This window comes from Trichomycterus rosablanca, chromosome 13, assembly GCF_030014385.1.
Source record: "Trichomycterus rosablanca isolate fTriRos1 chromosome 13, fTriRos1.hap1, whole genome shotgun sequence".
NCBI lineage: Eukaryota > Metazoa > Chordata > Actinopteri > Siluriformes > Trichomycteridae > Trichomycterus > Trichomycterus rosablanca.
The window spans coordinates 3,266,456-3,410,634 of record NC_086000.1 but is presented as its reverse complement, the minus strand read 5'-3'; the positions used below and the strand labels follow the sequence as shown (position 1 = coordinate 3,410,634).

General features: G+C 41.7%; 6 protein-coding genes across 6 annotated transcripts in view; 3 read left to right on the top strand and 3 right to left on the bottom strand.

Moving 5' to 3' along the window:
- The window catches only part of rps6ka1 (ribosomal protein S6 kinase a, polypeptide 1), a 54,732-nt gene extending 37,121 nt beyond the window's left edge, over positions 1-17,611 (bottom strand). The window contains exons 1-2 of the mRNA XM_063007975.1: positions 17,242-17,611; positions 8,149-8,193 (exon numbers count right to left, since the gene is read on the bottom strand). Of these exons, the coding sequence (XP_062864045.1) occupies positions 8,149-8,193; positions 17,242-17,304 (108 nt within the window). The 5' untranslated portion in view covers positions 17,305-17,611. The remainder of the gene's footprint in view (positions 1-8,148; positions 8,194-17,241) is intronic.
- A 12,797-nt stretch (positions 17,612-30,408) lies between these two features.
- On the top strand, positions 30,409-58,928 carry cnksr1 (connector enhancer of kinase suppressor of Ras 1). The gene is made up of 21 exons (XM_063007800.1): positions 30,409-30,489; positions 32,963-33,120; positions 34,578-34,780; positions 34,943-35,027; positions 41,805-41,846; positions 42,915-43,034; positions 43,988-44,047; positions 45,082-45,150; positions 45,706-45,843; positions 46,314-46,387; positions 46,783-46,895; positions 49,519-49,616; positions 49,709-49,739; positions 50,261-50,436; positions 50,535-50,608; positions 51,280-51,351; positions 51,980-52,053; positions 52,589-52,662; positions 53,380-53,482; positions 55,468-55,646; positions 56,484-58,928. Exons 1-21 carry the CDS (start codon positions 30,438-30,440, stop codon positions 56,817-56,819), a joined length of 2,331 nt encoding a protein of 776 aa, XP_062863870.1. The 5' UTR covers positions 30,409-30,437; the 3' UTR covers positions 56,820-58,928.
- Positions 58,929-61,683: 2,755 nt separating this feature from the next.
- cldn23l (claudin 23-like) lies at positions 61,684-62,594 on the bottom strand. The gene has a single exon (XM_063008041.1). It carries the CDS (start codon positions 62,541-62,543, stop codon positions 61,854-61,856), a length of 690 nt encoding a protein of 229 aa, XP_062864111.1. The 5' UTR covers positions 62,544-62,594; the 3' UTR covers positions 61,684-61,853.
- A 7,933-nt stretch (positions 62,595-70,527) lies between these two features.
- Positions 70,528-80,685, bottom strand: grhl3 (grainyhead-like transcription factor 3). The gene is made up of 15 exons (XM_063007828.1): positions 80,669-80,685; positions 79,322-79,448; positions 79,173-79,234; positions 78,228-78,480; positions 78,054-78,136; positions 77,791-77,941; positions 77,194-77,305; positions 76,494-76,588; positions 75,316-75,474; positions 74,642-74,723; positions 74,104-74,234; positions 73,265-73,388; positions 72,242-72,327; positions 72,079-72,143; positions 70,528-70,750 (listed from the first exon to the last, which is right to left on the bottom strand). Exons 1-15 carry the CDS (start codon positions 80,683-80,685, stop codon positions 70,633-70,635), a joined length of 1,665 nt encoding a protein of 554 aa, XP_062863898.1. The 3' UTR covers positions 70,528-70,632.
- A 31,472-nt stretch (positions 80,686-112,157) lies between these two features.
- Positions 112,158-121,628, top strand: nipal3 (NIPA like domain containing 3). Its single transcript, XM_063007067.1, has 11 exons — positions 112,158-112,315; positions 115,121-115,189; positions 115,635-115,806; positions 116,015-116,074; positions 116,329-116,474; positions 116,606-116,702; positions 116,964-117,099; positions 117,982-118,070; positions 118,218-118,281; positions 119,282-119,376; positions 119,492-121,628. Exons 1-11 carry the CDS (start codon positions 112,280-112,282, stop codon positions 119,650-119,652), a joined length of 1,125 nt encoding a protein of 374 aa, XP_062863137.1. The 5' UTR covers positions 112,158-112,279; the 3' UTR covers positions 119,653-121,628.
- Positions 121,629-125,631: 4,003 nt separating this feature from the next.
- Positions 125,632-144,175, top strand: rcan3 (regulator of calcineurin 3). The gene is made up of 4 exons (XM_063007241.1): positions 125,632-125,934; positions 140,251-140,424; positions 141,853-142,024; positions 142,934-144,175. The coding sequence occupies exons 1-4, from the start codon at positions 125,848-125,850 to the stop codon at positions 143,086-143,088; spliced, it is 588 nt and encodes a 195-aa protein (XP_062863311.1). The 5' UTR covers positions 125,632-125,847; the 3' UTR covers positions 143,089-144,175.
- The last annotated feature ends 4 nt before the right edge of the window (positions 144,176-144,179 follow it).

The window sequence follows — 144,179 nt, the reverse complement described above, 5'->3', positions numbered from 1 at the left end:
TCCAGCGGCAACGGGCACCGCGGTCAACGTGGCGAGCGGCTGGTTATAGAAACAGTTCAAAAACGAAAACCGAAAAAGACCTGCGCGTACACGTGCACTCCTCGAAGTACTGGACTAGTAAGCATGAGGTTGCTGGTTCAAACCCCACCACTGCCAGGTTGCCACTGCTGGGCCCTTGAGTGAGGTTCTTAACCTTTGATGGCTTAGACTGCATACTCGCTTTGGATAAAAGCGTCCGCTAAATGCTGAAAATGTAAACGATTGGGAACAGGAAATGACTAAATCAGAGAGAAGCATAAAGCAGGATCTTATCAGAGATGATGAGTGTGTGACTAAACCGAGAGGAAACGATTAGTGTGTGTTCACCTGTGAAATATACATCCATCCACCCAGGGTGTGTGCCAAGCTTTTAATACACTGTACACACTGTGAGAGCGAGTGAGTGGGTGGCCGACTGTACACACACACACACACACACACACACACACACACAGAGTCGTTTTTATAAAACGGTTAAACAAATGTACTACGCAGGGACCAAATTCAAACAGATTGCAGTGTGAGGTTGAAGTGTGGGAGTGCGGAGCTGAACTGCAGTGTTACTACGACACACACACACACACACACACACACACACACACACACACACACCAGCTGCTGGGACCCATTCATCACGTCCACATCCCTCATTCAGATCAGCCAACATTTACACCAACCAAACACTCCATCCAGGGTAAAGATGAGCGTGTCGGTTCCAACACAGATAAGAAACGAGTGCATTTACAATCGGGAATTGGAAATGACTAAATTGGAAGATAAACGGGTGGAAATGCCCTTCATGTATTTTATGAAGTACATGGAACAGTGGTCTCTTAGTCAAGGTCTAAAGGTAATGGCCAGAAAAACTGGATCTCTCTAATAGGAGAAGCTGCTGAACCACGAGATGGGCGGTTTAAGCCTAGCGGTTAAGGTACTGGACTAGTAATCTAAAGGTTGCCGGTTCAAACCCCACCACTGCCTGGTTGCCACTGTTGGGCCCTTGAGCAAGGCCCTTAACCCTCAATTGCTTAGACTGTATACTGTACGTCACTTTGCATAAAGGCATCTGCTAAATGCTGAAAATGTAAATGAGTAAGCCTGTCCACAGTCGAGCAAGCTTTATATCTACACTGGCTTTGAGGCTGTGATCGGGGTTGTGCAAACACAAGCGTATTCACAATCGGTAATCGGAAATGACTAAATTAGGAGATAAAGCGAGAAAATGCCCTATCAAAAAGCTTCATGTATTTTAATACAGTAAGTTCATGGAACAGTGGTCTCTTTGTCAAGGTCTAAAAGAAATATCACATCTTGCTGAGTGGAAATTCGTCTGGATGGTGAGATGCAATCCAAGAACCCGCAGAAACCAGATCTGTTTAATAGGAGAAGCTGCTGGACCATGAGTGAGCCTGTCCACAGTTGAGCAAGCTTTATATCTACAGCTTCATGTATTTTAATACAGTAAGTACATGGAACAGTGGTCTTCTTGTCAAGGCATCTTGCTGAGTGGAAATTTGTCTGGACGGTGAGACGCAATCCAAAAACCAGCAGAAACCAGATCTGTCCAATAGGGGTCTGTCTAGGTCTGTCCAAAAACAAGGTCCAGAGCAACCTGACCATCCTTGCTCTGGACCTTGGACCTTGACAAAGTGACCACTGTTCCACGGACTGTTCACGAGTGCGGTTACAGACGGTGCGAACCCACCAGCGACGATGCAAGCGGCTCACACACACCCACATCATGTAGTACATCAGCACACAATTACCCACAAAGCACCTGTCCTACACGTCCAGAGTCTTGAACCCATTCACCTTCCGATTGCTCCCTCCCCTGCTAGCGAGCGTCGGGTAACGCGGCGACCCAGCTGAGCCACAAAGCGGCGGCCAGTGCTGAAAAATTGATGAGGGGCGCGCCGGGGACCGTGACCTCAAAAGAGATTTCGGTCGGGCTGGAAAAGCGACACACACACACTCTCACACACTCTCACACACTCACACACACTCACACTCACACACACTCACACACACACACACACACACACACACACACACACACACACACACACACACACACACACACACACACACTCACAGTCACACACACACAGTCACACACACATTCACACACACACTCTCACACACACTCTCACACACACACACACACACACTCTCACACACACTCTCACACACACACACACACACACAGTCACACAGTCACACACACACTCACACTCACACACACACTCACACACACTCTCACTCACTCTCACACACACACACACACTCACACACACACACACACTCTCACACACACACTCTCACACACACACACTCTCACACACACACACACACACTCACACACACTCACACACTCACTCTCACTCACACACACTCACTCACAGATCTTTAAATGTCAGCGACAGTGACACACACACGTTACCCAGAATTCTGTGCTGTGAGAATCAAAACTGAGAGGCCAGAATTCTGCATTAGTCTTTACAAATCCAATTTACACACACACACACACACTCACACAAACACACACACATTGTAAATGACACATTCTGAATGACACTAAAACACACACACTGACACACACACACATTCTAAATGACACCGACACACACACACACACACACACAGAGAGAGACACACAGATGCACTCTTGACACACACACAGAGGACACTTAGATAAGAACACTTATGTTCTCACACACACACACACACACACACACAGAATAATAAACCAGTTCTCGAGAAGATACCAGATTGAATTTCATCTATTAGTAGGTTGTAATATCACACACACTCCGACACACTCACTTACACAGCCACACACACACTCCAGCACACTCTCTTACACACACACACACACACACACACACACACACACACACACAGAGAGAGAGAATGATACACCAGTTTTTAAGAAGAAATGAGACTGAATTACATCTCTTAGAAGGCTGTAATATCTCACACACACACACACACACACACACACACACACACACTGAGAAACACACTGTCTCTCACACACACACACACTGACAAACAGTCTCTCTTATACACACACACACAGACATGCTGACACAGATAGAGGCACACACTGTCTCTCTCATACACACAAAGACACACAGATAAGTACACACACACACACACACACACACACACACACACACACACACACACACACACACACACACACACAATAGTGAAGCGCTTCTCAACGAGATATCAGCTCTAATTTCATCTCTCAGAAGGTTGAAATATTGATTTACATTTCCATAAGCTGTAACGTCACTTCTGCTCTCAGCGGCTACAAATCTGTCAGATCTGTTACTGAATCCTGAACGTCCTCATGAACCTGCTGTACATCCACTCACTGTTAGAGAGACTGACTCAGCTAGTTATTAGAGAGCTGAACTATTTCGTTTAAGTGTATTTTTAAAATATTCAGGTCATTTATTGATTAAAATGGTTATTTAATATAATGTTTAGTATAATAAAACATCCACTTTTTAAGTTGAAGGGGGGGGGGGGGGGGGGGGCAATCACTATTTTGCATGGGTTTTGTACCCAATGTCCATTATTTCTGAAAACACACTGAAACTGATCTGACTGCAGATCACATGTTCTCAGTTTGTCGGTCCATCTGAGATGAGCTTGGGCCCAGAGAACTGAAAGATACACACATCTTAATTCACCCTGTTCTTGGGCTGTGGTAGCTCAGTGGGTAAGGTGCAGGACTAGTAATTAAAAGGTCGCTGGTTCAAGCCCTACATCTGCCAGGTTGCCACTGTTGGGCCCTTGAGCAAGGCCCTTAACCTTCACTTGCCTGCATTGTATATCTACGGTCCATATGTAAAGGTGTTCAAACTTCACACTGGTATGATGGGGTTGGGATTACATTCGCTCAGCGTGTTCATATTACATTATTAGTAAGTGCTTTATTAGCAGATGGGCAAACAATCCACATGACTAATAGTGGTCTGGCAGGAAGTGTTGGTTCCTTGGGCTGCACATGAGTGCTGGCACCAATCTCCAATCCTCCCACCTCAGTTATTCACCCAGAATGAACTGGTATGGGGCTACATTCATTACTGCATAGTTGGCTTTAAAAGTACCGAATCCTGGCATCGTTTTTCCCAAACACAAGCTGAAACGAGGACCCATGAGACCACAGCACACGTTTCCACCGTCTCTCGGTCCATCTGAGATAAGCTCAGGCACAGAGAGCTTTCTGGCAGCAGCCTGTGTTAAGTGACAACGCTTTTCCAAAGTACTCCCGAGCTTATGTGGCTATACACTGATCAGGCATAACATTAAAACCACCTCCTTGTTTCTACACTCACTGTCCATTTTATCAGCTCCACTTACCATATAGGAGCACTTTGTAATTCTACAATTACTGACTGTAGTCCATCTGTTTCTCTGCATGCTTTGTTAGCCTCCTTTCATGCTGTTCTTCAATGGTCAGGACCCCCCACAGAGTAGGTATTATTTAGGTGGTGGATTATTCTCAGCACTGCAGTGACACTGACATGGTGGTGGTGTGTTAGTGTGTGTTGTGCTGGTATGAGTGGATCAGACACAGCAGCACTGATGGAGTTTTAAACACCTCACTGTCACTGCTGGACTGAAAAAAGTCCACCAACCAAAAACATCCAGCCAACAGCGTCCCGTGGGCAGCGTCCTGTGACCACTGATGAAGGTCTAGAAGATGACCGACTCAAACAGCAGCAATAGATGAGCGATCGTCTCTGACTTTACATCTACAAGGTGGACCAACTAGGTAGGAGTGTCTAATAGAGTGGACAGTGAGTGGACACGGTGTTTAAAAACTCCAGTAGCGCTGCTGTGTCTGATCCACTCATACCAGCACAACACACACTAACACACCACCACCATGTCAGTGTCACTGCAGTGCTGAGAATGATCCACCACCTAAATAATACCTGCTCTGTGGTGGTCCTGTGGGGGACAGTGAATGTAGAAACCAGGAGGTGGTTTTAATGTTATGCCTGATCAGTGTATTTATCTTACTAGAATGGCACTTTGTCATGCAAGACCTTCTGATAATTTGGAGGTCGTGCACATTCAACAGTGGTTTCCAGCCTGAACTGATATCTGTCTGGATTCTTTAAATCTTTTCACAATATTATTACAGTATATGGTGAAAGAAGTAAATTATTCGCAGTCTTGCAATTGGCAACTTTCTTACAAATTTTGGTGGAGCCTCATTTAAACAAACTGAATCCACAGCACAGAATAAAAAGTCGATTTCCATTTCCTGTTTGCTCCTGACAACAATAATTGTCTTTTTTATCCCCAAAAATTCCTCTTTCCTGCACGCAAAGCGCACCTCAAATCCCCAAAACAGGAACAAACTCGGATTGATTTTCTTTCATCTTTTTTTACTATTTATTTCCTACAACATCCGGATCAAACAATGTGAAGGAAGCAGCGGCGATGATGCACATCCTGTCTCGACTGTGTACCGTTACGGAAGAGAGAACACGCTTCACACAGACAGAACTGATTATAAACTACTGTATGAACTACCTGCAACTTTATTTAACGACGTCAGAACACGTCAAATTCAGGACTTTGTGAACAACCCTGAAATAAATGGACTAATCGATGTGTTCATCTGAACAGCAGCGTCACTGAATGAAAGAGCATCCACGATCCGCTAGGTGTTCTAAATCCAGAGCTGTTTTAGTCTGTTGTATTACTTAGCATCATAAATCCAGGCATCATCTGACGTACTCAACCCAGGCCTCATTTGATACAATGAGTCTAGGTACTGATGTACTGAATCCATGAACCATTTAAGGCACTGAAATCCAGATATCGTTTGATGTACTGAATCTAGGAATCATTTTTGGCACTGAATCCAAGCATTATTGGACAGATTGAACCCATGAAACATTTGACGTACTGAATCCAAGAATCATTTGACAGACTGAACCCAGGCCTCAATTGACTGAATAAATCCAGGCATCATTTGACTCACTTAATCTGGAATCATTTAAGGTACTGAAATCCATGAATCATTTAACATGCTGAATCCAGGCATCGTTTTACACAATGAATTCAGATCTTAATTGCCAGACCAAATCCAGGCATCATTTGACTGACTGAATCCAGGAATCAGTTGAAGGACTGAATCCAGGAATCAGTTGAAGGACTAAATCCAGGAATCAGTTGAAGGACTAAATCCAGGAATCAACTGACATACTGAATCCAGGCATTTGAAGTAGTGATTCCAGGCACAAAATATAATTTTTGTCACAAATACCAAACACTGTTTAGACACAATCAGCCCGACTGAAAGTGATTTTGAGCAGGCCGACCACATGATCTTTCAGCTGTTATTTGTCGTTATATTTTACATTTATTTAAATCTGTAGCAGAACTGAGCATGAAACTCAGATCCAGTGAGAGGAAGACTGCGAGTATGATGGTGACAGAGCGTGGAGGTGTGGATGTCAAATTAGTGTCTAGTAGTCACGACTTGAACCTAATTTCACACTCGGACACACACACACACACACACTCACACTGATTATTCCTGCCTTGTACCCATCTGAGTGGGCATTGCACTTTAACCCTGTTTAGAATGAAGTAGATGAGTAAATGCTTTAACTGTAGCTTATTCTATATTCAGTACATCACACTAAGGTCAAATATATCTGAACACCCATCCTAAAGTTTTAGCTGCACCTATTTGAAGGTCCACAAAGAGACGGTTTGATGAGTTTGACCCGCTCTAAACGTACGGTCAGACGTAAGGCGCATGAGGTCAGAGGTCGAGCTTTAATTGAATCAAGCACTTACAGCACATAATGACCGACTGTGATTGATTTAGCACCTCCGGCTGGGTGTGTGTGACCTTGCCATGCCCAGATTAGCTCTAATCCAGGGGGCGTTAATTAACAGACCGGCTTATTTTAGCGTCTGTTACTGTCGGTGACGGATCTGCTGTAAGTGTCGTTCTCGCTCTTTCACATTCTGCCATCAGGCTCAGAATAGTCGCTCGCAAACAGACACAAACCGCCCCCCGACACATGCTGTTTTATTTTTTAACTGATTTTAAATAAACAATGAAAACTCAGAGCTTCAACTTCTGTTTCAAGCTCATTAAGACGCACTAATGATGAAACCCGCTGCTGCAGTAATGGTTCAGTAATACTGTTTATTATATGGATCGATATCAGATCTCGCTGGGTGTATTATGTATTATGATTACAGATTGGCTCTGTGCCCGTTTCACACAGCTTTACCCTCCTGCCTCTTAACGTCAGCGCGCTGGACAGACGTACAGCCTACTGTCTGAGATTCTCTCTGTACACCAAACACAAACGTGAAGAGAGCGAAAATACTGATAAGACCAATAATTCAATAACTATTTATTTACTAATTAGGAAAAGCTGTCACGACAAATTTTTGGACGCACCCTTAAAATCCTTACAAAAAAATGGTTCCAGCTGAACATAATTTGCAGCGTTTGCCACCAAACCTGCCCACACACTTCACAAGACCGAATAATAGATCCAGGATCCATTTGATGAACTAAATCCAAGAATCAATTTATTGATTGAATCCAGGAATCATTTGATGCAGTGAATCCAGGAATCATCTGAAGGACTGAATCCAACAACCAATTGACTGACTGAATCCAGACATTATTTGATGCAATGAATCCAGGAATCACTTGAGTGAATCCAGGAATCATTTGACGGACTGAATCCAGGAATCAATTGCCTTATTAAATCCAGATATCATTTGATGTACTGAATCCAGGAATCATTTGAGGCACTGAGTCCAAGAATCGTTTGAGAGACTGAATCCATGCATTGTTTAAAGAACTGAATCCAGGAATCATTTGACATATTGAATCCAAGAACCAATCGACTCATGCACTGAATCCAGGAATCATTTGATCTACCAAATATCTTTTTTACTATTTATCAGTGATGAAGGGAAAAGTGCTTGACAATTTGTCGACGATGAAGGGTAAAGCGTTTTACAATTTGCAGACAATGAAAGGAAATGTGTTTTACTATTTGTGTTTACGTCTGTAGATGTCTGTTCATTTCCTCTTACCTTGACCCCCGGAGCGACTCCATCTTCAGCTGTGCTCTGTCCGTTCTAAAAGGAAGAAAAGAAAAACATCCAGATTTAAGACGACATTAAAGATACTGAAGAAGATACTTGACGTACTGGCAGCAGGCGTCACTAGATGAACCGACAATGAACCAGAATGAAGCTCCTTCAACTAAAGTTCAGCTGGTCTGAGCAGAAGTACTTTCAATATTTACCCTCTAAAAACTGCCTATTCTGGCACTTCAAATCGATCGTGATTCAGATCGGCTCATGATCAGGTGTCCAAATACTTTTGGCCATACAGGATCTGTCAGAAAACCTAGTGAGCTGCCTTTAGCAGGTAGACGTTTCTCAAGGCACAATTATTTGAAGGGTCTTGGGCATGGAGGAGGCACAGACACTTAAAGGAGTAGACTCTTGGATGCATAGACTCTCAGACACACGGGTCTGTCCGAAAACATGGTGAGCTGCCTTACTGCCTCCTGCCTACCTGATCAGCTGCCTATGTAGAGAGGATTCTAATAAGACAACAAACTCATAAGGCGGATTATTATTTAGACAGAGATTACGCCGATTACGTCACTACAGTTTTCAGTTACTAAGCGAACACAGTTAGCTTCAGGTCATTCACACCGACGGGCTGAGGTGGCACAACCCGCCTCCCTCTGTGTACCGACAACTGTCCCTGACGAGCCTGAATTTACCTGAATACTACCTTTATACAGATTAAACATCAGTGAGAATTTATTTACATTTCAAAAGAACGTCGTTGGTTGCTCCGCGTTTATTTGTCCGCCATGTTATATGCCACTATTAGAGAATTAGATCCCTCGTGGTTCAGTCAGATTATCACTCAGAATTAAGGCGCCTTAATGAGCAGCATTTTAGGGAATCTAAGTATTTAGACACGCCCTCTTCTCCGGACTGTAGGATGACGTAAAATGCGTCTTGTGTAGAGAGCCACAGCGGGCGATCCTTAATGATCTGACACTGTACGCAACGTTTGAGAGGAATTCTAATAGTCCTGTAAAAGCACACAGATATGAAGCCGTCCTGCAGGACTAGGTGCACCCTATGGTGCAACAGAATAAAGTGAAATGTCTTGTGTGGCTTCCTAAAGCATGGCTAAACTTTTATAGGTGATTATAGAAAAACAGACACTTGAATCTTGAAGAATGACGTTCATCAGATGATTAAGACCTTGGTATTACAGCAGTGTGTGTGTGTGTGTGTGTTTGGTGCAGCGTTCTGGCTCGATGTGCCGTAGCATGTCTAATAACCATTACTAAAAGCGTAGCATGCTCCTCAGTCGGGCGCTAAGATGCCCTACGGGCCACGTTAATGCTTCCTTTGCACCCGACACACACATGCTTGCACATGCAAAGCTCTTTATTAAAGACTGTTTAAACAGAACGTTCCATTACCCGGCGTTCACACTGGCAGGCCACTCATCACTGATCTGGGCATGTAGGGAGTCGCTGCTGTCGTTGGGTGTGGACGATAACCAATGTACTGAATCATATTCACACACCGCTGTGTTACTTTTGCTTTAAATACTGTATATTCTTTAAAGAAATGGGGGGGGGGGGTGATTTTCCCTTGCGGCATCCCACGGCACACACACCCGACCCTATCTAAGAGAGGAAAAGTTGGCTGCAACTTAACCCCGGTGCTGTTTTTATTACCCCAGGAAAAGGCTGGGCTGCTTCATAGTTCACCTGGCACAAACCCACAGCACTGAATCACTCTAGGCGTGTCACAACATCTTAATATCACGTTTTAACACCTGGTTGAAATCCTGATTTCCTACAGCCACTAAATCCGAAACACAACTGGACTAGTAATCAGAAGGTTGCTGGTTCAATCCCCACCACTGCTAGGCTGCTACTGTTGGACCCCTGAGCAAGACCATTAGGTTCTGACCTGTGCTATCGACCTGGTATGGGAATCTACGACACAACTGGCTGTGTCTGAGGGAGGGCGGTGTTTGATGGGGCTCCTAGATGTGGCTGCAAATGCGACCTCTACTGGCTGGTCAGGACAGCTGCACGAGTGGTGAATAATTCACTGAGAGCATAGCGTGCCTCTCCATACACAAGGCAGTTTTCTGTATAGAAGTGGCTGGCGGTTGGCATTTTTCCCCCAATTTAGTCGTATCCAGTTACCCATTTGCATTTCCCTTCCCCTCTACTGATGCTGACTTCTGCTCCTCACCAAGGAGAGCCCCCTCCGACGTGTGTGCAGTAGCCGACTGCATCTTTTCATCTGCACGAGACAAATTCATACGTGGATCGGATTTGCGCATGGAGAGTCACGCACTGACCTCCATGATCTCTCGTCTCTGAGCAGCGCCATCGGTCAGCCAGCAGAGGTCATAAATGCATCAGCGCTGGCCTCCTCCCTACAAACGAGCCAATCGTTGTTCGTGTGGGCGCCCAGCCTGCCGGTAGCAGAGCAAAGTCACAAATCTTCCACACTCTCAGGCATGATCACTCAAGTAAAACGTCATTTCATCTGGAAGATCCTGCATCTCTGCTAGCAAACAAAGCACACACACACACACTTTTACAAACGCTTGGCCTCCCAGCAGCGTCACCGTTTTGTTCGCCGCCAGCTTGGCCTGCATATTACATGAGCACATTGAGCGAAGTCGAGGTGCGATACTAGCGTAGTAACAGAGGCGCGGCGCAGAGCAGATGCCAATTATTTCACCGATTAAACTTCGAGCTCGAATGATACACAGATAATTCCTCGTTTTAGAGGCAGTGATGTGTTTTTTCTTCCAGTAAGCTGTCGAAAATAATCAAACCCTGCAGTGCATCGTTGTATTTACTACTCCCAGATGAGTGGCCTGTACTGCCTGGACGTGGCAAAATTGTGGATCAGTTTTAACCTGAGAGAAGTGGGGTGAAGAGGCAGATTTATTCAAATAATGTAGGGGAAGTGTTGCTCTGCTTTTTTTCCAATTTATTTAGGAGAGGTTTGATTAGGGATGTAACGATACTCTCTACCCACGATGCGATGTGATTCACGATACTGGGTTCACAATACGATTTTTTCTTGATTTTTTAAACAAAATAAATTGAAGACAAATGATGACAAAGTTTCCTTTTATTATTTCTCTTAAAATAAAATACAGAATTTGTGCTTATCTTTTATTTATCTAAATAATGAACATCCTTTTATTTCTGAGGTAGGTACAAACTATGCAAAACAATGCTGCAGGTTTCCCTTTTTGTGTAAAAAAAAACAAATGAAATTTTAAAATAAATCCCACATTAAATAAATAAATAAACAATACAAATAAAGAAAGTATCCTCACATAAATAAATTTGGCTGGAAAATTCTGAACCTGGCAACCCTGTAGTGACTTCAACCAGGCGAGGTGTATAGCACCAGCGCCCTCTGCTGTTTAAAGTGAATATCGATTCATTATACATGTAAACCGATTTGAATCGTTACACATGTGAATCGATTTTTATCGTCTTGTGGTGCATCGTTACATCTCTAGGTTTGAATAATCGTGGATGTTTGACCTGGATAAATCTCTCGGACACACTGGGTCTGTCCGAAAACCTAGTGAGCTGCCTTGCTGCTTGCTGGGTTTGATTCCCAGCCTGGGCGAACAGTGTCCTTTCTGTGTGGAGTTTGCATGTTCTCCCACTGTCCATGTAAGTTTCCTTCACGTCCACATGTCCAAAGATGTGCAGCCAGACAAATTTGAGCTACTTGAAATAGCCCTGTGTGTGTGTGCGTGCAATGCAATGGACTGGCGACCTGTGACCTGTGTTGTACGTGCCCTTTTTTTGTTTCTACAATTAACCACTCCTCAAAATGTGGTGTACTGGGTCGTTTACCTGACTGCTGGATAGTTCATGTGCAGAAGCTATAGTTGAAACGATGTCATGTTGTATCACGTCAGGTATAAACACAGTTGAACGTCACAAAACTGCCGTTTATTCTACTGAGTGTCACACATATAATCTCTAACTCTAATCCAATCAGATTTCTGAAGCCAGAACTAAATACCTTTCATTATTTTTCTATTGCGTTGAGTGAAGCTGGAGCTGAATCGGCCTCGAGGGCAGAGTGAGGAAGAAACAGAAACGTGGGCGAGCAACAAAAATAGAAAAAAGAAACGATGTAAAGGAAATAAAGCAACACGTTTACAACTGAGAGCTTTCATACGCTTTATATACACTCATCAGCCATAACATTAAAACCACCTCACTGTCCATTTAATCAGCTCCACTTACCATATAGAAGCACTTTGTAGTTCTTCAATTACTGATTGTAGTTCATCTGTTTCTCTGCATGCTTTGTTACATGCTGTTTCATGCTGTTCTTTAATGGTCAGGACCCCCACAGGACCATCACAGAGCAGGTATTATTTAGGTGGTGGATCATTCTCAGCACTGCAGTGACACTGATATGGTGGTGGTGTGTTAGTGTGTGTTGTGCTGGTATAAGTTATTAAATACCGTGTCCACTCACTGTCCACTCTATTAGACACTCCTACCTGGTTGGTCCACCTTGTAGATGTAAAGTCAGAGACGGTCGCTCATCTATTGCTGCTGTTTGAGTTGGTCATCTTCTAGACCTTCATCAGTGGTCACAGGACGCTGCCCACGGGGCGCTGTTGGCTGGATGTTTTTGGTTGGTCCAGCATTGACAGTGAGGTGTTTAAAACTCCAGCAGCGCTGCTGTGTCTGATCCACTCAAACCAGCACAACACACACGAACACACCACCACCATGTCAGTGTCACTGCAGTGCTGAGAATGATCCACCACCTAAATAATACCTGCTCAGTAGTGGTCCTGTGGGGGTCCTGACCATTGAAGAACAGCATGTAAGGGGGGTAACAAAGCATGCAGAGAAACAGACGGACTACAGTCAGTAATTGTAGAACTACAAAGTGATTCTATATGGTACGTGGAGCTGATAAAATGGACAGTGAGTGTAGAAACAAGGAGGTGGTTATAATGTTATGACTGATCGGTGTAGACCGCTGCACCACCCAAGTGCCCACACTAAAGTGGAGAATAAAAAACAATAGCCTGCAGCCCAGCATTAAACTTCCTATCGTTATATAAGACATTGGCCTATATTACATAAGCTTAATGCTCTTGCGGTATATAAAATCTACAGCACGAGAGAGAGAGAGAAAGAGAGAGAGGAAATGGAGGGGGGAGGAGGAGGGCAAAAAAGAAAGAGAAGGCAGCAATGTCCAGTTCTAATAAATTATATGACCAAAAGTACGTGGACGCCCACTGTCTAACTGCTGTTCTTGCTGCATTTAGGTCATCCTGCAATTCTATCCTGGTGACTGCTGGCTATTCATGTACTCATCTGCCTAGGAGCTGAGAGAAAGCAGAAGGGAAAACGCTGGTGACGTCTGGCAGTTTATCGGCGGAGTCGCTTCTCTACAGATAAGAAACCATTAGACCAAAACACACACTCTCTACCTCGTATACCGTCTGATCTCAGCTCTAAAAGATCTGTTCGGACATTCTGACCCTCGTCTGAGGAATAACTGAATGAATGAATCAGGGATTAAACGCCCGAGTTGCTCAGAGAGAACGATGGAGGGAAACAAACTGAAGTGAGATAAAAGAATAAAAAGAGGAAGTGCGATTATAAAGCACGGCATCCTGGGTTCTTTATGACCTTCGTACTATCAGACCTACTTTATATTAATCTACCCAGACAGCAATCCACCCACACACACCCACACACAATCCACACACCAAGGATGCTTGGCAGTTTGGAATCAAACCACCTTCTGGCAATCTGGAATCGACTTCTGTCCACATTTTAGCTAATCACATGCTAATGAATTCATAACGTTCCTCTATACTGATGCTGACCTCTACTCCTGGTTGAGGAGAGCCGGAATTAAAACACGTCCCCTTCGACACGTGACACGTTTACACCTGTGGATCGGATTTGCACATAGAGAGTCACACACTGATCCACATTATCCCTCGTCTCTGTGCAGCGTCATCGATCAGCCAGCAGAGGTCGTAATTGCATCAGTTATGAGGAATCCCTGCTGGCACACTCCCTACGAACTGGCCAATCGTTGTCCGTTGTCCTTAACGCTTAAGGAAGCTTTAAGGGGAAGAACATTTTCATGTGATGATGATGTGAAAGCAGCGGCGCATCAGTGGCTACAAGCTCAACCAAAAACATTGTTTGCTGACGGCATTAAAAAGTTATCCAAGGTACGATGCTGAGAAAAATACTTCGGAAGGTGACGATGTAGAAAAGTGATGTTTTTAGAGTTTAAAAATTATTAATAAATAGAGTTTTAAAAGTGCGGAAACTTTTTGAAGGACCCTCGTATTATCCGATTCGAAACGTCACACCCTGAACAGCTGACCTTTGGCTTTACGTCCAGCAGCAGCATTCAAATGCGGCGTGATCGCACTTTTTTCTGCTGGTCTGTACGGACTCAGCTGGAGAACACTGAACATCGATCAGGATGAAATAAGTGCTGATTTAATTTAATGGACAGCGAAGATTATTGTCATTAGTACCAGACCAGACTTTCACTTTCAAAACCCCTGGACTGGAGGAGTGGGTGTGTATAATAAACATCTGTACATGGCTGCTTTTGTTACAACACGTTATTATACTATAGTATTGTATATTACAGGTTTTTAAGCAGCACCTGGATTAGTTGCACATGTAACAAGGCTAGAATGAAGCCATAAATGAATAATTAGTTTAAAATGGCACGTTTTGTGGTCAAACGAGAGGAATGTGGGGTTTTTTTCCCCTAATTATTTGTGCTTGTTTCTCTGCGGTCTGTGCACACTGCAGACGTGGACCACTGGGTATCATAAATCCGACTTTTATGGCACCATGCTTCAGGTGAATATACAACCGTTTCACAAGGGTATAAATAAGACCAAGAGTCCAAATAACACACACACACACACCTACCTACCTACCTACCTACCTACCTCCCTCCAGGTCAGTCATTAACATGGGGAATGTAAGAAAATACCCAAGTATGTGGCACGCTTTATACATCAGGCATTGACTATTAAAAAGCTACACAGCCCACAGTTACTGTTTCAGCAGTAATTCAACAGAGAAACATGGTCAGAGCCCTTATACAGACAGTGAGGAAGATGGTAAGAGAGGCAAAAAATCTCCAACGATCATTGCCAACTCACTTTTTGTCATGCGGGAAGGAAGAACCTCCGTGCCACTGGTAGATGTGGGTTTTTTATTGCTTAAGTATCCCTATTTATATGAGCACAGAAGTCACAGCTGTGGTCAATCGTAGACCATACCACAACATTAAATGACATTATAGAATAGAAGGCTTTTATTTGTTATATATATACACAGTACATATATGGTACACATGTACAGTACAACACAATTCTTTCTTCACATATCCCAGCTTGTTTGGAAGCTGGGGTCACAGTGCAGGGTCAGCCATTGCACAGCACCCCTGGATTAGACAGGGTTAAGGGCCTTCCTCAAGGGCCCAACAGTGGCTGAATGGCCCAACTTTTCGGTTGATAGCCCAAAGCTCTATCCACTAGGCAACCACTGTCCCACTAGGGAAACTTCTAGACCACTAAATGAATAATAGATTGATGTATGTATATTCAAGCTGCCTCTACTGAAGCAAGTTTATACTTTGGTCGGTCACAGCACCAACGGATCACAAACAGATTTATAGTCTATGCTAAATATGTAACCAATCTGTGATGAGTGGACTGTAGGTGTGGATCCATTCATGAGCAAACTACAATTACAAATGGTCACACATGAAGTAAAAGTCATGACCAGTCGACTGTAGTTTGATTCTGACCTTCACTTAATGCAGGATTTCGGGCAAAATGCACTAATGAAAATGCTATTTAGTTTCATTTTCAGTATTAAATACATGATTATAAATAGAATTTTATAAGTATAATATGTACAGTTTCTATAGAATCTGGTGGTGGATACAGACCCTAATAACACATACACCGATCAGCCATAACATTAAAACCACCTCCTTGTTTCTACACTCACTGTCCATTTTATCAGCTCCACTTACCATATAGAAGCACTTTGTAGTTCTACAATTACTGACTGTAGTCCATCTGTTTCTCTGCATGCTTTGTTAGCCCCCTTTCATGCTGTTCTTCAATGGTCAGGACCCCCACAGGACCCCCACAGAGCAGGTATTATTTAGGTTTTGGATGATTCTCAGCACTGCAGTGACACTGACATGGTGGTGGTGTGTTAGTGTGTGTTGTGCTGGTATGAGTGGAGCAGACACAGCAGCGCTGCTGGAGTTTTTAAACACCTCACTGTCACTGCTGGACTGAGAATAGCGCCCCGTGGGCAGCGTCCTCTGACCACTGATGAAGGTCTAGAAGATGATCGACTCAAACAGCAGCAATAGATGAGCGATCGTCTCTGACTTTACATCTACAAGGTGGACCAACTAGGTAGGAGTGTCTAATAGAGTGGACAGTGAGTGGACACGGTATTTAAAAACTCCAGCAGCGCTGCTGTGTCTGATCCACTCATACCAGCACAACACACACTAACACACCACCACCATGTCAGTGTCACTGCAGTGCTGAGAATGATCCAAAACCTAAATAATACCTGCTCTGTAGTGGTCCTGACCATTGAAGAACAGCATGAAAGGAGGCTAACAAAGCATGCAGAGAAACAGATGGACTACAGTCAGTAATTGTACAACTATAAAGTGCTTCTATATGGTAAGGAGGTGGTTTTAATGTTATGGCTGACTCTAGGGACACCCTGTACAGCTCAATCGATTGAGGGTTTGATTAATTGAAGGGACCTGCTCAGGGGTCCAACAGTGCCAATTATCGATTAATAGTTCACTTTAGCTACTAAGCGAACACTGGCCTACAGGTGTATATTAATGCATTAATCCATGAACCAGCCTTGACTGGTAACGACTGGCTTGTTGAGGGCACCCAGTGCCAGTGTAGCCTGGGCACAAACTAAGTTTGACACCCCTGACGTACCAGGTTCTTGTAGTGTATTACAGTAGAAACCAGTACTTTACTGGGAATGTGAGTGAGTAAGTGTGTAAATGTACCTCAGTCTCCAGTTGTATTAGCTCCATTTTGGGCCATGGCTCTGCCAGCTGAGCGAGCGGCATGTTTCCTTTTCTCTTTCCTCCCGTTAACGATTGAAAATGAGTTTTTCTGACTACCAGTCCGGTACCTCAGGACCGGTTCTGTCTGCTGACCCTACGGTACCGAGTCCAGCCTCGGGGAAACAGCTGAACAGATGAACGGACCGTGAGGAAGAAGCCGGTTCGCCGCTCGCTTGATTGTGTTCAGGTGAGCTGAGCTGAGCTGCGGACGGTCCTCGCGCTCCGGTGTGACTGCTGAGCTCGCGGCGGCGCGCGCTTCGATTGATTAACTGCAAATCCGCGCGCGCGACACTCGCGCATTCCTTCGAAAAAGAACGACGGAAACGCGCCTTTGCTCTCGAACACACGCCGTTAAACCAAGGGATTCTGGGAACGCGATACTCCCTGACGTCGCTCGACCGACTGTGTTTCTAAATTTAAAAGGAACGCCGCGACCCCCGCCTGGTTCCGTTCCGTTACCGATCCGTCCTCCTCTGAGCGCACCGGCTGCTGCGTGCACGCGCACTCTCGCCCCTCCTCGCGGCCGCGTGCTGCAAGTGCGCACCGCTCCCGGTACCGAACTCCTGCTCGAGCTTGGCTTATTTGCTCCCAGAATTATTCATATTAGCCAACAACCTCAGCATGGTCAGGGTCGGGGTGGGTGTCGTGCCACCCGGGAACATTGTGCGCAAATAGGAATGCAAACAGGATGCTGGATCTAATCCAAACCGGGTGTTGCATGCTCACACCTAATGGTCATCTAGAGCTGCCAATCCACCTTTCGCATCTTTCTGGACGACAGAGGAGCCCAGACTCCCTTCCTAGACAGTTTCCACTGGGTCTAGTGTTCCTTATGCAACCAGGATGCTGGATCTAATCCAAACCGGGTGTTGCATGCTCACACCTAATGGTCATCTAGAGCTGCCAATCCACCTTTCGCATCTTTCTGGATGACAGAGGAGCCCAGACTCCCTTCCTAGACAGTTTCCACTGGGTCTAGTGTTCCTTATGCAACCAGGATGCTGGATCTAATCCAAACCGGGTGTTGCATGCTCATACCTAATGGTCATCTAGAGCTGCCAATCCACCTTTCGCATCTTTCTTGATGACAGAAGAGCCCAGACTCCCTTCCTAGACAGTTTCCACAGGGTTTAGTGTTCCTTATCATTTGCATAGCACATTTTTGCTATTAAAAATAACATCACTGGAACATAATGCACTCCTTTCTACAAGAACATTCCCATTCTGTGTGGATTGGTATGTTCTCCCCTTTCCCTGTCCCCCCAATCCACCCCCAAATCAAACATGCACTCAAAGATAAAACTACTGAAATAGATTTTCTGTCACCTGGGTGGTACCATCAAGGGTTTGTGTTTATACAGTATAACATTAATGTGTCATGAGTTTAGATTGACAGTTTGGGGAAGGCCCACTTCCGTTTTACGATGACCGTGCATCAGTGCAAAACGTTTCCAGTACAAAGCCCTGAACTCCACAGGAATTAAATGGATCAGGGGCCGTGATCAAGGGCAGCTGTAGCCCAGTGGTTAAGGTATTGTTCTAGTAATCAGAAGGTTGCCAGGTTGCCACTGTTGGGCCCCTGAGCAAGGCCCTTAACCCTCAATTGCTTCAATTGTATACTGTCACAACTGTAAATGCTGAAAATGTAAATGTAAGCCCTGCTAGGCCAACATCATTGCCTGACCTCACAAATGATCTTTTGACTAAATGGGCATAAATGTGTCCACAGTTACACTCCGAAATCCTGTGGAAAGATTAATGTGACGCATATTAAATCAACTCTGTGGTGCAATCTGAGCTTCGGATTAGAAAAAGATGATTTCCACTTAGTTCTACAGCTTCCCCAAGCTGTCAAGAATCTGGCAACCCACCAAACAGCTAATCTAGCTCATTTAATACCAGGCATGGTGGAATGTACCGATCGCTTACAGCCGCTGCTAATGCACCGGTCAGCCCCAGTCCTGGAGTTTCCTGAATTGATTTTATTAAGCGTATCACCCAGGCTCCAGCACCCTGCATGTTTCCATTCTGTCCCCTTTTAGTATTTAGTATCTGGGCCAATTTATAGTGCAAATTATACGTACGTAAAGTACGAACGCACCTTACGCACTTTGCGCACGTTACGCAAATTTATGAACTAAAGTTTGGAAGAAGGTGCAAACCAAAACCGCAAATCAGCCTGGAAGGAACAGCGAATCTGAGCAGTCTGAGAAAGCCTCGTCACATCGTTGTCACCATTTTTAGTTAATCAGTGCCGCCCTCTGGTGGCCAGATCTGTTATCTGTCCTCTGACTGTTTAAGCATCTGTTTTTGGAAGGCAGAGTAATATTAATATTGAATAATAATGTATTTAATAATAGTAATAATATTAAATATTGAATATGTCTTTCCCCTATGGGGATCAATAAAGGAATCTTATATATATATATATATTAATCCGTATCAAATGTAAATTGGTCTTTGTTTTTTAAAATAGTGGATTAATCCAGCAATTTTGCATGTTTTAATATGTTTAAAATTTACCTTGTAACATGTTTAAAAAATAAACTTAAGCAATGGAACTCAGTTGGCAAAACGATCTACCACACTACCTGACCTCCACTGTTATTCTCTGTGTCTCCGGCCAGTCGGGTGGCATGATGGCTCGGTGGGTAGCACCTCACAGCAAGAAGGTCCTGGGTTTGATCCCTAGGTGGGGCGGTCCGGGTCCTTTCTGTGTGGAGTTTGCATGTTCTCCCCGGGTCTGCGTGGGTTTCCTCCGGGTGCTCCGGTTTCCTCCCACAGTCCAAAGATGTGCAAGTAAGGTGAATGGGAGACACTAAATTGCCCATGACTGTGTTCGATATAACCTTGTGAACTGATGAATCTTGTGTCATGAGTAACTACCGTTCCTATCATGAATGTAACCAGAAGTGTAAAACACTTTGTCTTCCACACTATCTGACCCCTCTGTAAATTCTTTGTGTCACCGGGTAGTCACATTATTATTATTATTATTATTATTATTATTATTATTATTATATTAATAATAGTAAATGCTAGAAAATTTTTATCAAATTATAAAATTATTTTAAAGTTTTTATGTGTTTATGCTTTATGTTTTATGTCTTTTTAAAACTGTATTTAATAGTGACTTTGTTCTTCCTTTTGTTACCTTGCAATTGTTTCTGGTGTAATCATTGCCAGATTTTAAAAGGATTACGTTTAGTTTCACTTGTTAGTGGCTTTGAACTAAGTGCCTGCAAAGTGAATGAATGTAAATTACTGCAGCTGTAGCCTAGTGGTTAAGGTACTGCTCCAGTTATCCGAAGGTTGCCGGTTCAATCCTCACCACTGCCGGGTTGCCACTGTTGGGCCCTTGAGCAAGGCCCTTAACCCTCAATTGCTTAGATTGTACACTTTCTTAACTGTAAGTCGCTTTGGATAAAAGCATCTGCTAAATGCCGTAAATGTAAATTACTGCAGCTTGTAGGTGGCTTTTGTGAAAGAGATTCCTTCAGCTGGAGAAAACATTACAAAAATGTGTAGCTAAAGACTGAAGTTCAACATAAAATGGACATGTTTATTCACCCGACAAGCACAACTAGGTGGTATTAGGTAACTATCCGCTTGATGGTAATGTTTCATTCAAAAGTGATGAAAGAAGTAAAGCACCAGAAACAAGAAATCTGAGCTTTAAACATCTGAATTCATTTACAACCCTTCTGAGAGCAGCTACTTACAAACATGTATGTATTACAATACTAATATGATAGTTTGTTTGTTTGTTTATTAGAATTTTACCGTCATGTTTCACACTCTTTGGTAACATTCATGACAGGAACGGTAGTTGGGTGATTCTTCAATTGGGGGAACTTTTACGTCCCTAAGTTATAAATTTGTGTTAAAAATACTTTATTACAAAACAAATATTTTAGGTATTAAAAAGATCATTCATTGCATCACTAAAAAAAATTACATACCAAAATAATTATGATTTTTATTTTTTATGATGATTTAAACATCAACATTTTGCTACTTTGGCCGTGTCCCCAACCCAGACTTTAAAACTTCTCTGCTCTAATAAAATGCTAAAAAGTGATCAATTCATTATAAAAATCACAATATGAGTTTTATAATAACTTAAAAAGAAACAAAATGGTTTTTTTTTTTCATATTTGTACAACCTATGCATATTTTTGAGCAATATATTACTGTCCCCAGCATTATCGTCATTACCGCAACAGTGTATGGTTTCTGTAGGAAATCATTTAAAGGTAACACTTGTTTATGTTGTAACCATGGAAACAAAGACTTGCAAGGAAGCACATGCCAGCCATGAGAGAAGATTAACATTTTAATGTCTGGAAATGTGAGTAATTTAATCATGTATTCCCCCTGATCATAGAGTATATTTATTCAGCGTCATTACCATTTACATCAATATGGCAGTACTTTACCAAAAAAAAGAGAAATGTACACATTATTTATATGTATTTAAAGTGCATCTTGTACTAGCTGTTGACTAGCTTTGGCAAATCCATGGCCTAGCTAGTTTTTTTCTTAAAAAAAGTAAAACTTGTCATTACCACAACACGTCATTACCAACACATAAGGACATTTTGCTATGCCACTTCGCAAATAAATATGAAATATTAAAATTCTATATAAGCTCAATTGTAGCCATCATTAAGTCTTTGCTCTAGCATTATCTTGACATAATTAAAACTAAATTACTCCTAATTTTATTTTTCAAAAGTTAAGATGGTCAAAAGAGCCCGCAATTGAAGAATCACCCAGTTACTCATTACACAAGATTAATCAGTTCACAAGGTTATATCAAACACAGTCATGGACAATTTTGTATATCCAATTCACCTCACTTGCACGTCTTTGGACTGTGGGAGGAAACCGGAGTGCCCGGAGGAAACCCACACAGACAGAAAGGACCCGGGGAATTCCGCTCCACCTGGGGATCGAACCCAGGACCTTCTTTCTGTGAGGCAACCGAAAACCACTTAGCCACCGTGCCGCCAATAATATGATAGATCATAAATACAGAGTGCTTATAGTGTAGAAACAGAAATTACTGTAATTAGCTTAGCAGCTAACAAGCAACGGAGTTGTTGACCTGGGGTATTAACTCATCTGTAATGTCTTCTGTATAGTTAATGTACTGCACACGGTGCACAAGTCTTTATTGTATATTTATTAATATTAATAATAATAATAATAATAATAATAATAATAGTAGTAGTTATGGTGTTTGAGTATGTTGGGTTTTATTCAGTATCTCAGATGTGAACTAGTTGGCTAGGCTAGGTATATTTACACCTACACGCCTGTCAGTCACGTGTGTGCCACTGTGTACTGTGTTTGTTAGATACAGTGGAAGCAGCAGCAGAGACACGTGTGTTACTTATTTATTCTTTAAGCACTAAAAGCTGGAAAAGCAGAAGCAAAATGAGAAACCACACCGAGACAAGCTCAGCAAGGATGCCAGGAAGCGATATTTGGATTATGTGGATAAATGATCATCTGTTAACAGCATTGATGAGCTAAGTTAGTTGCGCTTGTAGTGAATGTTTGTATTGTTCATGTTCATGCTGCTTATTTTGCACAAAGAGGTGCTGTCTTTAGTTTTGTCTGTGTACAAGTACATTGATTATTGTCCTGATTTGCACACACTCTTAAAAACAATGGTTCTTTAGTCGAGATGATTCATTTGCATGTTTAAAGGCTTCTTTGCATTATGAAATGGGTCTTTAATGTGGAAATATACTGTACCTGATCTGTGCCTGCAATCCGACTGAGAAATGAAAAAGTGTGTAGTTACAGGGGAAATGTTGACAGAAAGTGTATTAGTGTGTTTTATTATTTGATTAAGTAAAGAGTATTACTGCAAACGTGAATACCATACAATATGTAGTCCTGATTATTGTCAGAGAAAGAAATAATGCAAAGCACATTTAATGTTAGTCCATGCTTGTGTGTCCTTGTTGCCACTTTTAAAGCTAGCAGAAGTGTATATTCATCTCCCTGATTAAACTTTCTCTTGGATCTAATTAATAATTAATGAATTAAATATTAATACTTACAAAAAGTTAAGTATTACATACAGAAATAGGGGCGATTTGAATGGAAACGGCAGGGTAAATGACTGAAACGCCCCTTACGCACTTTCCGCCCCCCACGCAAATTCACGAACCACCCCCGTGACGTAGGTCAGCTTCATGAATCGGAGCATGCGTAGTGAGGCTCTCGTGCTCTCATGAATAAATGCGTCTTGCATTTGATTTTGTGCTTATAAATGTGAACAGATCAGCATCTATAGTTCAATTTAAATAAACAAGGACACATATATTCGGTCTACATTTAAAAATGGACATATTTATTCACCAGACAAGCACAACTAGGCGGTATGAGTTAGTTATCCACTTAGTGGTAACATTTCATTGCAATTAACAAGTACCGGTTTGTTTACCTTGGATATTAACTCACAGCTGTAATGTCTTTCATATAGTTAATGTACTGCACACAGTGTACAAGACTTTATTGTATATTTATTTAATTATAATAATAGTTACGGTGTGTGAGTATGTTGTGTTTTATTCAGTATCTCGTGAACTAGTTGGCTAGGCTAGGTATTGACACCCTCACACGGCTGTTCTAACCTTATTACTAGGGGTGGGCCAATCGATTTATATATCAATAGTATCGATACTTCTCCGGTACATTTAGTAAGTTTTTCCTGTTTTATAAGAAAGTAGAGACCATAGCTGTGTCCAAAAACACATCCATACTTCCATACTGGGAGCGGATAGTGTGTCTTAGGAGTCACTAACGAAAAAAAATATGTAAACAGCAAAATTCGTACCCGCGGTTTAGTAATCCATATGTACGGATTTGTAAATCGTACTCTGTTTTAAAATCTGACCACGATCACGATATCTGCACTAAAACTTTTACTGAGCGTCTAAACTCGGTAATACAGTAATACAGTTGCGAAGCATTAAAGAGAATAAAGCATCTCTTTACAGCTTAATATACAAAACCTACAGAGTTCTTAGATTATTTTATTTGACTTCAAAATGTGGTCTTAAAACAACCGAATAGACACTTTATGTAGGTTTGCAATCCTATTATTCTCAATTCCCAAAGTAAAATTGTCTCCAAATCACAAGATGAGTACTAGTGTTCTTTATGATTGTGGGGGTGGCATTTGATAACAATTTGATTTGCTTATTTTATTAAAGTAAATTTATATAAAGTACCCGGATGACCCACTGCATGATCAGCATGATGTTTTGAGAATGCACACACAGCACACTGCGGGGGAGGCTAAGTGGATAGCACTGTCGCCTCACAGCAAGAAGGTCCTGGCTTCGATCCGGGTCCTTTCTCTGTGGAGTTTGCATGTCCTCCCCGTGTCTGCGTGGGTTTCCTCCGGACGCTCCGGTTTCCTCCCACAGTCCAAAGACGTTCAAGTGAGGTGAACTGGAGATACGAAATTGTCCATGACTGTGTTCGATATAACCTTGTGAACTGATGAATCTTGTGTAATGAGTAATTACAGTTCCTGTCATGAATGTAACCAAAGTGTAAAACATGACGTTAAAATCCTAATAAACAAACAAACAAACAGCACACTGCGGTCCGATAATTTATCAACCAAGTGTAATCTTACAAGTGTAAGTAAGTAAAAAACACACATTCAGCTCATATAAAACCAGCCGGTTTCTTGTGATCACCTTCACTGTTCTGTGTGACAGTAAATCGCTGCTTTCTCCTCTCATAAAACACTCGATATGCATCAGTGCTCAAAACACAACATGGAAACGTGTGGAATTTGATTTTTTTTAGTATTTGAGCTCCTGTACTGACGCTGTTTTGGTGCAGCCACATTGTTTAATGTTTATTTACACTTCTTTATACTGTATAATAAATCTTTTGTGGGACAGTGGTAGCCTAATGGGTAGGGCTTTGGGCTGTCAACCGGAAGGGTTCAAATCCAGGCTCTGCTGTGCAGCCACTGTTGGGTCCTTGAGCAAGGCCCTTAACCCTGTCTGCTCCAGGGGCGCCGTAAATAATGGCTGACCCTGCGCTCTGACCCCGCGCTCTGACCACAGCTTCCAAACAAGCTGGGATGTGCGAAGAAAGAATTTCATTGTACTGTACATCTGTATATGTATATATGACAAATAAAGGATATCTTATAAATCTCCAAGCTAGAAACTGGACATGTTACCTCAGCAAAGATCCACAAGGTGGCGCAGAAACACCACAAACATCCTGAAAACGCTTCATTTACTCACATTTCAGTTTATTATCAAAACTATGACTTATTTTCATATTAATTTCTTTTAAATATAAATAAGCAATATTATAATACGCATTAAAATGAATGATGTTCGTCCTAAGTCGGTTTAGTGATTCAGTAGTTTATTACTAGTTGCTCATAGTTGGTCTCTTTAAGTCACGTGTGTTTAGTGTCGGTGACGTCACTATTGTGTACCGCGTTAGATGCAGTGGAAGCAGCAGCAGAGACACGTGTGTTACTTATTACTTATTTATATTCTTTAATCATTAAAAGCTGGAAAAGCAGAGGCAAAATGAGAAGAAACCGAGACAAGCTCAGCAAGGATGTCAGGGAGCGTTATTTGGGTTATTTGGATAAATGCTGGCATTTGAACAGTGAGGAGCCGTGGTAATTATAATTCTTTAGTCTAGTTTTATTTGTCTGTTTTATTTTCTCTCTTACTCTTTTTATTTGGTTTTACTTTTTAACATGATGTTGTCTTATGTATGCTTGTTCGATGTACAGCACTTTGGTCAACGTAAGTTGTTTTAAGAGTGCTTTATAAATAAAATGTACTTACTTAAATGATCATCTGTTAACAGCATGGTTGGTTGTTGGTTGCTGGTTGCGTTTGTAGTGAATGTTTGTATTGTTCATGTTCATGCTGCTTATTTTGCACAAATAAAGTACATATATTGAAATTTTACACAACTGTACTTGATTATTGTTCTGATTTGCACACACTCTTAAAAACAACAGTTCTTTAGTCGAGACGATGGTTCATTTGCATGTTTAAAGGCTTCTTTGTATTATGAAATGGGTCTTAAGTGTGGAAACCTGCCTGATCTGTGCCTGCAATCAGACTGAAAAATGAGAAAGTGTGTAGTTACAGGGGAAATGTTGACAGAAAGTGTATTAGTGTGTTTTATTATTTGATTAAGTAAAGAATATTACTGGAAACATGCACACCAATCAGGCAGAATCACAGCTATTTACGCTGGCATATACATATAAATACATACAATATGTCCTAATTATCATCAGAGAAAGAAATAATGTGAACCACATTTAATGTTAGTCCATGGTTTTGTGTCCTTGATGCCACTTTTAAAGCTAGCAGAAGCGTATATTTATCTCCCTGATTAAACAGTGGCTGCATAGCTGAGCCTGGATTTAACATTTACATTCATGACAGGAACCGTAGTTACTCATGACACAAGATTCATCACTTCTCAAGGTTATATCACACAGTTGTGGACAATTTAGTGTCTCCAGTTCACCTCATTTGCACGTCTTTGGACTGTGGGAGGAAACCCACGCAGACACGGGGAGAACATGCAAACTCCACACAGAAAGGACCCAGACCTCCCCACCTGGGGATCAAACCCAGGACCTAATTGAGGCTGTGAGGCGACAGTGCTACCCACCGTGCCGCCCCATTGTATTTTGTAAATATAAACACATTTAGAATTTAATGCCTGCAACATATTTCATGAAATGTTGGGACAGTGGCGTGTTTACCTTCTCTATTAATGAGACTTTTTAATGTTATGGGAACTGAGGACACATAAATGTATCAATCTGTGGTTCATTACTGTACAATTATAATTCTCTTTGGCATAAAATATTCTATTATATTATATTAAAACTAAATCAATTAAAACTAGGGCAGTGATTAGAAGGTTCAAGCCCCACCACTGTTGGGCCCCTGTGTTCAGTCATAATTGTAAGACGCTTTGGATAAAAGCGTCTGCTAAATGCCGTAATTGTAAATCACATCTTAATTCACTTCCTCCATAATAATGCAGGTGGAAAAACGTCTTCTGATTCACCCGTAAGACCTGATCCAACACCTCAGCGTGTCCGACCAGAAAATGTGGTTTGTTGTGTTTCTTGTTATCGTCATTCTGTCCCTATCGTACTGTAAATGAGAACCAGTCCTCTATGATTTTCATGAGATTTGCATGAAACACACAGACCGCACTCGCCACTTTTCCTTTCAAAATGTGTTACTGTAGGCTACGAGCTCGGACCTGTACGAAATATGCACGGTATTCGGTCCTTCCCTCTTTCCATTCACCAGCACCGGGCCTGTGTTCTGTTCGTGTTCTTCATTCTAAAAATGAGGAGACATCACTGGGACGGAAACACAACATTTCTCAGTTGGTGTCAGTTGTAATGACACAAATCTGCTTTTTTTTTATATTCTGTCCAAATTCTTAAGACTATTCAGCAACTGTATAAAATGGAATGCAGAATATTAATAGATTTGATAAAAGCACTCTTAAATAAACAGAAAAGGTGTTTCTTGACTATAGGATTGATTCTAAATGTACAGTAGTGGTTGAGGTCAGGATCTGTAAGGGCTACTGAAGTTCACACCAGGTCTTTAGGAAAGGTCCATCCCCAAACTGTTGCCATTTGTTGCCACTTAATTTTAATAGTTTTGAGAGGGATTTTAATACTGTGTGATTACCATACAGTGTGTTGGAAAAGCTTAAAATCACTGTTGTAAATTTGACCTGGGGCATTTCACCCCATAGGGACACAAGAGTGATGCCCTTGAGAGCTATTTACTATTAGTATTTTAATCAGCATTGTATTAAAGCATCAGTTTTGGCCAGTGGGGTGTGGGGTGGGATGGTTTTTCAGTGGGTAGCACTGTCGCCTCACAGCAAGAAGGTACAGAGAGTTCGATCCCCAGGTGGGGCGGTCTGGGTCCTTTCTGTGTGGAGTTTGCATGTTCTCCCTATGTCTGTGTGGGTTTCCTCTGGGAGCTCCGGTTTCCTCCCACAGTCCAAAAACGTGCAAGTGAGGTGAATTAAAGATACAAAATTGTCCATGACTGTGTTCAATATTAAACTTGAACTGATGAATCCTGTGTAATGAGTAACTACCTCTCCTAACATGAATGTAACCAAAATGATGTTAAAATCCTAACAAACTAAAACCAGTGGGGTGGGTGAATATTTACCAGCTATAGTTGTGGGGAGAACACAGCTCCACAGATGTTTTAAACAGATGTTATACTTAGACACATAAAAAATTGGACCCAAAAATACTGTTTAATTACATGGAATGATTAGAAAATCAATTGCAATCCAGACCTTTGTTCAATTTCTGACTGACCTTATAAATAAATAAATACGGTTTTTGATTGAATGGACACAAATTCCCACAGAGACTTTCCAAAATTCACATACACTGGAAATGGACTGGAAGCGAAACAAGTAAACATTTGAATTCAACTTTAACACTCGTTATCACTGATACTCATCCATACGCTACATATTTCTGGTACAGTACCGTATTCACCCCTGTTCCTGTGTTCCTCCGAGTGCAACGGCATCAGATCAGTAGATACAAACGCTAAAACGTCAGTCAAGGGAAAAATGCACGATAACGACTGTGTGTAAAACTTTACCCTGTTGAAACAGAGGGTGTGGTGTCATAAATAATGTGCACCACAGGTCGAGCAAACTACTAAAGGAAAGAGTATTGAGTCAAAGCGGCGGCTTTATTTCTATAGTGGGTTTCAAAATCCAGGTTCAAATTTCCCAGTTAGTAGTTTTACATTTACATTCACATTCGGCATTTAGCAGACGCTCTTATCCAAAGTGACTTACAATACTGTGGCATTATATTGTCTAAGCAATTGAGGGTTGGGGGCCCAACAGTGGCAACCTGGTAGTGGTGGGGGCTTGAACCAGCGACCTTTCTATTACTAGTCCAGTATCTTAACCGCTAGGCCACAACTGTCCCGTAGTTAGTAACCCTGGGAGGAAGCTCATGTCCAACACTCAAGCAGGACAGCCCACATTATTCAGCCTGAAGTAGGTGGAACCGTGCACACTATCAGGAATCCTCCCAATTTAGTCCTTTCTAATTCCCTATTTCAAAGGGCCACCCAGTCCAGGATGTTCCTGCCTCACGTCTAGTGTTTCCAGGAGGCACCAGACCCACCGTGACCCTTACCAGGATAAATCAGTGAATAAATAACAGCAAATCATATATACAAATGCATTTGAACACCCCTCCTAAATATTGAGTCTAGCTAACGTCTTGCAACAGTTTGGGGAAGGCCTGGTCCGTAATGACATGGTCTGACAAGTTTGGTGTGAAGAACAGAGCCTGTACCGCTACTCTATTAAATAACTATGAACTAAGTTGTATGAACTTGAATGTTAATTGCAAGCCAGCCCGGCTCGTCCTTCTCTTTAGACTGAATGGGCACAAATTCCCACAAAATGTTAGGAAAAGCCCAGAACCAGTTGACGTTGAGTTTCAAGGTAGCGCTGTATAGGGCTGGTGGAATGACCTTATTTGTCATGTAAACAATGAAATTCAAAGCCATTGGAGCCAAAGTATTAAGGGTCTTGCTCAAGGGCCCAGTAGTGCTGTGCAAGCAGAACCGGAATTCGAACCCTCAATCTTCTAGTTGGTAACTCACAGCTCTATCACTAGACTACTACTGCCCTTAACATATACACCGATCAGACACAACATTATGACCACCTTCTTAATATTGTGTCGGTCCACCTTTTGCTGCCAAAACAGCCCTGACCCGTCGAGGCGTGGACTCCACTAGACCCCTGAAGGTGTGCTGTGGTATCTGGCACCAAGCAGATCTTTTAACTATTTTAACATAGTGCATCCTGGTGCCATGTGTTCCCCAGGTCGGTGTAAATGCCAAGGATGTTGGGTTACTTTTGGCCACGGGCTGCTCGAGACACCTGGCGCTCGTGGGTTTACCTGCGCGTCCGTGTGGGCGTGGCCTCGGTGACGGGGTGAGGGCGAGCGCTCTCGTGCGTGTGTGTGCGTGTGTGTGAGCGAGCGAGTGGATTAAATAAATGCGACCATGGAGCCCGTGACTACATGGAGCTCCCACCGGGTCTGCGCCTGGTTCCGAGGTAAACACACACTTTATTTACCGACTAGAGTTCGTGTACACCGCGGGGATTAAAGCTCCGTGTTACCGGGGAGAACCGGAGCGGAGTCCGGCGGGTCCGTTTGGATGGTGACGGGTGAGGAATGAGGAAGTGAACGAGTGAACGCTGGACTCTAGTTTAACCTCAGAGTAACAGAGAAACTTCATAGGTTGTTTAGTTTGGTTTAGTGTAGTCGTGTTTCGTTTCTGTGTTTACGTACAACAGCTCCACACACACACACACACACACACACACACACACACACACACACACACACACATACACACACACACACACACATATACACACATACACACTCTCAGAGCTGGGAGTAGCCCAAGGGTTCTGACATTTTCTGCATGTACCAACTAGCACAGATTGTTCAAACAACCCAGGACCTGCTTTCACTGCAGTTTAGATCAGAGGTTAAGGTACTTGCGGCTTGGGCCCTTGTTCAAGGCCCCTAAACCAAGCCAGTAGCCTTATTACAAGAAACCAAAGCTGCCAAAAAGTCATGACTGGTTCTAATCAGTTCTAATCGTTCAGTCATAAACAAGCACAGTTACTGAAATCTTTGACATTTTAAGACTGAAACCGGGGAAACCGGACCCACTGTGACCCTGACCAGTATAAAGCATTTGTAGAACATAAAATGAAGGGTAGTGAAATTGTCATCATTCTTCTTGTTACTATTATTTACATTGGAGTTTATTATTATTATTGTTATTGATTTTATATTATTATTGTTCTTGTTGTTGATTCTATATTATTATTATTATTATTATTATTGATTTTATATCATTATTATTATCATTATTATCATTATTATTATTATTGTTCTTGTTGTTGAGTCTATATTATTATTATTAATTTTATATTATTATTGTTCTTGTTTTTGTTATTGATTCTATATCATTATTATTATTATTGATTCTATATTATTATTATTGTTTCTGTTGTTGATTTTATATTATTATTATTGTTATTATTGTTCTTGTTGTTGATTCTATATTATTATTATTATTATTGATTTTATATTATTATTATTATTGATTCTATATTATTATTGTTTTTGTTGTTGATTCTATATTATTATTATTATTATTGATTTTATATTATTATTATTATTATTGATTCTATATTATTATTATTGTTTTTGTTGTTGATTTTATATTATTATTATTATTATTGAAGGAACTTGCTTGAATGGCCTCTCCAGTCTGGATCGTATTAAAAATGTATAGTGTATTTAAACGCATTAAAATTGTGATTTCCTTTAACGGACCCTCGTAACAAAGAGAATTTGGTGGCTCAGTGGGTAGCACTGTCGCCTCTCAACAAGAAGGTCCTGGGTTCGATTCCAAAGTGGTCATTTCTGTGTGGAGTTCTGTGTGCATGTTCTCCTCTTGTGGGTTTCCTCCGGGAGCTCCTGGTTTCCTCCCACAGTCCAAAGACGTTCAAGTGGGGTGAACTGGAGATACAAAATTGTCTGTGACTGTGTTTGACACAACTTGAAACTGTAACTATCGTTCCTGTCATGAATGTAACCAGTGTGTAAAACATGACGTTAAAATCCTAATAAATCAATAAATAAATAGGTCTGAATTCCAGACTAGGGCCTCAGACGAACCAGACAGTCGATCCGAGTACCTGATGAATGGCGACGCATCGTTTAGGTTCAGCTGTCAGACAGCAATTTGTTCTAGGAAATTGAGACACTTCTCATTTCTTCCACTTACTGTCAGTCTCTTCAACAGGAACCGGTTCTGAACTGCATATTTACAACAAAATAACTTCTGGTCACACTTTTGGTCTAACCTGTACACAAAATGATCCCATGAGTCCAAAAACATGAGTCCAAAAACATTAAACGGACTGTCGGGTTGCACGGTGGTGATGGTGGTGCACAGCACCAGGGTCCTCAGGACTTGTTTTTTTTTCTTGTGTTTTCCTCTGTTTACTGTCTGAGAATTTGACTCCTTCCAAAAACGCTTGTTCTGGTTAATGTCTGTGAGAAGCTTGGCATGTTCTCAGTATCCAGACGCCGTTTCCTCACACCGCACCCTTTTAAATCATGCCATTAGTGAGTGGGTGAGAGTTGATGAATAAGTGTCCGTTCATGCTTAGTGCCCGGTGTTACCACGACCCCCACCTACCAAACGTTTTGTGGAAGTGGATCAATGAAGGAATAAATAACTCACCCGGCCGGGCGCCCACATTAAACAAGATTGGCTTTGTCTTGAGGGAGGGTGGTTGAACAGGTTCCTCATTGCTACTGCAATTCGCAGCCTCTGCTGACTCTCCGTCTCTATGAGGTGAAAAGGAGCACAGGTCAGAGGGGGCGTGATATTCTGTGCCTCTCCTCAGTCAGGGTGGGGATCTGCACTGACAGACTGTGTTAGAATTTGGGAATTGGATATGACATATCTAATTGTGTGTGTGTGTGTGTGTGTAGGTCTGGATGCATCCCTGCAGCAGTACCCATTTGAACGATGGCAGTTGGACGGGATGGACCTGGTGCAGTTATCCTCCCAGAAACTGGAACAGCTCGGCGTCCACGTCATCGGACACCAGGAGCTCATCCTGGACTCTGTGGAGAAACTCTGCACTCTGGTAGGTTCTCCTCACTCAGATCTCGGTGTGTGTTTCACCTTTTTTAAGCCCATAATAGGGGTGCAAAATGAACCAAATGTTTACAACATGGTTTATGTTTTATTTGAATTATTTGGACATGCTCGATTCCCGCTTTAACTGCATTGTCAAGCTCAGTTTCATGCACTATATCGAATCTGGCCAAGAGGACCCACAGACTAGCTCACGCCCTGTTTAAACCGCTTGAAGCCATTGGGATCTTCTTTTTCCCAGCCAGTGACGGAGTTCCCTCAAGTATTTTTCCACCACTCATGCCAGCTCCCCAAACAGACAGGAGACAGAGATATGTACAGAGGACCATGCTGCTCACTCTACATTCTCATGCCTTGACCAGAAGTCAAAGTTGTAGTTGCAGGGGCAAATTCGATCTCACTTTGCTCAGACGTGGTCAGTTGTGTCAGGCCGGTTTTGGGCTGCCCTTGTAGACTTCTGTACCACTCAAACTCAGCCAATAGTCCAATTCAATAGTCTGAATTGTCCTAACAGTGACTCCTTACTACAAAGGAGGGGTCACAGAGGGGTCCAGTTTCCCTGGATTTACTGGATGGAAGTCGCCAATCCATCTAGCCTTTTCAACCGCTGGGGATTCGAACCCTTGGACCTTTGAGTTACTGTTGTCCAGTGTTTTCTTGACCATTTAACCAATCAGATCATTTCAAAATCTGTTCATGATCAGAGTGAATATGATGATTGGACTGTGTACTGTTGCAACCTGCTGACTGAAAAGCTAACCGTCACTTAAGAGTGACCGCCTCCCAGGTGATTCTTAGCTCCCTGGGTTCGAATCTCAGCTCTGCTACCGGTCGACCGGGCACCCCTTAGCAGGCACAATTAACTAATGCCTGTAGAAGACAAAATTGGCCTCCAGTCTGCCGTGTGGGAAAAGACCGGACTAATAAGAGGTGGGGTTATCAGTGCTATGTAAGGACCCTGGTTGTCTGCAGAGATCGGGGCGTGGCTCTCCACACCCGACCTCACTGGTGCAAATCCACAGAAGTACGGGAGAATAAATAGGAATCGGTGGACTGCGCACCTGTCGGAGGGAATATACACCCTTCTTGGACGTCATTGGGGGTCCCCAGCAGCGGATTGGCTGCGCTAAACTGGGAGAAAATGGAGGTAAAATGCATAAAAAAGAATGACCGTCTAAATGACCACAGGAAGTTAAAGGCTGAGCGAGAAAAGCAAAGTCACCAAACGAAATTTGCATTCGGACTGAATTTGTTTAAAGTTTTTTGCTTTACTTCATTACACGCACATTTGAATGGACTGTTTGTAAACCAAATTAGTACTGGTTACTGTTCCTGAGGTTGAAATCCAAAGTCTGGGCAGTGGAACAGTCTTTCAGGGGTGCAATTTTATATCAATGCCCATGCTTCTACAATGTTAATTAAAATGTGTTTTTATGCGTACCGTAGACGTACGGCCTGGCCGGGGAGAGCGTGAGCAGCTCGACAGAGAAGCTCCAAAAAGTGGCCCAGTCTCTGCAGGTGGGCATCCAGAGCCGCTGGCGGGTCAACACATACGACGGGCACAAGAGCACGAAACTGCCCACTCAGGTCCTGCAGCTCGTGCTAGAGCTCATCACCGCTGCCAAGGGCCTGTATTTTCTACTAAACAGGTACCACACACACACACACACACACACTTTTATACATGTTTGCATAAACTGAAGATAATTGGCTGATCTGTGTTCTTAATCATATAGTGATCATCTTTGACTCTATATAATAATATACACTAACATAATCTGTGCTAATCCCACATGCTTGTGTGCTAACAGGTATCAGTACACAGAGGGGACCGAACACATTGGGGATGGAGACATCGTCGCGCTGTGTAAAGACCTGAGCTTGGCTATCCATGAGGTCAGTGCTGGTCTTCTTTAGATCAGGTTGCATTTGTTGGCTATGAATTACAAGGTTGAGAGTTTAAATCCCAGCCATGCAGCCACTGTTGGGCCCTTGAGCAAGGCCCTTATCCCTCTTGGTTTCAGGGGCGCCATACAATGGCTGACCCTGCGCTCTGACCCCAGCTTCCAAACAAGCAAAACACACACACACACACACACACACACCTGTATTTTCTACATGTATATACATATATACAAATGTATCAAGTACTTTATTAGATTTGACTATGTAGATATGATCTAGATATGATATTAGATATGACTATTAGATATTAGATATGTAGGGCAGTGATAGCTCAGTGGTTAAGGTACTGGACTAGTAAACAGAAGGTTGCCGGTTCAAGCCCCGCCACCACCAAGTTGCCACTGTTGGGTCCCTGAGCAAGGCCCTTAACCCTCAGTTGCTCATTGTGTAAGTCGCTTTGGATAAAAGCGTCTGCTAAATGCTGAAAATGTAAAATGTAAATGACTATCTGGTACCTACCTTCTATACAGATGAATTTTGTGGGTATACAAATACTGACTGTGACTCGTCTGTTGCTCTGAACACTTTGTCACCCCCATGTGCCCCATTTGTAAATTCAAAAGGGGACACCCCCATAGCACCCCTACTGACCAGATGATCTTTGCAATGATACTGGTAAACATGGTAATATGGTGGCGTGTTTAGTTCTGTATTGGTGTATCAGGTACAGTAGTGTTGTTGGGATTTTTAAACACCTTGATGTCAGTGCCATGAGGAAAATAGCTGTGTTCAGGATGGGTGTTCCTAATAAAGAGGCCACGGAGTTTAAACGGTATATACAGTATAAATAATCCCAACAACACTGTTGTACCTCATGCAATTATACTAGAACATACATTACTTATTATGTTATTACCATGTTCATGCCTTACAGTGCTGAGATTCATCCACCACCCAAATATCTGGTCAGTGTTCGTCCTGTGGGTTCCCTTTGGATTGCTACAGTCAATGATTGAATACCCACAAAGTTCATTTGTATGGAAGGTAGGTACCAGATAGGTGTACCTAATAAAGTGCTCAGTGGGTGTGTACAGCATGTGAGAGATAAAGCGAGAGAGAGAGAGAGAGATCAGGAGGGCAGGGCGAAAGTCAGCTGTTTCGGGTCTCTGTAGATCACCTGCGAACGCCAAGTGGGCTGGTAGGAATGCAAGTGGGCGGGGCGAGAGGACAATAGGTGGGTTAGTGGGGCAGCGGCCAAACCTGAGCCGCCGAGAGCAGATCCCACACACACAGAGATCGTCCGGGAGCAGCGGCGGATCAGCTGTAGGTAAACATGTCTTTTATTTGTACTGTGTGGATTTAGTGCTCTTTGTAACTCTGTTTAAAGACTGTTAGAAAACACACACACACACACACACACACACACACACACACACACACACACACACACACTAATAGGTTTTGGTTATTTATAGCCTCACACTTGCATAAACCTTCAGTTCAGTCTCACACGCTCAAACCTGTTGTCTTATCTTCATGATCAGCGTAACAGCATGTTTTTGTGATCGTTGTCGTTTCGAGATCTTCTCTGCATGTCTCTGGTGGTACGTCGTGAGAACGAAGCAACAATTGTGAAATAATTAGCAAACGCTTTAAGTAAAGTTATGCCGAGAGAACCGAGCGGCATCACAATGCGAGTTTTCTACAGAAAGGAAATTAGGAAGGAAGGTGTGGAAATGAGAGTGACTGTGCGCGTAAGGAAACAATTCCAGGCCGCTGGTGGACCGCGGACCGGTCATGCTTCGGCTCTGAGTGCGCCGTGTTTGTTCTAATAGACGGATTTGTAATTGCACTCCATTGAATTGCACTCCATTGTTCCGTGCAGTTCCTGTTTTGTTTCTGCGGCGAGAGAAAAACAGCTGCGATCGGAGACACATCTGTAAAGCATTGTGAATGCGCTCACCGATGGTTTCTGCGTGTTTTTTTTGTCACACCATGATTCCATTATCCCATCAATCAGCCAGCAGAGGTCGTAATTGCAGCAGTAGTGAGGAATCCCCTCTGTCACCCTCCCTGCGAACGAGCAAATCATTATTCGTGTAGGCTGAGATTCGAACTGACGAGTTCCAGATGTCAGCTCTGCTGTGCTAGCGTGTTTTACGGTGTTTTATGGCTGTCAGATTAGTTCAAATGTATGTGGACCTCACGTATGTCCTTGTGTTCATCCAATTATTAATTAGGTGGAGAATTAGTGCGTAGTTTTAAACTGACCAACCAGGAAGAAACTGTCGTCTTTCTGAGCGAACAACTGATAACACATTGAGTTTATTTTACGCCCTGCTATGCTAGGTGAACACTGCTGAGCTCAGGGTTTTAATCTCAGTGGTGCTACCAATCGTACCTGGCAGGGGCGAGACCATGATCGAGAAGGTGGTTCACCCAGGGCAAGGCTCAATCTGGTTGTCCCCAATTGTGGAAATCTCATCTATCTCTCTGTCTGTCTGTCTGTCTGTCTGTCTGTCTGTCTGTCTGTCTGTCTGTCTGTCTGTCTGTCTGGTTGTCTAAACAAATAAGTTTGGCTGTTTCTGGGGCTTGGAGGATTATTTGGCACCCTGTCCAGGCTATTTCTGCAGCAAGTGGGCCAGTTGTCTGAGTGCACTAGTTGTTGTCGTTGCGTAGCCAGTCTTCCGCTGCTGGGGATCCCTGTTGTGTCCGTGGAGGATATACTTGCCATTCCGACGCTTGCGCAGTCCCTCAACCTCTTCTTTTACACCCATGCTTTGGTGGATTCACACATGAAGCTCTTCCACTTCTGCACAGGCGCCTCTGGCTGCTAACCAGGGTCCACTCAATTCGTTCGGTCTTTTCCCACCCAGCAGTCTCAGCCAATTTTGTTTGCCGCAGACACTGCCAATTGTGCCCGCTACATGGCGCCCAGTCGACCGGTAGCAGTGGAATATTCCTCTGCACCACCTGGGCAGACTTATCTTGATTACCTGACAGAACAATGTTCTGAGGAGTATTTCAGTGCTCAGTAGTTCGGGTCTGCACATATATTACAGATGTTACATATGACTTTGGCACTAACACGCCCCTTACCATGTTAGCTTGATAACAATTTCTGTAAATAACGTTTCTGTAAATAAAAAACAACAGAAATTGACAAAATTTGCATCCCTAGTAAGTAGAAAAGATTGTGGTGGATTGGAGGTTGTTTTCCAGATGTTTAGTTTTCGATACACTTGCTTTAATTGCATAGTTTTATTTTATTGGTGACTGCACAGATTGTCTGATTAGTTACAGCTTGTTCATTGTGCAGATTGTGGTCAGAGCACTGTGGTCATTGCACTGTGGTCAGTTTGGAGTTCTAGCTGAAATGTCACGTCTCTCAGTACGTGACCTCTATCAGAAATGATTAACAGCAGTGGAGCTCTGTGAAGTCTCTGTGTAGCAGAACTCATTTAATAACCTGAACCCCTGCTGATCTGAACATGATCACCTGTGTGGAACAGCTGTTAGGACACTGGAGACCTTGTGATGTCATTTGACATTTTAGCATTTATCAGCGTACCGTCACCGCCCTGATGCCGCACAAACGTGTCCTATAAAGGTCATATGGACTGTCTGTCTCCTAAAAAATGACGTGACCTTTTTTCTTTATTCTCTTTTTTTTTAATGAAAGAGATGTATTTTAATTACATTACATGCAGATTAATTACATGTACTTTAATTACATTACATGCAGATTAATTACATGTACTTTAATTTCATTACGTCCACACTAATTACATGTAGTTTAATTAAGTTTCATGAACATAAATTACATGTACTTTAATTACATTACATGCAGATTAATTACATGTACTTTAATTACATTACGTGTGCATTAATGACATGTAGTTTAATTACATTACATGCACAGTAATAATGTGCTTATTAATTACATATACTTTGTTTTATGAGCTAACCCAATGAAATAGATCAATATTTTACTGTGTGGAGGTGTGTGTGGCTCCTCATACACTTGGTCATTTACCCACTTCTGTTTACTTGTGTTATGTTTGGAAAGCCAAATCAGTTTAGTGCTTCGAGACGTAAACCAATTACTGAGCAAATGCCGTACTGGGTCGTGTGTAAACAAATGCCAATCATGGACTAAAATAATTACTGCGGTGTGTCATTCAGATCATCACTACAGGCACACAGACACACACACACGTCTTTCTGTGTAAAGACTTCCAGACACAAATTTAAAACCTAAAGCAAGACTTTAATTCAGCAGATCTACTGAACACAGGAGTTTTATATGTTACCTATTGTGCATCAGGCTGGTCATGTGGGAAAGCTAACATTACCAGCTGTGAGGTACGTGAGGTAATATGCATAGTTTCAATTTGTGTGTGTGTGTGTGTGTGTGTGTGTGTGTGTGTGATCCTAAAAGAGGAAGAAGAGGAAATAAAGTGCAGGTACATTCTATAAAACGTGGGATTAAAAGGAAGTAAAAGGTTCAGAAAGAGGAAAGAACAAGGAGGTGTACACGTCATAGAGCATTTAGAACATAATAACAATAATAATAATACGATAAACAATATAACAATAATAATAGCAGTAATAATGGCAGTACTGTTATGATAAATAATAATAATGATATAATTAATATGATAAATAATGTTATGATAATAATGTTGAAATAAATAATAAAAACATTATTATTATTATTATTATGTGATGATTATTCAGAATTGTATTAGTGTTAGTAGTAATAGTATTATTTTATTTAAGGGTCATCACAGCAGGTCATTCTATTATTGTTATTAATTATTATAATAACATAATAAATTATTATTATTACAGTGTTATTATTACTCCATATTACTGTTAATTATATTATTATTATTATTATTATTGTTATTACTATATCATTACACAATTATTATAAGTCCATATTATTGTTTAATATTATTGTTAATTATATTATTATAATTATTATTATCATTACAGTATTATCATTAGTCCATATTACTGTTAGTCCATGTTTTTATTGTTATTATTACATATTATTATTATTATTATTACTACAGTATTATTAGTAGGGCAGTGTTATTGTTAAAATTATATTGGCAGTAGTATTAGTATTACAGTATTGTTATTATTGATTAGTATTAGTATTATTATTAATATTATTATAATTATTATTAAATTACTGTTGTTCTATTATTGTGCACCCAGTCCCACTTTTCTTGTTTTTCAATTTTATTATTATTTTTTAGCTTTTTTTTATATGAGCCAGGCCTTCTCATCCAACATTAGTGCCCGACCCCACAAATTCTCTTTTAGTTTGATTTGTTTGGGCACAAATTCCCACAGACACACTCCAAAATTGAGTGCAAAGCCTTCCCAGATCAGCAGAAGGGGAAAGTCACTCCTGGTGTCTACTTTTGAGGACGATCAGGATGACTGATTGTTTCCTCGTGTGTTATATTGATGGATGTGCACAGATTATGCAGCAGGGCTTTTTATAGCACGTTTATGCTGCTGACCATCACTGACCCAAACACGGCAGTCTAAATTACACCCTGCGCCGCAACAACAGTAATACAGGGGATAATATTCAGTGTAGAAGATACTGGTACATGCAGGGTCAAGAGTTCCAGTTTGTAATAAGGTAACTGAGGTTTGCTCTGATTTTACTTATGTTTGTACTTAAAAAATAAAATTTTTTGTTGTTAAAATCTTATTACGAGGAAAGACGGGTGGGTGGTATGATGGTATGTGGTGCCTGAAAGTAGCAGTTTGGGCAGTGCTGGGTTTGTTATTTACCTGTAATAAATTGATTTGTTCTTCATTTCATTTCATCTTCATGTTTTACCACTTCATCTGCTTCATCCTGGTCAGGGCCGTAGTGGGTCTGACGTCCCCGGAATCACTGGGTGCAATGCAGTACCAGTCTATTGCATGTGCTTTGGCCACACCCCCTCAGACATAGCCAATCCTGCCTGTATGTAGCTGTAGAATCCCCACAGCTGGGGATTGGAACCCTGGATTCCAGCTACCTTAATTCACCGCTGTTCCACACGAGCGCCTTGATTGGCTGGAGGCTGGGGAGGATAGACATGCAAACTCTGTTCCATAATTATGCAAACTGACCATGAAACTGCACAAATAACATTTAGACGGTTTGTAGTGTGCAAACGTTTGAACACTACTGGTGATATTCCATGTCCTGTTATTTGTGACATAAATAAGTAAACAAGTAAAGAAATTTTTTATTTTAAACTTTTATTTTAATATTATATTGGGGAATATATTGGGGGTTTGTTCTGTCGGTCACATGACACACAGAAATACGCTTGGACTAGGAAAGGTGAGGCGTGTGAAGCATGGTGGGGGTAGTATTATGTTCTGGAGCTGTTTTGCTCTTATATCTAAAATCTAAATCTGCAGGACTGCAGGACTTCAGCTGAATGTAACAGTGACCGGAGTGACAGATATTTCAGCTATGACCCGAATGAGCTCAATTAGTCACACTAGGGAGTGTTTGTTTGTGTCTGTGTGTGTGTGTGTGTGTGTGTGACATTAATGATTAGCTCGATTTAGCTGAGTAAGGGAAGGATTACGGAGGCGCTGTGTTCTTTTCTCGTCCCTCTTCTGCTCTCTGTGTTTGGAAACAGCAGCCAAACCAAGCGACTGTGAGTTCCTGGAATCTCTAAGTGTGTGTGTGTGTTGCTGTACACTTACCCTGCTGCTTTCTCTGCTCTCTGTTCACAGGAGAACACCGTGTTTGACAAGGAGAAGGACATCATATCAATCGTGAGTTTCTTTCTATTCTTTTCTGTCTTGATTTTGTGCCACTGTAAATAGATTTACAGATGTATTTATTTGATTTACTTTGTATTCAAGCCATTTTGAAATTTTGTATGTTCAGCTTTGTTTATTCTTGCCATGCATTACATATTTCCTTGAAATATCCTTGAATTTGTACCTACCAACCCCATTTTTGGAAAAATTGGGGCATTTTATAAAACTGGATACCAAGAAGTAAGATTTCCAACGTTTTTCCAGAACAGCTTGATTGTATTTTGTAAATACAGCCTGCGACACACTTAAAAAGTTAGGACAGAGGCGTGTTTACCCTTGTCTTCCAGCACCTTTCTTATTAATGACACTTTTTAATGGTTTGTGAATTGGAATTGGAAACTGGGATGCAGGCGCCTCGACCGGCCACCTGGGAGAAGTCGTAGTTACAGCAGAGACGAAGAAGCCAGTAGTGTGTCTGTGCGGGCATCAGGCCGGCTGATAGCACAGCTCGAGTTGGCCACCCAAGCATTTATTGGACGTTTAAATTATTTTTTTAAGGATCCGTGCCGTTGACAGTGCGACTTGAGAAGGAAATCATCCTAGTGAAGCTCTTGCATTAAATGGGATGAGTTACTGCAACATGCCCAGGGATTCCAGAGAAGTCAGATCCACTGCGACCCTGACCAGGATACAGCAGTTGTCAAACATGAAAATGAAATTAATGGAAAACTAATCAAGCTTTGCACTTGTAGTGCGTGTAGAATGAGCTGCAGACCCGTGATTGTGGTCTCAGTGGTGCTATCGGCCAGCCAGGCGTCTACACATACATGATTGGCTGTGTCTTGGGGGGGATAAGTGTGGAGGGGTTTTGTTCTGCAATAAATTGGCACCCTTTTCATCATTCAATCACATGATCAGGGTCGGAGGGCAGGAACACCCTGGACATAACAGGGATTCAGCCATACACAAAGACAAAGCCAATCTTGACTGTGTAGGCGCCCGGTCGTCCGATAGCACTTCTGAGATTCGAACCCGGATTTTCTAAGTGATCTGTTACGTCTCTCTGTGTCTTTGTCTCAGAGTCGACAGTTGGTGGCGATTTGCGACGATATTCAGAACAGCGCCCCGGAGTCTCTGCTTACCCATACTGCTCAGCTTCAGAGTGTAGACCTGGTACCCGCAGTGCCAGGAGAACAACTGGTACGTCGCCCTTTTGATTCCTATCTGCCTCCTTTATTCATCCCTGTCCATAGATCCATGGCTAACAGGTGCCCGAGGAGCGCTTCTTTTCACCTGTCAGGGGCGGATTCTAGCAGAGCACAGTATACTGCTATCCGTGATCAGTCACCCCTCGGTGCAAACGCCTCGGGCCTTGAAGGGCCAATTGTGTGCCTGTGTAGGCGGTTGGTTGGGCGATAGCACAGCTAAATAGTTCCGCCGCTGCGCCAACCAAGCATATATTGGATGTTTAAATGTTTTTGAAGTTATTTTCTTTAAGATCTGTGTTAAATATGAAACATTAAAGCTGTGGCAGTGCAATTTGAAAAGAAAATCCTCCTAGTGAAGCTCTTGCATTAAAAAAATAATGTGAAAAATTTTACCTGGCATGTAAAAAAACCAGTTTTTATATTTTTGCATATCAAACTAGCTTTTAGAGCCGAGTTCCATTTAAGGTGGCGTGTATTTAACACTAACGGAGGTCAGCATTATTCCCCAACTCTGCACAGGCGCCATCAGTGAACCCATGTCCGGCTTTCCCATCCCTGAACAACAGCCAATCGTTGTTCATGTGGCCGCCCAGCTGGACGGCAGAGCTGAGATTCGATACGATGTATACGCTGGTGCGCTAGCGTATTTCTCCTTTGCCAACCTGTCCACAGAATGGCAGGACTGGTTTAGGTTCAGGGATCTGAGAGTAAGCTGGGCTGTATAGAAACCGGCACTTGAAAACCTCAGCTGGGAATTTCCAACCCTGATCTGCTGCCAGAAAGATACAGGTTGTACGTTTAATAGCCTCTTAATTTAGCACTGGTGTACATCACTACAGTGACAGAGATGAACGTAAATGTCAGTTAGATACGACAAGGGTTTTGGGTCTAACTTCTGATCATGGGGTAATCATGTGAATGATGTGATTCTTGTTTTATTTTTAGGGTATTGAGATCACCTCCACAACTTCGAGCCATCACTACATCTCTGGAACAGCTGCTGAGGTACCATTTTCTTTTATTTATTTATTTGCTGAAATTATTTGTGGCCGTTTGGTCATCCCAAAGGTGATTGATGGGTTAAACTTCAGGGCTTTGTGCAGGCGACCGGTCTGCTTCTCCAGATCAAACTCCTCAAACTTTATTTATTCACATTGTTAAAAGCATATAATTGATTTTATACTCCTGTTAGCAGTGTGTGGCTGAAACACCCAAATAATGAATGCTAGGGGTGTCCAATTATTTGAAATATTGTGTAGTAATGGGTTATTATATAATGCAAGGGTGTCCAAACGTTTCTTGTTGGGGGCCAGATGGAGTAAAAACATTTGAACAAAAAAACGCCTGCATGCGGAGGCTTTATGTTACACCTTGTAAACCACAGTGGGACCAGATTGCCACCATTTTTATTATCAAGAACATTTCATTTTGTGCTTCGTTTTGATAAATTTGATGTGCTTCCTGGGTCACGGTAAAAATCATGAATGAAATGTGGCTTGCTTGAAAAAAACCCTGGTGTAAACTACGCTCTCGCCGATTTCACTCTCCAGTTTAGAATCCTAACGGGAAGATTATTATACTTCTTTAAATTAAACATACCCACTTCCTGCGGGCTGTAGTTTGGACATCCGTGATATAATCTCTATACAAATGAATCTAATATTTATAAGAAGCCGAATGACCACACGTACAAATATACTTAATTAATTTAATAAATAGGGACCTGGCAACCACTTCAAGCAACATTATTAAACAGCATTGTATGAGAACGAAGCAGCTTTTTGTATTGCACTGTACATACTGTAATAAATCTTACTTTAAGTAGTAACAACTATTCAGAAGAATTTAAATAGGTTAGGGAAGTAAGATTTGAAACTGCAGGGCAGGGACGACTACTTTTATGGTGTCATATCCTCAAATCCTGATTTCTATTACAGATATAGAAAATGACGTATAATTGTATCAGATCTGATTTTGTCGGTTCAGTTTAATGTAAACTGATCAGCACGGTTTGCTTCGTTTTTTGTCTTTACACTTAGTGCCCAGCTCAGTGCGCAGAGAAGATCTTGGCAGGAGACGAGGTCATTCAGGTCAATGACCAGGTCGTGGTAAGATTACTGTTCATTTATGTATAATAATAGTTTAATTATCTATTTAATACTTGTGATTCTTAGGGTGCATTCACATGAGAAATGGCTGTACTGGAGTGCGGCGTCAGTTTGCCGCTGACCTTTTCAAAGCGCCTCCAGTTAGACGAACTGTTTGATATGACTTAATAAAAGCAACTCAGGCCGTATGAACAAAGCTTAATGTGACTTATTGTACTAAAATAACACACGAGGAATTTCATTAGTGGAGAGAACTTATGAGCAGTAATAATTAAGAGAGATTTAGATTCTGATTCTCACAATTTCTCACAATTTCGAGCTGTAACACAAGTTTAAAAGTGCAACAGGGAGGAAAATCCAGATAAACACAGATACAAGTGGAGCTTTCAGACTGGATCTGACGGTTATTCCACACAAATGCAGATTCGTATCATATTCGCACTTTGCGCCCTAACGATCACTTGCATACTGCAATCTAAAAGATTTCCTAGTTTTATTTCTCTGGCATGGTTGTAGCTGTAGTAAATCTATTGCTTTAACTGCTCTGTGATTCAGGTGGGCTGGAGCAGGAAGAAGCTGGTAGAGAAACTTCAGGAGAACCCAGAAGGTGTTACGTTGCTGCTGAGACGCATTCCTGCCTTATCTGCTCCCGATAAACCAAACGACAAGCCGAAACTGTCTATCTCCTCTGAAGTGAGTTCCAAAACCTCGCTGTCACGTGTGGTACTTTCTCAAGACCCACCAGTTGTGCTTGTGTATGTATCCAGGCAGTGGAAGCCTTGGTGATTATGTGTGCAGTTTGTTTTCTGTCTTGAGGGAGTGGTTGGTGTTAAGACAATGTCTTCCTGTTAAGAGCACACACACACACACACACACACACACACACACACATTCTACATATAAGAAAGTGTAACCCTGATGATGTCAGAGCTGAATCATGTGATTTTGGTTTTACGTGAATCTGTGTGTGCGGGGATCTCTCTGATTTGAGGGGCCTTAAGGGGATCACAGTGCTGTCACATGACCGCTTTAAAGATACACTCACACCCTGACTGCTCACACATCGTCGCACTCACTCACAGACTGATAATGTCTTGTCCGTGGATCGTTTGGCATAGATGACCGGTCCACATCAAACCCCTTGTTGTTTCTCTCATCTGCAGAAGGAGGACGAAGACGAGGAGGAAAAAGAAGGAAGCAGACGGGGGCAGACGTCTGTCCGATCCTACTCGTTCAGGTGAGATCGCCTGCAGCTTTTTATCTGCCATTAATAAGTAAAGAAAGAGGCTGAGGAGGTCTGATTGGTCAGCTCACTCCTATCTTACAATCTGGTCTCACGGTGATTTACAAGATGTAACATAAAGCCGCCACAAGGAGGTGTCACGTACAAGTTTATTTAATTATTATTTTTCTCTGCTACCCAATTTTTCGGCTCGCGAACCCACCTAAGGGTGCGACCCAGGGTTTGCTGTAGGACGATCAACTTGCAACATACAGAAGCTGAATGACCTGCTTATAATGACCTTGTCTAAAATCCACGGTGGATCAGAGCCGTTTTGACAGCATCAGGCTGGTGGTCCTAATGTTCTAGCTCGTCAAGGTACACATCAATAAAGTGTGTGTGTGTTTCAGAGCTGCTGTGCTGTCCCCAGACGATGGGCACCTGACCGGACCGGAGGATTCAGAACTGTTGAGTGATCACAGCCTTGATGGAAATCAGAGCCATACGCACAAACTCGGGGCAGGTGAGGGTCCAGCAACACACATACACAACACACAAGGTTTTTTGTTTAGTATCCTTGCACTCTGGGGACCCCTGTCTGTTGCACTTAAGCCACTTTGGCGGTGGAGGGCTGAGCAGGTTACACAGCAGGTCTCTTCAGAGTTAAGTGAAGCTATGGTGGACCACGCTGTCCTCTCTCTGTATCCTCAGTAGGTTGTACCTCATCTGGCCTGCACTCAGCCAGACACAGCCAGTTACAGTGTATCACAAAAGTGAGTACACCCCTCACATTTCTGCAGATATTTAAGTATATCTTTTCATGGGACAACACTGACAAAATGACACTTTGACACAATGAAAAGTAGTCTGTGTGCAGCTTATATAACAGTGTAAGTTTATTCTTCCCTCAAAATAACTCAATATACAGCCATTAATGTCTAAACCACCGGCAACAAAAGTGAGTACACCCCTAAGAGACTACACCCCTAAATGTCCAAATTGAGCACTGCTTGTCATTTTCCCTCCAAAATATCATGTGATTTGTTAGTGTTACTAGGTCTCAGGTGTGCATAGGGAGCAGGTGTGTTCAATTTAGTAGTACAGCTCTCACACTCTCTCATACTGGTCACTGAAAGTTCCAACATGGCACCTCATGGCAAAGAACTCTCTGAGGATCTTAAAAGATGAATTGTTGCGCTACATGAAGATGGCCAAGGCTACAAGAAGATTGCCAACACCCTGAAACTGAGCTGCAGCACAGTGGCCAAGGTCATCCAGCATTTTAAAAGAGCAGGGTCCACTCAGAACAGACCTCGCGTTGGTCGTCCAAAGAAGCTGAGTGCACGTGCTCAGCGTCACATCCAACTGCTGTCTTTGAAAGATAGGCGCAGGAGTGCTGTCAGCATTGCTGCAAAGATTGAAAAGGTGGGGGGTCAGCCTGTCAGTGCTCAGACCATACGCCGCACACTACATCAAATTGGTCTGCATGGCTGTCACCCCAGAAGGAAGCCTCTTCTGAAGTCTCTACACAAGAAAGCCCGCAAACAGTTTGCTGAAGACATGTCAACAAAGGACATGGATTACTGGAACCATGTCCTATGGTCTGATGAGACCAAGATTAATTTGTTTGGTTCAGATGGTCTCAAGCATGTGTGGCGGCAATCAGGTGAGGAGTACAAAGATAAGTGTGTCATGTCTACAGTCAAGCATGGTGGTGGGAATGCCATGGTCTGGGGCTGCATGAGTGCAGCAGGTGTTGGGGAGTTACATTTCATTGAGGGACAAATGAACTCCAATATGTACTGTGAAATACTGAAGCAGAGCATGATCCCCTCCCTCCGGAAACTGGGTCGCAGGGCAGTGTTCCAGCATGATAATGACCCCAAACACACCTCTAAGACGACCACTGCTTTATTGAAGAGGCTGAGGGTAAAGGTGATGGACTGGCCAAGCATGTCTCCAGACCTAAACCCAATAGAACATCTTTGGGGCATCCTCAAGCGGAAGGTGGAGGAGCGCAAAGTCTCGAATATCCGCCAGCTCCGTGATGTCGTCATGGAGGAGTGGAAAAGCATTCCAGTGGCAACCTGTGAAGCTCTGGCAAACTCCATGCCCAGGAGAGTTAAGGCAGTTCTGGGAAATAATGATGGCCACACAAAATATTGACACTTCAGGAACTTTCACTAAGGGGTGTACTCACTTTTGTTGCCGGTGGTTTAGACATTAATGGCTGTATATTGAGTTATTTTGAGGAAAGAATAAATTTACACTGTTATATAAGCTGCACACAGACTACTTTTCATTGTGTCAAAGTGTCATTTTGTCAGTGTTGTCCCATGAAAAGATATACTTAAATATCTGCAGAAATGTGAGGGGTGTACTCACTTTTGTGATACACTGTATGTCTGATTAAAGTTTGGCCAGAAGACTCGAGACGGCCTCGGCCCTGCTCGTTCGGGGCTGGGGGTGGCAGCAGTGATGAGAGAGAGATAAGCTCCTATTAGACACAACTGGATTGGGAAATGAATAAAGAATTGATTATAAAAGATATGATACAACAATAACTGCATTTCTGTGGCACTGCCATGCTTGTTATTGTCTCCTAGCAACAAGAAAGCGAGATGCTTGATTGTTTGGTGTGTATTTTCTCCCCTTTCTCTCCCAATTGTGCGTAGTCAATGTGTCTTCCGCTGCTGTGGATCCCTGATTGCATTCGAGGAGGGTATATTGCTTCTCACGGACCCCTTCTTTTCACCCATGCTTTCTGCGCAGGTGCCTCTATCTGCTAACCAGGGTCCATCCACATAGTCCGGTCATACGCACTGCCAATTTTGCTTGCTAGATACCGGCCAGCCGACTGGTGGCAGAGCTGAGACTCGAACCGAGGAGTTCAGAATATCCCACTGTGCCACCTTGGCGCCCTAGTGTGTATTTTTTTTTAATTTATTGACGTAAAAAAAAACTGGGCTAGTAATTGAAAGGTTGCTGGTTCAAACCCCACCACTGCCAGGTTGCCACTGTTGGGCCCTTAAACAAAGCTCTTAACCCTTAATTGCTCAGAATGTATACTGTAACTGCTATGTAAGTTGCTTTGGATAAAAGCATCCGCTAAATACCAGAATTGTAACAGTCATTATGTTTTCTAGGTTTAGATTCTGGAGTTGAGCGCAGGAGTCCATCACCCCTCGCTCTGGACTCCAACAGGACCAGAGTAGGATCCTGGCCTGACATGGGGGCCAGCGTGGTGAGTAACATATTGTATTTTAATCCACGTGTGCCAGTACCCGTCCCAAACCAAAGGGTTTAAAATGTATTTCTCTGTGTCGCCCCCTACAGAAAGAAACGGAGAAAAAGGCCAGCTTCAAAGGTATGACATCACAGGAATTTTTGAGCAAGTTACAAAGATAAATAGAAGTAAACCATATGAGCAAAAGTATGTGGACACCCCTCGTTCGTTCTTTAAGCCACACCTTTTGCCAGCAGGTGTGTAAAACCAATTATGTTAAATAAAATAAATGGTTTTAATTGTGTAGTTCATAAAGACTCTGGCTACTAACCAGGGTCCTTGCACAGCGTCTAAGACCCCACCTACTTTTTGGTCCCGTCTTTTCCCACCCGCCAAACTCATTGGCCAATTTTGTCTACTGCTGGCACTGCCAATTGTGCTCACTAGGGGGGCGCCCAGCCGACCAGTAGCAGTGCTGAGTTTTGCTGGTGTGCTAGCACAATCCCCCGACCAAGAATTGGAACACTTGAAGCATTGGTACAACATATAAAATTGAAATGAAAAATAATATGTTATAAAGCCGATAGCAGTAGCTGTGGCTGAACCCTCTAAACTCAAGAATTAGGAGGTGTGTTCTCATACTTAGCTTGTCTACCTGACAGGTAAACAGACGGCGATGAGTCGCAGAAGAGTCTCGTGTCGTGAGCTGGGTCGGCCGGACTGTGACGGATGGTTATGGAAGAAGAGGAAGGAGATGAGTGTGTTCATGACACAGAAATGGCAGCGGTTCTGGTTCGTCCTGAAGGGTGTGACCATCTACTGGTACATGGGCCAACAGGTCAGTACCCACACAAATCCAGACGACTCCATAAACGACTGTGTTTTATCAGGTTGTGTTTGTGTGATGCTGAAGTTCTCAAGTTTGTGTGTCTATAGGAGGAAAAAGCTGTTGGGATGGTGAAGATCGGTAGCTACAGCATCGAGAGTGCCGGAGAACACAAGAGGAAGTAGTAAGTCACTGTATGCGCCCACACACAAACACACACATTTAACCACTTTTAATGTTATTTAATATACTTCAGGTGCATATAGGGCATGGTGGTGCAATGGGTAGCGCCAGTTCGATTTCCCACCCGGGTAGACAGAATCCTTGCTGTGTGAAGTTTGCATGTTCTCCCTGTGTCAGTGTGGATTTTGTCTGGGTGCTCCGGTTTCCTCTCCCAATGCATTCAGGCCAATTAGAGCTAATATATTTGCCCTAAGTGTGTGTGCCCTGTCCATGGTGTTTTCTAGCTTTCGCCCCATGAATCAGACCCCAACTCTGACCAGCATATATGCACCACACATATACCATGTAATATATTTTACATGTATGTGTGGTGCAATGCAAGTGTCACATATATATTACATGTGTGTGGGGATCAGGATATATGCACCACACATATAATAAATTATATACAGGATATTACATATGTGTGTGGAGGATTGGTGTCCTGTTCGGTGTGTGTTACTGCATTGTGCCCACTGATTCTAGGGAAACCAAACCCACAGAGACCCTGACCAGGATAAAATAGTCATAACAAATGAAAACTAAATGAAACAGGCATGAATTAACTAACATAAAGAGGTTAAATCCTTTTTTAACTGAACTAGATGCTTTTGATTTCCTTTTCCTCTCCAGCGTGTTCCAAATGTCTCATCCACGTTTCCAAAACTTCTTCTTCGCCGCCGACAACGTTACTGACATGAGCAAGTAAGTGTGAAAAGGATCTGTAAACACCTTCAGCTCTTCATCTTTTGCTGTTAGTTTTCTAAATGGTTTTTGCACTTTTTTTGCCCTGTAAAGTTGAGTATTAATCCAGGCAGCTGAACGCATTTTAAAAAAGCTTCAGAGGGTTTTGGAAACATGATGAGGCCAAACTTTTTAAAAAGTAGATCATGATGACCTGTCGACTGAAATAGTAGATCTCAAGCCACGGAAGTATGGGCACCCCTGATATATACACTACATATACAGGTGTACAGTACAACAAAATTATTTTTCCACATATCCCAGCTTGTTTTGGAAGCTGGGGTCAGAGTGCAGGGTCAGCCATTGTACGCACCCCCCCCTCCCGAAGAGACAGGGTTAAGGACCTTGCTCGAGGGCTCAACAATGGTTGAATGGCATAGCTGGGATTCAAACTCCAACCTTTCGATTGTTGGGCCCCTGAACAAGATCCTCAACTCTCAATTGCTTGCATTGTATTCAGTGATAATTGTAAGTCGTTTTGGATAAAAGGTGTCTGCTAAATGCTCCCAATTTAAAACAGAGCTTTTTTACATTAAGAGGATCTAGTGTGAACTGATTGATCCCTGATTGATTTGATTTTGTGGAACAGGTGGATCAACTGTCTGATTACAGCCATTCAGAAATATAAAAAGTACCAACAGAACCCAGCAGATAATGAGACAGGTGAGTAAAATCCAACCATTTATACACTCATGTTCCTTTCTAACTTGAGAACTGATGCACTATATGGTCGAAAGTATGTGGACACCTGAACGTGACCTTGTTGGGGATCTGTGAGGACTATATACAAGGCTATATAAGGCTTTTCAAAAGTTCAAGAGTTCCAGTTCATCCAAAAGGTGGGGATGAGATCAGGGTTCAGTGTAGGCCAGTGGAGTCCCTTAACACCAAACCTGTCAAACCAGAGTTAAAAGCATATAATTCATTTTATATAATTATTTTGTACACCTGTTAGAAGTGGGTGTGGCCAAACACCTGAACAAAACAGGGGTATTTGTGGTGTTTATTGGCAATTTGGACATCCTCCCTCAGGAAGGTGGGGTCCTACAGTGAATCTCACGACATACTTAACCTCCCTTAGACATGCTTAGCTAGGATGGACTCAAACCCAAGTTTTAAACTACAGCTTTAATTACACATGACTAGATGGTGAATTTTGTTAATTGTAAATAAAACACGATGATGTTTGTATTGACAGAGTGCTACAGCGAGACTGAATCAGAAGAAGATGGATCAGACTCACCACGTCTAGTAAAGAAGAAAGGGTCAACGGTACGGATCCAACCCCAAACACACACACACACAAAGGTTCATGATATTTTATGCTCACTTACAAAGAAGAGCAGAGACCCAATGGTGGCTCGGTGGGTAGCACTGTCGCCTCACAGCAAGAAGGTCCTGGGTTCAATCCCCAGGCGGTCTGGGTCCTTTTTGTGCGGAGTTTGCATGTTCTCCCCGTGTCTGTGTGGGTTTCCTCCGGGAGCTCCGGTTTCCTCCCATGGTCTAAAAACATGCAGTCAGGTTGTTTGGAGACACTGAATTACCCTATAGGTGAATGTGTGTGTGTGTATTTATTTGTATCTGCCCTGCGATGGACTGGCACCCCGTCCAGGGTATTACTGTGTGCCTTGCACCCATTGAAAAGCTGGGATAGGCTCTAGCACATTTTTTTGGTGAAAATGGGCCATTGTGAACAGTATTCACAGGCATATTCAACTAATGTTAATATCTTTATGTTATATTTGAAGTGTTATTAAAGTGTTAATTATTTTAGCAATGCATGTGTAACGTAGTTAACAGTATTAGCGTTTATTTAATGCGTGTATATGTATAGTATTGTGTGTAGCTGTGCTTGCTAATGATATATATCAGTATTATTGTTTGATTAAAGTGCAAGTAGTTTTATTTTTACTACAGACAGTGATGTTGTGGTGTCATGTATGCTTGGAATATACTTTTATTTGAATTCGTTTTATATTTTTGTGGTAGAAATCCCAGTTTAATACGCTTCCCCGAACTCTGGGCAGAAAAACCAAACTAGCAGGAGGAGGCGCAGTCACCACTTCACCAGCAGGTGGTGCTAAAGCTACAGGTACAAACTGTAAAGCGTCAGATCTGTTCTATTTTCACTAGGTCGGAGTTAAATGAGTTATATAAGTATAAGTATTTATTTTGGGAGTGTAATTATACCCAGGCACATGTTCAAATGTGAGCTCAAGCTCCTGCTTTTAAGTTTCTTTTTGATTATCAAGTGATGTTTACATTTACATTAACATTACACTTAGAAAAGTGCTTCCGTAGTGAACATTACCTTACTCTAGTTTAAAAAGACAACAGTACAAGGATACAAATCTCCTGAAAACCCTGTTAGAATCAAAGGTGTTTTTATATGCAAGAGATAAATAAGAGCATAAGTAGGTGCATGTCAACCTAAGTGCTTAGTAAAGAGGTGATGAAGGTTTTTAATCGTGAAGACGTTTAATTTTGAAGACAGCGAGAGACTCAGATGTTCGGACAGACAAGGGAAGTTTGTTCCACCACTTGGATCAAGTCGAGCGAGGCTAGTGGCTCGGAGGTTGCATGGTAGCTTGGTGCTGGTCCATTTTTGGCTATGTAGGCGAGCATCAGTGCACCAGCAGCTACAGGAAGCCAGTGAAGAGAACGCAGCAGTGAGGTGATGTGGCAGTGTTTAGGTTGGTTAAAAACCAGGCGAGCAGCTGCATTTTGGGTGAATTGCAAGGGTTTAATAGTGGACATGGGAGCACCTGTCAGAAAGGGAGTTGCAGTAGTCCAACTGTGAGATTACCAGTGACTACTAGAATCTGAGTGAAATGGCCGAATCTTCTTGATGTTGTAGAGGAGGAACCAGCACGATCTTGTCATGTTGGCTACATGAGGAGAGAAGGTCAGCTGGTTATCCAGGACAACACCAGGGTTTTGTACATGATGTTTGATTTTTTTTTTCTTTTTAAAGATCCTGTATATCAACATAGCAAAACCCAGACAAAACATTATTAGGTGTCTGAAGGCTGTTTGGCGGAAATCTCATGCAAGCGCATTAGATAAGATAAACCTGGTAATTCTTGAAGGGAAATTATTTTGTTGTGAAGTGCAGCACATGTGTAAAACAGGTAGAAAGAACAAATAACACACTTTAAGTACAAAAATCTGCCCTTCATTTATTACAGGCCTTCTGTAAATCAGCGGTCCCTAACCTTTTTTGCACCACGGACTGGTTTAATATAAGACCCGCCGGGGCAGGAGGATTTAAAATAACGAGTGCATAACAATACTACTCACCAATGATGGAACGTCAGTGGGAACCTTAAGCTTTTTTTTCGCTGCAGCAAGGCGCGCCCACATTTTAGCAGTTTAGTTTGCTTGTGGGCTTAATTGTTTGGTATCATGTGTCAAACGCCTCAAGAGGATCAGACGGATATTATTAAAAGAGAATCCGTTTTTTTTTTAATCTGTCTGTGTGGCCCGTTTGAATGACCCACGGACGCCCGGTGGTTGGGGACCGCTGCTGTGAATGACAAAATCTGCTGGGTCAAAGTTATGAATGTGGGAACTTTAGTTATTCATTTGCTGGTGCATTAAACTCATATAATGTTGTTTAATTTTGCAGCATAGCCCCCAAATTTCTCATTAGTGATGACTGACTAAAGCCAGTCATGTCATTACTGACTAAAGCCAGTGACTTCTTTGAGCACTGAGTTATCTCTAAGTTTAGTTAGTTTGACCTGTAACAGGAATAAATAAACAAGCCTACAAAGCTCTGTATAGATCTTAATTAGGAAAGTCCTATTGGGAATGACCACTTGTAAGCATGAAATACAAAGTATTTCCCCCGTAGTTAATTACAAGTCGAGTTCAGTCAAGCCTGTTTTAATGATTGTAGGCATAGAGGCTGATCAATAAGCCACTGCTTGTGCTTTGTCTTTGTCCATGTGATTTGCAACAAACTTCCTTTGAGAATTTGTCTGCCACTTTTCGAGCACAGCGTGCCAGTGATGGTCAGAGAGGCAAAAAATTATTTGGATTATGATTGATCGTGTCCATCTGTCCACCTCTCAGGAACTGTGGATGAGATGGGGGAGCTGTTCAACAAGTTGAAGGAGGGAGGCGTATCTCTGATCGGTCAGAACCAGCCCACCACACACGACCAGCTTCGCCGGTCCTTCATCCGACGAAACAAAAACCCGGTCATCAATGAAAAGATCCACACGCTCCGAGCACTCCAGAGCACACTCAAGGTGAGACGCATACACTGTATATATTTACATAACCTGAATAAGATGGTAAAGAATCATAATCTAAATTATTTGAAAAATATTTATTTGAAAGTGCAGCTGCAGTATGTGCCTGCAACCTGTCTAAAATGATCTAATTTATTAACTAAATTAATTATATTTGCATATAAATTCACTTAGAGGCACTCGGGTGCAGCAGTTCAATACATTAGCCAGTCACCACCAAGACTCAATGTGCTACTGACCTGGCTGGGCCTGAGGTAGGGGAGACAGAATAGCAACAGCGACTCCTATTGTCTGGTCAAGGCACTGGCTTGATTGGCGGAGAAATACAAACTAAAGGCCAAATATAAAATTCTAGTAAATAGTTCAAGCCTCACCACTGCCAGGTTGCCACTGTTGGGCCCTTGAGCAAGGCCCTTAACCCTCAGTTGCGTAGACAACAGTCACAGTACTGTAAGTCGCTTTGGATGAAAAGCGTCTGCTAAATGCTGAAAATGTAAATGTAATTTACATTTACATTTTCAGCATTTAGCAGACGCCTTTATCCAAAGCGACTTACATTACAGTTACAGTATACAGTCTGAGCAACTGAGGGTTAAGGGCCTTGCTCAAGGACCCAACAGCCGCAACCTAGCAGTGGTAAGGCTTGAACCAGCAACCTTTGGATTACTAGTCCTGTGCCTTAACCACTAGGCTACAGCTTGCCCTATAATAAGGGGTCAGTGGACAGGCGAATATACCCCCCTCGGATGTGATAGAGGTCCCCAGTAGCTAAATTAAAGTTAGTAAAATAGGATAATAGTTTGATTTTAACATTGACTGGTATGTGTCTTCCAGGCGAAAGAGGCGGAGCTTCAACTCATCAACAAACTTCTGGAAGAATCAGATCTGACCCCCATGAAATACCGCGAGTGGAAGCAGCTCAACGACGATCTTCACCATGAGATCGAGAAAGGCGTCGTGGAGAAGAAAGATGAACAAGATACGTCACAGGTGAAGGCGGCCCCTGCTGGTGAGAGCGGGGCGTGCGGCTTGTGCCTGAGCGACGGCGAGCAGTTAGTGGACGCTGAGACACCGAACAATGGAGAACGTTCACCCGCACCTACAGTCTTGACATCTACAGACACTGAAAGAGCCAAGAGCAGCTCCTCGGATAGTTACTTCTACATCTGATCGGTCCAGGCCTCGTTTTAGAACTGCTAATGACGTTCAGAGCTTGTTCTTACAAGAGATAATTAATGTTAGTGTTGCTAAGCAACCTTGATGGTTTTTAGACCGACTGTCTAGCTAGCTAGTCACAGTGGCTGATTTTTATTGTATTTTATTGTTATTGTTTTTAAAGAAACTCCAAATACGGGTAAAGAATCTCTTCATTATTAATGGATTTACCCTCTCCAATGGACGTCCTTTTCATCTGGGCTGTTGTTGTATATAAATACGCTTGTAAAATGTTTATTGATTAATTGAGATGATAAGTACAGTAGTGTGAGGAGAAAAAAAAAACGATTTCTTCATTCCTGATTGCAAATTTCGAACAAATTATGATATAACAACAGGAACTTGAGCAAAAACTAAACAAAGGAACTAATTTAACATCCTTATGATCACATTCAATCAATATGGCTTTTAATTTAACTGAATTTATTGAACAGCCACTCTGAGGTCGCTCTAAGACTCCACCTAACCACAGTGAGAGCCATTACTTCAAAATGACGGGAACTTGGAACAGTGTTTATGTAGTTTAGGGACAAAAGGGACTGGCGACAGCTAGCTAAGCCTCAGTTAAGGTCAGGAAACTAGTCACGAGGAAACTAGTCATAAAGAGGCTCCTACTAACCAAAGGAAACATCAGTGCCTTATAGAGAATAGCAACAGTGTCTTGACAGAGCAACAGTTACTCCTACTGTCTGGTCAAGGCTTTAGTCCTTTAATTATGGCTTACTGGATCTATCTGGAGCTCTGTTCCAATACGAACACCAAACAGGATAGTGCTTTTAGAGCTTGGTCTCCAAACAGAACACTGGATCCGAAGCTTTAAACCATGGTCAATCCCAGGTGGGACACTGGATCTTTAGTCCTCAACAGACTTCAAATGGGACACTGGATCTTTAATCTTGAGCAGACTATCTAGAACTTCAGTCCACAACAGACTTCAAATGGGACACTGGATCTAGAACTTCAGTCCTCAACAGACTTCAAATGGGACACTGGATCTAGAACTTCAGTCCTCAACAGACTTCAAATGGGACACTGGATCTAGAACTTCAGTCCTCAACAGACTTCAAATGGGACACTGGATCTAGAACTTCAGTCCTCAACAGACTTCAAGTGGGACACTGGATCTAGAACTTCAGTCCTCAACAGACTTCAAGTGGGACACTGGATCTAGAACTTCAGTCCTCAACAGACTTCAAATGGGACACTGGATCTAGAACTTCAGTCCTCAACAGACTTCAAATGGGACACTGGATCTAGAACTTCAGTCCTCAACAGACTTTAAGTGGGACACTGGATCTAGAACTTCAGTCCTCAACAGACTTCAAATGGGACACTGGATCTAGAACTTCAGTCCTCAACAGACTTCAAATGGGACACTGGATCTAGAACTTCAGTCCTCAACAGACTTCAAATGGGACACTGGATCTAGAACTTCAGTCCTCAACAGACTTCAAATGGGACACTGGATCTAGAACTTCAGTCCTCAACAGACTTCAAATGGGACACTGGATCTAGAACTTCAGTCCTCAACAGACTTCAAATGGGACACTGGATCTAGAACTTCAGTCCTCAACAGACTTCAAATGGGACACTGGATTTAGAACTTCAGTCCACAACAGACTCAGAATAGGATGGTGGTTCTGAAACCCCCAGAACAAAAAAAAACTAAATTAATTTTTTAATAAAAAGTGGAACTTGATGATTTGGATACGAGCTGCTAATTTATTTTTCTTTAAATAGTATTATAGAAGCTCCTTTTGAAACAGAAATATGTTTTTCTTTGATGTAAATACAATGAAATATTTGTTTAGATAAACAGAACATAAAAGATATTAAAATACCTTTTTAAAAAAGTGTTTTTATTATCTGATTTTACTCAGCATGTTTGGACTGCACGTTGTTAGACGCAACGATAGAAAATAAATAGAACAAGTGTCAACAATTTTGAATTATATTCACCAGCGTGCGGGGCTCCTACAGTTGGGGGTCTAAGAGATCAAAGTATTTGTGTATTCAGGCATTGTACACTTTATTGTTAATAAAATGTCTGCATGTTGTTATAAATGCTTCAAACGGGTTTGGGTTTCTATAAAGTCTATAAAGAAGTGCTATCATTTCATTTTCTGATGTCTGTCTGAAGCTAAATGATTCTTTCCATTGATGAATGGTGCAGATGGAGGCTGAGGAACATCTGGACTACAGGCAGGAACTGAACACCTACAACGTGCACCAATGTGGTAAGCATAGCTAATAAAGCTGTGTATAATGGTGATACCTTATGAACTGGTAACTCTGGTAACCACTAAAGCAGTGATTCTTAAACTTTTAGACCAAGAACCAACCCTGATTAAATCAAGACCTCCAAGTTCCACCCTGGTCTTGCTTCTGTACCACCTTCTGGAGAACCTTCTAGTAGGCCTTTCTCAAGAGTTTGTATGTGTAAGAAAATAACTGAAGTTACTGTTGCAAGAAGTAGACTACAAATCAAGACCTCCAAGCACCACCTATAGGTCGTCTTACAGAAATAGACCACACCCATGTAGGTGTATCAGGTCTGTATGTACGGTAAGCACTTGGACTAAAACCACGTATGTTCAGGATCTGGTCTTGGTTCTGTATTACCTTCTGGAGAACAATAAGACACTGTGATGTGTCAATTGTCTTTGATCTGTATTCAATTAAAATCAGTAAAAACACTGGATCTTCAGTCCACAACAGATTTTAGGTGGGACACTGGATCTAGAACTTCAGTTCACTAAAGATTCCAAACAGGATGGTGGTTCTTAAGGCTTTGTTGTATATACACTTCATACTGCTCGACACACTTGCAAATTGGACTGCAGGCAGGCCAGACTAGCACCCACTCACTCATTGGGTACATTTTCCATGCAATTACTGAGCGCAGTGCAGTAACACGCCTGGGACAGGATGCCAGTCCATTTAGAGCCCTTGGTCGTTCGCTTGATAAGTCTGTAGACGCCCTATGGGCCGACAGCACCACTGGAGATTCAATCCCAGGATTCCAGCAGTAGTGGAATCTATATAAATATCTAAATAAGTATTATATTAAATATAAGCTTCCAACTTTCATCAAAGTTTGACTGTGATGTGCCCCTGTGCTCCAAGCAGCTTTATAAAAACATGGTTTGATGAGTGTGGCAGAACCCCTGCATTACTGAACACATTTGGGATGAATGGTTTGCACTGAAATAATAGAGACAATGCATAAACAGTTCACCAGCAGGTTTTTGTCCTTTATTAAATAAAGCATTAGGAAACAGTTTTTCACTTATGAAAAGCCGTACAAATATGAATACATTCTGTTTTATGCAATACATTCAACAGCAAAAAGTGCATTTGTTAACATTCAGTGTACACACACACACACACACACACACACGGATTCCTCTTACTGAGCGGTACTGCTTGCTTACCACTGAACAGTTCACGAATCAGTCTATGATCTACTCTAATATACAACAGACTAGAAAAATACATATAAATACATATTATATATATTTTACATACTTTACAAGAAATCATAGACCTTATTCTATATGTTGCAATAACATACAGATATTTTATTATTTTTTTATATTTAATTTATTTTGTGGGGTTTTTTTTGGGGGGAAAATAAGTAAACACATTTTCTCCTGGTAACAAACTGCTGTGCATTTTAATAAACGAATACTGTTTATTTTAAAGCATAATGGTAATATTATATGATAAATTTGACTAAATTAATAGAAAGTGTTGCTTTAATGTGAACGCTGAAGTTTCATTTATGTGCACGATGTGGTATTAGGCCGTGTGTCCTAACGTTTGCGTAAGACTGTTTTAAATCTAAATTTTGATATTTACATTTACATTTTTAGCATTTAGCGGATGCCTATTGGATAATCCAGCGACTTACAGTTGTGACAGCACACAGTCTAAGCAATTAAGGGTTAAGTGTCTTGCTCAAGGGCCCAACAGCTAGGCTACAGCTGCCCTATAAAATCTAAACCATGAAAATGTAAGTTTATACTGTTGCATTGGTTCTTGGGAGTACGCATTGGTATAAACTGAGGCGACAGTGCTACCCACTTAGCCACCATGTAATAGCGTACTGTAACACTACTCACACTTGGCTCATGTGTCACAGGTTGATTTGTGAGATCATAAAATTAGACGCCCATTGGCTTTACGGTAGCATGTTGTGGTTACTGTGAACAGTCATAACTTGATGCCTTTATGCAAATTTTGCCAATTTAACAGCACTTTACTTAGTGTATACTTAATGACACCTCACAGGATGAGCTTGGTGTGGAGGAACCCCCGATAAATACCTTTGTTTTGAGTGGACTATACATTAATGTCTATGGGTTTGGAATGGAATGTCCAGCAAGCTCATGGTCATCGGTATTATGTACACCAAAGATCAGTTTAATGTAAATGTGTGCATATGTTATTAACAGTCAAATATTTGCTACTAGCAGTGGGCAGTGGTGGTGCTCCAAAAAGGCTTCATCAAAAGGCTGTCATTTTTTATAAATCTAAACTAGCATTTTTGCTATTTTTACATTCATACAAGTTGATTCTAGATCTGGGCTGGAATGTATTAAAGTATCCAAGAATTAATAGAATAGGAAAAAAAGGGGTCATATTTTCTTAAAAGATCTGCAGTCAGACTGCTTACACTTCAAGGACTGGAGTCTCAAAACTTTTATATGACAGCCATTGTAAAAGACTTACGACCTTTTAATGTAGGACTACACTGCGACAGGAAGAAGCGTGGTACATTGTGAGGAGTTCAACACTGCTTAAAGCATTGACAGACTTTATTGAACTCCTCAAGTTGCCCTGGTTGGGCTTTTGTGACCCTCTTATATGATTCAAGAATTACCCGGCCTTCACTTGACCTTTCTTTTGAGAAATGAATTGAATACTTGCTGATCCTCCTTGGCTTTAATTCTGTAGACTTGGTGACCCAACGTTATACAGCAACGTCTAGCAGCTCACCTCGTAAGGGGTTTCAACCATTCCTATGTGCGCCTGTTTAGGGCGAGCTGGGCACTTTGGGCGTCCGACGCCGTACAACAATGCCAGCCCTCCAACCGTCTGCACCCATGCACCAACCCACCCGAAATAGAGCGATCCAGCCGGGTGCAGGGTCAGACTGGGCAGCCTGTGCGCTTCAAGCCCTCGAAAGTCATCCATATTTGATACGAGCTCCACGCCTAGGTCGGGAAGGTAATGTGTATAGATGGCGACTGCCACCAGGCTGAGCATGCCTGCCAGCGCCACCAGAAGTCCACCCACTCCGGCTACGTTCCTGAGCGGCGTGTCCGTCCAGCACCGGGCGCCGACACACGCCAACAGGATCCCGGTGCCGCACAGAAACAGCGAGGCAAGCACCAGCTCTCTGGTGGAGCGGACGTGTGGGTCGTCTTGGTACGGCCCAGATACGGCCCAGCACTCCCGGAGTTCCGAGTGCGCCACCTGCAGGCAGCTCTCCCAAAGGCCGTCCGAGCGGAGGAGGAGAAGTTCGGCGTTTCGGGCTCCACCTGCGCCCACATTGGCTCCGCCCAGCCGGGCTTGACCCTCTCGCCACTGGGGTGTGATGGCCGCTGTGAACAGCAGGACCAATCCCAGAGGAGCGAACACAATGCCGATCACTAGCGAGGTGGGCGTGTTCATCGTAGATGTAGTTATGTCAGAAACAAAATGGAAGGTCGGGGTCAGACAAAGGGTTTTCAGTTTCCGGTCATCGTCTGGTCAAGGCTGAAAGACAATAAGTGCAGAATGACTAAAATCGGTGAGGAATTTGCATTGTGGAACACCCACAGTTGAACACGCTGATGCAGACATGAAATGAAGAGTAATTAATAATGAAACAAGCCCCGTGTTTGATAGACTGGCGACCTATCCAAGACGTTTCCCACCCTTTGCCCAGTGAATGGTACCCACCGTGACCCCGAATAGGATAATGCGGTGCTAAAACAGACCATGAATGAATGAATAATTAAATAAATTTGACAAATCAGGAATCACTCACACTGCAGAATCGTTCCAGAAGTTTCCGGCATCGAAATCTATACAAATACGTCCAAAAAACCACGAATAAAATCAGAGCAAATTGTCGCTTCTTTTCTTCTCCGAGCACAAACACGGAATGGCTCCAAACATCACTGTTACTCCTGGCAACCGGCAGACTGGAGGTGAATGTCTGTCTGTTGCTAAGAGACGGTAACCTAGACGATCCTAGACGATGGCTGCGGGCTGGCTTCGCGTTTTGTATTGATCTTCGCTGCAAGTGTGTGTGCATGTGTGTGTCCATACTGGTCAGAACTTTATAAGTTGGGACGGTCCGTCCGATTGACCTTGATATTATTCAGTAAAAGGAGAGCACTGGCTGAATTTTTAAACAGACACATGGACGTTTAAAGCCAAGGTCATCATGCTAAAGAAAAATAATAGACTATACACCGACCAGGCATAATATTATAACCACTGACGGGTGAAGTGAATAACACTGATTATCTCTTCATCACGGCACCTGTTAGTGGGGGGGATATATTAGACAGCAAGTGAACATTTTATCCTCAAAGCTGATGTTAGAAGAGTGACAAGGGCCAAATTGTGATGGCTAGATGACTGGGTCAGAGCATCTCCAAAACTGCAGCTCTTGTGGGGTGTTCCCGGTCTGCAGTGGTCAGTATCTAAAAAAAAGTGGTCCAAAACTGGCGACAGGGTCGCTCATTGATGCACGTGGGGAGTGAAGGCTGACCCATGTGATCCGACCCAACAGACGAGCTGCTCTAACATCTTGGTGGCAGATACCACAGTACACCTTCAGGGGTCTAGTGGAGTCCATGCCTTGATGGGTCAGGGGGACCAACACAATATTATGTTATGCCTTATGAGTTCGAGGCCTTATTAGAATCCTCTCTACTGAGGCAGCTGCCCAGGTAGGCAGTAGGCAGCAAGGCAGCTCACTAGGTTTCCATTGTATATTCTATATACCAGTATGTGGACATAGGTGTTTCAACTACACCCATTGCTAACAGGAATATAAAATCAGCTCTTTAAAATAGATTGGTTAGGTACTGTGGTTAAGGTACTGGACTAGAAATCAGAGGGCAACCAACTTGCCACTGTTGGGCCCCTGAGCAAGGCCCTTAACCCTCATAAATGTAAGTCGCTGAGGATAAAAGCGTCTGCTGTTTTACAGGTTCATTGTCCTGACCTCAACCATACCAAATACCCTTGAGATTAATTCAAACACTTGAGTACTAGCCTGGCTTTCATATCCAACATTACTGACCTTACCAATGCTCTTTTGACTGAATGGGCACAAATTCCAAATGAGTAGAGGCTGTTATAGCCGTAAAAGAGGACGCCACTACATATTAGGAGAAAAACTTATGGATTTTCTGTACATCATTAGTTTTATTTGAATGATAAATGATGTGGATAGATAATGATGGACAGAGAGATAGAGCTGAGAAAGTAATGTTATTACTGCTCATCCGTAATGCAATTATTTCTTTATTTAATGAGCCGCGTCTCCAGACTTAAATTAAGATAAAATTGGAGTCAGTGTGATGGTTGGTGGCTTTCGAGTTCAGAGTTGAGCTACAAATCCTTCACTTACTTTAAACACAGAACAAAAATCTGCACTGTATTTCTTGACAATTAGTTTAGCTGATATTTGTTTGTAAGGCCATGTAAAGCTTGCTTGACTGTGGACTTTCACCCATATATTTCTGCAGCTTACATCTGACAATGCAATCATGAATAGATCGATCTTGTCTAGTATTAGTACTAGTGTTCCATGTACTTTGCAGTGGGCGCAGTCAAAGTAGTCCTGCTGCTAGAATGACATACACAGATCAGCCAGAACATTAAAACCACCTCCTGGTTTCTACACTCACCGTCCATTTTATCAGCTCCACTTACCATACAGAAGCACTTTGTAGCTCTACAATTACTGACTGTAGTCCATCTGTTTCTCTGCATGATTTTATTTTAGCCTGTTTTCACTCTGTTCTTCAATGGTCAGGACCCCCACAGGACCACCACAGAGCAGGTATTATTTGGGTGGTGGATCATTCTCAGCACTGCAGTGACACTGACATGGTGGTGGTGTGTTAGTGTGTGTTGTGCTGGTATGAGTGGATCAGACACAGCAGCGCTGCTGGAGTTTTTAAACACCTCACTGTCACTGCTGGACTGAGAATAGTCCACCAACCAAAAATATCCAGCCAACAACCTCTGATTGTAAGTTAGACGGTGGTTAAACACATTAATGCACATGTGCAAACGTTCTCTAAACGCTATCTGAGTTTTCTAAAAGTTTTCATTGTTCAGATATCTACCTACCATTTTTACCGATTATTAAATTTGTTTGGAATTCATTGACTGCAAAACAAATGAAGACACGTCCATTATTTTTAAAAACTCACCTACGGACAAATATTTCCTCAGATAACTTCTGTATTAGACCGGCAGAGGAGAGATTCATGGTGCTGAGGAACATGCAGCACGTCTTTAACCCTTTAATCATCTCAACAAGAACTCAACTTATCCAACTTATTATGAATGATTTTTCAGCTGTTAGCTTCAAGTTAGAAATGGTGTTTTCTTAAAGTAAGAATACCAATATTTTTTTGTTTAACACGTGCCATTCAGTGAGTAGATACAGCCAAAAAAAGATTATTTAAATACAGCTTATTTTACTCAAATATTTTGATTTAAAATAATGGTTGAACAGATCATTAAAGGGTTAAAAGTGCCACACGTTGTTAAACTCTCTTGAGTTTTGCTTTAAATTAATTATGCCAAATTAATTTTTTTGTTATTGAAATATACTACCCAAATAAAAAATGGGACAGTATAGAAAATGCAAATAAAATAGATGCAGTGTTTCTTACATTTACATCGACTCACATTCTAAAAACGTTGGAACAAGAACATTTAGGGCTAGTAATAAATTAAAACAACTAAATAATGACGTGATTTTAAACAGGTGATGTGAACAGTTAATTATGATCATGAATTGGCACAAATCATGTTCAGATGAAAGGAAGAAAAAAGGTTAATTGTTAAGGTGGTTTACTGGATTAAAAAACAATCTTTATATTTAAATGACCGCTTCCATTTATACTAAAAGCATTTACTTTTACTTCTACTTTTAATACTTAAGTACATTTAATATCAAATTACTTTTGATACTTAAGTACATTAAACATCAGATACATTTAGACTTTTACTCAAGTAATATTCTAAAAGGTGACTTTTACTTCTATCAAAGTAAATTTCTGGTTAGATACTTGTACTTTTACTCAAGTATGGCCTTTATACATCACTGATAATCTATAGCGTTATTTAAACAAATCTAATATTGAATGCCACATTAGCTTGGGAATTATGTGCAATGCAGCCGAATTGTGTTTGTACTTGATTTATGTTGGCAAATGGAAGCAATAATAACTGTATAACCATAGCAATAATGCTAACATGGGTTCCTTAAGGGAAAATATTAAATAATGAAGCTTTAATTCCTTTATATTGTCAGTGTGAGACTAAGCAGATCAACAACAAAGACACAATAATCCTGGAGCTACAGTAATTATTCACGCATGCCTGTGTATGCATGGACGAGTATATAAAGGTGTCTTCAAACACACAGACGTCTGTCTGCTGATAGATTGAATTATGTGACATTTCCAAGCAGGGCGTCAGTCATTAAAGTTTTGTCTCTCTGTCACACGTTGAATTAGTGGCACCTTAAACACAGAGCCCTTAATAATAAACCAGGAAACACGGGCATTCACGATGCCATGGAGACACCGTAACAAACACGGGGGAATACGCAACTATGCACTGTGTACTTAAACACACACACACACACACACACACACTCATCTTTTTGTTAATTAGATGCAGAGATACAAAAAAACAACACAGTCAGTCTTGGAAATTCAATCTTGCACGAGCGTCCTTGCCAGCGTCCCTTTTCTAAATGACAATTTTGCAATCTTAGCTACATGAACAGTACTAATAAATAATAAATACTGCACTGGAAAAGTAGTTCACCAAGTGAAACGTTGGGTTCTGATGGGGTTCTAGGGTTCATAAGAATTCGTTGGGAAACGTTGGGTTCTGATGGGGTTCTAGGGTTCATAAGAATTCACATTTCTCAATGTTTTTTCAGATGAAGTTCCATTGTACTTTAGTCATCCAGTCACAAGGGAAAGTGACCTTTAATGTTCCAGTTGCACCGACTCCAGGCGGTTTGGTTTGTGGGTGGATTATAGAAAAGACGTCTTTGCAGTCACACCTTCCTTAATGCTTGCTGAATTTTTTGTTGGCCTATTCTAGAGCAGTGCTTGACTATTATATATAGCCTATAAAAGCTATATATAAATTTCTCCTGATTTCTTTCTGTTTGCTCTAGTTACATTGTAATAAAGACACTGAGAAATAATTGTATGCGTTCTATATACCATTGCTAAAATAACAAATGTAATAGTGGCCTAAGACTTTTGCACTTATATGCACTTATACTTAAGGCCCTACTTAATTCACGGCCGTGAAAATCAAGTCACGTTCAGTGAAACAAGCTGTTTTCCATGTAATGTGCAATTTGCTGTGAAATGTAAAATTTAAGGTTTGTGTTTAGTGATTTAACATTTTACAGTTGTGTAGCATTCAAGTGTCTCATGTTTACTTGTTAATTTGCACTATGAGGCGTCCTAGCAATCCTACGGCAATTTAGTTAGCAATCTATTAGCAAACTATTTTTGCTGATCACATGGACAAAAGCTGTAGCAGAAGCTTCCTTCTTCCAGAATAGTTTGTAAGCCCATGTAAAGCTTGCTTGACTGTGGACTTTCACCAATATATTTCTGCAGCTTACATCTGACAATGCAATCACGAATAGAATTCCATCACGAATAGATTGACCTAGGCTGACCACGAATAGATTGACCTTGTCAAACACTAGTGTTCCATGTACTTTGCAATGGATACAGTCAAAGTTGCATCCATTGCAGCAAAGCGGGCGACCAACAAGCTCATATACCTATGACAGCATAGTGCAAGTTCAACAGCTGGATAAAACCAGATACCCATACGTCAACACATCAGATTAGGGTAACTGGACTTGGCCAGTCGTCAGTTAGAGTTATTAATGGAATTATGTCTATATATGGGTGGCTATTATTCTAAAACATATTGTTAGGCTAGATGTCATTTTAAGTGCTGGAGCACCGCTGAAAAACACCACAGACCAGTGGGTCTTGGTGGTGACCCTCACTTGTGTTTAGAATCTGTTTTTACTGGTAACTGACCAACATTTGTGTTTTGTACACGTTCATACTGCTTGTTGTTGATCACTGACCAACATTTGCTGTTACACCAGTTATAGACCGATATTAGGCTGCAGAAACAAGGTAGACCAGCGACAGCTGGTATCTAGCGAGAGCCAGTCCATGGATCGATATTTCAGTTTCTGCGATATTTCTAACTGGGTATTAATAACAAGATAGACAGCATATGGCCAAACATCAATTGACCCTGAGCTTGTTGGACATCACATTCCAAACTCACAGGCAATAATATGGATTGGCACCATAGTTGCTTAACAGCTTCCCTCTTCTGGAAAGGTTTCCACTTCATGATTTTGGAACTTGGTGCCCATTTTGTGAGTTGTGCAGGTGACTCAACCACACAGTAATATGTTTTTTTGGAATGATGGTATCTGAAGACGTCAGCGATCCAGCCATAAGCTTTAAGCTCATCTGGCTTGAAACTAGCAGTTCATGATTCATTTATCTGATTGAATCATGACCCGTGTTCTTTTAATATGACATGTGGTTTCATGATCCTGTTCATAAACGTCAGGAGGTTATTAAATAGGTAGCAGAGATGTTGCATGATTAATGGTAGATTTCAGAGGGAGATAGCGAGGGCGGTGTCATTCATTCAAAAATCCCTGCTGACGTTCCTTACATTAGTCATGAGAGAACACACACACACAGACACACACACACACATAAATATCACGAACACTGGAAAAACAGATGAAGCAACAGTGAAAGAAAAAAAAGTCATCATGATTATGGATAAGACTTATGACAAAGCACCTAAACCTTTAAACCAACTGAGCGGGAAGACAAAGATGAGGGAGGACTCAAAGGAATCTAAATATAGGATCGGCATTTGGTGTTAATTCCTTTGGAATGTTTAAAACAACGGTAATACCAATCAATACCTTATAGAGAGGATCAGCTGGATTAAGTGCCCTGCTTAATGGACCAACAGAGGCGTTTTAACTGTTTAGGGCTCTGGGTTATAATTTCATATATAGGGATACAGTTTGATTCAGTGGTACGGTGGCTCAGTGGGTATCACTGTCGCCTCACAGCAAGACGGTCCTGCGTTCGATCCCCAGGCGGGGCGGTCTGTGTCCTTTCTGAAGACCTACTGTGGCTCAATTGGTCATGAGGTGAATGTGCCACAACACAGTGCATCAAATCATTCTCCGTATGACCAGTCAAAGTGCCAGTTCATCATTAAAAGCACCTACACTGTGCAAACAGGCATTGACTTCAGAGCAATAAGAGGAAGGAATTGGAAATACCTCATTACTCGCCCTAAATTGCCCCTGTCCCAACTTTTTTTGGAATGTGTTGCAGGCCTGAAATGCAGGAATGGATGTTTATTAATAAATGATGTGAAGTTGAGCAGGTAAAACATGAAATATCTCAGGTTTATACTGTCTGCAATCAAATAAAGGTCAAAGTAAATGTAAGAAACTCTTGTATTTTAAAATACTTTGTATTATTTTTGATAATGCACAAATCATACCAGACCAGCTTATTCCAATAATGTTTTTTTTTTTATTATTTTCAATATAAAATTAGTTGAAATACAAAAGTAAAAAGGGTAAATGTTACAAAACACAAACGATATAAATGAAAGCACAAAGCAGTTGAAATGTCAATGCTTGTGAAGGAAACTGAACTTCCACAGAACTCCAGTAACAGATCTTGACTTCACCTGAGTTTTCTTTAGGTGATTGAATTTCACTGAATTTTTGTGATTCATTTTTTATTTTATTAAACCAAATGTGGCAGGACGCACATTAAACTAAATGTACGGTGCCGGAGAGAACAGAAAACCTCTCCGGCCACCAGTTCTCACGAGTAAAACACTGAAGACAGAAATGCGGCTCCGAGAAGCAGAAATGTGTGACGTTTGAATTCTGGACAGTTCCGAACATGATACAGGCGGGCGGGCGGGCGGGCGTATGGGCTGGCGTAAAGCTACAGGGTCTTGGGCCTGCTGGCGGTTAAAGAAGCGACAACGTGAGCTTGAGCTGAGCGTGTGTAAGCACCCGTGATCCTCTTGTTCTTCCGGAGAAATGACGACCCCATGGAAAGCAGCAGTGATGGGGAGCTTTTACAAACAGGCAGAAAAAAATACAGCATAAATCATGTCTAACCATGTTCAACTCTATTTACAATTCATATTTACACTTCTTTCATTTACTTACTCTTCGATGCATTATAATTGCTAACGTCATACAATAATACGAGGGAATACATGGTATTTACAGGAGAACCTATGGTGCTGTTATTTAGCTGTAAACCCGCAGCCTTTAATTGTCCCCATGTCATGTTAGACTCTCTCTTGAGAGCGGGCAGTGCTTTCTGATCGGCAGGTTGGCGCCTACAGGACTTGAAGGGGCAAAAGTTGTGTTGCTGGAGGAAGACTTTACTCATAATTCCATGAGCGTGATCTGGAACTGATTGACCATGTCTTTGGAGATCTCGATGAGGAAGGCCGAGTGATTGCTGTAGTGTTCGATTATGTTATCGTCCATGTTGATAAAAATTCTGAAAGAGAAGGAGTACAAGGGTAAGCGATACTGAGTTCACGCTCGATAATTAATCAACAATTAATAATATTATTTAATTAATTAATAACATAAAAACACCAGTTTTCTTGGACCAACACCTGATAAAACCTTGTTTTGATGCACATTGTGGACAGTGAGTACCAGTCGTGTATAGAGCATGCCATGGCAGGGCTGTAATCTCAATATGATTTGAGGGAACAGGTCCCTAACTATATTTAAATATGCTTAATCTGTCAGTGTTCCCAGTTATTGAGGGCAGGAATGCTTTAGAACATTCCCACCCATAGGTAGATTTAGTCCCCCCCTTCAGTGTTCAATTTATGGCTACATCCTTGGAGCACGAAGTCAAAAGTCTGAAGACCTGAAGTCACACTTATTTGCCAAGCTAGAAAGTTCCTGAGCTGTCATTTTAAGAGCAGGAAAGGCTTGGATGCAAGGTCTGGATGCAAGGAACCACAAAGGGTTTAACCTTTTTGGTTATTAAACAAGTAAAATCAGGTGCAATTTGTGCTTGATTGGCATTGAAATCTATATGGATTAGTGCTGTGGATTAAAGAGTATCAAGAACGTACAGGATCACACTGTGCTCCAAATCTGACCCTGTTATGAGTGACATGAGCTATTACATTAATCAATCCAGATTAGTTGATTACCGAACTAATCTCTGCCTGATTGCTCAGCCTTCGTTATAAATCAAAGCAAGGGATTCCTTTGAGAGTGCCAGGTCTGCCAAGCCTGAGGGTACGCAGGAAGCAGAGAAGAAAAGGCGAGCAAGACGAGCGAGGGAATGCCACCCAACCTGTCCTGCTGTCCCAAACCATCCAGGTGTCTGAAGGGCTGTTTGCTCTAGATTACAGCCCCAAAGCCATGGGTGAATACTGCCAAAAACATGACTTATTTAATTTAAAAAAAGCAGCAACTCTGCTGGTGCTGGCATGATCAATAACCAAGCGTAAAAGATCCACCATGCTTAGAATGATGTGCACTCCATGTTTGCTCCAACACTTTATCATTTTATACTTTTAAAAGTCTTGTTTTCCTGTAAAGGGAGCTGCTCGTTTACAAATTCCTCCAACTGGAGGATTCTCGCTCGCCCGGTCTGTCCGCTTAGCTTTCAGAGAGCTGACAGAATCACACCAGAGAGCTAAACCCCAAATCATAAAGGGGACATTTCAACACATCCCAGCCTTCCTTTATCTCCTAGATCTGCACTGTTATTAGTCATAAACTGCAGCCAGCAGTCGACGGGGACCCTCCCAGTTCCTCGCCGCCCAAAAAAATGCTCGAACTTTAAGTGCTACTTACCCTCGTTTGCATTTCTTGAAGATTTTCCCGATGGCGTCTTCGAGCAGGCCGTACTTTTCGGAAATCTGAGCGTGAGAAGAAAAAGAAAATGAGTTAGCTTTGACGTTCGGGGATGTTTTGAGCTTTAGAGTGAAAGATCAAGTAATAAAGAAGCAGAACGAACCGCTTGTCGCAGTCCTTTCAGGGTGGGCGAGCTCAGCATGAGGGCATCGAATACTTCTTCGGACTCTTGACGAACGTACAGAAGGACTGGAAATGAAATAAAATCAACGTTAGCTGTGTGAATTGTAAATCTAGGCTGAGCAGAGGGTCGCTATTATTGCGTGTTGTGCTGTTCTATGGTTTTGCAGTGGAAGTGTCGTCAGGTGGTGTTTTATTTTTGATCTGAACATGTGATCAGGTATTCGATGGCACTGGAAGGACTGTATTGATGGTTGGAGGTGTTTGTTACGTACAGCAGTTTGTTCTGACTTCATAGTGTGTATGCAAGGCTACTTGATGTCATTGGTGGCGTTCATGTTTTGCAGAACGCCTTAATTTGTCATATATACATATACACATTTCCGCATATCCCAACTTGTTTGGAAGCCGGGGTCAGAGCGCAGGGTCAGCCATCATACAGCACCCCAGGAATCAAGAGGGTTAAGTTGGTGCTTGGCAGAGATGGGATCTGAACTCTCAACCTTACGTACAATTGAGGGCCTTGCTTAAGGGTCCAACAGTGGCAACCTGGAAGTGGTGAGGCTTGAACCTACGACTAGGCTACCTTAACCTTAACCACTAGGATACAACTGCCAATTTAGAGCATCTGATTAACCATGGTGTCTTTGGAAGGTGAAATGAAACTCATGCGAGTACTCCAGACGTTCCAGGTGTGTTTTTGAAGTTTGTTATGGACTACCTAAAACATTAAATGAGCATTATGTTGTGGGTTATATGCTCGTGCTTTGATGGTGTTTATTATTTAGCACGTATGCAGCGTTCACGTTTACGTCTGGTTTTCTAATGTTTACGTAATGCTCCTCTTTGATATTTACACTGTGGCTGGATTTGTTGGGGCTTATGTAAAGCTGTGTTTTGATTATGTCTATGTTTACGTTTAGGTTCGCTTTGATGCCTGATTCGAGGGGGGGGGGGGGGGGGGGGGGTGTTTGTCATGGTACGATGTCCATGTTGTCGTCCGTACCTCTTTGCTCGTCCTTGCGTGCCTGTTTGCTGGGAGGTGAACCCGACTGCTCGGCCGAGTCCGGGAAGAAGCCCACGCGCTTTAACGAGCTCCTCTCGCCGTCGTCTGAGCTGGTTGGGGGGATCTAGGAGCCGGAAATACAGATATGATCAGCGTAAGAGAAGTGAAAAATGAATGCAGGCGGTCATAAGAGTTGTTGTTTGCTAATCTGGATATTATCGCTATCTAATCTGGGCGAAGGAGCCAGACAGACAGAGACTCAGCGATCTGTGACCATTCTTACACAACCTTAGATGTGCCCAAAATCCAATCTGAATATTCGACGATATGCAAAACTGTGTGTGTGCTGGAGTACTGATGTTCCGTGCAAGTGTTGGCGTGAACGCCAGGCGATGAAATGTCTCAGAACATATACGTCTTATCTGACTTTAAGTCAGTGTGAGTGTGGGAACAGCAGCGTGTGAGCTGTGTAAACATCCCTTCAGCACCAGTAGAAAGGCTGAGCGGAGTAAGTGTAAGTCAGCGCAGGTTAATCTTCCGTGTCAGTCCGCGGATCCGTCTCCTTTTGAGGCGAGTTTCGTTCAGTCGTGTAAACTTTATAACTGTCAGTCACTTTCCCTCTCTCGCCACCCCCCTCCTAAATTATCCCAACCCACTACATTTTTTCCCACACTTTTCCTGACACTCTACTGTACTCATTGTCCTCTGGCTGTCAGGGAACATGACTCGACAGTGCTGCGGCTAACCGCAAATCCCAGGATTCATAGAGGTGTCTCGTGTGTGTGTGTGTGTGTGTGTGTGTGTGTGTATTTCTCTGTGTGTGTGTGTGTTGGGCATACCAAGCGCTGTATGGTGCTGTAGTGCGTCTCGGGGATGAACAGCACAGGCTGTGTGACGTGGTCCTCCAGCACCTTTAAGAAGGTGCAGTCCTTCCCGATGGAGCTCGAAATCAGGGTCTGTTTAGCCGAGCCTAATGGGCAGGAGACATGATGGGAAACTTTAGCTACCTTAAATACAAGGTGTGTTTAATACAATGAAGCACATAATCGAAGGGCAGGTCACCCCCAAAGTCTCCAAACAAGCTGCTTAGACTTATAAATTGTGGATGGAATAGAAATGCAAAGATCTAGAAGCAGGAAGGACCATTTTTGACTGGTTTCACGAAGGTATAAATATATCAGCTTGGATGACGTTTTACATTTATATTTACGATGCTTTTATCCAAAGCGACTTACAGGACCCAACAGTGGCAACCTGTCCATGTTGGGGCTTGTACCAGAGACCTTTCGATTACTAGTCCAGTACCTTAACCGCTAGGCTACAACTGCCTCCCAATTCCAGCAATTTCATAAAACGGAAACAGTTCTGCACACATACCGTTATTGGTGGAGTCGGCGCTGTTTTTGGTTCTCCTCTTGGACCGTTTACGTTCTTCATCTCGCATTTTCCTCTCCGCTCCCTAGTTTGATGACAAAAAAATTCCCTTTCATCACAGGAACTGACTTAACTCGGCTTTTGACTTTACACACGATTTAAGACTCAATGCAACAGCAATATTACTAAAAAACCAAGATAGTTCCTCATTCTGAAGCGATTCATGCATTTAGTTGACCTGGTCTAGCTAAACCAGTCAGATGAGTGATTATAAAGCCAGGCTTGTCTTCCTGTAAGCTGGTGCTGAAGGCAGCCGGTGCAGCCGAGGATGAGGAACATTGCAGATGCAACAGATAGTAAGAACATGAGGGCCTGGACTTCTCAGATCTCAGAATAACTGAATGAATGAGGCATCTTAAAGACCAGCAGATACAAACTTGTTTATGAGAGTTTCTACACAAGTGATCCTTATTTATTCACCACCATGATGTCCACATTGTGCTGCAGGGTCATAACATAGGTCAAATAATAGATTATATTTCCCCTACTGACTACTTGAGGGTCATAACACTGGAGCATTTAGTGCTGTAGTGCATGTCTGGCTTGGTTACATCATCCTTCCTTTATGAGCTACATTTAACAGTGTGTGTGTTGGAATTTTTGTAAGCTTGACCAACCTTATCGCAGAAGATCTTGACCTGGCAGGCAGCTCGGTGTATGAGGCGGTTGGTACCAGAGCTGAAGTCATACGTATCGATCTGCAGGTGGAGAGGGACGCCTTTAACACCCTTCTGGGAGGAGAAGTCCGTGCTGAGGGAATTGATGCCGATGTGCACCTGCAAAAACACATTAATTACATCAACACATTGGATAAGAAGGTCTGGCTCATAATCTATGCCCCAATTCACCCTAAATTCATTCAGTAAGGTTGAGGTCAGGGGTCTGTGCAGGACGCTGGAGTTCCTCCACTTCAAACTCGTCCAAGTAGGAATATAATTTATTTAATTTTAAATGTTTTTACACCTCTTGGTAATGAGTTTGCCTCAAATGCCTAAATGCCAGAGCTTAATAATAATAAGGAAGGGTGTCCACATACTTTTGGCTGTTTTGTGCATGTATGTGAATGCTTGTTGCTAATGAGGAACCTATTTTTAAGGAACTTAATTGTGCATCTTTCTCATTTCAGGTTAAATTTGGTCCAGCTGTGCACCCTTAATTTTAAGGTACAAACTATGTACCCTTGAAGAGTCACTCAGATCGGGGAAGCACGCTAGCCCTGAATCCTGGCGTGGGCAGGCTAATACGTAGCAATTAATTTCTACAGAAAAGGTGTGGAATAAAATATGGGAACACCGGGGCATGCCCGAGCGTGTTTAAAACCATATGAGAAACGTAAATACACTGAGGAGCTTAGCATGCGAGAGGTACGGTTCTAGACCGGGATCAGCGTCTTTGTTTCTTTAATTCGTTTTCTTACGGATACAAAAGACGAACGAGGACTGATCCTGAGTTTAAATCCTCCAGCTTTTTTAAACACAGTTAAGTTGCTTATTGTGCATTTTGTGCATCTGTAATAATTATCAGGTTTGTGAAGGTTTTCTATTTTATCTTTTTTTTTTTGCATTTTGTTTTTTGATACTCTTTCCCTCCTCCACCTGTTCTCAGTTTCGCTATCCCGCCCTAAACCGCCCCAGGATATTCTTGAGATCTCTCCCTGTTGTCATGACAGGTGCTCGGGGTGGTGACATGCCACGGATTCCTCTGCCCTTCTGACACACACACACACACACACACACACACGAATACAAACGACGTGCACTACAAACAACACTGGTGTTTTCGAGTATGTTTGTACCTTCGCCTCTTCATTGGTGTTCCAGATGAAGGATAAGGCGTTGAAAGCGACTTCGTCTACGTTGCTGATGCCACTGAAGACTTCTTTGTAATCGGCTGCAAGAAAAATGTGTCAAAAGTGAGCGGATGAACCGGGATCACACTATCAACACCAGATTTTTTCCCAATAAGCTGCTCTCACCAAGAAAATAATGTATTTTTTAATAGTGCACACAGTATTTTTAATGAGCCTTTACCAAACAGTTGAGATGATCACAAAAGTCATGGATGATTTTTCAGCTTCTAGCTTTAACTTAATATATAGGTTAGAAAGGCTGTTTTCCTAAAGCCACAGTGTCAACTACCGATATTTTTGGGTTTAATACACGTCAAGCAAGCAGTAGATCCACCCCAAAAAAGGTTATTTAAATACAGCAAGTACTTAGACTCAAAGTAAGCCCAACCAAGTGGTTGAGCAGACCATTAAAGGGTTAAAATAATGAATATTGTGACAGAATTACCCTCGTCTGGCTTATTTTGTTATTTTCCAAGCTCTAACATGCACAAACTAATGTATAAACTAATAACCAAGCTTATCCTCATCCTTAAGTTACAGAGACTTGGTTGCACTGTCCAAGACAGGGGTGGTCCAGCATTAGAATCGTTGACCAATGCACTTCATATTCATATCCTGTGTCGTATCTTCAATCGTTGGTACATACCAATATCAATGACCCTTTGCTTAGCGGTTGGCTGCCGTGCGTGCCAGTGATTCCAATATTTCAGCTGCATCTCTGGACTTTTCTCATTGTCGAACACCGCCATGATTACCGTCTGAGATAACGACAGAGCGAATAGAAAGAAAGCGAGAAAGAGAAAGAACAACAACAAGTGTTATCGAGAGCTTCATATAGACGAACCTATCATCTAGATTAAACCTGTTTTTGTTCTTCTGTCATCACATATGAGCTGTGTGTGCATTTGCATATTTTATACCTTCCCCCTATTAATCTGAGCACAATTTGCTCGCATAGATGTCACCAGATTTGTCAGAACTCTCTTCTGACAGAACCTGCGCAATCCGAAAGGCATTCTTTAAAAAGTCGTATTCACTAATCATGAAGTAATAGCAAAAAGTTACAGGTTGTTTTAGCCTACAATATAGTTTGAGCAATTCAGACAGCCCTGTAATCACCACCGAACATTTTAAATGTCCTGCTTTATAAAATAACCTCCTTGTCGCCAAGCACATGATTTGGGTTTGGTAGCATAGTAAGATTTAGAATATATCACAGAAAGATATAGGAGTTTTGTCTCACCTTTACTTTGCTGCATGGGATCCCAGCACTTTTTTCCACTCCCTGCAAAGTGATGGGGTAGAACTGGCCCTTGTTCAGGTACACCATGGGCAATTCGGTAGTCTTGGTTTGGAAAGCTTGTGGCGCTCCAAGGATGAACTGGAAATCATTCCTGATAATCAAGACGACACAAAATATGGTGAATAAATAAAAGGAAAATGTTTCTTAGCCTTGGAGCATTAAAAGCATTGAATTCTTGGGAATGTGATGGGAGCGTGGCTCACCTGAATGTCTCGGGAGGAGAGTTTGAGTAGGAATCGGAGTAATCAGGACTTGAGTGGCCCGCAAAGTCATTGTATCCCAGAGCCTAAGAAATGACAGATTCAAATGTGTTATTTGAATGCACAGTCGTTGCATTTTTATTGAGAATACGGTTTGCCCTTCAAGGTACAACTTACTTCAGTGTTGTTGTCCGTGTAGGCATCAGAACTCCACAGTTTTTGATTAGAGTTGGTCAGAAGAGAATCAAAAATGTTGTTGATGACTTGCTTGTCGTAGCTGTCGCCTGCGACGGCTTGGACGTAGCTGGTCCCTCCAGGAGACATCTGTTTGGTGACTTGCAATTGGTTGGAGGAAATGTTCTCAGACAGCAGCTTCATGATGTGGGTGTTCTGTAGCGTCGTCAGCTCCGGAGATGAGCCATTGGATGTCCTGAAAGACAATCAAAGGACAATCACATGACTCTTTGTTTTTTTTTTATTGAAGCTAACAAGCACGGCTTTGCTGGTCTAGTTCAGTTAAAGTGTGCCTGTCATCTACGCTAAGTCTAAACTAATAAAGGCCTAGGTGTCTCTTTACACAGAGGCAGGTAGCAGTGATTGTCAAACTTGTTAAAGTCAACAGAAGCGCTACTCAATCTTGACAGTGTTTGAGGAAAGCTGGGTGGGAGCTATTTGCCGTCTAATCCACTTCTCATTCTCTGTTTACCTTTCTCGTCGGGCCCTGAACTCAAGGAACAGAAATATTCCCGATCTGCAGCCATTTCTCACCCGGACAAAAGGCAGGTGACTCAGCTTTCTCTGGAGTGAGATGGGCTATAGGATTAGCATCTTAATTCTGACCTCAGCTAAGCTTGCGCTAATCTTGGAAGCTTTCTCTCTACACGCCGGAGGAGTGGCAGGAGATGCTGAAATAAAACCTTCTCAGACTTCAAGTTTCATACACCTGTCTGTCTGGTCTTTCCTCACAATTGAACGGGCACTCCTCTATCCTCTATCCTTTCCTTCGCTTCGATCTAAGGTTTGCCTTTTATCTCGGCAGGATGTGAAATGAATTGAGCTTGTTATGGTGAAAGACAATGAATTACCGACTGCACTAGGGAAAAAAAGGTAACACTTCTTTACCTATCCATTGGTTTGAATGCAGTGTTTCCCTGTGAACAGGATGTCTTCTGATCTTTTGAAATCTGTATGGAAAAATTCATAAATGAATCAGACACAAATAAGCAAAAGAATTGCAAAGAAGTGCAGAAGTGTTTCTTAGTCAGCTTTACCTTAACAGCATCATGGAAGACAGTCTTGCTGCTCTCGTTAATGTCCAAGTAGTTCCAGGAGTCCATGATATAACTTTCAGGATAGCATGAATAGTTAAAGCTCTCGTTCTGCAAAGTCATCAGAGTCCTAGAGAACAGGACACAAAGAAGAAAATTGATTGGCTTTGGAGGAAATGCAGTCTACACAGATCTTAAAATCTGAGGATTTATTGACCACTAGAAGACCTGTCGCCCTCAGGATGCAGAAGTTAACACATCTGTTCTTCATGAACTACAGCCTTAAATATCTGACATCACCCAAAACAGATTGTTAAATCCTTAAATCTTTGACCTGTAGATCCACCTGAGGCTATGTGTTATGCAAATCTCTGGTTGAAACCGCTGGTTGTAAATGAAGAAAGCAGGATGTAAGCAGTTGGTTTCGCCAGGAGACCACAAACGATTCTGAGAGCTTTAGGCTGGATCACTTAACTCCTCACACTGGGAAAAGTAGGATTTGGGACTTTCCACTTTGTCTCTTGGATGAGTGGATAGCAAACAAACCTGGTTTGCTTTTGGCAAGATCTTTAGCACCTTAACTCACAAGATCAGCAAGTAAAGACATTCTGTTAAGGAATGGACATTGCAAAAAGACGGGACTCCAGTCCGCCACAGCTTTGCTAAATACTTGTAAAAAAAAGACTTCATTACGGGTATTAGTGTACTGGTTCTTTTGCATGAGACAGGAAGTCTGATGAGCCCTATTGAGTATCTGTGTTACAGTAAGCCAGAGGAAACTTGTCTTTGTCATCCTGAGCCCCTAGGACACAAGACTAAGGCTCAAACAGAAATATAGTGTAATTATTCTCACTCGAACAGTACAGTGAGCCCAGCGAGCCCGGTCTGTGTGTATGTGTGCTGGTTGTGGTGTCAGCTATCTTGAGAAAAGCCCCTATGTTCACCTCCTGTTGAGGGTCGAGTTGCCCAGTGGCAAAAAAAGGGATAGATGTCAGACCATTAGGCTACAAAACTACAACCGACACCTTGAGAACTTGCAAGGACAAAACATGCATAGAAACTTTCTACTCTATTTTCTGACATCTGTATGCCTGTAGTTTTAAGACATCGATTCTGACTTGGTTATGACTAAAGAGCAAATGGTAAATAATGGTTTAATTACCCAACAACATTCATAAAGTTCTCAATTTATGCAAGCATTAAATATATATATTGTTTTAGTAAATACAGACCAGCAAAAAAGTTTGGGAACCACAGCTGTACACATATGCAACCTGCATTTTCAATATATATTAAAATCCTAGTTGTTTTTCCCATAAAATATAAACATAATATAAATTAAATACTTACTCGATCTCTTTGGTCATGTCGTCCCCCAAGAGGCTGCAGAATTAAAATCCTCAGTCTGAGCTTCTCTCTGTAATCTGTGTAAATAAAAATCCTAGTTCATTTACAGTCTCGTGAGAGAGGACTGATATCTGTGTATCTCCCTGAGTGAAGCACTTTTGATTTGGACCTGCCGCTGTCGCTGCATTTATCTGTCCTGACAGGTAGCTCTCGCTGGCTGGCGCCTGATTGGCCGAGGGTTTCCGAGGCAGGTGTGTGATGGGACAGGTGTTTCTCCTCCCTTAACTCTTGGTGTGCTGGAGAAAAACTCAGGCAGGTGAGTGAATGGGACTCATTAACACACGGGATAAAAGGTGAAGATTGATCCCACAGAGGTGTGAAAAGTCAGAAACCAAAGTCTGAGCTCAGGTGGAAAAGTCCTTTATTGTGGTAATGTGGTCTGGTATCATGTATGTCTCTCTCACACTTACACAGGGGATTAAATAATCTGTGCAGGATAATACTTTATACAGAGTTTTAATAAAATCGTAAAAGTAAATAAAGCAAGTTTTTAACTTCAGTCACATTAAGGTGGGAATAAATGTCTACTGAATGCTTAATATAAATAATGCTGTAACACAATAACTACATATTAATGTATATTTAAAATCAGAATACGGCATATACATAATTGTAATAACTATGTTATATATATATATATATATTTATTGTGGTAATGTGGTCTGGTATCATGTGTGTCTCAGAGGATTAAAGAATCTGTGCAGGATAATAATAATTTATACAGCATTTTAAATTGTTGGAGATGTTAACTCCAGTCCCAAAAATGTAGGACTAAATGTATATACAGTGTATCACAAAAGTGAGTACACCCCTCACATTTCTGCAAATATTTTATTATATCTTTTCATGGGACAACACTATAGAAATAAAACTTGGATATAACTTAGAGTAGTCAGTGTACAGCTTGTATAGCAGTGTAGATTTACTGTCTTCTGAAAATAACTCAACACACAGCCATTAATGTCTAAATGGCTGGCAACATAAGTGAGTACACCCCACAGTGAACATGTCCAAATTGTGCCCAAAGTGTCAATATTTTGTGTGACCACCATTATTATCCAGCACTGCCTTAACCCTCTTGGGCATGGAATTCACCAGAGCTGCACAGGTTGCTACTGGAATCCTCTTCCACTCCTCCATGATGACATCACGGAGCTGGTGGATGTTAGACACCTTGAACTCCTCCACCTTTCACTTGAGGATGCGCCACAGGTGATCAATTGGGTTTAGTCCATCACCTTTACCTTCAGCTTCCTCAGCAAGGCAGTTGTCATCTTGGAGGTTGTGTTTGGGGTCGTTATCCTGTTGGAAAACTGCCATGAGGCCCAGTTTTCGAAGGGAGGGGATCATGCTCTGTTTCAGAATGTCACAGTACATGTTGGAATTCATGTTTCCCTCAATGAACTGCAGCTCCCCAGTGCCAGCAACACTCATGCAGCCCAAGACCATGATGCTACCACCACCATGCTTGACTGTAGGCAAGATACAGTTGTCTTGGTACTTCTCACCAGGGCGCCACCACACATGCTGGACACCATCTGAGCCAAACAAGTTTTTCTTGGTCTCGTCAGACCACAGGGCATTCCAGTAATCCATGTTCTTGGACTGCTTGTCTTCAGCAAACTGTTTGCGGGCTTTCTTGTGCGTCAGCTTCCTTCTGGGATGACGACCATGCAGACCGAGTTGATGCAGTGTGCGGTTTATGGTCTGAGCACTGACAGGCTGACCTCCCACGTCTTCAACCTCTGCAGCAATGCTGGCAGCACTCATGTGTCTATTTTTTAAAGCCAACCTCTGGATATGACGCCGAACACGTGGACTCGACTTCTTTGGTCGACCCTGGCGAAGCCTGTTCCGAGTGGAACCTGTCCTGGAAAACTGCTGTATGACCTTGGCCACCATGCTGTAGCTCAGTTTCAGGGTGTTAGCAATCTTCTTATAGCCCAGGCCATCTTTGTGGAGAGCAACAATTCTATTTCTCACATCCTCAGAGAGTTCTTTGCCATGAGGTGCCATGTTGAATATCCAGTGGCCAGTATGAGAGAATTGTACCCAAAACACCAAATTTAACAGCCCTGCTCCCCATTTACACCTGGGACCTTGACACATGACACCAGGGAGGGACAACGACACATTTGGGCACAATTTGGACATGTTCACTGTGGGGTGTACTCACTTATGTTGCCAGCTATTTAGACATTAATGGCTGTGTGTTGAGTTATTTTCAGAAGACAGTAAATCTACACTGCTATACAAGCTGTACACTGACTACTCTAAGTTATATCCAAGTTTCATGTCTATAGTGTTGTCCCATGAAAAGATATAATGAAATATTTGCAGAAATGTGAGGGGTGTACTCACTTTTGTGATACACTGTATATATATATATATATATATATATATATATATATATATATATATATGTTTCTGGGTGTCTAATGAATATGTAAAAGTTAGAAACACTTAAAAAGTCTAATGTTTATGTGACATTTTAATTAAGACTGAAATTAATGCAAGAAATATATATAATATTTAAAATATATAAATATTTTATGTAATAAATATTTTATAAAATATATACTAATAAATATAAATATATTTAAAATCAGAGTAAAGGATATATAGAATTGTAATAACTATGTTTATTTAATCGCTCTCAGCTCAGTAAAAAAGTCCTTTATTGTGGTAATGTGGTCTGGTATCATCTCTCTCATTTATACAGCATTTTAATAAAAGTAGTATATATACATATATATAAAACAATAATTAAATATTAATGTATATTCCAAAATATGAATAAAGTCTACATATAATTGTTATAACTATGTTATACATATCTTATGCTATTTACTGTTCAAAATAGAGTTAAAAATAATAGTATTTCTACATGGTGGAACATGAGATGTACATAGTTGTTACAGAAAGTTACAGAAAATAATGACCAAATGTACTCCAATTAAAGCCTATAAGATTTAAAAAAATGGTTGTATTTAAGTGTAGAATGTTACTGCCCACCTCTAAATATATTAAACCGCCCCACACTGACTGTTTAGGGTTTATTTTGGGTGCTACAGGACAACGGTGTCTATGCAAATGAGGTAAAGTGTATATATTGCATAAACTACAGTCACACTGCCTAGGCCTGGAACCGGCACTGAGACCTCACTGATGAGTACACCTCCTAATGTCTATGCTGTTTCAGCTACCTGCCCCCCTCATGTTCGTGCAGACATCTGACTGGCTGATAGCACTAGAAACATATAATTTTATTAATACAATGAGTGTTTTTCACCTATTAGCAATAGGTGTGGCTAAAAAACCCTAAAACTAGGAGAGGTGTCTGCAGATAGTGCAGCTCAGGTGGCAAATATTTTTTTAACTATTTAGCTCGTTCATTTCTGAGTTTTGTTAACTGTTGTTGGCTAAACGTATGGCGTGATGATGGAGGAATGTACGTGCAGTACAACCTGCTTCTATTCACTCCCACACAACCATAAACACACACATACACACACACACTGGTTCTGGCATTGGACCAAATTCTCTCCACTCCACCCACACACACACACACACACACACACACACACACACACACACGGGCCCTCAGGCACTTTGGCCTTTAATCAAATCTATCAGACAGGAGATAGATGAGGAGAAATGTAAAACTAAGATTAAAAACAAAAAGGTTTCATATTTCTGCACCAATTATTTATTCATTTATTCATTTAACTACAACCTCAAATCAGAAAAAGTTGGGACAGTATGGACAAAGCAAATCAAATAAAAATGCAGTGTTCCTTACATTTACTTGACTTACATTTGATATTTCATGTTCTGTCTGCTCGACTTCATTTCTATTGGGGACAGGTCAGTACTGCAGGCAGGCCAGTCCAGTGCCTGTACCCTCTTCCTCCGCAGCCATGCCTCTGTAATGTGTGCAGCATGTGGTTTGCCTTATCTTGGTTCATCCGGGTCGATTTGGTGTCACTCAGAAACAATAAGAAGAGAACAGGAAAACTCCATGGACGTAGCTCCAAAACCAGTGCAGGGCAACTAACTCACTTTGGATGCACTTTAGAACAGCCAATCCACCTGCTGGCGCTTTTGGAGGTACAATGAATCCAGTATAATTGTTGGAAACCAATAGAAATACAGGAAAAACACCTTACACAGTACACACCACTCTGTTATATGGGACTTGTGCTATCACTCAACAACCATTTCAAAATGAGCTCATCGATGCCCACGAAACAGGGAGGGCAACAAAATGATATCAATGTGCTTTTACTTTGTGGTATAGAAAGTTCTATCATTCATTTATTTAACCCTATTCAGGGTTGCGGTGGGTACAATTCACCGGGCTAAAGGTTGAAATACTGGTCAGGTCGTCAGTCCATCACAGGGCAAACACAGACAGACACATTCACACTAAGACTACACGTCTTTGGACTGTGGGAGGAAACCGGAGCACCTGGAGGAAACCCACACAGACACATAAAGAACATGCAAACTCCACACAGAAAGGACTCTGACCTATCCGACCTTGCTATCAAACCCAGGACCTTCTTGCTGCGAGCCAACAGTGCTACCCACCGTGCCACCTACAAGTTCTATAATGTTGTTTAAATAACTACTGGTGACTTTCCTAGTGTCCATATAAATAAGACAATCAGAAACTCCTATAAACTCAAAATTTCAGAATTTTCATACTCAAAAGTATGTAGACACCGCTAATTATTACTGAGTTCAAATTTTGCAGACACACCCATTGCTACCAGGGATTGGCTGATCATGAATCATTTTAAATGGTCAATTTTAAGCCTTGGTGGGCAATTTTATCCAAATCGACTTTCAATTGTGACCAGTAGAATCCAAGCGATTAAGGGGTAAGGGCCATGCTTAATCTGGCAGTGGTGGGGCTTGAACAAGCAACCTTGTGATTATTACTAGGCCAGTATCCTAACCGGCCCCTCAGGCACTATCAGACAGAAGATTCATTCATTCATTTACTTATAAAGTGGAAGCAAAGTGGTTAAGGTGCTGCCCTAGTAGTCAGAATCAGGATGGTTGCTGGTTAAGCCCCACCACTGCCAGATTGAGCATTGCCCTCAACCCCTGGTCACAGCTGGAATTCGGTTTGAATAAAAGTGCCCACCAAGTGCCTTAAAAATCACCATCAAAAATTCTAAAAGCAGTTTTTAGGTTAGACAATCCACTTGTCTCATTTTGAGTGGCACCAGAACCAAACCCAGTTTGGGGCAATTTTACTTGTGATTAATTATAATCTCAGAATTAAATTAATGTGTATTTTTAATTGACTCATTAGGATGGGCATGAAGTGTTATTAGGAATTATCAGCCATCATGACCATTCCAGTTAGTTTAACCCTTTAATGGTCTGCTGAACTATTTAGTTGAACTTACACTCATGGATTCCTCCAGGTGGCTGATTGGGGATCTAAAAATCAAATCTGAATCAAATCTGAAAGACTAGGGGTTAAGGTACCAGATTAGTAATCGAAAGGTTGCTGGTTTAAGCCCCACCACGGCCAGGTTAAACAAGGCCCTTAATCCTCAATGGCTTAGACAATATACTGTCATAGTACTGTAAGTCGCTTTGGATAAAAGCGTCCGCTAAATGCCGAATTGTAAAAAGCAAATTGATCCTGCCAACACAAAGCTGGTGCACAAGCATGATCTATAAAATGATATCAAAATAATAAATGATTAATGAATGATGTTTCTGTGGTGATGTGTGGTGACAGACAGGATTACTCTGCTCTTTTCACTTCTACCCCTTTTGTCTCTTCAGTTTCTTCCGTTTGTCAGGAATAAATCAGTCTCCTCTGTACAGATCCTGCTGACAGGAGGATTGAGCAACGACCGACAGCGCATGAATCCGAACCTGCATTTAAATCTGAATGAGAGCCGAGAGCAGGTTGTTAGATCTTCCACGCCGGGTGTGAATGGCCGAGAGCGTCGATTTGTTAAAGGAAAGAACCATTCGAGCTCCCAGTCCCACCTAGAAACCGAACCTGGACTAAATCCTCTTCTGCAGTGTTTAAGCTGTATTAGTTTTAAACTTAAGTTCCTTGTTTAGTTTGTTTTTAGTCCTGAGATCATTTCAGAGATCGTGTTTGTGCACCAGCGTTGTGTTGTTGGCATCAATTTGCTTCTCAGATTTGATTTTCAGATCTTCATTTACATTTTTGGCATTTAGCAGGAGCTTTTATCCAAAGCGACTTACAGTACTGTGACAGTAAAAAGTCTAAGTGATTGAGGGTTAAGGGCCTCACTCAAGGGCCCAACAATGGCAACCTGGTAGTGATGGGTCTTGAACCAGCAACCTTCTGATTACTAGTCCAGTACATTAACCACTAGGCTACAACTGCCAGAGTCCAGCTCCAACACCCATCACTTACATTAATGTTGGCGTCATTTAGCAGACGATTTTCCAACCAAAGCGACTTACAATTATGACTGAATACAATTTTAGCAATTGAGGGTTAAGGGCCTTGCTCAGGAGGTGACAGGGCTTGAACCGGCAACCTTCTGATTACTAGTCCAGTAAACTAGCCCAGTGAATTGAGTCTTAAATTAATTACATGGCAGTTGGAGCCTAGTGGTTAAGGTACTGGACTAGTATTCAGAAAATCGCTGTTTAAGCCCAACCACTGCCAGGTTGCTGCTGTTGGGCCCTTGAGCGAGGCCCTTAACCCTCAATTGCTCAGACTGTATACTGTCACAGTACTGTAGGTTGCTTTGGATAAAGGCGTCTGCTAAATGCTGAAAATTGTACAGAGTAATGTGCATTAGCTTTTGTTTGTTTTAACACTAGTTTACAACCTCTGGGATCCACGGTTCGCATCCCAGTGGCGCCTACACACAGGTATGATTGGCTAAGGGGTGGTGCAATTTGTTGCTGACCTAAAACTAGGAATTTGCATATTGTTACAGAAAGCAATTAAATTTTTATTACATTTTAGTTTCAGTTTCAGCTCAAGCTATTTCAGATCTAGAGTGAAAGATGTGGCGCACCGTGGAAGTGAAAGCATTTTTGTTGTGATCTTTAGAAAGGAATGTATGAATATAAAGTGTACAGCACATTGTGTAGCAACTAAATGAAGCACGTATTTAAACAAACATCAGACAGTGAAACTGGAATCACAGGATGTTTGGATATTTGTAAAGAAATACTATATATTCACTAAAGTGCCAGAAAAGCTGGTACACCAGTCTAATACTTGGTTGGTTCCCCTTACGGGAGCATAAAACTGCACAAATATGATGGGACATGGACTCCACAAGCTTGAGGAAATATTCTGTATGCAATAAAGATCATAAATAAAGCTTCACAATTCTGCAGGAGTTCTGTTTTGCACAATGCTGTGTTCAATAACATTAAGATCAGGTGACTTAAATGGGAATGGTGAAACCCCAAACTCAGATGAGCATTCCTCTAACCACAATTTGGCGCCTCTAGACGTGTGTGGTGGCGCATCGTCCTGTTGGAAGAGACCGAACCCTGTCACCAGTCCGAGACGCTTGTAGACGTATCAAGGGTCCCATGGAGTGCCATCGAAACAAAGCTCATACCAATAATGAGCCACCACCAGCCACTACAGCCCACTGAACTGGGCACAATGCAGGAATACGGTATGATATGGTGCTGATCAATCACAGGAATCTATTTCTACCTTTGAATCTATTTCTCAAAATGCTGGCAGTGATCAGACACACTACAGCTAGTAGAATAGCTGCATGGCTCTAGTGTCCTTTTTCTTGACTCTCAAAAGATGTAGATTTGCTACTTTAGATGTCCTCTAGGTTTGAGTAAGTTGGGGTTTATGTAGAGGTGCCTTGCAGTCAGTGTTTTGGGCAAAGCTCCGAGCCCACCACCTTCCTAATCTTCATTTCTGATTTGAAATATAGAAGAAGGTGAAGACTAAGCAGAGGTTCCAGTTCCAGCATTTAGCATCTCTCTCATCAGCCCTCTGTGATCGCAACCCCCCCCCCCCCCCCCCCCCCCCACTGTCACACGCCCCCACAAGCTCTTTCGTTTTCTTTCTCCTGTTCATCTCGCTTCCTTTACAAGAAGCCCAGACCTCCTCCTCCTCCTCCACCCTTCATCTAATTACACGGTGATGCAACAGCAGAGCTGTTTAGACCAGACTGGGTTATAAAGCTTCAACAAGAATTACTTTACAACCCAACGTACATTGTTTTGGGATTTTAAGCCTTAACCCTCATTACAAATTTATACCAGTTAATATGTTTGTAGAGTAAAAGTAGTGGGTTTTGTCCCACAGACCAAAGACAAGCAGCTCCTAAAACTGCCCTAAGTGTTAACGTGTGTGTGTGTGTGTGTGTGTGTGTGTGTGTATGCCCTGCGATGGACTGGTGACTGTCCGGGGTGTTTCCTACCTTTTGCCCAGTGAAAACAGACAGTGAATGCATATAGGTGGGTGACTTAGGTGCTGTATCACTCATGATTGGAGTTGTTTTCATCTCACAATATGTATGAACGAATGTGTGTCTGCTCTGCATACAGTATGACTATGGAAGCAGCTTGTTTGTTTACATGTTTGCTATTGAACTTCCCTTTGTGCAATTTGTTCAGATAGACGAGAGACATCATTGGAAAGTATAGACCCTCAGCTGTGTGTGTGTGTGTGTGTGAGGGTGTTTGCCCTGTGATGGACTGGCGACTGTCCGGGGTGTTTCCTACCTTTTGCCCAGTGAATTGAACCCACTGCAACCTTAAATAGGATAAAATGGTTAAAACAAACAATGAATGAATGAATGAATATTGGTGGGTGAGTTCAAATCTCAGCTCTTCTTCCGGCAGGCTGGGCCGCCTATACGGACGATGACTGGCTCGTCCGAGGGTGGGATTGCCAGAGGTGATTCCTCATGACTGCTGCAATTATGATCACAGAGACGGGGGATAATAGGGATCGGTGCGTGACTCTCCGTGCGCGATACGGATCTCCATATGAACCAGCCTCATGCGGTGCACAGTCGGGAGAGCAGGTCTGCTGCAGTAGATGAAGCTAAATGCAGTAATTTCCAGGTAATTGGAGTTTGAGCTTGGTATGAACCTGGCTGGAAGTGCTACAGACTCAGTCGCTCAGGTCTGAGGGAGGAAGGGTGGGATAAGGGTTTTCCTCATTGCTGCAGCAACAGCGGCTCCTGCTGTCAGGTCTAAGCTCCATCATGAGCAGCGGATGGATACAGAAAGATTTCGGATTTAGCTCCATCTGATTTCCTTCTTTTTGGACGCTCAAGGAAGCTTTAAGGGGAAGAGGATTTTCATGTGATGATGTGAAAGCAGCGCTGCATCAGTGGCTACTCGCTCAACCAAAATGCATCGGGAGTAAAATGTTTATTAGAAAGGGGGGCAAAAACTTTTTCACACCTCTCTACATTAGCCGGGTTCGAATAGGCGGTTTGGAAAGCAATCGGCGGTGTGTGCGTGTGAGCTATTGTGTCGAACGCTGCAATCTATGCACCTGTTAAGTAATACCAGGGATTACACGCTTAAGGACCTACGTGGTGTCTGGCCTCCTACACACACACACACACACACACAAAGACAAGCCAAACACACTCAGTTATCAGCTGCCCTTTGACCCGCTGGAGCGGTTTAAGCTAATCCGAGCGGAGAAAGTAAACCGAGCTAACATCATTGGGCTGAAGGGTCAAATCCGAGTTTACCCAACTGATCTCGCTAAACGGTTGTGCTTTTGTTTCATGAGGACCCTGACAGACAGGCATCCTAACACACACAGTGGGTCTGTCTTAAAACCCAGTGAGCTGCCTTGCAGCCTAATACCAACCTGATCAGCTGCCTCAGTAGAGAGGATTCTAATCAGACATCGAACTCATGAGGCGGATTATTTAGATGCACTATTAAGCTAACACAGTTAGCCTCAGGGCCATTCAAACCGACGGGCTGAGGTGGCACGACCCGGGCCGCTAGCACGCCAGCTAACGTCTCCCTCCGTCACTGACGAGCCCGAATTTGCAAATAACAACAAATAAACACTTGTTTATTTATACCTTTATACAAATAATATAAGATAATTTATTTACATTTAAAAAGAACTCCGAGTTGGTTGCTCGGTATTTATTCATCCGTCATTTTTTGTGAGAAAATTTGTGCCGCACTGAATGCTGGGATTGCCTTCACCTCACCACTAAGGACGCATCGGATTAATGTCGTCCTCGATATTCATATTCAGTCAGATTATCACTCACGTGTTTCTACACTCACGTCCATTTTATCAGCTCCACTTACCATATAGAAGCACTTTGTAGTTCTACAATTACTGACTGTAGTCCATCTGTTTCTCTGCATACAGGACCACCACAGAGCAGGTATTATTTAGGTGGTGGATGATTCTAAGCACTGCAGTGACACTGACATGGTGGTGTGTTAGTGTGTGTTGTGCTGGTATGAGTGGATCAGACACAGCAGTGCTGCTGAAGTTTTTAAACACCTCACTGTCACTGCTGGACTGAAAATAGTCCACCAACCAAAAACATCCAGCCAACAGCGGCCCGTGGGCAGCGTCCTGTGACGACCGATGAAGGTCTAGAACAGGGGTGTCAAACTCATTTTCACCGAGGGCCACATCAGCATTATGGTGGCCCTCAAAGGGCCGATTGTAACGTATCCTGCTGTGGATTGCAGTCACATTGCTGTTTTTCTTGGAGGCTGAATTCTGCATTTATATTGTTCTACTTTACCACAGACACGGCCTCATAACACAAGAGACGCACCGGTTTCTCTTCCTGAAGCACAAACTTGTTTTCACTTTCATTAAATTTCCTCCTTATGCTTAATTTTCTTAATTATCTTTTTGTACATTTTAGGATCATGTGTAAACATGTGTAACATCATCTACTGGCGGGATGTGTCACTTTGCAGGTCACAAAATCAGCCAGCATTTTGAAAGATGCAGTTTATTTAGGATTTTACAGTGTATTTTGAAGACATTCTGCCCTCACTAATAGTTTATCCCCCTTTCTCAGCTAGACAGACAGACAGACAGACAGACAGACAGACAGACAGACAGCTCCCTTCAGAATACAGTCGGTTTATTTGCTCCCCAGCTGTGTGCATCAAAATGAAGTAAAAATACAAACAATAAAAACAATAAAGAACTTAATACAGTAAAAGCACACAGTTGTAGTCAAGTGTTACATCTGGTACAATATGAGATTTAACCAAACGTAAAATAACGAGTTAAAATTGTGTGTAAAGACACTAATTGCTATAGTAACGGTAACAACAGTATTTAATGACGGTAAGTTTGTAACTAAAACGCTGTGATATACTCACTAAACATTTACTAACAACTGAAAATATAAACGCCACTACTTACAGACGATGCTTCTGTATTATATTGCAATATAATTATCTGTATTTATTTATTATTGTTTACATTACTGACTACGCTACCCTGTGTTCTTTTGCCGTAAAAGTCACATGGCTTCTTAGCGAAGGTTAAAGTTAGTTGCCATGACTACGATGTCACGTTGTCTCTTAAAGGCGCAGGAGCGCATTAAATTATAAGCGCGTCTCTGTAACGACTCGAACCATCATAACAATTATACAGTCGTTTAAGCTCTCGCGGGCCGGATCAAATGACGCGGCGGGCCGGATCTGGCCCACGGGCCGTGAGTTTGACACCCCTGGTCTAGAACATGAAAGAAATAGCAGCAATAGATGAGCGATCGTCTCTGACTTTACATCTACAAGGTGGAGCAACTAGGTAGAAGAGTCTAATAGAGTGGACAGTGAGTGGACATGGTATTTAAAAACTCCAGCAGCGCTGCTGTGTCTGATCCTACTCCGACTGATAACTACTCCTCCCGTCCCACCCTCACCGCTTATAATCAAAATATAAAAGTGCGGAAACTTTTCGAACATCTTGTCCCTCTCCAGTGGCCTGCACCGAGCCCTGGGTGCAAATTCTCATTGATTCACTGGGTGCAGATTCCCTCAGACACACTTTAAAAAGTGTGTGTGTGTGTGTGTGCACATAGGTGAGGTGGGTGGTCAGGGGTAAAGTCCATATTAATAGCTGTGATTTTTAAATGGGATTTCCAATAAGATCATAGCCAGGGGTTAAAACAGATCCAAATCCAGTCTGAATAGAATAGAATTCTGAATAGAATTGACTCCCAAAAGGTACTTGAGTAAATTGAAAGGAGGGCATGCGGTGCACCAAACCAATTCTCGGTAGGAAAGGACGGGAGAATTGAGACAAGTGACGGCGGCAGGGTTGAGTGGCAGCAGCGTTGACCCTTGACTGATGCTCAGCTGAGGTTACACAGATTTACTTTTAAATGCCACACACACACACACACACACACACACACACACACACACACATGTTTGGGCAGTAATAGAGCACATGTACTCAGATGGCACTGACAATGAAGTATTTGTATTCATTCATTGTCTGTTGAAATACTTCTTTATTCGATTCAGGGTCACGGTGGGTCCTGTACAGGGCAGTGGTAGCTCAGCAGTTAAAGTACTGGACTAGTAATCAGAAGATTGCCAATTCAAGCCCCACCACTGCCCCTGTTGGGCCCCTGAGCAAGGCTCTTAACCTTTTAGTATCTCTAATTAATCTGACTGTGTCTTTACAAATAGTGCGACTCTACATCCCCCCACAGGTTGATAGTGTAGGACCCCCTGTATTGTGATGGTAAGGTGAAGTAACCTGAGGGTTCCACCCAAAAGCTTCTATTGTGTTCGCATCTCAAATCGAGTTTCATTCATTCCTACAAACAGCTCCGGTTTCATTTTTACTTCGGTTCCCCCCCGAGGCTCCGTCCTGATCAGGAACTGTTTTGAAAACACTCATTTGTGCAAAAGCAATTGATACAGCTGCAGGGGGAGAACCTTCACGTCCTTTCGTTCTCAAGCACATATGCATAATAATAAATGAAGAAATTCATTTCAGGGATGAAAGAGGATGTGGCAACCTAGTTATAGAAAATATATATACAGTGTATCACAAAAGTGAGTACACCCCTCACATTTCTGCAAATATTTTATTATATCTTTTCATGGGACAACACTATAGAAATAAAACTTGGATATAACTTAGAGTAGTCAGTGTACAACTTGTATAGCAGTGTAGATTTACTGTCTTCTGAAAATAACTCAACACACAGCCATTAATGTCTAAATGGCTGGCAACATAAGTGAGTACACCCCACAGTGAACATGTCCAAATTGTGCCCAAAGTGTCAATATTTTGTGTGACCACCATTATTATCCAGCACTGCCTTAACCCTCCTGGGCATGGAATTCACCAGAGCCGCACAGGTTGCTACTGGAATCCTCTTCCACTCCTCCATGATGACATCACGGAGCTGGTGGATGTTAGACACCTTGAACTCCTCCACCTTCCACTTGAGGATGCGCCACAGGTGCTCAATTGGGTTTAGTCCATCACCTTTACCTTCAACTTCCTCAGCAAGGCAGTTGTCATCTTGGAGGTTGTGTTTGGGGTCGTTATCCTGTTGGAAAACTGCCAGTTTTCGAAGGGAGGGGATCATGCTCTGTTTCAGAATGTCACAGTACATGTTGGAATTCATGTTTCCCTCAATGAACTGCAGCTCCCCAGTGCCAGCAACACTCATGCAGCCCAAGACCATGATGCTACCACCACCATGCTTGACTGTAGGCAAGATACAGTTGTCTTGGTACTTCTCACCAGGGCGCCGCCACACATGCTGGACACCATCTGAGCCAAACAAGTTTATCTTTGTCTCGTCAGACCACAGGGCATTCCAGTAATCCATGTTCTTGGACTGCTTGTCTTCAGCAAACTGTTTGCGGGCTTTCTTGTGCGTCAGCTTCCTTCTGGGATGACGACCATGCAGACCGAGTTGATGCAGTGTGCGGCGTATGGTCTGAGCACTGACAGGCTGACCTCCCACGTCTTCAACCTCTGCAGCAATGCTGGCAGCACTCATGTGTCTATTTTTTAAAGCCAACCTCTGGATATGACGCCGAACACGTGGACTCAACTTCTTTGGTCGACCCTGGCGAAGCCTGTTCCGAGTGGAACCTGTCCTGGAAAACCGCTGTATGACCTTGGCCACCATGCTGTAGCTCAGTTTCAGGGTGTTAGCAATCTTCTTATAGCCCAGGCCATCTTTGTGGAGAGCAACAATTCTATTTCTCACATCCTCAGAGAGTTCTTTGCCATGAGATGCCATGTTGAATATCCAGTGGCCAGTATGAGAGAATTGTACCCAAAACACCAAATTTAACAGCCCTGCTCCCCATTTACACCTGGAACCTTGACACATGACACCAGGGAGGGACAACGACACATTTGGGCACAATTTGGACATGTTCACTGTGGGGTGTACTCACTTATGTTGCCAGCTATTTAGACATTAATGGCTGTGTGTTGAGTTATTTTCAGAAGACAGTAAATCTACACTGCTATACAAGCTGTACACTGACTACTCTAAGTTATATCCAAGTTTCATGTCTATAGTGTTGTCCCATGAAAAGATATAATGAAATATTTGCAGAAATGTGAGGGGTGTACTCACTTTTGTGATACACTGTATATTGATACCTGCAAACTGGGACTGGACCACACTGGAACTAGAAAGTGGAAAAAAATAAATAGGGTCAGTTAACACTAATAATGACCCAGGAGTTTGGTGCTCTTTACATAAAATAGGCACAAATGTGTGTATGTGTGTATGTGTGTGTGTGTGTGTGTGGGGGGGGGGGGGGGTCATGGTCCCAGGGGTGTAAGTGCTAATAGCATATTAACGCTGTTAATGCTGAGGGTTACATACGCATTTTGCCATTAGACGGAGGAAAACATGGTAAATATGCCCCCGTCCCAAAACTTTCTGGACTGTTTTGCAGGACTGTATAGTCATGAGATGACTGCTCTATGTATCTTTAACACACACACACACACACACACACACACACACGCACACACGCACACACGCACACACACACACACACACACACACACGGCCTCTAAGTTACATTTGTCTCTCATTTCTCATGTGTGTTTTTTTAGAGATAAGTATAAAGATAAGCTGCCTGTCGTACACACAGACGTGTAATATTACAATCTACACTCCTGACAGTTTCCTGGACCTGCACTGCATGACAGAAGGGTTTCAACAGAGGTTCAGCGTATACAGTGTATCATCATAATACGGGTAACAACCATCATGCATCATTCAGCGTCCATCAGGGTTGAAGCTGCAGTTCTGAAAACACTTCCAGTAAAAACGAATAGCAAATGAAAGCAAAAGTAACAACAGGTGCTACTAAGTTAGGCACAAATCCCCTCAGACACTTTCCAAAATATTGTTTCATACCTTCACAAGAAGCCTTTAGATTGGAACACTGATAATGACCCAGCAGTTCAGTGATCTTTAGATTAAATAGGCACAAATCCCCACAGACGCTTTCCAAAATATTGCTGTGAGCCCTTACTGTATTAGGCACAAATCCCCACAGACGCATTCTGAAATATTGCTGCAGGCCTTCACAAAAAGCCTTTAGACTGAAACACTGATAATGACCCAGAAGTTTAGTGCTCTTTACATAAAATAGGCACAAATCCCCACAGATACTGTTCGAAATATCATAACAAGCCTTCACAAAAAGTCGTTTTTGTGTGTGTGTGTCTGAGCACAGTGGCTCGGTGGGTAGCACTGTCGCCTCACAGTAGGAAGGTCCTGGGTTCGATTCCCAGATAGAGCAGTGTGGGTCCTTTCTGTGTAGAGTTTGCATGTTCTCCCCGTGTCTGTGTAATTTTCCTGCCACAGTCCAAAGACATGCAGTCTGGTTATTGGAAGATACTAAAGTCCACCTATGTGTGTGTGTGTGTGTGTTCTGTGATGGACTGGCGACCTGTATGGGGTCTTTCCTACCTTTCACCCAGTGAACTGTACCCACCGTGACCCTGTAAAGATCACTAAAGGCCTGGGTCATTATCAGTGTTCCAATCTAAAGGCTTTTTGTGAAGGCTTGGAACAATATTTTGGAAAGTGTATGTGGGAATTTGTGCCTATTTCATGTATTATGTATAATTACTGAAGGCCTGTGTCATTATCAGTGTTCCAATCTAAATGTTTTTTGTGAGGGCTTGCAGGAATATTTTGGAAAGCGTCTGAGGGAATTTGTGTCTAATACAGTGAAGACTTGCAGGAATATTTCGGAACCTGTCTAAGGGAATTTGTGCCTACTTTATGTATAGCTCACTGAACTCCTGGGTCATTATCAGTTATTTAACCTAAAGGCTTTTTGTGAATGCTTGCAACAATATTTCAGAACGTGTCTGTGGGGATTTGTGCCTATTGTATGTATAGATCACTGAAGGCTTGCAATAATATTTAGCAAAGCGTCTATGGGGATTTGTGCCTATTTTATAGCTCACTGAACTTCTGAGTCATTATCAGTGTTTCAACAATATTTCGGAAAGCGTCTGAGGGAATTTGTGCCTATATTATGTATTATATTATTATGGGTCATTATCACTGTTCCAGACTGTGTTTGATATAACCTTGAGAAGTGATGAACATGGTGTATCGAGTAATTACTGTGTGTCTGTCATGAATGTAACCAAAGAGTGTAAAACATGACGTTAAAATCCTAATAAACAAAACAAACGAAAATCACTGTTCCAATCTAAAGGCTTTTTGTGAAGGCTTGCAGGAATATTTCGGAAAGCGTCTGAGGGAATTTGTGTCTAATGAAGGTGTGTGTGAGTGGTGGGTGTGAGAACGAGCCTGAATGATAGACATCTGCTCATCTCTCCCCACCTCGTCCGCACTCACCCTCTTTATATTACTTCTGTTTGTTTCCTTCTTTTTTTTCTGGATGAGTTGGGATGTTCCCGTGGGATAGTGGGGGTGTTCTGCTTTCCAGGATGGGTTACCACATCGAGAGGGAACATGCCCGGACCACCACACCAACACTCACACGTGGAGGTGAGAGGCTGGAGCACAGACACTCCCAGTACACTTTTGTGGCACACACACACACACACACACACACGTGTATATACTGTTATTATTTACAGGGGTAAATAATATAATTAGCTCATTAATTGGCCTAACGAACCCAGACGTAACAAGGTGCGAGGGTTTTCTAAATCAGAGATATAAATCAAAACTACAGATCCGTACATGCACCCATCATCACGTCTCGCGTGTCGTCTTTAGACAGGGACTCACGCCCAGTTTCAGTCTGCATGTCCCGTCTTGCAGGAGAAGAGAAACGAGAGCGGATCCCTCTCGATTTACTAGAACCGTGCCAAGGAGCGTGTGCACAAGTATGTGTGTGTGTGTGTGTGTGTGTGTGTGTGTCAGCAGTATTCTTTTTGCTCATCACCTCTCCGGGATTAACTCACAGTGCAGTGTGTGTTGCGTCAGCCCTGTTCGCCAAAGCGAGTGTCCAAACGGCTATTAAACATCATTCATTAATATATTTATTCACTTTCACAACCGGGTCACCCTGGTCAGGGTCACGCTGGGTCTGAACGGGATGCCCGTCACCTGCAGAGCAACACACACCAAGTCACTCACTCTATTTAGTTTGTTAATAGTCAACAAGAGGGTCAAATATGTAAATCAGCTATTTTTCATGACTTTACATGGGTAAATAAAACACCTCTTTGTGAGGTCTGTCAGTATTGTAGAGACTGTCCGCAGAGCAAATAAAAATGAATTTAAATGAGCAGTTAAAACAAAGTCAGAGATCTAATCATACAAAAGCAATTCAGATACACTGAACATACCTGGGAGCTGACACAAAGAAGTAAACAAATATGTGAAGTTACAGCAGTGCTACCTAGGTCAGGTCGCACCTCTAAATCTAGTCAATAAACTACAAGAACAAAACAAGTATTAGTATGGCTACTGTAATACCAACCTTCAACCTGACTGAGTTCATTTATTATTTCATTCATGTATTGTCTGTTTTACCATCACTTGGTCCTGGTCAGGGTTGCGCTGGGTGTAGTTCATTAACTTTTGTCCTTTATTAGCCCACCTCTTTGTGAGGTCTATCAGTATTGTAGAGACTGTCCACAGAGCAAATGAAAATGAATTTAAATGAGCAATTAAATCAAGTTAGAGATCTAATCATACAAAAGCACAAATTCTGTTGTTCAGGCCAATTGCAGATACACTGAAGTTACAGCAGTGCTACCCAGGTCAGGTAGCTTTACAGTATCTATAGTCCTGTAAATAAACGTTAGGTTGGTGAGTTTAGCGTGTGTAGCTACAGTATGTGAGTGAAGGAATGCACCTGTGCCCCACCAAAGAGAAAAAAACACCTGTTGCAGGTAGCAGAGATTGGAAAGGGAGGGGAACGGGGCTGTTGCCTCAACCGTCCTGTGAAGTAAAAAAGTAAATCCCCTGGTGACAGGTGGACAGAGTGGACGGACGTTTCGCAGGGTGGGGTATGTGGTTGTAGAGTATTGGGTCTGAAAGGAAGTGATGAAGAGACGGGAGTCGGGGGTAAGGAACTGAGGAAGAAGCTGTGGTTTGGATAAGGTGTTGTTTGAGGTAGAAGCGCTGTTAGGGTGGGGTGGGGGGGGTTCCATGGCCGGCGGTAACACAACAGGTTTAACCTGATCAAGAATCTTACAAAAACTCTGATTGCAGGGCGACGGAAAACGAAGGAGCTGCTTAACGAATGAAGGGTGTAATTAAATGTTGCCTTTGAGGACAGAGTTAATCAGACTGGCATGCGGCGCCTTAAAAGAGAATTTAATCCCCCCTATTTTTATTATTCTAATTATCCTAATAATGATCCTAATTATTATTATTATTATTATTAATCTAATTATTCGAATGATCAGATTGCACATTTTAAATATAGCAATCATTTAGTTTTCCCAGTTTCCTAGTTGATTTATAAAATAACATACATTTTTCAGGTTGTTTTTAGTTACTTTACAAGGGTAAATAGCCTATCTTTGTGAGGTCTATCAGAATTGCACAGACTGTCCACAGAGCAAATGAGTCAAAGTCGGAGATCTAATCATACAAAAGCCCAAGCCAATTTCAGATACACTGAACAAACCTGGGAGCTGACACAAAGTAGTAAAAAAATATGTGAAACTACAGCAGTGCTACGTAGGTCAGGCTGCACTTCTATAATATAAGTATATATACTTGGTCCTGGTCAGGGTTTACAATCTTTTTGTTTTGAGTTTGTAAAAAATCAACATAATTTGTAAATCAGCTGTTTTCAGTTACTTTACATGGTTAAATAACCCACGTCTTTGTGAGGTCTATCAGTATTGCAGAGACTGCCGCTCAGGGGGGTCTCTCTCTGTCAGACTGGTGCAGTTACGATCTCTGCTGGCTGATTAGAGGCGCCTACACAGAGATGAGGTTAGAGTGCTCTTAGGGTGTGTCTCTCTGTACACAACGCTAGGTGGCACAACACTCGTCAATGTGTGGGTGATAAGATGCATACAGCATGCTGCCCATGTGTCGGAGGGGGCGTGGGTTAGCTTCGATCTCCTCGGTCAGAGCAGGGATCGGCATAGGCGGAGAGGAAGCGTGATGCAATTGGGCAATTGGACGCGCTAAAGGGGGAGAAAAAGGGGAGAAAAAAAAGCCTTTTAACAATTTATAAAAATTGTATAAAAAATTTCTCTCTTAGTTTGTAAAATCAGCTGTTTTCAGCTACTTTACATGGTTAAATAACCCACGTCTTTGTGAGGTCTATCAGTATTGCAGAGACTGTCCACAGAGCAATCATACAAAAGCACAAATCTGTCGTTCCATACAATTTCAGATACACTGAACACACCTGATGTGAAACCATGACAGTGCTACCTAGGTCAGACCGCACTTCTAAATCTAGTCAATAAACTACACGCTATCGCATAAACCGTCTTCTGTCCCTCGACACCTACATTAGCGTTCCCGGGTTAAACGATAAACATGGTGGGTCCAAAGAAACTAGAACTAGACAGCAAATGCAGATTGAGTATTTTTTTTTACTAAGTTCAGAGGAAAGTGGGTACGTTGAATTTAAAGAAGTATAATCATCTTTACCTGGCAAACCAATAATCTATTGTTCCAGTGACTGAAACAGCAGCACACTAATGACGTTTATACGTGACTCACGGGCAAACTCATGCAAACTCCTCGAGTCCTCAGAGTTTGGCTCAAAAAACACATGCCTAAGGACAATGATTGTGTTTTAAATGTGTCGCAGCACTACAGGGAAGCAGGTAACGCAAGCCAGCGTCGTTCACAGCAGCCAAAACTCGGAATTCTACCAAACCAGTGTGTTTATACATTCTTTAAATAGAATTAAATTTATTGAGTACAAGTTTATTGGCGCGCTCCACAACGTCAGTGATTCACCACTCTATAGAGTTAACGGCAAAACATTAAGATGATACACTCACTGTCCATTTTATCAGCTCCACTTACCATATAGGAGCACTTTGTAGTTCTACAATTACTGACTGTAGTCCATCTGCTTCTCTGCATGCTTTGTTAGCCCCCTTTCACCCTGTTCTTCAATGGTCAGGATCCCCACAGGACAACCACAGAGCAGGTATTATTTAGGTGGTGGATCATTCTCAGCACTGCAGTGACACTGACATGGTGGTGGTGTGTTAGTGTGTTGTGCTGGTATGAGTGGATCAGACACAGCAGCACTGCTGGAGTTTTTAAATACCGTGTCCACTCACTGTCCACCTTGTAGATGTAAAGTCAGAGACGATCGCTCATCTATTGCTGCTGTTTGAGTCGGTCATCTTCTAGACCTTCATCAGTGGTCACAGGACGCTGCCCACGGGGCGCTGTTGGCTGGATATTTTTGGTTGGTGGACTATTTTCAGTCCAGCAGTGACAGTGAGGTGTTTAAAAACTTCATCAGCGCTGCTGTGTCTGATCCACTCATACCAGCACAACACACACTAACACACCACCACCATGTCAGTGTCACTGCAGTGCTGAGAATGATCCACCACCTAAATAATACCTGCTCTGTGGGGGTCCTGACCATTGAAGAACAGGTTTGATTAAAGGGGGCTAATAAAGCATGCAGAGAAACAGATGGACTACAGTCAGTAATTGTAGAACTACAAAGTGCTTCTATATGGTAAGTGGAGCTAATAAAATGGACAGTGAGTGTAGAAACAAGGCGGTGGTTTTAATGTTATGGCTGATCAGTATATAACCACAAGTACGTAAACATCCCCGAGTAATTATTGAGTTCAGGTGTTTGAGCCGCACCCTGTACTATAACGGGTGTACAAAATCAGTGCTATTAAATTAATTACATGCTTTAAAACTTAGTGGTAACGGGTATAGAAGGCCTATTCCAGATCTGGCATGACTTTGTCCCTGCATAAATCATGATACATACATTTTACAACCCCAAATCAGAAAAAGTTGGGACGGAAAATGTAAATTAAAAAAAACACAGAGTTCTTTACATTTACTTTGACTTTTATTTGATTGCAGACAGGATGAACCTGAGATATTTCATATTTTGTCTGCTCGACAATCCTGCATTTTAGGCCCGCAACATATTCCCAAAAAATTTGGGACGGAAGCAATTTAGGGCAGTATTAAACTTTACTTTATGTTAACCATGTCCAGAAGCGGCATCAACTTTTCCGGGCTCTGAGGCGTCTAGGATGGCCCGTCACTCAGCCCCACCACCAAGTTGCCATTGTGATTGTGGGGGCAGACGAAGCACTTTAGCATTTTGTTTTGTGAGGTGGGTGATGATTCTGGGCTCGGCCGTGTTTGTTTTTACAAAGCAGCATCCAGATAAATGCTCTTCCATCGAATAATGAGCTTAATTAGCTTAAAAACGTAACGCTCACACCCTGTCGGCTTATAAATAACTACTATTTAAGCGCACTGAGTCAGCGGATCAGCGTACTCGAGATCACCACAAATATGCGCCCGGGGTGAATCCTACAGTGTCGCTGTCACTGTCACCCAGCAGATGAATGCGTTCAGGCCTCAGCTGGGCAGGTCTGGGCTTGTGAAGAAACTGGGAAGAAGCATGCCAAACCACAGCCCCATAACGAACACGCATACCACGCTCCGAAAGCGAGTATCGCTGAAAACACGACTTCCGGCGGGCGCATAAAGAGGGACGAAAGACGACCGGGATGCGAAGAGGCGTCTGGGGCCGAGCCGGTAACGTTCACGCATTCTTTCTTTATGAAAGCTCTTATTTGCTTTGAAACCTGTTTAACAGAGTTCACGTGTTCTTCTCCCCAGGCGTCACATCAGTGGGGGTTCAGAACTCGACCGCCCACGCGTGCACACAGGAAGAGAGACTTTCTGGGACATAGGGCCTGGTACAGGACCCATGAGGGAGTTTTACAGATGCACCCAGTTCAACAAATCAAGCCAAGCGTGATAGATTTTCTGATTCTTTTACGTGGCATTGTCAGGCTTGAACATGAGGAATGCGTGCACACACACACACACACACACACACACACAAATCAACAATAAAATCAATACAAATCCGATTTGATTTAAATGACCTTAACTACGTGTGAATCCAGAAGAGCATGTTTGGGCAAACTGAAGCATTTCCAGCATGTCAGCATAAATTGGCCAGTGAGTGATAGTACATCCACTGGATTGGAAGTAGTTTGGGAAGTAGAATTGTAACCATGCAGGTTCATAATTCACTTTTTCATTGAAAGGCAGGCAGGCCAGTCTAGCACCTGCACTCTATTAATATGCAGCCATGCTGTAAATGTCTTATTACATACCATGATGGACTTTATGCCTAATATTATAAATGAATTATAAATTAGATTATAAATATATTATTAAATATATTGTATATTATTAGGGCACCTAGCTGGTGCAGTGGACTTTAATGACAGCCCACCACCTCTAAGATCTGAGTTCAAAGCTTAGCTGTGCTAATGTCTAGGGTGATGGAGGGGGGTTAATTTGGCCAAAGACCTGTCATGGATTGGTGCCCTGTCCAATATATTCCTGAATCCCGGTGCCGGGGTGCTAGAGGAATGTGATTTGAATTTAAAGACTATTTATACAACCTGGATGACTTAAAATCAGACTTTTGGATAAAATGGACTGAAACAAGACAATTATTAATAATTAATGAATAATGTCCACTGTTTTCAGCATCTGTATTTTTCATACAGTGTCTTTATTTATTAGAATTAATTAATGTAATAAGAGAAATATTTAGGGAAGCAACACAGTTTTAAACACCACCAATAGGCTATTATTTGGGATTTTTCTTATTTTTAACTCATATCTGGCAACCCTGGTGATATCAGCACTCAAATACTTGTAAGAGGAAAGAAGCTCAAGAATTTATAAATATAATATTAAATATCTTATATATTATTAGGGCACTCGGGTGGCGCAGTGGACTTTTATGCCAGCCCACCACCTCTAGAATCTGAGTTTAAAGCTTAGCGGTGCTAAAGGCAGATTGGCATTGGTTTTCTAAGTATTCCTATTTCTAAGTAAGACACAAAACCTAATTTTCCTCAAATTTCAGCCTAAATGCAGCTAATTGTTTCACTCCAATCTAAGTTGACAAGTACAGTTTGGATTTAATTAAGCATAATTACACTCGTAAATGTAATTACGTAATTAGTTCAGGTTCCACAGCAGCACAGTCTGTAGAGTGGGTGTCAGACAGACAGACAGACAGACAGACATATAGATAGATACTTTATTGTATAGATAGACAGACAGACAAACAGACAGACAGACAGACAGCTAGATAGATACTTTATTGTATAAATAGATAGACAGACAGACAGACAGACAGACAGACAGACAGACAGATTTGTTTCCTCTACTCCTGCTGTCTGGTGGAGACCCTGGTATAACGTTGGAGCACATAGAGTATAGCGTGACTCCCCATTCACATTATGTCTCTGTAAAAATTCACCGCACATCTCGTGACCACACGTATTGCTCTGTGTAACTTTGCATATCAGCTTGCAGTGGTAATTTAATATCGTGCATGATAGCAGTGTACACAGCGGATTAACAAAACAATAGATGGTTTCAGGAAACAATTGAAAATAGCATCACACAATCAGCACGAATGCTTGCATGAGTCCCAGCAATCCGCCCGAGGGTAAGAAACCTTCTTCCTTTAGAGAATGAGTGAGTGTGAAAAAAGGTCAGTAAAGGGAGGATCAGTTCTGATTAACTGTCACTCTCATCAGGAAAATATGTCAGAAATATTACACAATCTTTATGTATTTACCCAATGACGGAGCCACAGTGACCCTGCTAGGATAAAGCAATGGTCAAACAGACAAAGAATGAATGAATGAATATCTATGCCTTGCTGCATCCTGCCTACCCGATCAGCTGCCTCAGTAGAGAGGATTCTAATAAGACATCAAACTCATGAGGCAGATTATTCAGACAGCGTAACTACAGGCAGTGGTGTATAGTAATGAAGTAATAATACTTAGTTACAGTACTTAAGTAGTTTTTTGGAGTATCTGTACTTTACTGAAGTATAAAAAATTTCTTTCACTTTCACTTTCACTTTTTTTCACTTTTTCTACTACATTTCCTAAAGAAATTGTGTACTTTTACTCCGATACATTTACCGTATGTAAATTCGTTACTCGTTACTACAAAATAAAACGACAAGATTTAGCTGAATGATGTGAGATGTGTGACAGACTGCATGCAGGTTTGGCGAATCTGCGCTTGTAAATGAGATCTGTGGTTAAACACATGAATGTGCAGATGCAAACATGTTTTCTAAAAGCGATCTCTAAAAGAGATTTTCTAAAAGAGTGAAGCGCGTCTTTCATGCCGATCAAAGACACGGAAATATCAGCATTTCAGAATCTCCCCGTCCAACACACTGATTTAAGTTAAGAATGATTAACAAAGTCAAGCCAAAGCATCAGTGTTTTATTATTGTTATTATTAGCATTAACATTGTTCAGATATCTAGCTACTATTTTCGATTACATTCGAACCACAAATATAAAACCTTTCACTAAATTAGTTTGTAATTAATTCATGAAGACGTGTCTATTATTTTTAAAAACTCACCTACAGACAATTATTTCCTCCGATAACTTCTGTATTACACCGGCAGAGGAAACATTCATGGTGCTGAGGAAAATGCACATCTTTAACCCTGTAATGGTCTCAACAGGAACTGGAACTTATCCAACTTATTATGGATGATTTTTCAACTGCTGCTTCAAGTTGACATATAAGTTAGAAATGGTGTTTACTTAAAGTAAGAATACCAATATTTTTTTAGTTTAACACATGCCAATCAGGGAGTAGATACTGCCCAAAAAAAGACGATTAAAATCAGCTTATTTTACCCAAATATTTCGATTTAAACTAATGGTTGAGCAGACCATTAAAGTGCTAAAAGTGCCACATGTTTTGTTAAACTCTCTTGAGCTTCAAATTAATTTGGCCACAATTCAGTTGTTTTTGGTTATTGGGATGTATACAGTATCAATGACTTGAATGTACTGTACAACCCAAATTTTTCTATTTTTCCAAAAAATTTTCCAAAAAGGGACGGTATAGAAAATGCAAATAAAATAGATGCAGAGATTCTTACATTTACATCGACTATTATTTCATCCTATATGAACCCCAAAATATTTCATGTTTTGTCTGGTCAACTTCATTACAATTCTTAACATACAAATACATGCATTTTAAGCCTACAACACATTCTAAAAAATTTAAGAGCAATTTAGGGCTAGTAATAAGGTAAAAAAAAAAAAAAAAACTAAATAATGACGTGATTTCAAATAGGTGATGTGAACAGCTGATTATGATCATGAATTGGCACAAATCATGTTCAGATGTAAGGAAGAAAAAAGGCTGTTAAGGTTTACAGACTTAAAAGAACAATCTTAATTGTTAATCTTAAAATGACTGCTTCAGTTTATACTAACAGCATTTACTTTTACTTCTACTTTTAATACTTAAGTACATTTAATATCAAATTACTTTTAATACTTAAGTACATTAAACATCAGATATTTTTAGACTTTTACTCAAGTAATATTCTGAAAGGTGACTTTTACTTCTATCAAAGTAAATTTCTGGTAAGATACTTGTACTTTTACTCAAGTATGGACTTCAGGTACTTTATACACCACTGACTACAGGTTATTCAAACCAACAAGCCAAGGCGGCACAACCCGGGCCGCCAGCATGCCAGCTAACATCTCCCTCCAACCTCTAACCAAAAACGGTTAAACTTACAAATAAATGACACCTGTGTGTTATACATTTATACAAATTACAAATCAATGACAATTTATTTACATTTGAAAAGAACTCCGTTGGTTGCTCCGTATTTATTCATCCATGTCATTTTTTGTGAGAAAAGTTGTGCCTCACTGAATGCTGGGTTTGCCTTCACAGTTAAAAGCATCGGACGCTCCCTCGTTATTCAGTCAGATTAGAATAAGATCGCTTAGAATTAAGGCACCTCAGTAGGCAGCATTAAAAATTTCTAAGAATTTAGACATGCCTTCTTCTCGTCTTCTTGGGAGTGTAGGTTGATGTAGAATGCGTCTACCCATCGCGTCTGTTATGTATCCATCCAGACTGGCGTTACCAGCCAGAATCAAGACTTAGAGGTGCCAGGCTAGTGTATTTGATTGCTGTGCTTCCTGAGCACCCCCAAGAAAAGCCTCCTTAAAATAAACCTCTTTTTTTATGTTGACTCAATTTCCCATCAATAATTTTCATTATATGACTGCTATATTGTAAGGTACTGGACTAGTAATTAAAAGGTCACTGGTTCAAGTGCTCCACTGCCAGGTTGCTGCTGTTGGGCCCTTGAGCAAGGTCCTTAACCCTCAATTGCGCAGAGTGTATACTATCACACTACTGTAAGCTGCTTTGGATAAAGACATTTGCTAAATGCCGTAAATGTAAATATTCTGCATGTCCTGCTTATGTATGGCGTTTTGTGTTCTTGTAGGTCTTCCAGTCCACTTCTACCTCATAAAACATGCATAAGGAGAATCATCTCCCAGTTGCCTCTATATCTGAGTAAGTAAGTACGTCTGAGGTGAGTGTGATACTCAGTTCAGGCTCAGTATATTCCCATCATCCACCCAGTTCCACACTGTTCCACACCTCAAGGACGGCTTTCCACAGAAAAACATGTTTGTGTAAAAATATGCCCATTAAGTCAAAAGAGCATGCGTGTGTTCAGGCTCTGGACCAGACACTAGACGAGGATGGTGTTTACTTGAGTTAGGGAGATGTTAGGGAGTTCCTCCACACCAAACTCGTGAACGTTTAAGTAAATGATTAAATATATTTCTATAATTGGCTTCATACACCAGTTAGCAATGGGTGTGGCTGTCATTACCATGGGTGTCCACAAAAGTACATAAGAGAGAACAAATGAGTAACTTGCTGGAGGCTCTTCAGGTCTCTGTTGAGTGTTTAAATATGAGAAAATGACGTATATGCTGTATGTTGCTTCATTTAAAAAAGGTATTCATGGAAATTATGAGTAAGACTGATACACCTGTGTTTTATCTGTAAAACCCGGCTTTACGTGCTCCACCGCTAGTCTAAATTGTAATAGAACGCCGTCTAAACACACATTATTGTACCTGCTACAGTCAGGAAACCCAAACTGTCATCTTATGGTGCAGGATAGTTTGTCCGGATGATCAGATGTAATCCAAGAACCACTAAAAAACAGCCACGAATCTGCTGAACATTTGTGAAACCGTCCACTGTCGAGCAAGCTTGACTTCTATCCCGAGAATAGAGTCTAAAAAAAGTCCAACAATCCATTTTTTAAATATGGACATTACTACTTTCTTTTTTGCATCTATAACAGCCTCCACTCTTGAAGGAAAGCTTTCCCATAAAGGTTTGGCGTGCGTCTGTGTAAAGTTTCATGCATCGGAATCTCAGTTGGGTAAAAGTCTAGATTTTTTCACCAGTTGTACTCTTCCTTTATTCTTCCTTTTATGACTTAGCATGTTTTGGACACTGATTGTCTATATAACCACTTTTTTTGCAGTGCTTTTTTCACATATTTCTGGCAACCCTTATCAAATTGACACCTAAAGGCTTGGAAGATGAAAGAGAGGCTGAGGAAAGAAACAGGTCCTGCAGTCGACCGCAGAAACACCTATTGGCGGTGGCACCCAGGTGGCGCAGCGGGATATTCCACTAGCACACCAGTGCTGAGGTTCTAAACTCCTCAGTTCTAAACGTCTCGGTTTGAAACTTCTAGCGGGCATAACTGGCAGTGCCTGCAGCAGACACTAATTGGCCACCGTGTCTGCTAGGGTGGGATGACCGGACTATGTGGGTGGGGTCTTCAAACGCTGTGTAAGGACCCTGATTAGCAGATAGAGAGACGCCTGTGCAGAATGCATGGGCAAAAAGAAGTGGTCCGCTAGGGCCGTGCACTGGTCGGAGGAGGCGTGAGCAGCAATATACCCTCCTCGAATGCAATCAGGGATCCTCCAGCAGCAGAAGATAGATTGACTACGCTAACATCGGGAGACAAAGGGGAGAAAATGCATCAATAAATAGATGAAAAAACACCTACTGACAGATTTGATTCCGTATACAGTCATTTCACAGCAGCTTTAAAACTCCTTGTGCCAATTTTCCTAATGAGATACAGCTTAAGTTAATTAAACCCTAATGGCCCTGTCACCTTTGTACATTTAGTCCTGAATATTTAAATGCCACACGGTTATGAGATATCCGTGAATCATCTGTTTGTTTAAATCTCTTCTCCATCCATTGTGTGTGTTGTTGGATCTGTGAGTGGAAACCTGATTGTTTCTTGTTATTTTAGGACGTATTGAGATAAAATAGGTGTGCTTATTAAACACACGCCCTGCCTGGATGAGTGTGAGTGTTGACGCACGGAGAGTCCAGGTTGTGCACGGCAAGGTGACAGCAAAGCACGATGGAATGCAGAGTAAAAAAACACATGAAGTGACAGAACGAATGGTGAATACGATGTCTATTGTAAAAAGGGTTATACAAATAAATTTGACTTGACTAATTCATCCAGCCTGTGTACCGAATACTCTGTTAACTACAGTGTAATGGCTCTTACAGTGGTTTGATTAAGTCCTAAAGCCCAAAGAAATGTTTTGGTAACCCTCGCTAGATTGATATGGTAACAATATGTCAGTGTTTCTCTAAATGCGTTAACTATGTTGAGGTAAGATTTATTTCCACCAGGGCTTGAAGAGAGTCACCTGTTAGTAAATGGGTTTTCAACTAACCGAGGGGGCAAATACTTTTTCACAAGGGTGATATAAGAACTTTATGAGTACCTTTTTAAAACATCATTTTTAAAGCATTTTTTTATTTATTCAAGTAAAGTTATTCAATTTCTATATCACCCTGGTGAAAAAGTAATTGCCCCCTTAACTTAAGACTACTGTCACTACTATTACAAGACTAGCACCTCTGTATCAGTTTTGTCAGAGCACTGGGGACGAATTCAGCCCTCTCATTCTTGCTTTTAATCTGATACACTAGTAGGTTTTTGGGCATAAACTGCTTGTCTCAGGTCTTGTCAGATATTGGATAGTTAGAACTTTGACTAGGCCACGTAATTGATTCATTTATTTATTTTAGTGATTCAGATGTGGGCTCATTTCATTTTGGCTTATTGTCTAACTGCATAACGTATACTGGGTATGTCTCAGCTTCAGCTCATTAACAGATAATCTTACTCTTTTTAAAAACTAGAACGTTTGTCAAAAATGTCTTAATTTATTGGTATTTTTATTGAGCCATTGTACATATAATGTATTATTATATGTATTTTCTTATAGCATATCTGGTCCTTACAGATCTCCAGTGCATTGTTACAGTTTGTATTGACACCCCTCCACCCTTTGCACCAGTGTGCCACCTCTTAATCACTTCAGATGTAGAAAATGTGAGTAAGATAAATGTGAACATTGTTTATTTTTTATGCTGTTAATCCACGTTTGACATAACCTGCAGTGACTATAAACATCAAATCCATTTTGGGGACTGATGCACCTGCAGTTTAGGTGCATCTATTTGTCTTTTGCCTCCATGTTGCTTTAAAATATCACATATAGTGCTGCTAACTATCATAGCATTTCCATGGTTGTTACATGCTGTATTTGAGATTTAGATTGTGCACCACCTGTACCTTCCACCAAAAACTCAATCTACGATACTGAACGTATCTAAGTTCATCTCTATACGGTGATTTGCTGCCCTCTAGTGTATGAATTAGAAAACAACCACATGTGAGGTGACAGCCTTATGTATGCTTTATTAATTTAAGTAGCTCCAATTCTCCTGACTGTATGCATGTGGACTGTGGGAGGAAACCGGAACATCTGAAGAAAACCCACACAGACACAGAGCGAACATGCAAACTCAGAAACACAGAAAGGACTCCTGGGAATCGAACTCAGTACCTTCTTGCTGTGAGGTGACAGTGCTACTCACCAAGCCCAATGTATGCTTTATTATTATAGGGCAATTGAAGTAGCTCCAATTAACCTGAGTGTATGTATTTGGACTGTGGAAGGAAAACGGAACTCCCGAAGGAAACCCACATAGACACGGGGAGAACATGCAAACTCCACACAGAAAGGACCCGGACTGTTCCACCTGGGAATCGAACCCAGGACCTTCCTGCTGAGATGCGACAGTGCTACCCACTATGTATGCTTTCTTATTATTATTGTTATTACAATTACATTTTCGGCATTTAGCAGATGCTTTTATCCAAAGCGACTTATAGTACAGTCTAAGCAATTGAGGGTTAAGGGCCTTGCTCAAGGGCCCAACAGTGGCAACCTGGCAGTGGTGTTTGAACCAACAACTGCCCTAATAGAATAGAACACTTGCTCTCACTTTCTTAACCGCTTATCCAGTTAGGGTGTGTGTGTGTTGGGGGGGGGGGGGGGGGGGTTAGTGCTGGAGCCTATCCCAGCTTTTCAATGGGTGCAAGGCACACAGTAACACCCTGGATGGGGCGCCACATACACACATTCACCTATAGGGCAATTCAGTGTCTCTAATTAACCTGACTGCATGTTTTTGGACTGTGGGAGGAAACCGGAGCTCCCGGAGGAAACCCACACAGAAACGAGGAGAACATGCAAACTCCACACAGAGAGGCTACAACTGCCCTATTATTATTATTATTGTTGTTATTACTTTTACAGCAATAATAAGAGTCCAGCTTCAGTCATAAGAAGCAGAACAGAACACCCATGTTCAGAAATGAACCTGCACCTGCACAGGTGAGCTGAAACACACAGGGGGCGTGGCTTTAAGCGTCTATCACGTGACCTGCTGTGACAGATGAAGGCGGAGGAGGAAGTGAAGTGCTGGCACTGAGAGCTGTTGTATACGACAATGAGCGATGACTTAAACAACCGAAATATCGATTAAACGATAAATAATCCGACAAACATCAGCAGCAGTATCACGATAATGTTACAGTGAGAGAAGAGGAGGAGGAATAATGGCGGAGGAGAGCAGCGAGCAGCTTTCTTATACTGTGAGTCGTGTTTACATTGTTTACATTAATACCACGTCACATGTGGAAGTATTAAACTTTACACAGATTTTACATCATATACAACGTTTATTTTTAATATTTCTAGTTTTACTTTGTGTTAAGTGGGTTATTATTGTTTCCCCGTTTTTCAATCGTTTTTGCGTCTCAGCTAAATGTTTTAAATAATTGCTTTTAATTCTTCTTATACAGCAATGAATAAAAGTAATAATAATTATATATTAATTATTATTTTATCGATTGTAAATACTAATTATTCTAAATATATAAATATTAATTTGAATAAAAACTCATTTCTGCTAGGGCTGGGCGGTATGACGGTGCATTCGGTAAACCGTCTTTGATTCCTCGTACCGTTCAATACCGGTGAAACAGGTGCAATAAATACAATTTTTATTGTTTTTTTTTTATATTTAAGTATTGTGGGCGGCATGTTGGCTAAGTGGGTAGCACTGTCGCCTCACAGCGAGAAGGTCCTGGGTTCGATCCCCAGGTGGAGCAGTCCGGGTCCTTTCTGTGTGGAGTTTGCATGTTCTCCCCGTGCCTGCGTGAGTTTACCCCGGGTGCTCCGGTTTCCTCCCACAGTCCAAAAACATGCAAGTGAGGTGAACTGGAGATACTAAATTGTCCATGACTGTGTTTGAGCTTGTGTAATGAGTAACTAGTGTTCCTGACATGAATGTAATCAGAAGTGTAAAACATGGCTTTAAAATCTTAATAAATAAATAAATAAATAATATTTAACTATTGTACAATTACCCTTTACTCTCCCTTCAACAAACACAACAACGTTTTAAAAGTGAACGACTTTGTTTTAGCAACTAACATGAAGTATTTTCGCCTCGTAAGACAAACCAGGAATCCAGTGTTTTAATTATCGCTCTAAAAGCTTCTTTCTTGACTGTCTATAAAGGAATCGTGTCCTTGCATGTGTATATTGTTACTGTGTTCGTAATGTCATTGTTTGCAACAGCCGTGGCTCAACAAACCATCCAGTATATAGTGTTTTAGTCTGTTCCAAACAGCTGTAGGTTTTAAAAGGCCGCAGATTATATAATATTGTTCGCCGCTATAGAGCGCCATGCAGATTTTCTCAATATGGTGAAAAAAATAAACAAAAACAGATGGCAGATGAAGAGAGGGAGACCAAATTTAGGCATTTTGGCAGTTTAGAACAGGCAGTTTAAAACACTAAATACTGCTTGGCTTGTCGAGCCAACAACATTACGAATGCAGTAACACTTAAACGAGCTTCCCCTGTCTGTTTGAACATCTGAGTCTCTCGCTGTCTTCAAAAGACGATTAAAAACCTTCATCACGTCTTTACTTAGCACCAGAGCCGTAGATAGAGAGAGTTGCGACACTCCTTGATCTCGCCGCTACGCGGTCACGTGGTTCATGTAACCCTCCAATAGTTCCAAACAAACCCGGCGCTGTCATGTTCTCATATGGGACAGGCAGCAGTGAATTAAATATTAAACGCTAAATAATAAACATTTGTACAATTTCTGGGTATTTTCAACTGCCTTTACATTTACTGCATCTGCTTTAATGTCAATTTGGTATATAAAGTGGAAGATTGATGTTTATAATGACTTGTTAATAGGTCGTTCTTGTTAACACACAGTACATTATATTAGCATACATTACATAATGCCATATCATTAAGTAGCAGAGACAATATACAGTATAGACATTAAAGTTTTTTTGTTTTGTTTTTTGTATAAACTAATCTCCCTTCACTTTCCTGAGGATTCATAATAATAATCATTTTGGCTAAACACTAAGTCATGTGCTGGATTCATAAGGTTTACCTGCACTGAATGATTAGATTCATAAACACACTACCGTATCAAAAACATTATAGTGCAGGTACATGAAAAAGCATTCATTCATCTCTTATTTCATGAGTGATTAATAAGGTACATGAGTGGACAAGGTACACAAACCATGTAGTTGAGTTAAAGTAGAGATATCCAAGGTAACATATTACTCCAGTAAAAGTACTAGTAAAAGTAAAAATACTCTTTACCTCCACTAAAGTACTAAACTAAATTTACCTTCAAATGTACTTAAGTATGAAAGTAAAAGTATAATGATTTATTGTGGTTCTAATGTTTTATGATCATTTCTGTAACAAGACTCTTGATTAATCAACTCATTTTAGGTGAAAAGACTCGTGTGTCATTAAGCTTAACTGACTAAGCTAAATTGGGTTATACCTATTAATTAAGATAAACATGTAACATTTAGTGCTGAGCAAATGCTAAACAATAACAGTATTAAGTATATTAATGACATCAAATTCATTATTTTTTTAAAACAAAGCAACATACAGCTAAAAATGTTTGATAAGTAGTGAAAATGAATGGGGCTCTATGGGATGTTTGGAACTATACAGAGCTCCACAACCCGGAAGCTGCACAGAAAATATGTCCCGCCCCCTTTCCAACGGTTCCCTATGGGAGTGTCGCCACTCTGTTCTCTCTACCGCTCTGCTTAGCACTATATACATATATACTGTATATATAAACACCTTTGGTTCTGACTGGGTTTTCAGCAGATTTGTATTCTTGGACTGTTGTCTTTTTAAACTAGAGTAAGTTAATGTTCATTATGGAGGCACTTTTGTAAGTCGCTCTGAATATAAGAGCCTCTGCTAAATGCCGAAAATGTAAATGTTTGTTTGGTACCCCTGTCTGGTTCATTAGCCATGTTATCAGCTTGCAATGTGATAAATTAAGTTCTTTTTATTTATAAGGTTTTTCTTTTTCACTGAATGTACAGAAAAATCTCATCGGCACACTCTTGGCTATCTTCGGGAACTGTCTCATCAGCATCGCTGCGACCATACAGGTAGGTGAAAGTTTCTTGTAGTGTCTGAGTGTGAGCTCACAGACTGCACAGTGCACCATGAGGATGTTACCTCTACCTTTGTAGAAATGTACATTTCATTTCATATTTAAAAGCAGTGTTCCACGTCCAGGTCTCAGATGTTTGTTTTCAATATATCCTGTAGTAATATGCAGTATAAACACTCAGAGCTTTTTATTAGGTACACATATGTACTTTTATTGATTATTTGATATTATACACCTATCATACAGATGAACTTTGTATTGGCTACTGATTTTCACTACACATTTCATTTTAGCTTTAAAGGATCGATTTTAAGGCAGGTTTTTCTAACCTGTACAGTAGCTATGAAGTTAACATCAAACGCTTGCTTGACTGTGAACAGTGTCATCTGGGTGACCCTCTGGACAGATCTATAATCTCTCTGTTTTGCACACAATGACAGAAACGTAGCCATGTGGTGTTGGCGGGCACGAAGGATCCGAGGCAGTACTACTGCACAAAGACGTGGTGGTTTGGGTTTGCGCTGATGCTGATCGGAGAAGGAACCCTGTTCGTGTCCTACGCCTACGCCCCGCTGTCTCTCATAGCCCCCCTCAGTGCTGTCTCCCTTGTAGGCAAGTATTATCAGCAACTGTTGATTGTCCATTGCAGAATGAGATAATTGTGTTTGTTTAAAAATAAAACACAAAGGTATTCAACACACATATAACCCTAGTGAAAATGCCTTGTCCTTTTGGTTACTCAGTAGTCCTCAATAGGAGAAAATTTGTATCTAAAACTTGCCATTTACTGCCACCTAGTGTCTGTCTATTTTCCTTACAGCCAGCTGCATTCTGGGTTTCCTGTTTCTGAAAGAGAAATTAAAACCGACAGAGTTTTTGAGTAAGTGCTGCATTCTTTTTTCTAATATTAAATATGCATTTGGCCTATATTATAGGATGGCATGAGGACATGGGGCTTATTCATGGGTTTATATTATGGGATGGCATGAGGAAATGTGGCCTATTTATGGGTCTATACTATGGGATGGCATAAGGACATTGGGGCATCTTAATGGGTCTATATTATGGGATGGCATTAGGACATGGGGCCACATTCACTCATTAATTTTTTCACTGGCACTTTTTGGGTTTTAGAGCGCTACATCTTGACGTTCCTTGGCTGCGCCTTGACTGTGGCAGGCACCTACCTCTTCGTCACGTTCGGGCCCAACTCCCACGAAAAAATGAACGCCGAGAACATTGTGAAGCATCTGACCGGCTGGCCTTTCCTCCTGTACCTGGTGAGACTTCAGCCTTTCAGCTCGCAGCATTTCGGCTCGATTCTTAACTGAATGACCGTGTTGTGAGACTCGACTCAAATGTAAATCGTAAATGTGGTGGATTTGTAGTCATCATTTGTAATATTTCTCAGTTCATAGAGATCATCGTCTTCTGCTTGCTGCTGTATTTCTATAAGCAGCGGAATGCAAACTACCTGGTGGTCATCCTGCTCCTAGTGGCACTGCTCGGTGAGGAACATTCGTTACCTTCAAGTCTATCTATCTATCTATCTATCTATCCATCCATCCATCCATCCATCCATCCATCCATCCATCCATCCATCCATCCATCCATCCATCCATCACTAGCTGACCACCTCAGAGCCTGGATTTAAGTCTCCCATCACTGGTTGCAACATTCCAACCTCATCCTGTTTAAGTTAATAATATCTGATGTGGAATTTCTTAGTTGCACCATCATGACAAGCCGTGACATTTTTTTCCCTTTAGGATCTGTGACTGTGATCTCAGTGAAGGCCGTTTCTGGGATGGTGGTCCTCAGCATTGAGGGCTCTCTGCAGCTTGGTTATCCGATCTTCTATGTCATGTTTGTCTGCATGGTAGCCACCATCATTTTTCAAGCATCGTGAGTGTAAATTTCTTTGTTGTATAGAGAGAAGAAGCAGACTAAAAGATCATGATGTTTTTCACTAAGCCCAAATGTCAGAAACAATGTTTAGTGTCTGACCTTTGTTAGTCAGGATTTAATGCATGTATCTAAAGACTATTGGAAAATACCTCTTTATTTAATCTAGTTGCTAATATTGCTTTTTAAATCCTACTTACTCAACCTGCTTTCATTCATTCCCAGCCAGTTTGCAATTCATGTAGTAGTTCTTAATTCAATTCTATTTAAGCATTTTTTTCCAAATCTGGTCGTATCCATTTACCCAGTTGTCTCTCCGCTACTGCTGCATACTCCTACCATGACCCAGGAGGGCTGTACCTAACACACGACCCCTCCAACACATGCGCAGTAGCCATGGCGAGTCACTCACTGATGTCTGTTATTCCTGGTCTCTGTGCATTGATGCTGTTGACCAGTCGATAGAGGAGAGGGCACGATTGCAGCAGCAGTTAGGAAGTGGGCGTCCAGCCGGCCGATAGCAGTGGTGTGCGCCCTGGGAAGTATTTCTTTAGGAGGGTGCCAGTCCTATCCTATAAAGAATTACAGACTCCTGATCTAGTTGTGTGTTAGAATTACATGAAGTGTTTGTGGTCGTATTGTGCAGTTTGTTTAGTGTGAGGATACTGAATCACAGTCTCCCACACGTGTAGGGAAAATGCTACAAATAAATTGCTACACATGGACTCCCAGTGTTTTCACTGTCATCTTTGCCTGACTGAACTGTCCCTATTATTAGTGTAAATTACCTTAGACTAGCGTTAATATGTATTTAGGAGGGAAAGTAGTACCTGTATAGCATTTATTTGTGGCTTAAATGTGACATCTGTTTTTTTCCTACAGCTTTCTAGCACAGGCGTCTCATTTGCATGATTCCTCCCACATCGCTTGTGTCAACTACATTTTCTCGACAGTGTTTGCTATCGGCGCAGGTAACACACACACGGTTTATTAGCTTCTGTCTGTATCAGTATTTTCCTAGCCAATAAACTGCTTTTTCGAATCACTTTGCCTCTTATTGTTGGTGTTTTGGTATTAAATTTACAGCTTTATTTAACTGTTGCTTATTTCTAATCTAGGAGCTGTATTCTATCTGGACTTTAACCATGAGGATGTTCTACACATCTGTATGTTTTTACTGGGGTAAGTTTAGAAACTTAGATCTCTAGATCTAAGATACACATGATTTTAATCTATATTTAACTGGTATTTCACCCATTTTATTTTTTATTAATTATTTAAGTCTAATAAAGTACTCAAACCACACCAAGTTGTCTGTGTTCCAAACTACATACAACTGTACTAAATAGTATCCACACTGTCGTTAGTTCTGATCCAGCATGTCAGTATGTGGACACCCCTTCTAAATATTACATTCTGGTATTTTATCCTAACCTCTTGCTATCAGGTATATAAAAGCAATTATGCAAAATAAAGCATTTAAGTAAATAAATCATTGTTTCAAAAGTTTAGGAAAGGCCCTTTTTTGTTTTAGCATGACTGTGCATCTGTGTAGCAGTCCATAGCAAGGTCCCTGAAGACAAGTTAAGTGTTAAGAAACACTGAGGTGGCTCAGTGGGTAGCACTGTCGCCTGACAGCAAGAAGGTCCTGGGTTCGATTACCAGGTGGAACAGTCCGGGTCCTTTCTGTGTGGAGTTTGCATGTTCTCCCCGTGTCTGCGTGGGTTTCCTCCAGGAGCTCCAGTTTCCTCCCACAGTCCTAAGACGTGCAAGTGAGGTGAATTGGAGATAGAAAATTGTCCATGACTGTGTTTGATATTAAAAACATAAACTGATGAATCATGGGTAACCAGTAACTACTTGTCCTGTCATGAATGTAACCAAAGTGTGTACAAACATGATGTTAAAATCCTAATAAACAAATAAATAAATAACAAACCTATTGATACATTGAGTTAATTACACAAGGAGGATGGTTCCTGTTGAGTGTGGGTTCTTCCTTGTAATATTTGGGGAGTTTTTTATGCTGCTGTTGCCTTAAGCTTGCTCATTAGCCTTTTTATTGGTCCAGGACTCTCAAAAGTTGCTTTGAAACAAAGTCCATTGTGAAAATGTAACTATTGATGCCGTTTTGTTATATTTGTCGAACAATCATGATTTTGCTGCTTGTTGCTTCCCGCAGATGTGCCACATGCTTCCTGGGAGTTTTCTTAATCACCAGGAACAAGAGGAAAGCCAAACCGTTCGAGCCCTACGTGACCATGGACATGGTGAAAGGTACGACCAGTGTGTCTCAACCAGAACGTTTAGAGTCAGTGAACAGATTCTTGGGCTGAATATTGTATAGAATAGTATTGTATATAGTAAATGTGCTTTTGATGTTTTGACGCAGGTATTCCGACCATCCATGACAAAGGCTGGCCCGTTCAGCCCGACTACAACGGCTCTTTTTCCTACGGCGCTCTTGTAAACAATGACGGCAATGCGCATGCAGGTCCACCGGGATCAAATCAACAACACCCACCTACAGCACCAGAGCTGAAAAAAGACTAATTACCCCTACCTTTAACACCATTAAACCGTAACCCAAAATAAATTTAACCCTCCGTTCACTCCGGTTTGGGATGAACGTTTAGTTTTGCACTCTTATCATGTCTGGCTAGTCTGAGGGAAAACGAAGGCGTTAAGATTGAACTGAATGAAACTACTGTGGGACCTAAAGGGATGTTATGATCCTGCCTTATCACTCCTAACTTCAGGCTGTTTGTGTATTAAGATTAACTTTAGAACAACAATAATGTAAGTATATCATAATCATTTCCTACGGCGGCAGTTGAGGGTCATTTGAGGGCTTTGTGTGCTACCACTGCTCCGTTACTGCTACCACTGCCGTACCTTTGATTGATTCTTGATAATGAATTAGACTTTTGTTTCAGTGTGCATTATTAACCTACATTTATACTATTTATAACCCTTTCATAGTCTAGTGATCATTTAGATTGGTTGTCTCAAGTGATCACTTCTGATCGCATTTTGTGACACCCAGGGTTGCCAGGTGTTAATAAAAGTGGCCCAATGTTGCATCAAGATGAGCTTAAAACGGGTGCTCCGGAGGCCCACCAATACTGACCACTCAAACTCTCGAGTTGGAATGTCAGCTTTGCCATCGGCCAGCTGGGCATCTACACAGACATGATTGGCTATGTCTGAGGGAGGGTGGGCCAAAAAGGTTCCTCATTGCTGCTGCAATTGCGGCCTCTGCTGGCTGGTCGATGGCGAGACAGGGAATAATTGAACACATATAAACCAGAGGTAACCTTGAGGGTGGGCGGACCAAAAGGATTCCTCATTGCTGCTGCAATCACGGCCAATTGAACACATGTAAACCAGAGGTAACCTTGAGCCCACCAATGCTGACCTCTCAAGCTGGATTGTCAGCTCTGCTATCGGTCGGCCGGGCATCTACACAGACATGATTGGCTGTGCCTGAGGGAGGAAAGGTTGGAAGGATTCCTCATTGCTGCTGCAATTGTGGCCTCTACTGGCTGGGTGGTGCCTACAGGGAATAATTGAACACATTGAACCAAAGGTAACCTCGAGATGATCTGGTATATAAGCAGATCGTGGACTGGTTGTAAATCAAGTCTATTTAGTCAAAATAATTGAACCAAAGGTAACCTCGAGATGATCTGGTATATAAGCAGATCGTGGACTGGTTGTAAATCAAGTCTATTTAGTCAAAATAATTGAACCAAAGGTAACCTCGAGATGATCTGGTATATAAGCAGATCGTGGACTGGTTGTAAATCAAGTCTATTTATTTGCACTATTAAATATTTAGTGTTTTTTAGTGTGACTTGCTACTGACTTCACAGACACTCCAATTCTGTGCTTTTCAGGTTGTTTACCATGTCTTGTACAGTATGGGGGGTATGTAGAATTCTTTCTTTTTGTTTTGAGATGACTACTGATTTAAATTCTCACATATTTTCCTCTATTTTTAAGACCTCTGTGCCTTTAGTGTAGAACATAATGCATAATGTATAGCTCTACTAATTCATTACCTTGTTGTGGTCACTGGATTTCTTATACAGAAGGTAAATCCTAATTCTTAGCATAGAAGTAAAAATCATACTGTCTTCATTTGTAATTCTGAGGAATTACTGCCTAACGTCTTAACCGAAGGGAAATGTATTAAACGGGATCGTTTATAGGCTCTGTGTTACACTGTGACTGGAAAGCCAAAAACGAAACACTGTCTGGCCTTTTAAAAACTGACTTTTTATGTTGATCTGAAAACAGCTATAAAACTGTACTGGTGTTTTTTGTTTGTTTTATCTTTGCATGCCGTTTAAACTATAGTGAAACGTTTGGTATCAGTAATCGTATTAACTCTCCAGTATGATCAGTATGATGAAATCTGTGTGTCTGTTGGGGGAAAAATGACTTTCTGGAATGTAAAAGCAAAAGTTACTGCCGTGTACTCCTATAAATACATGTCCGCTTTTATTAAAACTGTTTAATGAATAGTAATCATTCTTGGGTGGTTAAATATAAACAAGATTTAAAAGACATTCAGTACAACTTAGACATCAGTACAGGGTTAGAGACTTTTGACTTAATACCTTTAATTTCAGTGAATATGTGTGTACATTGGGAGGCTTTACACTATTGTGACATCATAATAGCATTATTGTGACATCATAATACAACTATGACATCATAATGTCACTGTTGTGGCATCATAATACAACTATGACATAATAACACTTGTGACATCATAATAGCATTATTGTGACATCGTAATAGCACTGTTGTGACATCATAATACAGCTTTGGTATCATACAATTGCTATTGTGACATCATAATACAACTGTTATGACATCATAATAGCACTATTGTTACGTTATACTAACACTATTATGACATAATAGCACTATTGTGACGTTATGCTAACACTATTATGACATAATAACACTTATGACATACTGTACTTATAGCACTATTGTGGCATCATAATACAACTGACTTCATAATATCACTGTTGTGACATCATTGTGAGATCATTGTGACATCATAATAGCGCTATTGTGATGCTATAATAACACTATTGTGACATCCTAATAGCACTATTGTGACATTATACTAATGCTATTATGACATAATAACACTACTGTGACATACTAATAGCGCTATTGTGGCATCATAATACAACTATGACATCATAATATCACTATTGTGACATCATAGTGAGATCATTGTGACATCATAATAAAACTATTGTGACATCATAATTAAACTTGTGACAGCGTAATAGCACTATTGTGGCAACATAATACAACTATTATGACATTATAACATCATCATTGTGACATCACAATAGCACTCTTGTAACATTAAAGTACTGATCATGCCGTCCATCTTCAGTAACCAGTTTCATCCTCAGAAGAAAACACATCATCACATCATTTTCTGCTCCACACGGCCTGTATACTGGAGACTTTTATTCATCACACAGATGAAGAAATTTAGCTCACTAGCCAGCACTTAACCTTTACACACACACACACACACACACACACTTCCTAGTATGTAGTTTAATTTGCTAACACTGGACTAACAGCTAATGGAGGCTGTGGAAAGAGAAGCATACAGGCTACGTTTCTACAATATGCTCCCACTCGCAGCATTAACCCGGGGATTGATGGATGATGAAATGTGCAGTTACTCTGCTGCATTAAAGGCTTAAAAATAACAGAACAATGTCTGGTTCCTTACCTGAGGTGGATACAGAAGTAGAGTGCACTTACTAAAAAAAAAAACCTATAGGGCCTTTGAGCACATCAGTCTGTGTAAACCATCATTGTGTGGATCATTTAGGTCAGGACCACATCTCTGGGTTTTACTTAACATTTTACTAATCTTACTGTAACGATTGTATTAGCAGTGCATCATTTTATTACCTGGGTTTTTTTAGGTTTTTTTTTACTAATTTTAGGAGCTTGACAAATAGGTACGGGCTTGATAACCTTTTTCACTCTTTGATTTCAACTATCATGACATCATAATATCATTATTGTGACATCATAGTAAAGCTATTGTAACATTATAAAAGAACTATTGTGACATCATACTAGCACTTTTGTGACATAATAGCACTATTGTAACATAAAAATAGCACAATTGTGACATAACACTATTGTGACACCATAATACAACTATGATATGATAATAGCACTTGTGACATCATAATATCGTAGCCATCTGGCACATCTTTTCACCAGCGAGCTGATTCCTATGCAGAGCCGAGTTTTCTGCCACCGTTCATGCTGCCCCGTCCGGGTTCCAGTCCAGTTGTGTCAGTAGAGCATCAGGCTAGGCCAGTAGCACTACTGACATCCGAGTTTGAAGCTCTACCAACAGCATGGGGTAATGAGACAGACCGCTGAACCATCATTTGATGTATCTGATTTTATACACCTGTTAATAATGGGGGGGGGGGGGGGGGGGGGGGTGCATCGTTACCTGAGGCAGACAGGGGATGGGGGGCTAATGGAAATTAACCTGTTTGGATGAATGATGAGGGAACGAGATTGCTAGATTGCCCACTTTATTGGTCTTACACACTCTTTGGTGTCTGTTAATTTCTGCTGCATCACCCTGCATTCCTCTGCACCTCTGCACCTGTACCCTCCCTGACATTCTCATCTCTCTCACTCTCTCTCTCTCTCTTTCTCTTTCTCTCTCTCGCCGTTCTATAAATATCTTGCCCTAGATTGCTGCAGTGAAGCCAGTGAAAGGTAAAGCAGGGCAGCTGAGGTAGAAGCCCAACATAAACGTGTACATGTACAATATATAGTCAGAAGTATGTGGCCACCTGCCCATGAGTTTGTTAGACATCCCATTCTAAAATTGAGTTCAGCAGCTTACCTTTTTCAGAATTATCCTTAAAAATAACTACTCGGCTCTGCTACCGGTGGGCTGGGCGCCATCTAGTGGGCACAACTGGCAGTGTCTGCAGCAGACAGAAATTGGCTACCTTGTCTGCTGGGTGGGATGACTGGACTACGTGGGTGGGGTCTTCAAACTCTGTGCAAGGACCCTGGTTAGCAGACCGAGGCGCCTGTGCTCCCAATTCATTAACAGTTCTTTATAGCAATTTGTTTTTCACTTGTTCCCCCACCACTCTGGCCAAGAAGGGCCTCTGACTAGCACCTGCTCCCTCCTATTATTTATTTATTTATTTTTGCTTTTTTACACCGGCTAGGATTTGCACTGAGAGCTGTACTGCAAACAGTAGTCCTATTATACTACTAAACAGCTATTATGACATTATAATATCACTATTGTGACATCATAATAACACTATTGTAACATTTAATTACTGATCATGCCATGATGATGACGGTGTTGACGGTGATGACGGTGTTGATTCCTGTTCATTTCTAGTTAGCCCACCGATGTGGCAGACTAGTGTGTCAGACTTCTGTGACACTCGGGCACTAACCGGGCCGGTCTGCCATGTTCGATTTGCTGTTACGTAAGTGTCCTATTATACTACTTTACAACTATAATAACATCATAATATCACTATTGTGACATCATAATATCACTATTGTGACATCATAATATCACTATTGTAACATTTAATTACTGATCATGCCATGTGATGACCGGGCCGGTCTGCTATGTTTGATTTGCTGTTACGTAAGTGTCCAGAACATGAGTAGCAGGAGGAATGTAAACAAGCCTACCTGCCTGTTATGATATCATAATACAACTATTATGACATCATAATAACACTATTGTAACATTTAATTACTGATCATGCCATGTGATGACGGCGTTGATTCCTGTTCATTTCTAGTTAGCCCACCGATGTGGTGGGCTAGTGTGTTAGACTTCTTTGGCACCCGGGCGCTAACCGGGCCTGTCTGCTATGTTTGTTTTGCTGCCACGTAAGTGTCCTATTATACTACTAAACAGCTATTATGACATCATAATATCACTATTGTGACATCATAATAACACTATTGTAACATTTAATTATGGTGCTGATTCCTGTTCATTTCTAGTTAGCCCATCGAGGTGGCGGGCTAGTGTATCGGACCGGGCCGGTCTGCTATGTTTGATTTGCTGTTACATAAATGTCCTGAACATGAGTAGCAGGAGGAAGGTAAACAAGCCTGTCTGACTGTTATCATATAATAATGCAACTATTATGACATCATAATAACACTAATGTTTAGTTTTAATAATTCTATTTAATTAGCTCTCAAGATATTTCCATCTTCTTTGCAGTAGTGATTCATTCAGAACAATCTGAAATGTTGACCAGTGCAGTTTTAATGCCCCCCCCCCATCCTCCCCCAAGGTTTACTAGAGTATTCCTTTAACAGACGCATTCAGAAAAGTAAATGCGGGACAACGAACTATTGACGTCAGTTGCGGGACGCACGATGATTGGTCTGTTCAGAAACACTTAACCCCTCCCAGTTCATGAGAAAGCAGCAGATAGGCAGAGCTGGATTCAGCAGCACAGTGTCGGACTCCTAACAGCGCATCTCCAACCGAACCAGCGCACCGAAAACGCGCAGACGCACCAACAGCGGAGCTTACAGCCGGTCCGCACAGTCTCCCTCTGCCCTCTCTGAGACGAAGACACCAGGAATAAATCAAGAGACACAGTCTGGGGGAAAAATCAGTCCCATTGCTGACCTTGTTCCCGAGTTGCCCTGGAAGGTGGGATGCCATCGATCGACATGAAACTGGAGCTGGTGACGCTCATTGCGTGCGATGTGGACGCAGAGGTGTTCACATCGGACAAACTGCAGGTACCCATCATATGTTTAAGGTGTCAGGTGCATGAATCCAGGTTTTCATCGGGTCACATCTCTCAGAGTCACAGATTGTCCTTTATTTATCTAGATGCCTTGTAACCATATAACCCTGATTATAGGGTTAAATAGGATGCCTTTATTTGCCTTATATACATATACACATGTACATGGGGTCAGAGCACAGGTTCAGCCCATGCACAGCGCCCCTGGAGCAGAGAGGGTTAAGAGCCCAACAGAGAGCCCGGATTCAAACTCTCAACCTTTCGATTGATAACACAGAGCTCTGCCAACTAGCGCTGCCACTGTCCCATGGTCGTGCTTGGTCTGAAATCTGTTCCAGGAACACTGTGTACAAGGTAGTATTATTTAATCTAAGCACCCATTGTGAAACTCTGTGGAACCCTTATATATCAGACTATTCCTACATGAAAAACAACATTAATTAGAGGTCTATGTTTAGTGTGGATTCATGTCTCCCGTCTATACAAGTCTAATTAATTTTTGGTTTTTTTCCCTACAAGATTAATACTTTTATTCTTGTTTTGTGTTGGTGTGCCATAAACAGCCTAGTGTGAATAATTCACGTTTTAAACTTCTGCCAAAGATGTATGATATAACTTTAATCTAGGCAAACATGGCATTGGGGGGTAAAAAGGAAAATAAAACACCAAGTTCGCCCCCCTTACCACCAATCTCAAGTTCCCTTAATTGGATACGTGATCACAACTGATCCATATGCATCATACTTATCACATATACTGTTATATTCCACCTTAAAGCCACTCTCTTGGACTGTGATCTTTGATCTATGCGGCTAGGAACGGTCGCTATGGGCGCCAGACAGGACCACGCCCCCTGGCAACGACAACCCTTTGAAGTCTTTTCGGCGCATGTTGTAATAAATCACAAAAATGCAGACATGAGGTCTCAAAATGTGTCTGCACAGTCTCTGATTCTTATCATATTATGTCATTGAGCAACTATCTTTACTATCTTTAATACATTTAAATGGTTGATATGGTGGGAAATTATGACGTCACAAATACATTAGGTATCTATTACTTGAGTTCTTACAATGCCAGAATGGTTTTCTGTACAACAGCTGTACAAAAAATCTTCCTAGAATGTATGAATACATTCTCCAGGTGTAATAACACCATAATACAAAGCGCACTATTTTATCCAAATTTTACTCTATTAAATAATATTGTAGATGCGTTATTTAAAACCACGTATCCTATCTGGTACATACTGCCCATAATCCTCACTGTGCTCTCTGTATGGGATAGGGTGTAGGGCTGTTTTTTTTCTCACACAGCCGCTGTTTTTCTGAATGAAACAGCCGCAGCTCCGCATTAACATTCCGCTGCGCGCCGGTAACGTCATCGGTGCGCTAAAACGGGTGACGCGCACGGAGCGCAGCGCCGAATCCTATAGGCTGACTAATGCCGGGCGAAGAGGGAGAAGAGTGGTCAGTGCTGCCTGGTTTAGACGCATTGGCGAACATTACGCACATGCACATACATGTGCTGAATGGGAATGTCGGGATCAGTCTGGATGGATGCGTTAATGATGTCATTATAATGCTTTATTTATACTGCATGAGGCAGCGTTATAACATGCTCACAGAATGACCTACAAGCCTTTCAATCCTTCACCATTTCATATAATGAACATATAATAGAGCGCCTTTATTTGTCTTATATACTTAAAAACAGTATTTGTCTTATTTGTCTTTGCGTGTCCCAGCTTGTTTGGAATCTGGGGTCAGAGCGCAGGGTCAGCCATGGTACAGCGCCCCTGCATGAGAGATTGTAATATAGACTGGTCAAAGGACTAAACACTTATTTATCAGAATAGCCAATATGCCTACTGGTATGTTTACTTCAAAGTTAAAAACAATACAATACTGAACTAATATTATCAGGAGTGAGTGAGTGTGCAGTACCGACTGCATCTTTTTCACCTGCATGAGGCGAGTCTATATGCGGAGCAGCTTTGTGCACGAGTCACACCCTGATCAACGCATTGAGGAACCCTGGTCCGGCTTGTCCCTTGTGAACAACGGCCAATCGTTGTTCATGTAGCCGCCCTGCCCAGTCGGATGGCAGAGCTGAGATTCGATACGATGTATTCGAAATCCCAGCTCTGATGTGTCTATCTGTCTGTCTGTCTGTCTGTCTGTCTGTCTATCTATCTATCTATCTATCTATCTATCTATCTATCTATCTATCTATCTATCTATCTATCTATCTATCTATCTGTCTAGCTGTCTGTCTATCTATCTATCTATCTATCTATCTATCTATCTATCTATCTATCTATCTATCTATCTATCTATCTATCTATCTATCTATCTATCTAGCTGTCTGTCTGTCTGTCTGTCTGTGTCTATCTATCTATCTATCTATCTGTCTGTCTGTCTGTCTGTATGTCTGTCTGTCTGTCTGTCTGTCTGTCTGTCTGTCTATCTATCTATCTATCTATCTATCTATCTATCTATCTATCTATCTATCTGTATCTATCTGTCTGTCTGTCTGTCTAGCCGTCTACCTGTCTATTTATCTGTCTGTCTGTCTGTCTGTCTGTCTGTCTGTCTGTCTGTCTTTGTCTGTCTTTGTCTGTCTTTGTCTGTCTGTCTGTCTTTGTCTGTCTGTCTGTCTTTGTCTCTATCTATCTATCTATCTATCTATCTATCTATCTATCTATCTATCTATCTATCTATCTATCTATCTATCTATCTATCTATCTATAAGTGTAGCTTTACATTTTAGGCATTTTGCAGATGCTGTCATCCTAAGCGACTTCAAATACTGTGACAGTATATATTGTCTAAGCTATAAGGGCTTTGCTCAAGGGCCCAACAGTGGCAACCTGGCAGTGAACCAGCAACCTTTCAATTACTAGTCTGGTACCTTAACCGCTAGGCTACAAGTGCACTATAGCTGATGCTTGTGGTTCTCGAGGAACTGATTTAACTATCAACTCTTGGTCTTTAGCGCCTTAAATTAAAACAGCTGCTTTGCAACTGGTTTGATAAATAGTTGAAGGACTTACAAGTTACATGCTACTCAATTTGAAAGTATGCAAGCAATTTAGCACAGTAGTCTAGCTTTTTTTCATTTGTGAGCCATAAAGTTGAGAGTTCAGTTAAGGCATCGCTTCAGGTATTCAGTTTACAGTGTCCTTAAGATATTTTGAGCTATTTGTAATAGTAAAAACATTACACTATTTACCAGTGAACCTACAACCTTCCTACTAATCACTGACTACAACCCCCATCAAGTTTTTCCTCTAATCAAACACACAGTGACACACACACACACACACACACACACACACACACACACACACACACACACTCAATATCTCTTGTGTGCTGTTAAACCTCGTTTGTGCCGTTGCTATCTCGCTGGTCATTATTTTTGTTTTTGGGTGTTTGGTCAGGCCCTGGCTAAAATAGACAGGAATAGACAGACTGACATCCGTGAAGACGAAGCAAACAAAGACAAGTGTCTCCAAGCAGCACTTCATACTACACCCGAGCTTCTGGTTTCCCAGCATCCATCTGCTTCTCATTATTTCGTTGCTGTGACTGTGTATAAGCATAGCACACGAGTCGGCCTGAGGATTCTATTTGATTATGAGTCTTGGTTTTGTACGTGAATCCTTGGACTTTGAACTTGTTTTGCGTCAACTGTTTAAGCCGCTGCTAATTTAGGTAAAGTGTGAGGAATCTGCTCGCCTTTATTGCCCTCTTTATAATTTAATAAACAGAGGTACCTTGAAACTCAACGTCAATTGGTTCTGGGACTGGCGTTGAGTTTTAAGGTATTTTTTCCCATAAGGATGTATGGAAAACCTGTTAATGCGTCACATGGTCCTTTGGACTTGCATATATTTTGGGCTAATGTTAAATAATGGGGTTGTTTTTAACACTTATACACTAAAAATTACACAAATATAATATAAAAACACTAAAATAAAAAGCTGATCACCTCGAGCTGTAACACAAGTTTAAAAGTGAAACAGTGAGGAAAATACAAACTGAACACGTTGAGTTTAAGGGTACAAACTTCTCATGCTGAAGGGCATGCATTTAGGTACCGCTGTATAATGATAATGCACAATTCTTCTTTCTATGAACATAACGATGCGTTCAGTGGTCTTCAATGGCCTCCTCAGTCACTAGATCTGAATCGAGTGGAGATTATTTAGAATGTAATGTAGGAATGTAAGCAAAATAGGCTCATACCCAGGATTACAGTGGTGTTGCTTGGGAGTTTTGTGCTGTATCCTAAATCACATACTACACTAATAGGGTGTCAATACAAGCAAACCTTTAAAGTGCAAACTAATGCTTTGACCTGGCATGTACCTTTGCATCACTGAAACCGTGTCCTTGAATCTGAATTTCTTTCTCACAGCATTTGTCCCTCGGTGTATTTATGTCTCTTTGTAACTTTCTCTATCTTTGTTTGTCTGTCTGTCTTTGTCCCCGTCTACCCGGTTATGGCAGGGCGTGTAACCTGAGAGCATGACGCTCGCTGGAGTGCAGGGCATTACGTAATGACCAGCAGTTCTATTCTTGACTCATTGTGTTAGAAGAATGTTGGGAGGTTTTCCAAATGTTGTTCTCCGGTTATGCTGGTACATTCGCCTTGTTAGATCCCTGTCAGAACCAAAGGCAAACCTTTTGTCTTTCTATGACGTTGACAAGTCTCAAGCTCTTAGCTTTTTGGTTTCTAACATTGGAGACAATCAGTTTGATAAAACTTTGGAACTTGCCTACAGACTTCACAGTTTTGCATTGCCAACAAATGCGTCCCCAACCTGCTCTATTTGAGATGAATGCCCCCTACAGCTGGACATGTACCAGTTTAGTTTTTCACTTGTGTACATCTGATGATGGTTTGTCAGGACTGATCACATCGCTCACTGGTCCCACTCTAATTGCTGTCGGGCCATTAACCTTTGTCAGAGGCTGTTGAGCTCTGCCAAGTAATTAAAAATCCTCTGTTTAACATGAACATCCTTAATTAAAAACAACTCTATTCTTTGTCCAAAATCATTACAGCATCCCGGCGGGGTACGCGACCCAATTCTGTTTGATTTTCTCATTCCGTCTTTGGTTAAACAAGCCCGGTCGTTAATGAGGACACTTGGTGGACGCTTGGCTTGCTGAGTAATGCCTCGTGAGGATCGTGTACAAATTGAAATTTGAGTTTCTTAGAGCTATTTTGTGAGGTTATATAATAAAGCCTGGTGCACGGATTCAGCAGCTTGGGTTCAATCCCTATGTTTGATTATTTCCTGTGTTTTTTATTACTGAATTTGTTTACTGATGTGAACGTTGTCTCAAAGCAGCCGTCTGGGTTTTCCTGCAATCATTTCTTATAAATGATGTTCTGCCAGTAGTCGGACTGGCTATTCTTAATTACCCAAATGTCTAAATGATAGAGTCCAGAATGTATGACCATGTTGCGTCCTACGTCTATAATTTTGACCAGGATGAAGTGGCTACTTATGGCTAAGCAGGCACAAGCCTGGCATCACCAAGCACAATGCCGAGGGTTCGTTTCTGTACTGTAAAATACGCACCACTAGGTTCTGGACTAGTGGAAATGCATCCCTAAAATCTCTTTCTTATATATCCTTTGTTTCTTTAATGTTCTTGAGTCTTATGCTTTTTTTAGGCAGTTGTTGTCAAGTGTTTTTATTAGCTGACAGGTCTGGGCTGCAGGCAGGCCAGTCTAGCACCTGCACTCTTTCACTACAAAGCCACACTGTCTTTCTAAGAAGAGCCCAGAGCATTTTCTGAAGCATCCCAGAGCCAAAGTATGTTCATGTCAATGTGATCAAAGGTCATAGGTGTCAGTATAGGTGCACAGAGAATCATCTGGATTCAATCTTTTAGTAATGTTATATGCTGTAGATGGCAAAATCCATAAACTCGTTGCATTATTTGTACATTTTTAGCACTTTTTTTGCAAACAAATACCCATTCTTACTTGTAAACAACTGAGCTTTGGGTTAACACTAATTTATTGTTATGATAGCATTGCTTAGTTTAGATTTTTTGTTAATATTTCACAGCATGGCCGCTCAGGTGGTGCAGCAGTAAAGTACGCTAGCTCACCAGAGTTGGGGTTTCAAATACATCGTATCGAATCTCAGCTCTGCCTTTCCGACTGGCTGGGCAGCTGCATGAACAACGATTGGCTGTTGTTCAGGGTTAGGGGTAAGAAAGTCGGATCATGGGTCCTCATAACTGGTGCGACTGCGACCCCTGCTGACTGACTGATGGCGTCTGCACAGGGCTGAGGAATAATGCTGATGGGGGTGTGGCCCTCCGTGCACAGTGCCCGTCAAGTATATGACTTCTGGGCTGAGCGGCCACATGAACAACGATTGGCCTGTTGTTCAGTTGGGGTGGGATTAAGCCGGGTAGGGTCTCTCTCATAACTAATGCAATTATGACCTCTGCTGGAAAAGAGTGCTGTCAGGGTGTGTTTCTCCGTACACAGTACTGAGCTGCACTACACTCGTCAAAGTGTAGGTGACAAGATACATACGGCTGAGGCCCACGTGTCGGAGGGGGTGTGGGTTAGCTTCGTTCTCCTCAATCGGAGCGGGGATCAGCATTGGTGGAGAGGAAGCATGGCGCAATCGGGCAATTAGACGCGCTGAAAGGGGGAAAAAGGTGTATAAATGCATAAACAAAAAATATATATAAAATGTATATATATATATATACAGTGTATCACAAAAGTGAGTACACCCCTCACATTTCTGCAGATATTTAAGTATATCTTTTCATGGGACAACACTGACAAAATGACACTTTGACACAATGAAAAGTAGTCTGTGTGCAGCTTATATAACAGTGTAAATTTATTCTTCCCTCAAAATAACTCAATATACAGCCATTAATGTCTAAACCACCGGCAACAAAAGTGAGTACACCCCTAAGAGACTACACCCCTAAATGTCCAAATTGAGCACTGCTTGTCATTTTCCCTCCAAAATGTCATGTGATTTGTTAGTGTTACTAGGTCTCAGGTGTGCATAGGGAGCAGGTGTGTTCAATTTAGTAGTACAGCTCTCACACTCTCTCATACTGGTCACTGAAAGTTCCAACATGGCACCTCATGGCAAAGAACTCTCTGAGGATCTTAAAAGACGAATTGTTGCGCTACATGAAGATGGCCAAGGCTACAAGAAGATGCCAACACCCTGAAACTGAGCTGCAGCACAGTGGCCAAGATCATCCAGCATTTTAAAAGAGCAGGGTCCACTCAGAACAGACCTCGCGTTTGTCGTCCAAAGAAGCTGAGTGCACGTGCTCAGCGTCACATCCAACTGCTGTCTTTGAAAGATAGGCGCAGGAGTGCTGTCAGCATTGCTGCAGAGATTGAAAAGGTGGGGGGTCAGCCTGTCAGTGCTCAGACCATACGCCGCACACTACATCAAATTGGTCTGCATGGCTGTCACCCCAGAAGGAAGCCTCTTCTGAAGTCTCTACACAAGAAAGCCCACAAACAGTTTGCTGAAGACATGTCAACAAAGGACATGGATTACTGGAACCATGTCCTATGGTCTGATGAGACCAAGATTAATTTGTTTGGTTCAGATGGTCTCAAGCATGTGTGGCGGCAATCAGGTGAGGAGTACAAAGATAAGTGTGTCATGCCTACAGTCAAGCATGGTGGTGGGAATGCCATGGTCTGGGGCTGCATGAGTGCAGCAGGTGTTGGGGAGTTACATTTCATTGAGGGACACACGATCTCCGATATGTACTGTGAAATACTGAAGCAGAGCATGATCCCCTCCCTCCGGAAACTGGGTCACAGGGCAGTGTTCCAGCATGATAATGACCCCAAACACACCTCTAAGACGACCACTGCTTTATTGAAGAGGCTGAGGGTAAAGGTGATGGACTGGCCAAGCATGTCTCCAGACCTAAACCCAATAGAACATTTTTGGGGCATCCTCAAGCGGAAGGTGGAGGAGCGCAAAGTCTCGAATATCCGCCAGCTCCGTGATGTCGTCATGGAGGAGTGGAAAAGCATTCCAGTGGCAACCTGTGAAGCTCTGGTAAACTCCATGCCCAGGAGAGTTAAGGCAGTTCTAAGAAATAATGGTGGCCACACAAAATATTGACACTTCAGGAACTTTCACTAAGGGGTGTACTCACTTTTGTTGCCGGTGGTTTAGACATTAATGGCTGTATATTGAGTTATTTTGAGGGAAGAATAAATTTACACTGTTATATAAGCTGCACACAGACTACTTTTCATTGTGTCAAAGTGTCATTTTGTCAGTGTTGTCCCATGAAAAGATATACTTAAATATCTGCAGAAATGTGAGGGGTGTACTCACTTTTGTGATACACTGTATATATATATATGTTTCACAGCATGGTCTTTATTTGACCCTGTCCCGAATCAAAATAGGAATGTTATATAATTAGAAAAATCTATCAAATGAAAAAGGTGAAACATTAAACGTATTTTTGGTGCTGTTTTTTTTTTTTTTTTTTTAATACCTGTTAAACACTGCTTTGTGAGGGGGTTGCATTTTACTGTCCCAGTTTTTGGGGGAAGGGGGGTTTGTACACTTTATTTAAGAAACATGGCAGGGCTGGACTTATTTCCTGTTTATTTCCCTCCTGACAGTTAGAATGTGGAAACATGTCCGTCTTTGCCCCTCTTTGCTCAGCTCAAGTGCAAGCAGAGTTTAGAGAGTTTTTTAGTTAAACTGGCAGCATCAATAAGTGGGATCAATAAGTGCCCACATTCTAAGATCTAATGTTAAATTGTTCACAAAATTCGACTTAATCCACATTTAATGCCGTGCTGTGTCGATTAAGCAGGCCTGTGCTGTTTATTTCGAAGAGCCTCAGTATGTGGGAGAGTGCAGTACTTTGACCTTCATATTTTTAGTTCAGCTTTTTTCCGTTAGCGGGTCAGAAGCGCAGCAGAGGACGTGAGCCGCTTGCAGTCGACGCTATTTTTGTTCTGTTCTAGGAAAAATGCTAGACTCATGTTCCTCTTTGACTTTCCATGTTCCACGCTTAGGCCAAATAGTTCCTCACTGTAAATCCACATGGGTGTAGCTAACACGTTATTGTCCCTCATTAGCTTGTGTCAGCTTGGTACCAGCTACCCTGATGTTTCTAGTTCATGTAACTTGTGGAGATTTTATTTAAAAACAACCTGGTTTAAGTGCCAGACCATTACAGAATTAAATACAATTTTACGATACAATAATTCTCAGTGTGTCACTTTCCAAAGGAGGTTTTGTTAGCATTAGCAATGTAGCTCCTGGATATTGTACAAATTATATTTTCCTGGTTGGGGACACTGTGGATCTAAAGCCACCTGAAATAAAGTGACCATATTTTGTAAAAAAAAGTTTAACATTAAATTTTTTTTTTTTTTTTTTAAAAAGGACGCTTGGCAGGATGGAAGCATCAGGCAAACGGAAACCTGCACTGGGCTGAAAGTATCTAGTGGAAAGTCAAGCAGACAGGGGAAAGCATGCATGTGCAACCATTCAGAGCAGTCACTGGACCAAATGATGTTGCTCGTACCATTATGGATCCCCTATTTTGGGACCTTTAAAGTGATGTCCTGTTGGTGAGCTTCTACGTCCACATGATCGCTGTTCCTCTTTGCTAACGTTTTTTTGCTCATGTTTGATGTACACAGCCGTTTTGAGGCCGTTCTCTAGACTTAAAACATTACATTTTGGTACCCACTATTTACTGGTCTTTACATTTCTGCTGGATTTGTTTACAGATTGGTGTTATTTAGTGTTCTTGATTCCAGACTGCTTTGGAATTTCGTTAGTTAGTCATGTTGCTCTAAGGTCTCATGTTTTAGGTGCTGTCAAGACTCGGAAGTGCCACCAGCTTGGCCAGATGATCAACCAACACATTTGGCTCTGTGTGATCAGTAGTGACTCCTGCTGGTTGGTCGACATGCCAACACAAGCTGCAAAACACTACTGCGAGTATAGCGTGGTATTTTGTACATGCAGAGGCTATTTGTAATAAAGCATAGGTCCAAACAGTAAATCCTCAGCCTATGGTCCAATCGTCTTGGGTTTTGGGATTTGCACTTCTTCAAAGCTTCCTCCCAGGTGTATAAGTGCACATTGCAACAAGTCAGGGCATGCACCTACACACACATACACACACACACACACACAAACTCAGTTACATAGCCATGAATTAGGAGGACATGGACTAAACCCATGCGAGTAAACTGTGGTAATTGTATCATTCCTCTCATCGTGGATGTATATTTACCCCTTTTCTAATCTTCTCCAGTATTGTACACGTGACACTCTAAATTAGAAATCTTACCCAAAAACACAACGTGACCCTTGTAAACAAATAAAAAATTGCTTTTTTAATTACTCAATTAACAATTTACCTGAACTTAACTGATAAGCCAGAATGGGTACTTGAATACAGCCTGTAGAATAGGCATAATAAATGACCTTAAATTCTCTATAGGAACACTATGCTATGATCTCTAAAGGAAACTCAGGCTTCCTGCCACCTCCTAAAACATACAAAGGTGGATTGGCTTCTTCATTCTACATTGCCCCAGAAATGAACTGATGCCCTGTTTGGGGTGTATTTCCCCATTCCATCCGATCTTGGATTGTTCTTGGATTTGTGTAGTATTTTGTTCAGGGTCGTGATGGGCACAAGGCAGGAACACACCCCAAGACACTTACCTGTTCACTCACATACAGCGGTTGTTTGTGGCAGCTGTGTTGTTTTCATAATCAGTACTTAGCAAACATTAAAAATGTAACCTTAATGTAGTTAGGAGCAGCTTGTAGGGTATCAAAGCCAGAGTTTTTCAACCTGTGACCCTTGCATCACCTACAGCTCTTGTGTCTTTACTTTGGACATCTCAGCATCTCAGACTGAACTAAGCTATACTTGTATGTAGAGACTTTATGTATGGTTTACGTTATTTAGCAGACACGTTTATCCAAAGCGACTTACAGTACAGAGACAGTATACTGTCTAAGTGATTGAGGGTTGAGGGCCTTGCTCAAGGGCCCAACAGTGACAACCTACTGACTGTATTGCCCGATCTGAGCTCAGTTGTGTAAGAGTACACCTGAGCCAGGAAGTGCAGTAAAAACGCAACGGCATGAATAAGTGATCAACACATCCTCTCCGGTTACACATCGCAGGTTACAAACACTTTATTATGCAGGCATGTATGTTTCTCAGGTCCTCCCTGTCTTTGCTTTAGCTTCATCTGTCATTTCATTATGTCCATTCTGCCTGTCTTTACTTCTTTTACTTCTGTAAATTCGATCGGTCCGCTGTCCTCTCTCTTATGTCCTGTCCCTTTTTCTAACGGTTGGAGATCATTATGATAAGTGAAGCGTTTGGGGGCAGCTGGTGATGACAGGTAGGCTGATGAGAAGATAAACACCAGGAGCATGCTGTTCCTTCGGCTAATCAGAACGATAGATAGTAAGAAACTGATACCATTTTTGAAGAGAGCCAGACGTCCATGGGTCCAAAGGTTAACAAGAGCTGTCTCTTCATTCGTAATCTTTCACGTCTTTAGCAGCAGGACAGTTGTGTCAGAAAAGCTGAACAAACTGAAGACACACCAGACACACAGTCCAATTATATATATATATATATATATATATATATATATATATATATATATATATATATACAGTGTATCACAAAAGTGAGTACACCCCTCACATTTCTGCAAATATTTCATTATATCTTTTCATGGGACAACACTATAGACATGAAACTTGGATATAACTTAGAGTAGACAGTGTACAGCTTGTATAGCAGTGTAGATTTACTGTCTTCTGAAAATAACTCAACACACAGCCATTAATGTCTAAATAGCTGGCAACATAAGTGAGTACACCCCACAGTGAACATGTCCAAATTGTGCCCAAATGTGTCGTTGTCCCTCCCTGGTGTCATGTGTCAAGGTCCCAGGTGTAAATGGGGAGCAGGGCTGTTAAATTTGGTGTTTTGGGTACAATTCTCTCATACTGGCCACTGGATATTCAACATGGCACCTCATGGCAAAGAACTCTCTGAGGATGTGAGAAATAGAATTGTTGCTGTCCACAAAGATGGCCTGGGCTATAAAATGATTGCTAACACCCTGAAACTGAGCTATAGCATGGTGGCCAAGGTCATACAGCGGTTTTCCAGGACAGGTACCACTCGGAACAGGCTTCGCCAGGGTCGACCAAAGAAGTTGAGTCCACGTGTTCGGCGTCATATCCAGAGGTTGGCTTTAAAAAATAGACACATGAGTGCTGCCAGCATTGCTGCAGAGGTTGAAGACGTGGGAGGTCAGCCTGTCAGTGCTCAGACTATACGCCGCACACTGCATAAACTCGGTCTGCATGGTCGTCATCCCAGAAGGAAGCTGACGCACAAGAAAGCCCGCAAACAGTTTGCTGAAGACAAGCAGTCCAAGAACATGGATTACTGGAATGCCCTGTGGTCTGACGAGACCAAGATAAACTTGTTTGGCTCAGATGGTGTCCAGCATGTGTGGCGGCGCCCTGGTGAGAAGTACCAAGACAACTGTATCTTGCCTACAGTCAAGCATGGTGGTGGTAGCATCATGGCCTTGGGCTGCATGAGTGTTGCTGGCACTGGGGAGCTGCGGTTCATTGAGGGAAACATGAATTCCAACATGTACTGTGACATTCTGAAACAGAGCATGATCCCCTCCCTTCGAAAACTGGGCCTCATGGCAGTTTTCCAACAGGATAACGACCCCAAACACAACCTCCAAGATGACAACTGCCTTGCTGAGGAAGCTGAAGGTAAAGGTGATGGACTAAACCCAATTGAGCACCTGTGGCGCATCCTCAAGTGGAAGGTGGAGGAGTTCAAGGTGTCTAACATCCACCAGCTCCGTGATGTCATCATGGAGGAGTGGAAGAGGATTCCAGTAGCAACCTGTGCAGCTCTGGTGAATTCCATGCCCAGGAGGGTTAAGGCAGTGCTGGATAATAATGGTGGTCACACAAAATATTGACACTTTCGGCACAATTTGGACATGTTCACTGTGGGGTGTACTCACTTATGTTGCCAGCCATTTAGACATTAATGGCTGTGTGTTGAGTTATTTTCAGAAGACAGTAAATCTACACTGCTATACAAGCTGTACACTGACTACTCTAAGTTATATCCAAGTTTCATGTCTATAGTGTTGTCCCATGAAAAGATATAATAAAATATTTGCAGAAATGTGAGGGGTGTACTCACTTTTGTGATACACTGTATATATATATATATACAGTACATACATAGAAAATATTCTGTATATTATTTTATTCTAATTTGGCTCAGAAAGTCGGACGCATTTGTCCTAACGACATGTTTGACTCTACAGCTGTTTGCTAAAGACAGCGGACAGCTGTTATGTTCTGTTTCCTTATAAGCCATAATCGACATAATCCCACAGTTTCACCTCCAAATCCTCCCACGGCAGGCTGCCAAACAAACAATGACTCACTGACCTGTTTCTAAATTCAGAATCCAATTTTTTTCTATAGGACCGTCGTGTCCTCAAATCGAGGTGGGAAATTATATTTAATATTTGGAACTAAGCTGATTTTTCTTTTCAGGTGTAATAAAAGCAAGTGTCATGGGAAAATAAGGTGTCAACTGATAAAGATTAAATCTGATTGGATTGGAGAATTTATTGGCATTATAGTGGGTTCTTACAGCAGTGGAATAGCTGAAGAACAAGGAATAGATACTATGACCTTCTCTTTATGCTGCTCTAGTCATATCACATTGGGTGTTGGACTTTGGAACCTCCGTTCTGTGCTAACTGTTGTTTCTTATCTGCTTTTAACACAAGCTACTAAAGAAGCAAATCACATGTATGTTATGCACACCATGGCCATAACTATGTGGACACTGTCATCAAAATTTACAGATCACATTGGGTGTTGGACTTTGGAACCTCCGTTCTGTGCTAACTGTTGTTTATCAGCGACAGACATGTTGCTTCTCTCGGTACTTTAGACTCCCAGACACATTTTCTATAACACAAGTTACTAAAGAAGGAAATCCCATGTATGTTATGTACACCATGGCCATAACTATGTGGACACTGTCTTCAAAAGGTACTGATGATGGATGAGTAGCCCCATCTTTTGACCACTTTTATTTAGATTTTATTTAGATTTATATTAGGAGTGAATGCGAAGGAGGTCACGTCCGGTAGATACATGAAGCTGTCTCTTTTACCATGTGTTCTGCAGGAGCGTTTCGAGGCTCTGTTCCGGATCTACGACAATCAGACCACCTTCCAGATGTTCAAGAGTTTCCGGAGGGTCCGGATCAGCCTCGGCACGTCGGAGGCCGCCGCACGCGCTCGTGTGGAGCTGCACGAGTCCGAATTCAACGGCTCCAAACTCAGCCTTTATTTTGCACAGGTCAGTGTGCAGTTGCCTTACTTATAATATAATATAATCAATCAAGCAGGACGTGTGGGGTATAATCGGTGCTTCACACCTATCTTGTTACCATCTTAGCGTCACTGAAGTGCTGAGGATGGTCCACCACTCAAAAAACAAAAAACATCTGGTCAGTGGTGGTCCTATGGGGGTACAGTTTGATTGATAAGTGCGGTACAGGTAGTAAACGTATACCTACAAAGTTCATCTGTATGATAGGTGTAGCTTATAAAAATCAATCAACAGATGTACCAGATAGGTGTGCTTGAAGATGCTGATGTTGTTTGATCCTGTTCTAATTTGGGACATTAAATAATTGAATTTATTAATGAGTTTCTGACTGGTGCACCTGAAGTTTGGACACAAGTCCATTTTTTAAAATCCTACATACCCAAACCCCGCCCTGTACCATGCAACCTCCGAGGTTTATTAGGTACACCTACCTGGAACGTACATTTATTACGATCTGAGCATCATTGAAGTAGACAGTGGAGTGGTCAGTGGAGGTCCTTTTGGTCCAGTGGTACCTTTTGTTTGATAAGTGGGGTACAGGTGTAAAAACGTGTACAGAGAAACAGATGGGCTACAGTCAGTAAACGTATACCTACAAAGTTCATTTGTATGATAGGTGTAGCTTAAGGTATTAGGTGTTCTAATTTTGGGAGTTTTTGACTGGTGCACCTGAAGTTTGGACACACGATATCTGGCCTCCTTGGCACTTAGTTAGTCAGTTAGTCGCCTCATATTGTTTTAAAAACCTACTGATCGCAGGGCTAATGTTCAGAACTCGCATTATCAGTCAATATAATAGAACTCACCTGTTCAGATTTCAGATTTGTGCTCAATATTCATTCATTGTTTTTATGCACCCCCATTGGTTGGGACGTTAGTCTTGTGGCTCTGGTGCAGGTCTTGGCTGATTGACTTTAACGTTAATGAGGAAATTGTGTAAATGTAACAAACGTAATAATTAGCCGAAACATTCCTTCAGGTGGTTAAAAGCCTGGAATCATAGATGTAATAGATTAAACTTTGCTTAATGATTTAAAAGTAACGGTTCATGATGGGATTAATGAGCTGAAACGGCAAGTAGATGAAGAAAAATGGGCGTGTCAGTGTCAGGTAATAACGGCAGGCGAATGACATTCATGCTTCACTGTCCTGGAATATTTTAAATATAGTAGAACGATGACCTGTCGACTGAAATAGTAGATCTCAGGCCATGAAAGTATGACCACCCCTGGTTAAAAATAAAGAAAGCTGACGTCCTTGTGTGGCCCAGTCTGAAATCTATAGTGACACCTCAGAACTGTTCTTCCCCAACCAGCCTGACGAGGAAGGCGCCAAACATCATGCCATTTAAAATTGCATTAAATTCAGAGTGTTTCCTGTCATTCTGTCCCTCAGGTCCAGAACTCAGGTGAGGACGTGGACAAAACATTTCTGGCACCACCTCAACCTGTGAAACAGTTCCTCATCTCACCACCCTCTTCTCCTCCTGTTGGGTGGAGCCAAGCAGAAGATGCTACACCAGTCATCAACTATGACCTTCTGTGTGCTGTGGCTAAATTGGGTCCAGGTACACACACACACACACACACACACACACACACACACACACACACACACCTACAGGTTTGTACCGATAAGTGTTGCATATCCATAGCATAGTTATGCATTAATGCTAAATAACTTATAAAACAACTGCCTAGGGTTCAGATAAGCTTCCAAAACTACAGCAACGTGGCGCAATAACAAGCTACCTCTCACCCTAACAGTGTTTACATTGTGAGAGTCAGTGATAAACCAAATGTGATAAACCAAATATGTGCCGGCTTTCCTGCATCCTTTTGTCTTGACCATCCCAAGCTCCTGTCTAAATAATAATAATAATTAAATGGTGCCACTCTAGGTCCCAGCTGTTGATGTAAGTTACACGACCATGGTTATGACATACCCCATCTTGTTAGCTGCTATAACAGCCTCCACTCCTCTGGGATGGTTTTACAGTTATTGTTTAATAGGGTTGATGTCTGAGTACTATGTAGGTCAATGTTTTTTAGAGTTCATATATAATTCAAATTTAAATGCTTATAATTTGTTTTATTTTATTTGACTCCAAGCACCTGTCAGCAGGCGTACTGAACTCGGTAAAATAAAGGATGTCCACATACTTTTGGCCAGATCATGTCACAGCGTTTTTAAACGCACTTAGCTCCCTCTGCTGGACAGATATGCAAGTGCAATATGCCTCACTGGTCAAGTCCTCACTGGCTTTCAATGACCGTTGTTAACATTAACGACAGGACAGGTCTGACGTCAGTGAGGTGAATTATGACGTAAGATGAGACCATTTTATGAGTAGTTATTGCACAAATCAACAAAGTGTCTTCCCCACTGTATGGCAGCTTAGAAAGTTGCCAAAATCAACAGTCACAACTGTTAAAACGTCAACTCAGCTTCTCTGTCTGTTTCTGTCTCTCTTTAGGTGAGCAATACGAGCTGCATGCGGGTACAGAATCCACCCCCAGCGTGGTGGTGCACGTGTGCGAGAGCGAGACCGAGGAGGACGACGAGGCCCGGCCCAAGATGAAGATCATCCAGACGCGACGTCCCGACAGCCCCCCGAAAGTCTGCAACTAAACCCTCTCTACTGCATGTGTTCTCTGTCCAAATCCGTCTCTCTCTCTCTCACACAGAGGCAAAGACACCCTTCATTTCAGCTCTAATTTAAAAATCTCTTAAAATCAGAACGAAATTTAGAGGGTAGAGCATTTGCCGCTGGCTTGGCGAGGGACGGGCCGGGTCGGCCTGTGGTGGATGTACTGGCACACGGACACGTCACTGTCTCACAGAAAAGATAAGGTAGCATGGTGGGGGAGTGAAGAACCTCCTGCAATACGAGCACTTTGTCACTTATTCGTTCACTTACCTAGATGTAGCACTAGAATTGGTAGAAATGTGTCTAAATGTAGTAGTAGAAGCAGAAGTAGTGGTTTATTATCGGACTTTTTGTTCCTATCATTCACTGACTGATCATAAAGGAATAAAAAGGGAAGCTAAGCATGGCATCCACTTGGATGTTTTTATTTTGTATTTATTTTGCAGTGTTTTTTCTCATGATCATATCACATAAGTGATGTACTGGGTTCAGAAAGTCCATTTGTGTATGACTGATGCGATGAAATGCAAAGAGGACGTCTATTGGAATAGGTTAATCGCGAAGACAAACATGCACACCGCCTTCGGTTGCTGTTCTGTAAATCTGTGAGATGGATTTTTGTACTATATGTGTGTTGTGATAATCAATACTAATGTTCCTATCATGTATTTGATACCACAGGCATTATTTGCATGCGTGTAGGTCAATCTGAAGTGTTTTATTTTGACCCGTAAAGGTCCTGATTAAGGCCGTAAGTACACATTCTAAGAATTGTCGGGACTCCTACCAGGCTGTATAGTAAATACGCTTTAATTTGTTAATGTGTATTTGTAATTAACACATAAACTTCTGTTTCATTTCTTTCAACCTTGCAAAGCGCTGTGCTTTTGCTTGTCTTTTTGGTGTCTAAAGAAGTGCAAGATAAATCACTTAAACCAGTTAAACGTGTCTGAAAATGACCTTCCCTGTAAGTAGCGATCAAAAGTTTTGCCCACAAAAACACGGACATGTCAAGTAACACACTAGCAATAAGGAATACCCCAAGATTATAGACTTTAGAGTACAATATATC

Coding starts and splice junctions, on each gene's coding strand:
- cnksr1 (XM_063007800.1), top strand. CDS start 30,438: ATGGAGCCCGTGACTACATGGAGCTCCCACCGGGTCTGCGCCTGGTTC. Junction 41,847..42,914: donor AGAAGGACATCATATCAATC/GTGAGTTTCTTT, acceptor TCTTTGTCTCAG/AGTCGACAGTTGGTGGCGAT. Junction 53,483..55,467: donor AGGTGGTGCTAAAGCTACAG/GTACAAACTGTA, acceptor TCCACCTCTCAG/GAACTGTGGATGAGATGGGG.
- cldn23l (XM_063008041.1), bottom strand. CDS start 62,543: ATGAACACGCCCACCTCGCTAGTGATCGGCATTGTGTTCGCTCCTCTG.
- grhl3 (XM_063007828.1), bottom strand. Junction 76,589..77,193: donor GCAAAGGGTCATTGATATTG/GTATGTACCAAC, acceptor TTTTTCTTGCAG/CCGATTACAAAGAAGTCTTC. Junction 74,235..74,641: donor CGCCGACTCCACCAATAACG/GTATGTGTGCAG, acceptor CCTGCCCATTAG/GCTCGGCTAAACAGACCCTG.
- nipal3 (XM_063007067.1), top strand. CDS start 112,280: ATGGCGGAGGAGAGCAGCGAGCAGCTTTCTTATACT. Junction 115,807..116,014: donor CAGTGCTGTCTCCCTTGTAG/GCAAGTATTATC, acceptor TTTTCCTTACAG/CCAGCTGCATTCTGGGTTTC. Junction 116,703..116,963: donor GCTCCTAGTGGCACTGCTCG/GTGAGGAACATT, acceptor TTTTCCCTTTAG/GATCTGTGACTGTGATCTCA.
- rcan3 (XM_063007241.1), top strand. CDS start 125,848: ATGCCATCGATCGACATGAAACTGGAGCTGGTGACGCTCATTGCGTGC. Junction 140,425..141,852: donor TCAGCCTTTATTTTGCACAG/GTCAGTGTGCAG, acceptor TCTGTCCCTCAG/GTCCAGAACTCAGGTGAGGA. Junction 142,025..142,933: donor TGTGGCTAAATTGGGTCCAG/GTACACACACAC, acceptor GTCTCTCTTTAG/GTGAGCAATACGAGCTGCAT.